The 143,717-nt window shown below is 37.8% G+C and overlaps 6 protein-coding genes across 8 annotated transcripts; 3 read left to right on the top strand and 3 right to left on the bottom strand.

The window, feature by feature from the left end:
- Nucleotides 1-4,953: 4,953 nt before the first annotated feature.
- Nucleotides 4,954-19,938, bottom strand: THG (tRNA-histidine guanylyltransferase). Of its 3 annotated transcripts, none has more exons than XM_083113540.1 (3): nt 19,835-19,938; nt 6,553-7,213; nt 4,954-5,241 (listed from the first exon to the last, which is right to left on the bottom strand). In XM_083113540.1, exons 2-3 carry the CDS (start codon nt 7,156-7,158, stop codon nt 5,008-5,010), a joined length of 840 nt encoding a protein of 279 aa, XP_082969666.1. In that variant the 5' UTR covers nt 7,159-7,213; nt 19,835-19,938; the 3' UTR covers nt 4,954-5,007. The 3 variants fall into 3 exon arrangements, with proteins under 3 accessions (XP_082969666.1, XP_082969664.1, XP_082969665.1); XM_083113538.1 differs by having other exon boundaries at nt 19,802-19,929; XM_083113539.1 differs by having other exon boundaries at nt 19,840-19,922.
- A 96-nt stretch (nt 19,939-20,034) lies between these two features.
- On the top strand, nt 20,035-31,479 carry mRpL15 (mitochondrial ribosomal protein L15). Its single transcript, XM_083112925.1, has 5 exons — nt 20,035-20,224; nt 24,124-24,281; nt 27,078-27,243; nt 28,767-28,926; nt 30,967-31,479. Exons 1-5 carry the CDS (start codon nt 20,117-20,119, stop codon nt 31,266-31,268), a joined length of 894 nt encoding a protein of 297 aa, XP_082969051.1. The 5' UTR covers nt 20,035-20,116; the 3' UTR covers nt 31,269-31,479.
- Nucleotides 31,480-46,112: 14,633 nt separating this feature from the next.
- Dlic (dynein light intermediate chain) lies at nt 46,113-75,014 on the bottom strand. The gene is made up of 10 exons (XM_083113374.1): nt 74,878-75,014; nt 73,196-73,269; nt 71,251-71,367; nt 67,818-68,048; nt 65,533-65,702; nt 63,300-63,529; nt 59,854-59,965; nt 54,759-54,959; nt 53,364-53,478; nt 46,113-46,545 (listed from the first exon to the last, which is right to left on the bottom strand). The coding sequence occupies exons 1-10, from the start codon at nt 74,958-74,960 to the stop codon at nt 46,448-46,450; spliced, it is 1,431 nt and encodes a 476-aa protein (XP_082969500.1). The 5' UTR covers nt 74,961-75,014; the 3' UTR covers nt 46,113-46,447.
- Nucleotides 75,015-75,459: 445 nt separating this feature from the next.
- Nucleotides 75,460-115,485, top strand: Nfs1 (Nfs1 cysteine desulfurase). The gene is made up of 11 exons (XM_083113430.1): nt 75,460-75,701; nt 80,108-80,178; nt 84,170-84,286; nt 92,927-93,064; nt 93,633-93,825; nt 95,886-96,020; nt 101,905-102,062; nt 106,833-106,971; nt 108,544-108,676; nt 114,105-114,194; nt 115,199-115,485. Exons 1-11 carry the CDS (start codon nt 75,536-75,538, stop codon nt 115,260-115,262), a joined length of 1,404 nt encoding a protein of 467 aa, XP_082969556.1. The 5' UTR covers nt 75,460-75,535; the 3' UTR covers nt 115,263-115,485.
- A 4,457-nt stretch (nt 115,486-119,942) lies between these two features.
- Nucleotides 119,943-134,197, bottom strand: RabX6 (RAS oncogene family member RabX6). Its single transcript, XM_083112902.1, has 4 exons — nt 133,931-134,197; nt 128,313-128,497; nt 126,926-127,167; nt 119,943-124,569 (listed from the first exon to the last, which is right to left on the bottom strand). The coding sequence occupies exons 2-4, from the start codon at nt 128,490-128,492 to the stop codon at nt 124,371-124,373; spliced, it is 621 nt and encodes a 206-aa protein (XP_082969028.1). The 5' UTR covers nt 128,493-128,497; nt 133,931-134,197; the 3' UTR covers nt 119,943-124,370.
- A 631-nt stretch (nt 134,198-134,828) lies between these two features.
- Nucleotides 134,829-142,218, top strand: LOC145980435 (death-associated protein 1). The gene is made up of 3 exons (XM_083113528.1): nt 134,829-135,088; nt 137,869-137,989; nt 141,408-142,218. Exons 1-3 carry the CDS (start codon nt 135,040-135,042, stop codon nt 141,565-141,567), a joined length of 330 nt encoding a protein of 109 aa, XP_082969654.1. The 5' UTR covers nt 134,829-135,039; the 3' UTR covers nt 141,568-142,218.
- Nucleotides 142,219-143,717: the final 1,499 nt, after the last annotated feature.

Raw genomic sequence — 143,717 nt, 5'->3', positions numbered from 1 at the left:
CTATAATATTTACTAGGGCTGAGCCAATACGGATGGTATCAAAGTACGTATCTGCCAAAATGATATGCCACACTTTTGCAGTGTCTAATTTTTCTGGAAGTTATTCAAAATTCGAAGTTTACATTGACTTTGTACCAACATTATGTGAAAAAACTATATTTTGTGATTACATAACAGGTATTTTCACATTATGGTGTAATTTTTAAATACAGTAAAACTTCTCAATAACGGACAGGCCTGGGGAGAAAAATGTCTGTTATTAAGAAGTGTCCGCTATTCAGAAAAAAGTGTAGGATGTTACACAATAGGATAAGTATATCATAGTGCGTACTTTACGAACATTATGTGTTTTTTTCCCTACATACATCACAAATTTCAAAAAAGAAAATACAGTACACGTAGTGTAATCCTTTGTTAAATTACTACATTCAAAATGCTCTTTCATTTTAAATAGGCTCCAACTATTTCTGGCCAAACCCAGATTGTCCAAAATAATCTCTATTTTTCTGAATCTTAATGTTGTTTACAATTGTCTTTTCAATATGTGTTTCCAACAGCAAACCGCACGGCCATGTCTCGAACACTTAAGTTTTTCTTTCTTGTAGACGTTGATGACTTCAACTGTTTGCTTTAAAGTCGGTCGTTTGTGTTTCTGCGACATTGTAGCAGAAGTGGCACACATTTCTCAAGATAACCACAAAGAATACTGTCTGCACTTTTAAAAAGAAATACGTTTGGTGCAACATGAAACAATGCACCTAGTTCAAAATACTGGCCATTGTTGTGTCGAATTCCAGGAATTGCAACACTTTTCTTTCAGGCTGTTATTGAGAAGTTTTATTTGCTTACAATTGGAATGGAATACTAATCCATATTTTCAACAGCTTTTAATTGATAGTCCCATACTGTGGCCATGCAGTATAGGGTGCAAGCTTTTGGATTTGGCTACGGGATGCGTGAAGTATCAACTCTCCTGGGGGAATTGTAACCACTTTTCTCCTGAGATTTTGGCCTGTGTATGAGACCGGTGGGTGACCACATTCATGAGGAAATTGGGGAGCTACAAATGAGTGGTGTAACCCGGTCACAGAAACCTATGACGACTGGAGAATTGTCGTGCTGACCACACATCACCCTGTAATTGGTTGGATGATCTACCCTGCCCATAGGTAGATAGGCCCTGGCCCTTACGGTTTGTTGTGCCACTGGTTATTTAATTGTTACAAATTTCAAGCGTAGGTATTGTTATCAGTGGAAATCTGTTCAAAGTGGGAAAAACACACCAGACACTGGAAAAATAAATATTCTTGGGCTCAGGCTGCATCCTCAGTCTTAGAGAAAAGAAGGAAACTGAAGTGTGAGTTCCACCTGCAAAGCTACAAGGTCCAGATCAGAGATATAGATTCTGCAGGTTTGTCGAAAACTGAGTGGTGGTTGGGGGGGACAATGGGAACATAAGGAATGATTGGGGATGAAGTCGAGATGGGGTTGGTTGGGAATGTTGCGGGGTGACCTTGTGGAAGCTAGGGAGCTATGGCTGATATGTAGGACCTCTCCCATCTTCTATGTACTGTGTTGATGGATTGGAGTAAGGAGTGGATAATCACTACCTTGAAGCAGTCATTGAAAGGGCCCTTTGGCCCTTCTCATCCTCCTTCCTTTTATCCACTGATATAAATTTGGGACAAAGGGAGGAGAGGTTCCCATGGTAAGTGAAATTTTGATTATTTTGCTTTTCTTTTTGACACTTTTGGCTACTCATGAAGAAGAGGATGAGTGATATGATGAAATTGAAGAAGAGACACTCAAAGAATGCCCATGTCGGGGATCGAACCCCAGTATAGCATGCTGTGCTAACCACTTGCCATGGACGTTGGCACAGAATTTTGAGATCTTGTCTCCCAACAAGTCAAAATCTATTCTCATGCTTGTTTCTTCCAACTATAACATTTACTGAATGTTTAATTTTCAACATAATTAGAATTTTTTGAACTTTGAACTCCTGTTGAGGTTAAATGCTCCAAAGGTTATTTGTAAGTATAACATTTTTTAATTCACCAGAAAAAAAAAACAGAATATACTTTGAAGGTTTTTTAATCCATGATGGCTAGGGGCATGCATATTTCGTTTTTGACGAAAAAACGAAATTTGAAAAAACACATTGTAGTGTTAATTTTTCATGGTTTTGAAAGGTGTGAGGTGCATTTTGTGACCATATTTTGTCACGAAATAATGCGAAATGAACTGCAAAAAGCGAAATTAACTCTTAAACACGAAATTCAGGGTTTATTCACCGACGCGACACCTTCCGAGGTCTGAATTATCCTGAGAGTTATGCAATTCCCGGAAAATTGATTAATTCTGCTGTTAATATCGGAGAAGCAAAAATGGACTCTTTTACACAGAAATAAACTTAATACTCTGATAACTACATAAATGTGCTATTAGAAGTGAAATGTTAATTCTGTGGAATAAGTGTAGTTTTTAAATCAAATTTAGGATTATTTTCACAATTTTAAAACCAATATGTCTTTTTATATACCACTTTTCATCCATTTTTTCACCGCTATAACACCGATATTTTATTTTATTTACCGCTTTTGAACCCGAAATTGACCCAGTTTTTGTACCGAAATTTTGCCTTTTTATTTACCAAAAATATGTGCCTCTAATGATGGCATTAACAACAATCAATAAAAGCTTCCGGTCTTCCACCTTGATCATCAAGGCAAGGCATTTGTTGAGAACTATGAGGAAATAACTGTACGCATCATTTCTTATCAATTCAAAGATTAATTACAAGGTAAGTAACAACAGATTGATAAGATAAATAAGTTGAATATATGGTGCACTTTGTTAGTTCAATAGTCTCCTGCTCTTAGTCATAAGGGAGATATCACATTGGAGCAGCAAGCAATGTGACAGGCCACTTGAAAATGATCCTAAGAAACCAATGCAACCTTTCACACTGGAGTGGCACAACAGACTGCACTTTTTCTTTACCATGCAACATGTTACCTTTTAGTAAGACTTGAAGCTTTCGTGGCGATCAATGATGAAAAGATTCTCTCGGGCTACTGACCAGGTATCCAGACATGCCAGGGAATCAGGACACATCAGGGAAGATAGCCATCTTATAAGCTGAATTCTCAAGAAACATGTAAAAACCATTCACAAACCACCTCCGAAGATCAGAAGCCTACTAGGCAACCCCAAGGACGAGTTCGGACTCAAAATACCGGGAGTCTACTGTATTATCTGTAAATGTGGGAAAGCATACATTGGGCAAATGGGTAGAACAATAGAACCGCTGTAAAGAACACCAAAGCTACATCAAGTATTTCCATCCTGAAAAGTCGGGACTAGCAGAACATTCAATCAACGAGGAACAGACCAGATTTCAGCAACACAGAAATCATAGCCAAAACTTCAAACTACTGGGACCACATCATGAAGGAAGCAATAGCCATTCATGAAGAAAAAGATAATCTTAATTGCGACACGGGGCTCGAACTGGACCCAGCGTGGTTAGCAATAGTTAACCAGAAGCGTGCATACAGCAGACATGCCACCCGATTGGTCCACCATCTTCATTGGGATCCCTCCCTCCATGAATGTATATACACCAGGTTGACGCTCAGAACTGCACTTCTACCCTGAAGATGAGAGTAACGTTAGCTCTCCAAAAGCTTAGAATCTTTTTCACAACTCACCTGGTCGATAGCCCGAGAGAATGTTTTCATCATGTTACCTTATATTTCCCCTTCTGCAGATTGGAGGTGTACTTGCAGTTTATGGTGAAGCATTGCTCACTGCCTGTCGTGTCAATGTGAAAAACTTCCTTAACACACATAAATGAAGTAACTGTTGATTAGTATAGAAATGAGAAATACACTATGTGATCAAAGTCTCCAGACACCACTTTGCAATAGTGAACTGAAGCCTCACAGTCCAGTATAAATCAGGCAGGGTGTTCCATACATCCTCGATCTCTACCATTTTGAAGGTGATCAGTACCAGGTCTGCTGCCCAGTTTGACTTGAGACTGGGTGAACCAGAGAAGGGTGCAAAAATTACAACCTTAGATCACCCACCCTGAGTCTCCAGCATGGCAATCAGACACCTGACAGTCTACACCATTGTGGCTCCTGAGTGAAGAGGTGATCAGCAGAATTTGGCAACCTTCAACATAGACTGTTCATTGGTTGCTGCATGAACAAAGTCTATCACGTACATATCAACCCTTCTGCCGTTGTCAAAACTAATTGTTTGTAATGTGACTGGGAAATGGAAACATGAAGGAGCAACAACAAAATTGTGTACTTCCTATGGTAGATAAAATTGTTCATCCATTATCAACACCAATGACAACACTGGCATATAAAACAGGGACAGTCTGTGATTGGTTTGTGGACAATAGGGTTCCTGAAATGGACTGGACTTCCAAGAGTCTAGATCTGAAGTCTATATAACACCTATGTGATAAATTAGAATGTCTTCACTCTAGACCCAAACGTCCCATATCAGTACTTACTATGGGTACAGCTCTTCAGAAAGAATGGCCACTATTCTTCCAGAAACATTCTGATGACTGCTGGCCAGTTTCTCCGAGAGTGTACAGGCTGTGATCAAGGCAGAGGGTGGATCCAGCCCGTTATTGTCCAGTGCTAGAGTGTGTCACAAAGTGTGACTACAGTTTTTGGTATGCATCTGTTTGCTTTTGATCAGATAATGCATAGGTTACCGCAAACAAATAATGCACAACAGTCAGCCTCCATGGCAGAGTGGTTAGCACATCACATTACAATGCCAGGGGTCTAGTACTCAAATCCCGGTCTGGGCATGGGTTTTCTTCATGAGTGTCCCTTCAAATTTCATAGTATCATCACCTATTCTCATCTCTGAGATTAGCCAATAGGGAAGTAAAATAAACCAAATCAATTATAATGTTTAAGAATTTTAATTGTCATTATAAAGAGTATATGAAAACTTACATGGTCTTTCTAGCTAGAAACTAAGCAATTCTGCATGTTCTTTCCAAAAACTGTTCCCTATGATATCACAGTGCAGTGGAATGATCTCATGTTTCTTCCTGTTTTCTCCTTCGATAAGAGATTTCTTTCTAATGATGGTGGTGCCTTTCTTGTAGATCTCAGGCTCATTGTTGTAATTAATTCCAAACTGAGAGAAAAGGATTTCATTCTTATCCGATGCTAGAGTCTGTCTCAACCTTTCTTCAGCCTGAAATAATAATAATAATAAAGCTACAATGCCAAAGATTTACATCAACAGAGTGCAACATAAATTGTTTCTTGATATCTGCCTTAGTGTAAGTAAAGTGCACCACACTCCGACTGCCTTTACTTCTCTGGACACCAAATGATTACAGGCTATGCATGACTCACAGTGGATTTATTAGGGGTCAATATCGGAAAAATTCATATCCAAGATCATTCTGGGTCTCCTGTGTGGTAATCTGATGTCAAAGTAAATGACCATCGCAGCTTGCTCTTCACACAAGTAGTGAGTGATCGGGGCAAATTGATGGGCAGACATACTTATTGGGAGATACCTGAATCCATACATTATGTATTTGTCAGGATTGACATTATGGCCTGCAGTTCAAATGCAAATTTGGTGTTACTGCCTCTGTTCACCTGGGGCTGTCCCAGTTTTGACACTCCAAGTGCCATATCCTGCCGAAACAGCTAGGATGCCTGAAGTTCTGGTTTTCTTCCAAGCATTTTTTTTATAATTTACTGTATTGTAAGTGCATATGATAGTGCATGAAATCATTCACTGTTTGTTAATGGTGTTGGACAGTCAAAAACTCTAGTGCATGATGGTTCTGTTATTTGAGACCAAAACCTTAAATAAATCTCAGCACCTAATGACTATTGTAAACTCTCTCTTTTCTTAAAATACGAGTAATTGAAATGCAATAATTTATCACTCTCCATGTTGAGAAATTCCTTCAATTTTTGGAATTACGTGGGAAGTGGTATGGTCTTGGGGTTCTGGTGGGGTTATAAAGTACATTATAGAACATAATATACCATTTTTAGAGTGCATATTTTGGCCTTTTTGGTGCACATAAATCTGCTCTATAGTTAAATTTAACAAGGAATGTGCATGTAAACTTATAATAATGTAATAATAATAGCCTTGTCTAGTTCGTGGCACTTTTTGACACTAGATGTAGTGCAGGTGTCAGGCTGGTGCAAGGAAATTATGTCCAACAAAGTAGACGGATAGCAATGTTCAAATTCAGAAGATTCAACAAATGCCTGTCTGCTGCTTAAACATTCTTTCGATTAATTAGCATGCACCACGTGACCATACACCACACATTACACCAATCCAGCATGTAGTGGAAACAGTGCAGACACCAAATCAATGAATTCATGTTGCACCGTATAATGAACTAGATGTGCAATATAAACAACTCTTGAGTCCACACACTTTATTTATTATTTCACATTTGCCCAAGCTACATCAAACTAGAGTGGAATGTACGAATGAAAATAATTTACAAAAGTAATATTTACTAACCTCAGTATTTGTCATTCCTCCTTTTATCCGAAGGCACCAAAATGTTGTATTGTAGAGATTGTTCACATGACAATCTGCTTGCCTCCAGCTTAGATAATCCCTCAAATTTTCATTTGTTGGATAAAGAACAACACGAGCATCAAACGCTGGTGGATACTGCAACACTGTGTCTATAAAATAATCCTTCCAGAAGTACACAAAGGAAGAACTGAATAAGCTGCAGACATTTGTCATGAGCTTTGCAGCACGCCTTTTGTATAGTTTGGTGTCCTTCTTGAAAACAAAACTATATTCATCACTCTGTCCGTATGCAATGATTATATCGGAACATTCTTCCAACACACAAGTTGCTGCACGGTTCATAAGAGAAAGAGAACGCAGATCATTGGGTTTCTCAAAACCATGGGTTTCGGAGAATCTGTGGAATCCTTTGCCATCAATGCGAACAACAATCCAAGTATTTAGCAGGCACCTGTCGTCAGTTTCAAAGTTTCTCACATATTCAAATTTACTCTTTGCCATTTGCCTTGGTGATGTTGTGAAGAGTCGTACATTTAACCGTGGAAGCAAATACTGAATCAAATATCCAGAAGTTCTAAATTTCATAACATTAAGCCAGGAAAAATATCTTCCTCAGATTGACTTGAAGCTACAAAGTAATCTGAAAAAGAAAACAAGTTAATGGCAATTCATGGAAATTTATTGTAACATATTTATACAGGATGCTGCTGAAATAACTCCCAGATTTACTACCACTGGTGCTAAGGTGCTAGTGGTGTGGAGAGGGCAAGGTTTGTGTAAGGAAGTACCAGGCATGGATCGACAGGGAGGGCAACAACTGCCATGCTTTTGGATATATTATTATGCCTAATATTTTTGAAGACTCAAATGTTGTCTGATCAAGTTTAACAGGCTCGAGAATATTTTTTAAAGTTTATTTAAAGTTCATTTTATGCTCATGATAGGTTAATCGGAACTGGACCTACAGTTTAAATTTGGTTCCAAACCACTGTGCAATATGCCCCAAAAGGGAAACCCGTGACTCCTTGAGAGAACAGGTTTTTGTATCCTTTATTTATTCACTTTATTCTTCATATTTGGTCATTCAGTTTGCAGTGGCAATTATAATAACAATACACAATAACAACCTTCTATTACAGCCATGGAACCCTATTTTTCACAACAATAATCTCTATAACATGGAAATTGGCTTGGTTCCTGTTTACAGTATAGTATGATGTATTGTTGATATAAAATAGTGAAACTGTAGGTCAGAATTGATTATCTCTGAGATAATGTACCTGACTGAAATTTGCCCCTCCCAACTAAAACCTGTGGATCCTCCTCTGGGAAGTACCATTTGCCTTACTTCACCAACATACCATTCAACAATGAACATTGCGTGTGCATTGTTGAGATGTGTATTTGGTGCGTTGTAGATTTTGGTGTAATAGGTCCATTCTTTTTTAAGCAGGACAGAGAAACTGTTACACTGTTGTTGCATGCAGATGTTACACAACATCTCAGAACCTAAACTGAATGAACAAAGAAATCTATCTCATATAGTTCCAACAGGCCATCACTCATACTGTGTTAGGATCATTGGGCATTGCATGAGAAATGTTTCCAAGGCATCTACTCTTACTATGAAGTGACAACTAATGGCCAGCACCTTCACCTGATTTCACTGCTTGCAATTTCTTATTGAGGAGGTGGTTTATCCACACACCCCAACACCCTCTCAAATTTTTTTCACAAAGGCTCAATTTATGGTTACTTTGGCTATAAATGTATACTTAACCCCCACACCCCGATGGGAAATTATGGATAAACCCCTGCTCTGAAGTTCCCTGAAGTACCATGTCGAGAACAACAGATGAACCAAAATCTGCCATCCATACAAAATTGCAACATACGAGTTATACATGTAGAAAACTTCAGATATTATATCAAATCAAAATTAAAAAAAAATAACAACCAAATGCTTTATATATATTTTTACATTTTTCTGGCTCAACAGAGATGACATGATTCCAGAGAAAAAGTCCTTGTTTGTTCGTTTCTCCATTATTTGTCCTATCTTGATAATGTTAAGTTGACAATGGAAATATATAATAATAAAAAAAAAGGTAAAGTGTTCCCCTGTGCATAGCACCACGCCATGAAGGCGTATAGGGGGTGTGGGGGTAACGCGTCGTGACTGGGGGTGATGTGATCAGCATCACGCCCCTGACCGCCTTTACCCCCCCAGGGTTTCCCCCAGGTACCCATGTTATTCGATGCTGGGTGGGCGCCGGGGCCGCTTCCACCATTATAAAAGTTCCCGGATTTGAACCCAGGACCTTTAGCATGGTAGTCAGACGCGTTACACCCTTCACTAATCCCAGATTCAAGCCCAGTATTCCCTTTTTCACCCTGTGCACACTAATCCCTACAAGGAAGTCTGACACCCAGGACATGATGCTGATCATATCACCTCCAAAATGTTCAAGATCAATAGAATCTATGGGGGCATACCCCCACATCCTACCCTATATATGCCTCATGGCATGGTTCAAAGTTCACGGGAAAATTTACCATTTACTTACCTTAAGTTTACTAAAATAATAACACAAGTGGAACGAACCTTCCGGAAGACAACAAAGACTTGAGAAGCCATAATGTTCTTATAATAGTTTCAATAGGTGGCACAAAGAGAAACCCCCCAAAAAGGCAGCATTTTCCTAATAGCTGGTAATTTGAAATGCCTCTCAGTCATAGAGGCAGCAAATTTGCTCTACCAACTAACATGTGACAGAGCTATATTCATGCACGTAGCTAGGTGGGGCCAGATCCATGGGATAAAGCCCCCTACTGGAAATATCTAATTTAAATAGTGTACTGGCAATTAATTCTACTTCCTTAGCAGGATTAAAAATCTGTATAATAAGATGTAATATACGTATTATAAATTCATTTACAGGGCTTCTACTTAAACTTTTTTGCCTTTTAATGGTGTGAGCCCCTCCCGAAATGAAATTCTGGCTACGGGCTTTGCTATATTATGCATGAATTTCAGTTTTTAGTTACTATGTAAATCAATTCCAAAGGTTACAATATCAGGTGTACAGTCACTGACACTTCTGTGTTGTAATTAATGATTCTATTGAAATTTGATGGGATCATAACCACCCAGAGGTGTGCCTGACTGCCAAACCATGCAGTTCATCTAGCACACATCTGAAGAAAAGTCACGTACATGCAGTAGTTTATTCATTCCATGTCCAATCATACAGACATTTAACAGACCATCTCAGTTTCTTTCAAAGATATTGGGTGTAAGAGATACAACAGTACCAAGTTTGGTAAATCATAGCTGATGAAAAATTCTAATTATGCTACGATTAGAAATAATTTTATTTGGAGCATAGACAATATGGAGCGAAACTACACATAAAATAATACCCTTTAATTTAGAAAGTAGACACTTGGGCAAATGCTTCATTATATGTTTGAGTGTAGTATTTAATTATGATCAGCTTGTAAAATACGAAATAAAATATTAATCAAGCTAATAGTATTATTTACACATTTGCTGCTAGTTCAAAATGCAGTGGTGAGTGTACGCACATCCTTTGAGTCCGGTGATCACTATCTTCAGAAGCATTCAAATATATAATTTATTGCTGTGTATTGAATTGTAAAATCTTACCCAAATGTATAGTATAGCAGATGGTAACAGTTTAATACATCGGAGACACATTTCTTCAATTTAACACAAGAAACTACTTACGGAAATGAGTTTCTCCACTGTTTACAACGTTCGTCGAGGTATTTTCTTTCATCGTGGAATATATTTGACCGGGAAATCATGTATTTTTCAAGAGAAATATCTCACCTACGCAAAATTGCCATTGCTTTCATTTACTTGACCTACGACAACCGGATGCTCCATACGTTTGATGACGTAAGCCCCTGTCAGTGTTTCAATCCCCCCTTTTTTTTTTACTATGTTGCCTAACGTAACCAAACCTAACCTAACCTTATCGGAAATGGTACGTGGGGCTAAATAAAAACAATTGTGAACCACTGATGCTAGCCCCACGAACCACTGACGTGTGGTTAGGTTAGGCAAACACAGTTAAAATTTCATGTCGTGGTAGTATCAGGATCTAGAAATTGCAAAATAATTGCGAACCACTGACGCTAGCCGCACAAATCATTGATGTGTGGTTAGGTTAGGCAAACATAGTTAAAATTTGGTGTCATCGTATTATCAGGAATATATATATTTGCTTGTGAAAAAAAAAAAAAAAAAAAAAAAAAGCGAAAATCGATGGCTTCCATTCCAGGGGCAGCGCCAGAAATTTTCGACCGGGTGGGCAGAAGCTGTATATTCATAAATTAGGGTGGGCATATAAGATCTTATATGAGTTTTACATGCACTTATGTCCCCCCTCCAACATATACAGGGTGTCCTAAAACAACTTCAACAACGGTTGGATGCTGGTAGATATAAAAAACCAAGGAACTTTTTCTCATAAACATAACCTCGAAAATGCTTAGTTTCTGATCTATGAGCGATGAAAATCTACCCAACTCACCAAACGATCGCTCTGACGAAACTTCCAGGGACACGTAGCTAGGACTTGAATTGAAAACAACAACTTGGGAGTCCTATCTGGCATAATACAAAATAATAATTAAACTTGTGATGTTGTAAGTATCGGTGTGCACAGACTAATTTATTTTGGGGTGCCTTAAGGGAAGTTTCAGTTACCTATCTGGACAAGGCGAGCCTAATTGTCGTAACTTCATGTTCCTTTTCACAGAAACTATTAGGTATATGAACATGAAATTTTAACATTATAGAATGAGCAGTTGTTATCACTTTAACATAGGTTTTACTATCACTGTGTCTAGATTTTAAAGTAATGAAAGTAAACAATTGAAAATGATAAATACAAGGCTACATTTCTACAGGTACTATCAGCTGAATCACTCTCATGAAATACATCTGTAGGTTCAGTTCTACCATGTTTTATAATGCATATTACTTCATATTGCTGTACCTGGTCACTCGATAGTTAATGCCATGTGTTATACAATATGTAACATTGTTATTTGTACACACGGATTTTCAAAGAAAATGCTTTAATATCTGAAAGGAAATAAACTCTTTTGAAATTGTTTCTTTACAATTCAATAACTAATATCATTAGGAACATAAAATCTTACCCAAATTCTGTATCACCAATGATAATAATAAAATAAATGAAACTGAAAGAGAAACATGCCATTTTTTGTACAACTTTTCTATTCATACACTTAATAATATAAAAGAAAAAAAGTATATTCAGAGCAAATTGACTGACAGTTTTAATACTTTGATGCGTATCGTTTGGCTTTAATTACTGCTTGACACCTATTCTTCATAGAATTAACCAGTTTGCGACATGTTTCAGACCTTATTTTATTCCACTCGGCTTGCACAACAGTTTTCAACTCTTGTTTGGACTTGACGCCTGCTTTATGGACTCGCCTCTTCAAAATTGCTCATAAATGCTCAATGGGATTTAAGTCTGGACTTTGAGCTGGTGTTTGTAGTAGTTTGGGCACATTCCATATTAGACAATTCATGTTAACTCGCGCCAGTGGCCGCGGTGGCTCAGTCGGTAACGCGTCTGACTACCATGCTAAAGGTCCCGGGTTCGATCCCCGGCCGGTTCAAATCCGGGAACTTTTCTAACGGTGGAAGCGGCCCCGGCGCACACCCAGCGTCGAATAACATGGGTACTTGGGGGAAACCCTGGGGGGTAAAGGCGGTCAGGGGCGTGATGCTGATCACATCACCCCCACTCACGACCGGATCAAGAAAGTGTGGGGCGTTACCCCCACATCCCCTATACGCCTTCATGGCGTGGTGCTATGCACAGGGGAACACTTTACCTTTTACCTTTTATGTTAACTCGCGCCTTATGCTTACTGGCATTGTCTTGTTGGAATCTGTAGATAGGAGGCATGTCCATTTTTTGGGCACTCTGCTTTACATTGTTTTTCAATATGTTCAAATAGACATATGCATCCATGATACCATCAATAAACTGGATGGTACCAACACCTTTGGTGGACATTCAGCCCCAAATCATTAATGACCCACCACCGTGTTTAACTGTTGGAACTCTGTTAATGTGATCATTGTCTTTATTTGATTTTCTCCAGACCCTATTTATCCAATCTGACGCATATATATTAATCTTGGACTCGTCTGACCACATGACACTATCCCAAAATTCGTGTCCTTGCGGATGTGCTCTTTCGTGAATGAAAGTCTATTCCTTATTTACATACGTCCTCTTTCCATTATATCCATGTTTCCACAATGCATGTCGGACAATTTGATCGGACATCATCTTGCAAGCAACATTTTCTACTAACGGTTGTAACTGAGGAACACTTTTCGGGGGTTTTCTCGCACTCTTTTTAAAATAAAGCATTCATCACGTTTATTAAACCGTCTCTATTTTGGTTTTCTCGGCACATTCTGTGTTGAACCTTCCTCTCTAAATTTGTTTACTATGTATTGAACTGTGGAGTGTGATTTATTGACTGTTTGTCCAATTTTTCTTAACGAATAACCTCTAAAGGCCGAATTTATAACAACATCCTTCAGATCGGAACTAAGTTCCTTCACCAGCATTCCGCTTAACGGGGAGCGTGCCTGCATGTTCAAACTTGTTACAAAGTTGCAAACTGCACGAAATCGCCCGAATAGCGGTGGCGCTGTATGCGTGGAAGATTGAAACGCTTGCCTGTACGAATAACAATGTTGCATGAAACAGCGTGTTTTTCTCTTTTCACACAAATTATATGCTCTGTTTATACACTTTGAACATACATTTTTATTGACATTTGTTGGTGAAACCTTCATTAACATTAATTTTCAGGTACCTATGAAAATGATTATATTTACTAGTAGATATGACATTTTTTCCTTGGAAATTCTATGTGTACGAATAACAATGTTACATACTGTATATCATTTTAAACCGTAGAATTCAGATGCAAGCAAAAATTTGAAAATTGATATGTTTGTCATTGAAAGAGAAGGTAAAGAGAGCATTCATGAAAGTCTATGAACATGAAAGTCTTTTTATAACACCATTAAGCCTTGTTTCCATGATATGAAAAACTAAATATGATGACCAAGGCAGTAATTTATTTTATTAAAAACATAAACTAAACGTAACATTTCAACCTTCTAGCAAGGTCTTCTTCAGACTTTTAAAAAGAGAATGGGATAGTGAAAGGGTAGTGAAGGCGCTGGAAACCATTTGGAACAATGGTTACAGTATAATGGGAGATAAAATAATGTTAATGAGTCATGAATGAATGGGAAAAGAAAGTGATAGAAAAAGGAGGTGACAAAATAATTCTGTTTTGCAGATATGTGGACGATTGTTTTGGCATATGGAAGGGAATGAAGAGGCAGCTCGACATTTTTGCCAAAGAAATACAAGATGAAGAAAGAGGGATATTATTGGAACTTGAAATAGAAGAAGAAGACAAGTTAAGCTACCTAGATATATTGATGAAAAGGAAGAGAGGACAAGAAATTGAAACCGCTTGGCATCAGAAGAAGTGTGCAGCAGGGGTATTCTGCCACAAAAGAAGTGATGTAAGTGAGGTGACAAAAATAAATTTTATAAAGAATATGGAGGACAGAATAAAGAAAATATGCACGAAAGAATGTGAGAAAGAAGGCAAAATAAATAGCCTATGGAAACAGCTGGAAAAGAATGGCTATGAGAAGCAGGATAGACTGGACATAAACAGAAGAAGGAAGAAAAGTGGCAGGGGAGAATTGGAAGAGAAAGAAAAAGAGAGGTGGTTTGGAATAAGGAGTATGGGGAAGACCACAGAAAAGATATGCAAAGTGCTTAGGAAAGCGGGCATTAAAACTTACAGGAAGGGAGGGAGAAGCATCTTAGGAATAGAGAAGAATGCAAACAAGAAAAAGGAAAACAGAGAAGAGGAGGGGTTATCTACGAAGTGAAATGTAAAGAATGTTGGAGTGTGTACATAGGAGAAATGAAAAAGAGGCTGAAAGACAGGTTGAAACAACATAGGGATGATGTACGCCTTGAGAGAGAAATGCGATATTTAAACACGCGAGAGAAACAGGACATGACATTGAGTGGGATGAGGCTAAGCAGATAGGAAGGGAGAAGAGAATGCTAGTGAGAAAATGGAAGGAGGCCAAGGAAATAGAGAAGAAAGGTGAAGAAGACACAATGAACTGGAATGGGGGACTGAAGTTATACAAAGAATGGAAGAAGGTGTTAGAAAGAGTGGAAAGGACAAGAGAGAAAGAGGAGAGGAGAAGGAAGAAAAATTAAAGAAAAAGAGCGTGAGATAAAAAAGTCCAACCATATTCTATATGGAAGTAAATATGTTTAGCCTTTTAGGTGAAAGTACAGTTGACAAGGGAAAGCCACCTGCTAGAAAGTTCCAGTACAACTTTCTAATAGTCTGGAGGGAGTAATGTTTGTGTATATCTAATGCCCGGTTTTTGTTTCTTGTTACATTTGTACTTGATACAGAGTCTAAAGAAGGTTGAAACGTTACGTTTAGTTTATGTTTTTAATAAAATAAATTACTGCCTTGGTCAGCATATTTAGTTTTTCATGAAAGGTAAAAAAAAGGTAAATTGCTCCCCTGTGGTTAGCACCACGCCACGAAGGCGAATAGCAGGCCGGTCGTGAGTGGGGGTGATGTGATCAGCATCATGCCCCTGACCACCTTTACCCCCCAGGGTTTCCCCAGGTACCCATGTTATTCGACGCTGGGTGGGCACCGGGGCCGCTTCCATCATGAGAAAAGTTCCTGAAAGTCTTATTGGAAATGTTGGAAGGCTGCTTTAACAGTCAGTCCTAGGGGAAATAATAAGTACGGGCCGATATGTGAAGGGGCTCTGCGATTTATAAAGGTAAAAATAATTTCTTTACTATGTGATTACTGATTACTATAGTAAAGGAATATATATTGTAGAGAGGGAGGAAGAGAGCGTGTCATCTCAAATGAAACGAAATTCCTTATTTTTTACCACGGATATTATTTTCATTATTTTAATGGTAGTTCAACATATTTTTTTTATTTTTTGAGAAGACATTTGGGGTAGCCACATACCTTTGGCACCCCCGTGTGCACACCTATGGCTGTAAGAAGTATTTACAGCATTTACAAACTGGCCAAGACAAAGAGTTTCTAACAAATGCGGACTGAAATTCAAGACTCTTGATTCTAAAATGTCCCCATCGTATTTCATGTTTTGCAGTACCAATAATCGTGAATCGTCAGATTCACGTACGACATGTTGATGAAATCGACGAACTGAGAAATGCAAGCTTAGTGTGCTCGCCACCTTGTTTCACACGCAGACTGTTATTTATTTATTTCTAAATGGCTAATCGGGTCCCTCACATAATACGGGGGTAAACCCCTTACTGAAAAGAATGAATAGTAAAAGCTCTTGCAATAAAATGAAAAACATAGTTTAAACATTAATTAATTCACACATTAAAATTAATAGGCTACATAATAACTAAAATCAATCCGACCGTCACTACATTACGTGTGCATTCCGAGCGCCCAATACAGCTCAGCGTTTGACATAAGTATGGATAATGTCTTATTAGCAAAATTTAAAAAAAAGCAAGAACCCGGTTATAAATCAAATTCTTAGTTCATTCTGCATAATATTTACTAGGCTAAAGAAGGCCATTTTGGCAAAATATCATCGAAAAGTAATAAAAAAATAAATAACATTGTATGTATTATATTTCTATATTTTTGCCACATTTCAAGTATCTACACTGGTCAAAACAATTAGGGAAGCAAGCAAGAAATCCCAAAACCAAAGTTGGAAAGTCAAAAGTAGCAATGTATGTTGATGAAGTGAGTGTGTCCTCAACCAGTACAATTCATCTGTGATGAATCATCAGCATGAAGAGTTCTCTAGTGACACCATAAGCCACGTGGCAGAATTTGTGATATGAGGAGCAATCACGAGGTCACTTGGGAACACCGGTTGTGTGGTGCTGGCAGACCGTAAGTGCAGGTGGGATTCAGTTGAGTAGTGTTGAATAGGAACGATGGCAGAACAACACGATTTAGGGGAATCTAGCACATGGAGAGCCATTGGGAGGATGGAATCAGGGCAAACACAACGTGAGGTGGCTGCAGCCCTTGGTGTGTCACGCAGTGTCATTTCCAGGTTGTGGACATGATTTCAACAGACAGGTACAGTATGAAGGAGGCCTGGGCAAGGTCGCCCACGGTCAACAACAGTTAGGGAAGACCGGTACTTAGCATTGTCGGCTCGCAGGAATAGGCAGCAAACTGCAACTGACTTGCAACGCGGCCTTGTTTTGGCAACAGGACGAAGAGTCTCGGGCCAAACTGTACGAAATCGCCTGCAGGAAAGGGGTCTTTATGCAAGAAGACCAATGGTGTGTGTCCCTCTGAATGCCCAACACCGTAGGGCCCGCAGACAGTGGGCTGTGGAACATCGTGAGTGGGGACATGGAGAGTGGAGTTCAGTTCTCTTCTCGGATGAGTCGCGTTTCAGTCTCCAGTCCGATAATCGACGCATTCTCATCTGGATGGAACGTGGGACTTGCAATTATCCCGCACATGTGCGCGAAGTGTCTCAGTATGGTGGCGGTGGCTTAATGGTATGGGCAGGGATCAGTGTTGTTCGACGTACCCCCCTGCAAATTATCCGGAACGGTACTTTGACATCCTTACGGTACCGGGATGAGATCCTCAGGCCTCATGTTGTCCCAATGGCTGCAGATATCGGTGATCGTTTCATTTTTGTGGACGATAATGCCCAACCTCACCGAGCACGTCTGGTTGACGCCATGCTACGGGATGAGGGTATCGAACGAATGGTATGGCCAGCATCCTCCCCCGACTTGAATCCCATTGAACATGTGTGGGACACACTCGGAAGACGCATTGCTGCTCGGGCAGCGCCGCCTACAACTCTGCAACAGTTGGAAATGGCCCTTCTGGAGGAATGGGTGAATATCCCGCAGGCTGTCGTTGATAAAATTATTGGTTCCATGCAAAACAGATGTGCAGCTGTCATAGCAGTTCATGGCGACCACACGCCTTATTAGAGGTATGGATCTGTTGCGTATCTGTCCATTTCTGTTGTCTTATCACTGTGCTGTTCTCCTGATTTTGTGCAGTACCTTGCAGAAATCACCCCTAGAACTCTGTTGTGCTAATGACTCAATAGACATGTATTGTACTGGTTGAGGACACACTCACCTAATCAAAATACATTGCTACTTTTGACTTAGCAACTTTGGTTTTGGGATTTCTTGCTTGCTCCCCTAATTTTTTTGACCAATATAGCACATTTTCAAAGCAATTTGATGCATCGTCCCTGTGAAGCCAGGAGCTGCAGCCCTCAGGCTCATAATCCTGTTCTAATCTTGATCATATTCTGTACAATTTTGCGCCTCTCATGAAGCCTCCTAAGCCTACTGGCTGCTTAAGCATACAAGTGGGCATTAGTTTCTGTTTCTAAAGCTTTGGAAATTCCTTTCGCTTTCCAATGATAAAGTTAAGGAAATTGAAAGAAAACGCTTAAATTAATTCCATTCAACTTATTATTTACTCTGACTTTCGTAAACCTATTCACTCAATCAGTGTTTCGGGAAAGGACAACAAAGGGTAACACTTTATTATACCTGAGACAGATTTCTTCAAATTTACAGGAGAAAGTACTTACGCAAATCATTTTCTGTAGTGTTGTTGATGTTCGGGAATGTAATTTTGATTCATTTTAATGCGAATGCATGTAGTTTTGTACGAAAATCTATTTCCGATGCGCTATTGCTGCTGCCGCCATTTGCTTCCTGCATGAGAGCACAATACGCTCTCGTATTGTCCGTATATGCTAAATTGAACGAAAGGAGTGCTAATGGAACTAAACCTAACAGGCCTAACCTAACCTAGTAGGCATACCTCGTCCCCGTGATGGTTTGTGGGGCTATCGTCAATTTTTGGGCTAACGTCAATGGTTTTTCTGGCTCAAGGAACGATCAACGGTAAGCTATCACCATGTTGTGTGTGGAAATAAACAAGAACAGTAAGTACTCGTAAATGTAAGAAATATACATTACTTTCCTAAAAAATTCAATTATTTCACCTAAATAACTGTTCCGGAATGCAGAATAGTACGTTAGCAATGTAAAAAAGTGCGAAAGAAATGATTCCCAGGTGTCTCAGGTATAGTAAAGTAGTACCCAACAAAGCTTTTTATTGAATGATAATATGTGAACTTGTCTGCAATATAGATAATATTCACAAGTAGCCTAAAATATACATGGAGTGAACACCATAATAAACTTATTTATTTATTGAACCATTCACATTTTCCCAAGTATACATATGTATTGAATTTGATTGGGTGGGCAATTGCCCAACCGTGCCCACCCCTCTCGCCGTCCCTGTTCCATTCTGAAAACTAACGCATTATTTTCGCTTATTTTGCAATTTCTAGACGTTTCCGACAACTTTTAACTTCAGATACGGGTAAATGATTACTATCCTTCGGACACCTATAACTTCTGAGTTTCGTCAATTTTTGACATTTGTACTTACCTGCTTCGTGGATCATTTTTTAACGTGTATTCACGTTTTTTTGATCAATTTTTTTTTTTTAAAAAAGTGTTTTTGTAACTGAAGAACGTACGTTTCCGCAAATGGTTTGTGGGGCTATGCGAGAATGGTGTGTGGGGTTACGCATATTTTTTTCGATTAGGAGGCCTCAATTAGTTTGATTGGTAACGGTGGCTAATTTGCGAAGATGGGGATGAGTGATGAAATGATGAAATTGATGAATGGACATTCACAAACAACCAAGCCCGACCGGGATTCGAACCCGGGACCAAGGCCTCAATTAGTAAGTGTGCCAAATATGAAGAAAGGGTTCCAGTCATCTTCAGTCGTTCCCACGAACCATGCGAAACACAAAATATCCGATTTTAATGTGTCTCCGATCTATGAAACTGGTACCTAGCAGATAGCTGATTTGCGTTCTTTCTGTTTTCGCCCTTTCCATACAACAAAACACATGTGTCATACGTTTAAATTAAGTACAAGGCACAACATAGGCAAAGCATGTAATGTGAAAACTAAAAAAAAAAAAATGTAAAGTTAAATATAAATAATTATTTCATATGCTACTTACATATCACAATTATACTTTTATAATTAAATTTGCATTACTATTCTCTGTTCTTCGTCAACGAATTATCGACTTTTTTGGCGACTTCGTGAACAAACACGCAGAATACAATCATAGCGTAAGAATGTTGTATAAACAAGATGGAACGATCCGTTCTAGTGGTTCTTGATGAACCGGGCGAATCAAGTGGAATCGAATGAATCGTTCAAAATAATCGAAGATGAAGTGAACTGTAGTCACTTGAATTGAATCTGTGCACTGCTAAACAACATTCAATCGTAGATCCTGCATTAAAGTTTATAAATTCCTTAATGAAATATGTCAGCAGTCGGTAAAAATGTTGTAGATAATGCATTAACACTTTTGAGAGGTCTTCCGCGCGTGTGTCTGGCAAATATACGTGACAACCCGGGTTCAAGAATTAGGGTAAGTTAGCTTATTGAAAGATAATGTGTGTTGCATTATTATGGTAACAGTATGGTATAGTGAAAACACATTTCACTCGTTTATTTCCTAATTATTTACATTTGTACTTACCTGTTATGCGCAGTGGAACATTTTTGAACGTGGGATTTCGCTTTTTTCACTGAAAAAAGCGTAATTTTTCACATTACAATTATTTATTGTTCGTTGCTAATTCGCTTTCGTTACACACAATATGGCGGGCAAAGCTTGACTCACGTTGTCTATCGTCAGCTGATATGCAGTGTTTCCAAACTTATTAACCGAAAAATGCCGCACTAACTATTCACAGAAGGTTTTTAAGCGAAAATTGATCCACAAACCATTCACGGTAGGTTAGGTTAGGCAAACAGAAAATTAAATTGAAAAAAAAAAAATCACGGTAACGATTGTATAAGTCTGAGATGGATTTCTTCAAATTTACAGGAGAAAAGACTAGAAAGTACTTACGGAATTGCGTTCTTGAGGACTTTCTGAAGCCGGGGAAATTGTTTTTTCGAATCGTGCAACTTATTTGGCCTGTAAGTAAGGTACAATCAGCATGTAGATAAGGACGTAAAGTAGAGTCTAGCCTCAATTTTCGCTTAAAAACCTTTTGTGAATAGTTTGTGCTGCACTGCATACTGCATATCAGCTGACGATAGACAACGTGAGTCAAGATTTGCCTGCCAAATTAGCAACGACCAATGAATGATTATAATGTTAAAAATAATGCTTTTTTCATGGAAAAAAGTTATCCCCAGCTTGAAAAATGTTCCGGTATGCATATGAGGTAAGTATAAATGATTTTGGTAACACTTTACTATACCTGAGACAGATTTCTTCAAATTTACAGGAGAAAGTACTTACGCAAATCATTTTCTGTAGTGTTGTTGATGTTCGGGAATGTAATTTTGATTCATTTTAATGCGAATGCATGTGGTTTTGTACGAAAATCTATTTCCGACGTGCTATTGCTGCTGCCGCCATTTGCTTCCTGCATGAGAGCACAATACGCTCTCGTATTGTCCGTATATGCTAAATTGAACAAAAGGAGTGATAATGGAACCAAACCTAACAGGCCTAACCTAACCTAGTAGGCATACCTCGTCCCCGTGATGGTTTGTGGGGCTATCGTCAATTTTTGGGCTAACGTCAATGGTTTTTCTGGCTCAAGGAACGATCAACGGTAAGCTATCGCCATGTTGTGTGTGGAAATAAACAAGAACAGTAAGTACTCGTAAATGTAAGAAATATACATTACTTTCCTAACAAATTAAATTATTTCACCTAAATAAGTGTTCCGGAATGCAGAATAGTACGTTAGCAATGTAAAAAAGTGCGAAAGAAATGATTCCCAGGTGTCTCAGGTATAGTAAAGTAGTACCATACCATGATTTTTATTTGAAAATAAACTAGTATAATGTGTCTCCGACTTATACAACTGGTACCAAAATCACAATGCAACCTTCAAGCGTCATCATGTAAAACTACCGAGTGGTTGCTACAGTAACAGGGGGTTACATAATCAAAAGCACGGAACATTTGATTCACGTAGTCGACAGTAATGGTGGCAAGAGCTATCGTGCATCGGAGATACATTTCTGTCGAAAAATATATGATTTACCGGCCAAATAAATTGAATGAAGGGCGAAAACACTTCCACGACCTTCCAAAAGTACAGAAAGTCAGTTCCGAAAGTAGTTTCTCCTGTAAATTTGAAGGAATGTGTTTTCACTATACCATACTGTTGCCTTTTTATGCTGCCTCAAACCAAACCGATAAGTAGGCCTATATCATATTCTAAGAGCATTTCTGAATAAATAATGAACGCTTGATTTTTAAGTCAAGCCAAAACTACAGATAAATTTAGTTTTTAATATTGTACAAGGCACATTTTGACACGATTCAAACCACCAATGAACATGAGAATTTTTATTAGTAATATTATGTTTTTATAAGAATTAGCACTTGTGAATAAAAATGTGGATTGTAATACACTAACCCATTTACGAAATGCCTCAATTCAGTTTGTAATATCTTCAGATTTCTTGTTCTGCAGGGCACAGGCGACAGTGTACTCCCTCGAGGAAAGAAAACTTTAATTTTTTAAATCTGTATTTTATGTTTTATGTAACATAAAAATTTGTTTCAAAATAAGCGAACCTCAATTTACTCAGTATTTAATCCTAAATTATAGCTTGTGTAAGTGAAAGATGTGACCTGGAATTTTTCAGCTTTTTAAGCTAATTTTATCTCCTTCAATAATGCATGTGACCAGTTAGCTGCAGGCTTTGGCTTTGGAACTGAGTATTTAGAGTAGAAACTGAGTATAAAAAATAAAACTGGCAGAATTTTGCAAACAGGTTATATCAGTGGCATATTCTCCCATGCTGCGTGTGGTTACTGGCGGTATACCAACTTTTGTCATATCTATAGAAATTGCTAGAGAATTTGAAGTTGTCAGATGTCTGTTTTTGTTTTACTTCCATGCCTGCATTCATGTTTTATTTCTATTATATCTAATTAATATATAATAAATATATACAATAAATAACAATTGTTTCGGTAAATCCAAGTAAAAAAATCAGAATATGCCACTGTGTTATATAAAGTACTTCGGAGTGATAAAATTGTGGTAACAGTTTCATACATTGGAGACACATTTCTTCAATTTTACACAAGAAACTAACTACTTACGGAAATGAGTATCTCCAAGGTTTACAACGTTCGTCAAGGTATTTCCTTTCATCGTGGAATATATTTGGCCAGGAAATCATGTATTTTTCAAGGGAAATATCTTACCGAAGCACAATTGCCATTGCTTTCATTTGCTTGCCCTACAACATCCGGATGCTGCATACGTTTGATGACGTAAGCCCCTGTCAGTGTTTCAAACCCGCTTTTTTTTTTTAACCTAACCTTATCGGAAATGGTTCGTTGAGCTATCCGTGAATGGTTCATGGGGCTATCCGTCAGCTACCCGTGCATAATGTATAAGAAATTTCGCCTACTCACTAATTGTGAACTCCTAATCACGAATCGGCATGTAATAATTGGCGGTCAAATATGAAAATCGAGAAAAATTCTAAATAAACTATGTTTTCTTAACGTAACGTAACCCTACCATAAGAACAATAGCTCCACGGAAGAAGCCATTTTCCCAACATGAAGAAATCAACAGGCAAGACAAGGTATAGTTCTCTTGGCTAAAATATTGATTTTTCTTTGTATTTATGCTAATGGAACCTAACCTCATAGGCATTCCTCGTCTGACGTCAGCAAGATCGTTGTGCGTAAAGGAAGACCATTAACGAATTGCGAAAGAAAGATGGTTCCGAATTGCTGTGTATGGACAATCACCGTGGTAAATCTCAAGGTTATTTTACAAGTTCTACACATAAATGTACAATTTTAACAAGTGACTGCCAGATATGAACTACAGATACGTCATCAGGACACCGAAATTAGTAAGTAGGCGAAATTTTATAGAAATTGGAGAGTGGTCCGGTATTGTAAACTCATGCTGAAGGTTGAAACACTGCGTACCCACAACGTGAGTCAAGATGTGCCTGCCATATTGTGTGTTCCGGAAGCGAAAAAAGGAATAAAAAAAGCACTCAGAATGTGAAAAATTGTGTTTGTTCTCGTGTAAAAAGCATAATGGCACCTTGAACTATGTTCGGCAATACACAATTGGTAAGTACGAACCATGCGAAACACAAAATATGCGATTTTAATCTGTCTCCGATCCATGAAACTGGTACCAAAATTATTAATTAGTTTACCAATATGGCTTTGTTGGCCATTACTAATAGAGTACTAATTAATCTTGCACATCCCTAAAATGTAAATATATATTAATGCTAGAAGTGTTATTTCAGAACCATCGAGGAAGAGGTCAGCATGGAGGAGACAAACACGGATGTGGAAATAAAGGATCTTATCAGCGTCAGAACTTCATGCGCCTTGGCTACGAGACTGGCAACAACCCTTTCTATCTGCGCTTTCCTTATGAATTCTCCTACAACAAAGGACATCAGTAAGTAATAAATAATAAATAACACCTGGATTTTTATGTAGGGAAAACATGCAAAATATGTAAAAAATTGCTGAAATATGTGAAAAATATGTAAGTAGCCTATATTAAAATATTTAATATGAGTATTCTTTTTGATTTCTGTGCTGTTTTTAGGTTCTCAATATTATTATATTTTAAAAATATATCTTGTAATAATGAAATTGTAATATGCTAAATTACATTGGAAAATTCTTAATCTGATAATGTGAATGATGGCAGTTTAGTAATGTGTGGTAAGATATTTTTCACTGTGAGAGATACATTCAAATTTCTATAATGTAGAAGAATATTCTAATTGAATGAACAAAATTGTTTGTCAGACAAAAAATAAAATTTACATTTAATGGAACAATACAGGGTTATTCAAAATGATGGATACACTTTCATTCATGTATATTTCCTTGAATATACATTACATATTAAGAATATACATACAAGAGAGAGAGGAAAGTCTAAAGTTTACAATCTTACAATAGAGGTTATAGATGTTCAATATGGCCGCCGCCTGCTGGTCGGCAAATATCTAAGCGGTAGCCGAACTCATCCTACACACGAAGAAGGATCTCTTGAGTAACTCAGTTCACTGCAGCTGTGATACTGTTCTGCAGGTTGCCCAGAGTTTGTGGTAGAGGTGGTACGTACACGGCTTGTTTGACATATACCCACAGGAAAAAGTCACATGGTGTGAGATCAGGAGATCTCGGTAGCCACGACAGAAGAGCCAGGTCTTCATTTCCCATGCTATCAATCCATCGGCGAGGAAGGACTTCATTGAGAAACGGCGTCTCAAAACTCGCCATAGAGTTGCTTGAGGTATTCCAAGTTCTCTGCTAGTTGACGTTCTAGGACTTTGCACAAAACTGCCTTCGTCTAACATCCTCCTCTGACACACGTGATCGGCCCGTGCTTTTTCCTTTGCAGAGACATCCAGTTTGCTGAAATTGGTTAAACCAACCGTATATGCTCCTCCTAATTGGTGGTTCTATGCCGAATCGAAGACGGAATGCTCGCTGCACTGCTGTTGCCGATTCAGTTTTGCCAAACTCAAGAATGCAGAAAACCTTGTGCTGCACGGTGGCCATCTTACTCGGAACTGAACTGAAGGGTCCCTGGTGGCACCAGCATGCGTACTCAAGTGTTTGGTTACGCAACTGCGCTCTAGCGGAATTATTCGAAACTTTAGACCTTCCCCTTTCTCTTGTATGTATATTATTCATATTCCATGTATATTCAGGGAAATTTACATGAATGAAAGTGTATCCATCATTTTGAATAACCCTGTACATTATTTCTTAAAGAAATAAAAAGTGCTTCTGTTCCAGTAAATACCATGTTGATGTGATGCACAGTGAACCACTAAATGCATTTTGAGAATTTTTTCTTCATTTTTGGTTTTTTGCTTTTTTGAGAAATCGAAGCATGAATGTTTGTCCCACAATTATAGCACCTTATTCAACGAAAAAAGCTGAAAGATTGTCCAAATACTGCATTTTATGCAAATATATGTAATGTAAATGGGAAATATGTAATAAACTTCAAAATATGTAAAAATATGTACCATTAAATTCACATATATGGTTCATAACATTGTAATTTGCAGACATTTGTAATTTTTGCTTGGCTACATACAAAGAAAACATACGTAACTACATAAAATTCCAATTCATTTTTCAGGTTACGTGCAACTTACCCATTTGATGTACTATAAATAAAATAAAATATAACTTATTTTTACTTACGTTCAGTGTGTATGTGTTGAGTAATTGACAATGTTTCAGGGACCACTGTCCCCTTCTTCAGGTCGGTTTATCGGCTTCACAGTTGCCCACGAAGCTTTGTCAATAACAATGGCAAGGATTAGGTTTACATGGATAGGATAAAATATTGGGATTCCATTGCAACTGACCTATACGTTTTTTAGAAAACACTTTGTAAAATTTCCTCCTATTAAAAGCTATTAAAACCCCTCTGTTACACTTATTAAAAAAGAATCCCTCCAGCCTTTTGCCGATCATATTGTTAACAGCCAATGTCTTCCTTGCGAATGCATGAGGTCGTGAGCAAGTTAGATCTTCCCCCCCCCTCTTTTTCTCCTCTGCATTACGTCATTCAAAAGTGAAATCGCATACGACTCGAGCTTTTATTTTATATATCCCTTTCTTCCCTTCTTCATTTTCTTCCTTTTTCCCTCCTTCTTATAATTCGTGAAGTATTTCTCCAAGCTCCTGGGTGCTTTCATCCCACATTTAATGCCAAATTCATTCAAAGTTCTTTCTATCTTCTCAGACACTCCCCTAAAGTAGGGAATAGCCACATACTTATATTTCATTATCCCTTCATTTTTGTTACTAACTGGGGGGGGGGGCAAAGACAGCATATTTCCCTTTGTATATAAGATTTAGCATAGTGTGGCAGAAAAAGTGGTGAAAGTGGGGTGGGGCCACTGCCCAGGCGGGGATTCGAACCTGGGGCCCTGGTCATCATAGCATGCTGTTATAACCAATCCACAGTGGAGGTCAGCGTTAAAATGAAATAAATACTAAGCAAGGTTAATGTGAGAAACATTTACGAGCCTGTTATTGAAGTATCATGCTCGTGGGATCCTGCTCTCTATCTACAGGCTGGGATTCAAGGGGTTAATAGCCCTTTATGGCCTTTTATTTTCATGCTGTGCTGTGTTTGTGTCTTGTTTTTAATACAGGTACGACCATATTTGCTTTTTGTAAACATTATCATATATTATTATTTTGTTTTCAGCCTTAGGCGCGAATATCCTCCAGTTTCCTTATTGATGCTTCAAAAGATGATTGACACCAATAGAATCGATATTTCCAAGCCCATTGATTTAACTGCCATCTGCAACACATGCTTATATAACTTTGACCCAATTATGAAACAATTTGGAATTCAACTAACAGATGAGGTATGTTGTGTATCTTTGTAATTATAGTTTGAATTACTGTGTATTTATTTATGACACAAAGAGCAAACAAAGTCTTGGTTTTTAGTTATTTCTGTTTGATGCTGCTTTTCTACATTTCTAGGATAATTGCAATGATGAGAATTAATGATGAAGAGATAAATAAATGAAGGAACAAGCACAAATGAAGTGTGCCTAGGCTCATGACTTTGGGGAGTTTGGCCTTATCTTTGCAGAATTTATTTATTTTTGATGACTGCATATTATTTAAACTGTCTTATAATGCTACGCTGTGGAAAAATAGAATGAAATGCTCTTACAATCCATTAATAGGCTGTAGAAAATGTAAAGGAAATATACTTTAATACTTTGTAATTTTATAAACATAAGTTATTACAGTTGAACCTAGATTATGCATTTTTCATGGAACTGTGGCTAAAGAACTTGTAGTTAAGAACATGAGAACATTTCTTAACATTTTCCTTGATTGCGACTGGAAAGGCAAAGTATATAAACTGGAAAAATGTAGAATTGGGTTCCAATGTATATATTTTCATGACATATTTTTCTCTATGGTTAACCATTATGTGATATTAACTCTGATAAACTTACTATTCATTTTTCCACGTAAGTTTTTTTCAGTGATCGATTTCGCCACTCGTCTGGTGGCTTCGTCAGGCATGAACTGTCTTGCTGCGGCTGGAGTGGTTCCTTCTTCTTCCGCTTGCACTTGTGATGGCGCTAGTTGACACAGCCCTTTCACTTTTTGTCGTTCTTGTGCGGGTGTAGAGCTTCCTTCTGTTGCCGCACCTTGGGGTTTTGGCGCTGCACAAGGTGGTTCCAGATCTTGTCTGCTTTTGCGAAGCGGTGTTTGTTCCCGTGTGCAGGTGGGCTTTTTTGCGAACGTTTGGTGTCTGTGCTTGGTTTCTTGTCGCAAGGGAGGAGCAGGTTGGGTGGGTGCTTGTTTCCCCGAGCCCCAGCAACAGAAGGAAGCTCTACACCCAAACGAGAACGACAAAAAGTGAAAGGGCTGCATCAACTAGCACCACCACAAGTGCAAGCGGAAGAAGAAGGAACCACACCAGTCGTAGCAAGACAGTTCACGCCTGATGAAGCCACCAGACGAGTGGCGAAATCGATCGCTGAAAAAAACTTACGCGGAAAAATGAATAGTAAGTTTATCAGCGTTAATTACCTATCTCCGTGTAACTGCCAAACGGATATCTTTAGGTACATTATGTGAGAGTCGATTTGCAATTTATTTTATGTTAGAATGCTTTCATATTTCACATTGTCAACAGATTGTTGTAGATTCTGGAAAGCTGCATCCTAAATTACAATATTACTTTGATAGATATATCCATATTTGTGGTAAAATAAAATTCTAACACCAGTAAATGATTAATAACAGTGATGTATTAGTAAGGAAACTCACTGATTTCAACATTACCTTGCCATTTATAAAATGATAAATCCACTTTGAAAGAATATTGACCATTGTGTCCACCAATAATTGTTTTTAACAGGGTGCTGATGTATTTAGTGCTAAAGTGAGCATTGAGGTGCAGTGGACAACAGAACCCGTAATAGCAGCCATAGAGCGAAATGGAGGTGTTATAACCACAGCATACTTTGATGTGCGAAGTCTCCTTGCTCTCAAGAATGCAGAAAAATTCTTCCGAAAGGGTAGGTTGAAATTTTATTTGTTTGTTTTGGAAGGTCTAGACTGCAAATGAAATGCTAGTAATAGAATGTATGCAGAAATACAGGAAAGGAGTATTGTTGCATAAAAGTTGTATTTTTGAACCCATTGTCTATTGGTAAAGTGAATTAAATTCATTACAGCAGGTATGGTTTCTTTGTGTACCATTCATTTTGAAGTATCCTGCATATTATATCCTATTGTATTAAATAAAATGTGTCTGTGGAGTCATGATTTAATTTTATTAGCCAGCCTCCGTGGCAGAGTGGTTAGCACATCATGCTACGGTGCCAGGGGTCCCAGGTACAAATCCTGGCCTGGATGTGTGTGTGTGTGTGTTCATTCATCAATTTCATCATTCATCCCCATTCATCACAAGAAGCGAAGTAATATAAAGCAAATCAATCAATCAAATCATGATTTCATTATTTTAAATATACACATTAAACATCTGAAATATACAGTAAATAAGAGAGAAACTCATCACGTTTGCTTTGACACGTTTATGATTTTTTCCTTTGTTTACTGTTTAGCTTTCGGTAAAAGCAATGAATTCCACAGGCTGACATATCGGTCACATATAATTATATGAAAATTTGATTTTCCTGTAACCTTTTGAATATCCCTCATTTCAAAATTTGTTCAGAATAATATTTCAATTAGTGAACTTTCTGTATTAGGGCTAATTTTGAGGGATCCTCCTGGCTCCTGTATATTTTATTCACACAAATTGATGTGCCAAACCTAAGGCTTTGTTTTGAGCATCCAAGGCTCAAATGGCCACACTGAAATAATTTTTACACTGATGAGCAATAAATACTGGTCTGAAAAATCAAAGCAACTTAAACTAATTAAGTCAAAAGTTGTGAAGAGTTTTTGAAATTTACATGACCTAAAATAATACTTCGTTCTGCAGAATTAGTGGACAAATACATGTAGGTTAGGACTCGGAAATATGCAAATTTGTAATTTTTTCCTGTATATTATACAAAATGTAAATTAATTATATTGTTTAATCCTTTCGAGGCGGATGACGAAATAGTCGTCATCCATGAAAATTCTCCAAGGACAGGGCTCATTTTAAGCAAAATGTTTTTTTTAAAAAAGTTGTAATAAATGCCAATGAGGGCTCATTTTATTCAGAATTTGCAAGGCTTTCGTTCAGTAAGGTAAACATGTCAATGTGTACCCATTTTTGGAAGCAGCAGACAGAGGAATTTGATTTTTTTTCTTCTTCCAAAGTTTGGCTAGCTCCCATCCGGTAGCACTCATCGATCTGGGCAAACCACCACTTGTCGTTGATTGTCCCAAGTTATGTAATAGCAAATGTGATAGTACAAATAGTAAATTTTATGAAAAAAAGAAATAACTCAAAATCAAGCCCATCCGCTAGTGCCCATCGATCTCGGCAAACTGCCACTAGTCGCTGATTGCCTCAAGTTATATAAAGGCGAATACGTAGTATCAAAATGATAATACAAATAGTAAATTTAATAAAAAAAAGAAAAAAACTCAAAATCAAGGAGAATTTTCATCACAACTGGCCTCAGAGACGTCATCAGAAATGCGCCCATCGATCAGGGCAAACTGTCACTGGTCACTGATTGCCCCAAGCTATATAAAGGTGAATACGACAGCACAACTATTAGCCTGGCAACGCAAGAATGATGTCAGTCTACTCGGCGATGATGGCAGATGTGAGGTGAAAGCTTGGAGATTAAACCCAAAAAGATTCAGTGTGTGTTTTTTAAATTCGGTTTCCTGTTTATTAAACTTTTATTATCAAAATATTTGACGAAATATTCGTCATCCGTCCTTGAGTTACTTCTGACATCTATAGGCCCCGCCCCGAAAGGGCTAATATTATCCATTCCATCAACATTTGCTTCGAGTGGTGCTAAAATTGCATAAAATTTGTCAACTAAATCTTCCTTCAATTCAATGACGAAAGTTGGAAATCTCCCTTAAATCCGTGGCTGAAAGTTGGTCACCCTATACTTACCTGATGTTGACTTTCGTTTCAGGAGAGCCTATACCAAGACGGATGCTACCTCCTAATGATTTGGTAGAATACTACACTGATCCGAAAAACCGTGGCTACCTGGCTGACCCTGAAAAGATTTCATGGGAGAGGTTTGTGTTGTCCCAGAAATACGGCTATGAACTTCCTGTATTGGAAAATGACCCCGACTATGAAATGTTATTGGAGCGGAAAGATCCTCGCCAGATTTTCTACGGTCTTGAACCTGGTTGGGTGGTTAATCTTAGGGACAAAGTAATATTGAAACCAAAAGACCCTGAGCTACAAGAGCATTATAGATCTTAAAAGTAATGTACAGAGGATGTAACAGTTTAATGTAATAGTTATCTGAAAGTAGGAAGTGTACCTTACATTAAGGTACATAGGACTGAAGAAAGAGCCTGGTGAGAAATGCTTCAGGAATTCTTAAAATGTATGTAGTGGTGTATTTGAAACTTGGAGAAAGCATGTACTCGGATCACAAATGTCTGAAGAATTATACTGTAGTCTGTTTCTAGACTTTTTTTTTAACTGTACCTTGGAACTGCACAAGGTGCTGAGCATTGCTTTTATAAAAAAGATATGATTTGTCTTTCTGCTGTTTTATGTATTCAACATCTGTGATTAATCTACGTCAAACCAATTGAAGCACTCACACAATCAAACCATTTTCAATGGGTTGGTGGGTTCAAGAGTGAAGTCAGCCTCCATGGCAGAGTGGTTAGCACATCGTGCTACGATGCCAGGGGTCAGAATCCTGGCCTGGGCATGGATGTTTGTGAGTGTCCATTCATCACTCATCCCCATCTTCACAAATTAGCCAAAATTGGCACAAAAAGTTAAGTAAATTAAAGCCAATCAATCAATCGAGAGTGAAGGTGCTACAATCATGGCAAATGTAATATTTGGCAATTTACATCTTATTTTACTTCTTGTTCATTTCTAAAATAATTGCTGCTAATGTTGAGCAGACTTTGCTTTTCTTTCAATTCTCAAACCTTGTATTGCATAAAACAAAGTGAACATAGTGATGGACAATTTGCTTACTCTCGCCTCAGTAGTGCCACAATTCACTTCTTTATGAAGCACTTTTGCCCAATGGCAGTCAAATTTCACCTTGGACAAAAATTGTGTATAAAGAAGTGCAAATAACCAAATTTTAACAACAGTATCAATGAATGAGTGTCGAGGACAATTTACTGTTTCTTGGTAGGCGAAGCTTAACATTAAAGAGGCCATAGTGCAGGGGGTAAGTGCTTCCCCTAACCTGTTTAACAACCATGCCATAAAACACTTGATCCCACAACATTATCACACTTGTTTAAAGACAAGAATATTTAGTTTTTGATGGAATCAAAATGCAATATTTACCACTGTAATGTGTATTTTAGGCAATTTGAAATGGGAAGTGCATTCTTCTACCACATTATATCACAAAAATAATGCTAAATGTGTACAAAATGATTGTACTTGCCGACACTTTATATCTGACAAAATGTGGGATGAAACAATAGGTGGTGGCAAATATGTGTGTGTGTGTAGTCGAGATGTTATTGAAACATCAAATTATTACTGTATTTTACACACTTGAATATGACTACCACAAATGTGTGTATCTAGGCATGGCCATTTACAGAGCAATATTATATTCATGGTGTGCCATTTGTTTTCTTTCCATAGAACCAGGATTTTCTGAAAATTTGTAATCCAGACGGCAGAATTGCTACTTGTAGGAAATGGAAGCATACAAGACAAACATGTTTATGATGATAAGCATAAGGATGTTGAAGCAACCCTTTCTGGAGTTTGCATGTGTCTGGAGGCCCATTGTCACCTTTCTTTGAATGGACCAGTTCTGGTACACTTCAAACCAACCTTGTTTCTGAATCATAAAACATTTTCAGCATTTTCTTTGCGCACTGACATATGGTGTACTTTTTCCAATAAACACCTGTTTGGTCCTTGGGTGCAAGAAATTCTTCATTTGTTTGAAAGCAGTACTTTAAGGGATTATCAACAATTTTCAGCCACTAACTTGGTTCTCTGGAAAAAATACAAGTAGTGCCCATTTATTCTTTTTTGTACACTCCTGTTCACGTAAAGTGCTTAACTTTATGATTGGACAGTTGAAGTATGTGATACTTCATCTGAACAGGAGTGTACATCATTGCACACTTGAAATAGTGTGCTTAAAAACTTCCTGCCCAGAGATAGGGTGACCAGATATCCTCTTTTATCCAGTCGTGTCCTTTTTTTGGAAAGCGACCATAGCAAATGTGCTTCTGCTCATAATTTAAGGCATATCACTTGAGGCATGTTAGGTATTCAACCACTGCTCATCTAACATCTGGAAGATGAACATGACCACTTTACTGGCTGGGTTATTAGTATATTATTCTAACTCATTGCTTCGCCCTCTGGGACTGCTGGAGTGCATGTTCCTTTTCGATTCATTGATTTGGTACATTTTACTTGGCTTTTCTCCCACTTGTGGCTAATCATGAGGATGAGCAATATAATTTTGATGAAGGGATACTCTCAAAGAACACCCATGCCCAGATTGGGATTCGAACCTGGGATCCCTGTCATTGTGTGATAACTACTCCACAATGGGTCGGCCAGTTCCAGTTTGAGCCATACATACGTGATATAGAAACACATAGTTAGAATTTTGATTATTAAGTAATATTTACTTTTATGAAGACATGAAGCGAAAGTGTAAATTCAACAATGATCTCAAGAAAATATTCAGCTTTTAAAGAAATGAATATGAGAAAAAGTGTAAGGTGGCAGTCACTTTCCCCTGCTGTTGAAAGAGTGCTACAAATGTTCATGGCATTAAAATCATATTTGTTGTCCCAATCTAAACCTAAAATTTTAATTCAGTTTTTTTGGAAATAAGTTAAAATGAAGCTTACTTGTTACATTTCCATTCACTAATATTCAAGAATTGGAATAGGAGAAAAATTCTGTGCTTCAAATTATAGATATTCTTCATTCAGGGTGGCTACAGACAAGCAGAAATGAAATTCCCTGACTTTTCCAAGTTTTCCAGGACAAATTGCATCTTTTCCCTGACAATTTTGAACTAAATCCACGTATTTGTACATGGAAAATAAACTCTTACATCTTTCAGGTATGGACTGTATTAAGTATCTATATTAGCTTACAAGAAATTGACTTTGTTTCTCTATGATTTATATTCGTTCTGAAAAATAGAATTTGAAAAAATATTACAATTCACAAGCTAGGGAGGGACTTTACAGGGCTTTTCTCATTTGCAGACCGGCTTAAATAAAATATTTGATTATTTTTAAAGTTATGACTAAATGAGGTTAGAGTAAATTAGTTGTTTTTAATGAAGACATCTTGTAATTTCTCATTCTTCTAAGCTTTTCTAGTTATTAAATGTTGATATTTCGCCTTCGGCTTGCAAGAACCATGACTGCAAACTTATTTTCGAAGTATTAACACTTGTATCCTACGTCTCTTTTCTATATAAAGCAATCAAACAAGTTAATCCATGCACACATGATCGAGATATTGGTATGGTGAATTCGCGGCTTGTTTGATGTGAACATGGCAACATACAACACATGGCATCTAAAATCCTAAAATATCTTAAACTTGCTTCTCGGGACTAAACATTCTGAAAGTGAAGCAATGGAATTGTACAAAACAAAGTGTTATATTATCTTACATTATGAATGAGACTTCTGTTTCAGTACAAACATTCACAGTATATCCAAGTACCATGAAACTGACAACACGCTGTTATCTATATTGCCAGCAAGAAGTGTGTGTGTGTGTGTGTGTACATACAACTTGTATATACATAATACAGCGTGTCCACAATGAGACTCCAACATTTTGAAAGTCTATAACTTTTTCATTTTAAATTGTACAGCTGTGATTCCGGAAGCAGCAGAAGCAGAAACTCAAAAAGTTTATGTGGTAACTTTTTAGTGCGCGTAATAGCCGTAGTGGCGCTGCAGCAATCAATTGCTTGAAAATTGAGATTCCAAACGAGCGTGCACAGGTTGTGTGGTGTGCAGAAACTAAATCACTTATTCAAGTGCAACAAAACTTTCGTCGTGTGTACAATAAGGATCCTCCGACATTCACGACTATAAAGAAGTGGTGTGATCAGTTTTTGGCGACCGGCAATGTTTTGAAAGGACACTGTGGTGGTAAACCCAGAATCCAGGAACTGGTTGTAGAAAATGTGCGGAGGTCATTCGTAAGGAGTCCAGACATCAGTAAGACAAGCAGCGAGAGAACTTGGTATGAAACGGTCGACAGTTCACACAGTTCTTCACTGCTTGTCTTACTGACATCTGTGGACTCCTTCCGAATGAACCTGTGCAAGCTCGTTTAGAATCTCCATTTTCAAACAATCGATTGCTGCAGCGCCACTACGGCTATTGCGTGCACTAAAACGTTACCACATAAACTTTTTGAGTTTCTGCTTCTGCTGTTTCCGGAATTACAGCTGTACAATTTAAAATGAAAAAGTTATAGACTTTCAAAATGTTGGCTCATTGGGGACACGCTGTATTAAAAACTGAACGCAAGCAATTTATATTAGGGGTATCTACTGCACTGCACAGGCATCTGATTTTGCTAATCAGACTGGATAGGATAGGAACATGCTGTTAATAACAGCATCTGTAAGTTTATACATGAGGCACATCCAGAAAGCAAATTCCAATATCATTGGAAACCTGCACTAGTGGTTGGAGCATGACGCGCACTTGCAGATAGGAAGAGGTGGTATGTGTGTGTAATGTGGTGCAGTTGCATTGTTGTGAAGGGAGTCGATTTAAGAACAGTGTTTTACCAGGGCAAGGCTAATTTCTACCTGTGTTCACAGCACAGAACAGTTATTTTGGCCAAATCCTGTTACCCTAGTGGCCGCTGCAGGGGGAGGGATTCTAAGGTTGCCGATCATTGCTCAATGAGGGGGCGCAGTAGGCCTGATTGGCTCTTTGACTGCAAGTTTCTTCATAGGTAGAAGTGACAACAACAGGTGACTGCCATAAAGACGGGTCCAGTGCCAGGAGCTAGCTTGGTTCATTCCCTTTATTTTACTTCGCTTTCTGTGCAACTTTTGGCTAATTTGCAAGGATAGGGTTGAGTGATGACATGATGAAATCGATGAATGGACACTCGCAAACATCCATGCCCAGACCAGGATTCGAACCCAGGACCCCTGGGGTTGTAGGGGGCCAACAGGAGTTAGCTTGGCTATTTGGCTTAATTTTATGAGAAAGATGGCAGTTCTCATATACCGACTGCATGCTGTAATCAGATTTTTGCACGCTCGGAAGTGGATGCTGGTAGAGATCCACCAGAACTTGTGAGGTGTAAGGACTGGATGCCATAAGTATGGTCAGAGGATGGTGCAGATAATTCATGGAAGGCAGATCCATCATGTACGACCCCACACACCTGGGCTCTTTTGCATCTCTTCAAGTGGGAGCCCCGATCTCACGCTTAAGGCTCGGCTGGACCTTTGGCACACAAATGGGTGAATTTTTTCAAATTTTCCTCCATTCAAAAAACTACTTGGATATTTCAAAATACGAAACATTACATCAGCTTAGAATTCCTTCTAGAGCATTGATGTAAAATTTCGTGTAGTTTTCTTTCACTGTTGTCTAGATACAGTCAACTCTCGATTCTACGACCCCGGGTATAACGACCCCCTCGAAGTAACGACCCTTTTCCCGGGAACCGTGAAAAATTTAGAAAAAATTTTAAAAAATTGGAAAAAAAGTTGAAAAATTGAAGGAAATCGGCCGAAAAATGCGTTGTTTTTTTTCCCACTCATTCCCTTCACGAGCGCTCTACCGCTCACAATTGGGTCTCAACTAAAAATAGACACCACCACACCATGCTTGAGTGATATCCAATAGCACTTGACCTCTCCCCCCCCTCCCTCAAGCGCACGAATGTTACCCCGCACCCAAGGGCCGCTACCCAACGCGCCAGGCTTGTTTTGCCACGCTTTCTCTTGGATAGGCGAGAAGAGAAGATCGAATGTGCTTGGATGTTATTTTAAATCGACCTTGACTTGTTTCCTTGTCCTGAGAGCTGCTGAAAACTCGCAGGTGAGGAGGAGGGGGGGGGGGGCAGCCCGATATGACTGCTGGACTTGCAGTCTTTTCCAATGTGTATGGAGGGTCAAGCTCTTTCATCGATAAATACAACACCTTGGTCCTTGAGAGATAAGATCGCAGGAATGTTCCAGAATACATATGCGCGGTGCCTGGAAGTCTGGCCCATCTGTCCAGCTCTGACCTAGATTTCCCGTGAGTGAGCAACTCTCTGCCTTGTAGCCGACAACTTCCAGTAACCGCTTTCATTCAAAACGTGTTCTTTGTTCCCTACAACACTTCATAAAAACGCGAAACTGTTAGAGATAATCAAAGCCACATAGGCGAAGTAAAGATCATCAACCCGCTTAATGCGTTGTCATCCAGGTTTGCACAAAAGTTTACTTCGATCTTACGTGCATCATAACTCCCGTTTCCCACTTCATACGTTTTCCTAATTGTGTCGTAATATCTGCCAAAAAAGTGTTCCGTTGGCTGACTGACTTCTCCCTTTTTTCCTGTCAGCAAAGGGGGAAGGGGCGATTTTCTTGCTCGTGTGCGCACACGGGCTGATTACAGGCGAGGGTGGAAGTGGACCCACCCCTCTTCCTTTGACGTCTAAAATGGGGCAACCAGTTCTGGATATATTCTTGAAAACGAACAAAAACGGAATAAAAAAATTAACCCTCCCCCTTTTCCCAGCTCATTCTTCGCCACTGGTGTGCACGGCAATGTTGATAATTGCAGATTTCAGTTGTTTTTTTATTTATTTATTATTATTATTTTTTAATGCTGTTGTCTGCATAGGAAATATTGCCCGTATTATTGTCTATTGCATGGTAAAATGTAAAGCAAGGGTCATTTCTTTCTTCTTTACACTGCTGTTAAAAGTTCAGTTGCGTTATCTTTAAAATGCTAGGACTTTTCTCTTCCGCCACCTGTTGCTCGAACTTCCAGCCCGTCTCCTTGTTTTTACGATGCAGCTGGCGCCAGTGTTTTGTCTAGCGTCTGCAAAGCCCTTGCTTGCCGATAACAGCAATGACTCATCCAGCGCGAAGGAAAAAGTTATTGTTTTGAATCTCGCAAAGCTGTTTTCGTTTGACGATAACGAAATTCGATCTCCAGAAAGGAAAACAAGAGTTAAAATAACTTCATGTTCTGCGTCTTCTGATAAGCAAAACTGTAAATTTAATTCGCATCCGCTTTTCTTCAGAACCATTCATGTGAAGAAAAAAAAAGTGCTCAATGTAGGAATGGTCGCTGAGATCGATTAAAAAGACATTATTCAAGGGGAAAACTTTTGGAGGACTGGGTGTTTGACATCGAGAATACTCCTAAATCCAACATTAAATCATCGATTAACGTGAGAGTAAATAACGATCTACCATTTTGATATGTAAAAGTGCGCAGTTTCATAAAGCTTGTTTTCAGTTCATTTTATGCTGATGGGCTAATCGGGACTAAATATACAGTTTAAAGTGAAATTCAATTCCAAACCTAAATGACTTTCGACTGGGAGGCTGTTTAATGACGTGTCCTAGAATACGCATTGGGTGAAGACAGATCGCAAGTTGAGCGTTTCCTTTTTCACACTGGATTACAATGCAAGTCAAGGAAGGAGTTTGGACTGCTCCCTTGAATGGGGAAGTGGGGAGGGTGAATGAAGTTGGTTGAAGCAAAGAAAACGTGTTTTTTTTTTGCGATGTATTTTACATAGCCGAACCAGAACAAAAATTACAGGCCCGCCTTTTTTTTTTTTTTGTCTGGTGCCTAGAAAGGTTGTGTTGTTTCTCCCAAGAGATCTAATCTTACCAGTTAATCTTGTAACAGACAATGCTCCAGTAGACCCGTATAATCCAACATTCATTCTGCCCGATTGTCTCCCGACTTTTGCTAGCGCCAGTGTAACTGGTGTGAACATTCTTCGAGTTTCTCTAGCAATAAGCGAGAGATTGTTTTCCTTTCCATAGGTCTCGGTGCAAACTGGTTTCTCGTAAACTTTAATTGTAAGAATTTCCTGGAAAAGCAACGACTGTGCACAATTGAAATAAAGTAACATTATTTTTTGTGAAAACGTTTTCATGTTCTATTTTCCTTCTCACAACACGCGTCCTGTGCATAACAGGTTGTATAACTACCAGGATAAATGGTGTTACCATCTCCTATGCATCTTTGTGTCCGTTTGAGCGTTTAAGCAGAAAATTGGGGCAAATTCCAATAACGACCCCTTCGAAATAACGACCCTTTTCCCGGGAACTGTGAAAGGTCGTTGAATCGAGAGTTGACTGTATTATCAATTGTTTTGTGATTACGTAAGTCTGTTAAACTACTGATAATATCTAGACAACAATGAAATAAAACTACATGAAAATTCACGTCAATGCTCTAGAAGGAATTCTAAGCTGATGTAATGTTTCATATTTTGAAATATCCAAGAAGTTTTTCGAATGGAGAGGAAAATTTGAAAAAAATTGCCCATTTGCATGCCAAAGGTCCAGCCGAGCCTTAATCTCTCCCTTCAGCTGAAGCAGTTTCTGGCAGGACAAAAGTTTTGACAGTAACACTGCTGTACAGATGGTTCCGCTTTTTGGAGGCAGAGACATGACATGGACATACATCATGTAGTGTCACAGTACAACAAATACCTGAAGAACGGTGATGAATATGTCGAAAAGTAAGTTATGGGTAACTGTAATACAATAAAATGTCATTTATTAACAAAGTTTGTGTTTTAATTTATGACTAATTGGAATGCAATTTCTAGACCATCCTTGTATAAAGCTTTAGCCTGTTTAATAACAGTAGACGAAAAGTGAAAATTCAGTAGAGCTGGCAGAGGAACATTGATTACTGACGAAAGTGATATTTTTTAGGATTGAGAGCCTAAAAGTTTGTCCAACGAAATGTCATAATACATCAGACAAAAAAATCTGATGCACAAGTGTGCCATGCATGCATTTTGGCAAAATTCGACATTAGTCTCCAAGCTTTCCTGGTGACGAATGATGAAAAGATTCTCTCAGGCTATGACCAGGTGAGTTGTGGAAAAGATTCCCAAGCTTTCAAGAGCAAATGTCACTTTCATCTTCAGGAACTTCTCCACAACTCACCTTGTTGATAGCCCGAGAGAATCTTTTCATTAGTCAGATTTATCAAACAAAATTTACATGCATCAATGGAGCTTAAATATTTGGCAGATCAAATGTCGTTCCAGGACAAAAAAAATCAGGTTGGATAAGAGACCTCATTCGATTCAATGTTCCTTCAGAATATCCACACAAGGCTGTAGTATGGTGCTGGACATCTTTCGGACGATGCCAGAATGGGTGCACCCTTGTGTTTGACAGGTCCAACCCCTTATAGCTCCCAAAGACGAGACAGACAATATGTCAATACATTTTACATGCGACATTAGAGGTTCATCAAATGTGTCTGCCTCAGTGGAAATTTCTCCTCCTCATCTTTCATCACTTGTTACTCGCACTGTGATTGTATCCAATGCATAATAGTCCTAAAAGTTTACACCAAAGGCTGGCAAGATGATTTCCCATTTAAGTGGTGCTTATTAAAACTTCTTCAAAATCAAATGCCTGGCAGGTTCATTGCATCACATAGCATCTACAGTTCAACAAAGAAACATTTGTTAGTAAAGACAAAATTCCCCGACTTTTCCAGGTCTGTCGCCACCCTGTAGTTATGATTGTCATGGGTTAAAAAAATATATAAGGAAATTGCTTTCGTTGCTTAAAGGTTAACAGGAAATTATTGAAAATGATCGTCTGAGAAGTATCTATGAGCAAAGTATTAATAAGAGATTTTTACATTGATTAAAATTATGAGTATTGGCAAATGTGTAGATATTTTTTTATGACTCCTTTTTCGTTATGCTCTATCCTTCTTTTTGAATGTGTGTGTCTGGTCAACCTACCCAGAGGGGGCATACAGCATTAAAAAGTTCTGTCCAATAAAGGCTGCAAATACAAGAATAATTCAAATGTGGGAGGAAGAAATAAAATTCATTTTACTATTGCAAATCTTGTTATTTTGTACATTAGCTACCAAAGGTGACTTGACAATAAGACGTTATTAAAGTACAAATCCAATTCCAAACAAACTCCATGTTTACAAATTCATTTCCATGATGCAAATCAATATTTACATACATAGTTTACCTTTGACCTTCATTTTTCATAATATTGATAAATAAAAGCTATATCGGAGCAAGAAAAAAATCTTGTCAACAGCTTAATTTTCATGTAGCCATACACAAATATATATATACAATTCCTTTGCGCAAAACAAAGGAATGCAAAATTCAACTGGCTTCTACTGTCGCCTTCCACAGCACACTTCAGAGAATATCACCAGATAGCTTATTTTCGGTTATCCACAAGCTAGACCTTATCACAACATGCACTTTATAAAGTCCTTCCTTTTTATGTTTGCAAATGTTACCTTCAAATGAATCAAATATGATGTATATTACCATACCTTTTCAACCTACACTAGTTTTATGCTTTTCATAGCAGAAGTTAGGTGTCAAATTACACTAACACCACTGGATTTTTTACAATATAGTGTGTTTTAGAATCTGTTAAAAGTTGTTATATTGAAGCCGTAACTATTCAAATACCCTAATGTTCAAAAATATATATCAAGACTTGTAATTGTCAGTGGATTTTCGATTTAGAGAGATTTCATCTAGACTAGTGTTTAGGTTTTAGGCTGACCTGGAATAAAGATTGTATTTGGAATTTATGTGATCTGTAACTTGTCCCCATGGAAGGCTAGGTTTTCTTATATATGCCATTCCATTGCAGATTGAAAATATCAGATCTGAGAGATCTTTCAGACCAAAGCAACATGCGACGTTGAATTTCACCCCGTAGTGACAAGTTACAGAAGCCCATTCAGTCGAAAGCAAAACATTCACCGTTCATCCATGAACAACAGACTGAAGCGACGCAATGCATGGTATTGAAATAACAGCCCTGTCCGAACAAGTGATACTTGCAGTCAGTTGCAGTAAGCGGGCAAGGACAGTTTACTTTCTCTTGGTAGAAAAGACTTAGCATTAATGCTCGTTTGCATCAACGTTGTACTAACTCGCGAGTAAAGAGATCCGTGGGTCAGTGTAATCCTAGAGTAACAATCATCTTCTGTTGCACCAACGTCTAAGGTGCGATGAACGTAGCAAGTCACAAAACTCTGGATTAACCCTAGGAGGGTAGATAGCCTCAAAGCAAGTGCCTAAATGTCATGCAAATGGAAGTGCGTGATTGGCTACTCCTTTCGAGAAGCCAGGGTTCTATACGTGATGTCGTAGGAAACAAGAAAAGGATGTAAGTAACGGTACTTGGACATTGGTATCCTAAACAGTGACAAACAATGGGCATGAACATTTCAAGCATGGAATAAAGATGGGGAAAAACATATTTACGTGAATTAAATGTTGATATATTAGTGCAGCTTGCAATCATAGTAAGTAGTGTTACAGTTATATTTGTAGAAGAATTTTATATATATGCATCTATCTCAACGTAGCATTCACAATCGTTTTGTTTAATAGCTAATGTGTACATTGCCACGGGTGTCTGCGTATGCTTGAGTAATTTTGCAAACTATGTACTGCAGAATATGTACAGTAAACATCTCCCAAAATATATACATAGTAACATACTATATATTTCTTGCTTTTGAGAACATTTATTTAGTTTTGGAATTCTGAAGTGATGCATTGCTGGTTGCAGATGGCAGCCACTACTACACTGCACGTTGGTTAACTCCGCTTTTACTTGCCAATCTCGAAGGGTAAAGTTGATCCTCTTTTTACTCCCAGATTACCCGGCGTTTCTGTTGGTTTACCCTTACTCGCAAGTAAATAGACGTTGGTGCAAATGGGCATAAGAGGCCATATTGCAGCCCCCTCTTTCAATCACCACAACTGCTTGTAGTGTCACTTAAATGTGAAAGCTCTGTTTGATCTGAAATCCTTCAAACTGATTTTAGCATTGGTGAATCTACAGTGATGTAACCTGTGAGATCAAAAGTAGCGTTATAATCCAGTCGTAACATGCAATACTAAGGATCCAGGTTCAATCTGTAATTGACGCAAAAGATTTTTCGTAACTTACAAATATGTTTCTCTGATCCAACGGCTCTTCAACTAAAGTTTTGCAGAAATAGTTGTGCATATGAACCTAAAATCAGTGTAGTATTACAAAGCTAATAAACTAAATAACATACAATATATATTGTATTTGATGTACAAATTAAAAATCATAAATTAGTATTGAAATTTTAGGTGCAATATCTTAATTCTAGCCACTTTAGTTTCATGTGTTCATGTATCAACAAAAAGTAAGGCAACAGTAAGTAGTGGAAGCAACAAAGGCATTTATAATATAAGATACTGAAGCATCGACAACAATTCAAAAGTGCATTTGCATACAAAGACTGAGTTCAATGTGAACTGAAATTAAAGCGTTCCTTTTTTTTCCAGAAAAAAAAGTGGGAATAAAGTATAATTGCTAAGAATATATTTATACATTTGTTAACTCGAAACATAAAAAGCCAAGTGATTTAACAAATTGCAGTTCAAAACAGCTTGTGCCATTTTTTTAAAAATTAACCCTAGTAACAGCCTGTCTGCGATATTCTTATTTCAGTTTTATTGTGGCATTTGCCATTTGAATTTTGGTAAAATAGCTACTATTTACACAACGTTAGTTAATGATAAATTTTTTCAGAAATTTTCACTTTCAGTTCACTTGTAAGATGACTGTAAGATGCTTCAATACATCATGATTAAGTGCTGTAAACATTATGAAAGTTTAAAAAACTTGTACAGCAAAAATCCAGTTGCTCTTCCCATCTCTTACCCAATGAAGATCTAGTGAAATGTGGCTTAATACAAAAATAAAATTACACTTTTGTATCTTTTAATTAATTGTTAGGTTATTTCAAATTTTGTGATTTTTTTTTTCAGTTTTATATTACTGAATTAAGGGGATGAATATTTATGATGTGACAAGTAGATTAAAAACAAATCCATACTTTACATCAAAAGTTAATGAAATTTACAACACAAGTGTAATAAAGAGCTTAATCTGTTTACATTCTCTGTCAACCCATCAACAATACTTACAGTAAGCATTTGAACTTAATATGAGATTTAACTGTACAGTTAACAATTCTTAAATTTTGAGTATTTACTAATATACTGGATACAGGCTGTAAATATATACTTTTTTTGTACACTAACTACTTCTTTTAAAAAGTATTCCCTGTCTTATCCTTGATAGTATTTACACACAGGTCTTTCAGCTGAAATAGAGCATATCTTTCGTTTCTAGATATCATGAATTGAGTGAAACCTCCTTTTTTTCAGACTGTATACCAAACCAGTACTTTTTTTGAGTTGAGAATACAAACTGATAATTGCGTTTCTGTTAATCGATATTATAAATATGCACAAACAGACGATCATTTACAAATATACGACAGTATTTTTTAGTAGCTTTTATGATGATACATAATTTTGGCTCATGTTGCCCTAGAAAACCAAGTTTGGAGTACCTGAATCTCTTTCTTAGGAATGTTTACATCCTAGCATAGTAGAAATTTCACTTAGCCCTTTGAAATTATTGATTTCATAATTTACATACATTTGGAGACATTATTAATGGCGATCAGACTGAAAAATGATAATGTTTGAGCTAAACTAAGCAATAAAAAATGAAGGCTAATTCTTATTGAAAAAATCATGATTTACAAAAACTAAAATGAATTTTATATAATTATATGCACTACTGGGTTGAATTCTGTAGAGAGCCAGTTTCCAATTGTTATCCATTAAGAATAGCTGTAAATAATATGCAGATGACGTATTGTGAAATATGACATAATTCTTAAATGTATTCTTTATTATACGTGAATAGCACTAATGATAGGATCAACATGAATTAGTCCCTGTTTTGTCAGTACTTTATGGAAGACAACCTGTTTCTTCAGGTTTAATCAACAGAAACTTCCACTCATTGTAGTACAGTATCATTGCTAATTCTTGGCTCATAGTGTAGAAATGCCACATTATTACACACAGTGTGGTTAGAAAATATTCTTGAAGCAGCAACAGTAATACACTTTGGTCACAAAAGCAATTCAATACTGAAGCAAACATGAAAATATAATTTGTGACCTTGATCACGGATAAATGACAACGGCAAGGCAACAGTCTAGATACGAGCCAAAACAGATACCAGCCATCTTATGTTCTGGAGATTATGTTGACCCCTTTTTAAAACTGCATCATTAGCAATTCAGTAGGAATTAACAAGGTCAGTGAATAAACTTGGATCACCCGCGATTCTTCTTAGCTATACAAATGCCCAACCTTTAAGCACTTAACCCTTCCGAAATGAAAACAGTTCTTACAAAATTGCTCTCTATGAAAAATCTCTCTACATGTAATCATATGCTGTGCCCAATGTTTTAATACAAAAGAACTGCATGTTAGGAAAGTGTACCATCCTTTGGTATATGCATGAATATTTTAACTGTACATGAAATGATGCACCTTTTCAATAATCTTGAATAGTTTTGTTGCTCCCAAAGGGCGTTAACTATAAACAGGGAATTGCATGCAGCAGCGATAATACATTATTCAACAGTAGTTAACGAAACAATATTTACAAAAGTGTTGCAAGTATTTTAACACCAGAAAATAAAGTGTCCTGTACAGCCTTGAATATTATTCTGTTTCATTTAAATTAAAAAAAAATCGATAAATTTAACCCTTTCACTGCATAAACTCAGTGAAATAAAACTATCAAATGAATATTAACAATCTTTACATGCAACACACACACTCCTCTTTACATCATCTACTCCTGCCTGGTGTAAAGATGGCCATGTTTTTCAGAAATAACATAGAGCAGAGAACAACAAAACACAACACATGGAGAGTACCTGTAAGGCTTTAGTTTCAGGATAAGAGCATGGCAATTGCACCAGCACTATATTATTTTCTCTTTCATCATTTTTTTCAAAATTAGAGTTTGTGTTTAGATAAATTAAGATTCCTTCAGTCGCACTCGCGCAACAGGCACTGCTAAATATACAAACTCATTCAACATCACGCTGCCAGAATTTCGGAATCTCTTTGGAAACTATTATATTTTTATAATGTACAAGTATGTCACCAAGTCAATGGTGAACGGAAAAAATAAATAAAAAATATTCACAGCAACAGTTGGTTCATGTTTTTTTTTTAAATTTTCCCACGAATCTCTCTGGTCCATTGCTGCAGTTTCCTATCACAGGGCTTAGCTGCTTTGTCCAGCCGCACATCTGCCTCTTGCTAGCAAGTCTTGCATTTCCTCCATCTCAACAATCACTCGAATTTTGCTCTGGGGTGGACTTCTTGCTTCGAGTTATCCGATCTAATTCTGCAGCGGCGTCAGACCTCATTGCAGCTTTATCGACTGTAAAGAAATAACTCTCGTAATGCATGCGCAGACTGATGCATGGTAAATCATGCCCTTTTTTTCTCATATAAATCAAATAAGGGCTTAGTGTTATGGTTATTACTACTAAGCACTGGAAGTTCTTCTCTCTTGCTAGAACTACAGTTAAGATTCATTGTAATTGAAATAAAGATGTAAAAGTACGAAGGCATCTAAGAAAAACCTTCTTGTTCGCTTATATAAATTTTGTCATACACAACATTAATAGAAATAAAATGTATATTTATTTCTGCTATTTAGCATCACATTTTTGCCACTTTTTGGCTAACTGCAATGATGAAAATGGGTGATTAGGTAAAATTGATGCAAGTACAACCACAAGGAAAACACTTGTCCAGACAGACACGAAACTGAACTTTGGTAGCAAGGTTGAAAGCAAATATCTTAATATGCTCAACCAATGAATCAGCTACCAATATAATGGAATCCATATTTATCTAAATTAATTTACAAACTTATTATGTTTGACAGACCCTCCCCCAACCCCTTTTTTTTTTTTAGATTTTTGTAACACACTGTCTTCATCAGGAACAAGAATATATTTCATACCAGCTCCCCAGAACTTTTCAAAAATATCACTATCAAGATATGTACTTACATGGCAGGTCAATTCACTCTAAAAAAATTATACTGCCTAGTCATGTAAGTTATATTTTAACAATTATTAGCTAGGCAAGTTTTTGCAAGTTAAATGCAGTACAGTGGTCTCATATTCGTGCAACGTGTTTTCTTGTAACATTAACTTCATTCCTTTTCATAAACCTGTAAAAACTTTCTGCCAGTCTCAATGTAAAATATTTTAAAACATTTATAATTCATAACCAAAATTTTTACAGAATTGGACCTTTGCCACACCAGCGCATAAAATATTAGGGATGGGACAGATTAATTGGTATTCCATCAGTATTGGCTGATATAGGCATTGTATTGGTAAAATTACCTATCTGTACTTTATCAGTATCAGCAAAATTTCATATCAGTCACCTTGTAATCAAGGGGTTCCGTCCCGGGTTCTATACCCAGTGGAGGCACATAGTGGTTTGGATCCCACTTTAAACTGTAGGTCCAGTCCCGATTAGCCTTACTGTCCATAAAGTGGACTTAAAACACCAAATCAATCAATCAATCAATCAATCAATCAAAATTTCATATCGGCCCATCTCTATAAATATATAAATCTTACAATAAGTGTCCTGCCTTCATCCTGCCATGAATACTTTTGCAGTAAGACCGAGCCTGATGCTTACTTGCTATTGTAGAATGATCATATTGAATTATTCAAAATTAATTACCAAATAATGCAACATTTTATAAATCACATATATCGCTTTATTTTTACATACTATGCAAGAACATTCATGTCAATTCTCCTTATAGTCGATATTTTCAACCAAGGTTACAAGACTGCAATAACAGATTTGATAAATTAGTTTAACCATGAATGTAAATACTGTACTTACTTGAGTACCCTGACTCCTTAAATAAGCTGTACAGTCAATGCAAGTTGTATACAGGGTGCAGCAACAAAGGCTGACAGTTTTTAATTAGAAATAAAAACAAAACTCTTTTATGTAACAGTCAATATAATATGTTCTATTACATCTCAAAGCATTTTAGGTAAGTAGCATGAATAGCAGTTTCTTGACAAGAACAGTTCATTTTTTGAATAACTTCTCAAAACTAGAATCCTGAACTAGTTTGATGTTCTCGGGAGTGCACACCTTATGATGTCCACCAGACGTTCTTTTCATTGCTGATGCAGTCTCCTTCAAGTTCCTTACCCATACTAAAATGGTATTGTGACTGGGAACATGTGGATTACGGTGAAAGTAAAGTGCCGACGGAAGGCATGCTGCGTTGCCACCATACATTTATTATGAAAAATGTCTCAACCACAAAAGCATGGAGTTGTGCCTACCACTGCTCCATGCTGATTGACATGCTTGAGATAACAGCTGAATGTCGTTACTTTGCACAATTTCCGTTCAGTGTTCGATTTAATTTGATTTGCTTTATTTTACTTCGCCTTTTGTGCCACTTTTGGCTAATTTGCGAAGATGGGATGAGTGATGTTATGATGAAATTGATGAATGGACACTCACAAACATCCATTCCCAGGTCAGGATTCGAACCCGGGACCCCTGGCGTCATATCGCGATGTGCTAACCACTCCACCACAGGGGCCGGCCAGTGTTGATTAAGAAAACGTTAGATTCAGAAGCCGCACCTCACAGGTCTACTATTAAAAAATGAACTGTCCTTGTCAAGAAACTGCTGTTCATGCTACTTACCTAAAATGCTTTGGGATGTGGTACAACATGTATTAAATTGACTTTGCTGCATGAAATAGTTTTGTTATTTGTAATTAAAAACCATCAGGTTCAGTATCCGTACACAGTACATAGACATGCTTCACAACCACCTGTTCATACAACACTTCCTATTTGCAATAACAGATAAGAATGCCCCTTCTGCAAGTTTAACTTGCACATCAGGAAGTTGATGCAAAGAAGTTGTCTTCTCACGTTATTTCTTTAAAAGAAAGATTCTTTACTCCCTTTACTTTTTACTTCAGCTTTACAAAATTCAGACAGGAAGGTAGAAGGCACAACAATAGACTAAAATTACACGGCGTAACTGTTAGCATATGTACATGTCGTACACATACTAGGGAATGATGAACATGCAATTAAGAATAATTTTAGAAGCAGCAAAAGAGATGTCTGGAAATTAGCAAAGAGAAAATAAATACAGCGCATGCTTACAGGACAAAAACCACGTGTTAGGTAATAGGCAAAACCTAATTATACAGGGTGTCCGACAAATTCAACACCATAGACGAAATCACAAAAGCTACCTCTCTTTTATTTAAGGTGAATCATGCTGATGCAGGACGAATATATTGAGCTCATTTTGCTGTGAACAAGAGGGTTGGTCACAGACAGCGGTGGCTGACATCATATGGGCAGAGCTGTGAGGGAGGCAAAGCTGGAGAAGTTCAAGGCAATAGAATTAGTAAACGGTTTGCCACAATCTGGACATTCATCTGCCCCCCCCCCCCCCAAAGAAAATATCGTGAACCGGTTGTGGGAAAGTTCCACACCACTCCAAAAAAAAGTCCCTATGTCGGACAAGTAAGGAATTAAACATACTAGGGATGGGACCGATTAATCGGTACTCTATCGGTATTGGCCGACATAGGCACATCAGTTTATGATTATTGGTAAAATTACAGATTATTTTACCCATCCGATATATCAATAAATATCTGATAAATTAGTGCAAAATTCTGCCATTTTGTTGTAATTTTTATTGATAATCTCCATGCTCTACTTTCTAAAAAATAAATGTCTAAATATGCAACTTCTTTTGCACTGCAGTCACCTTGAAACAATTTATTGAGGAGGTCAATGAACCTTTCAGGTTCTTCAAGGACCATTTCTAATTTTATATTGGATCGGTAGAATATTGGTTATCAGTATCAGTACATTTTATATAGGTACTTTATCGGTATCAGCCCAACCCTAAAAACATAGCAAAAAGCACCATCCATGATATCCTCTAAAGGGAGAATTTCCATCCATAAAAGCTCCCAAGTTTTGCACCATCTGTCTGAAGATTATCAGGACCGTAGGATGGAAATGTGCGTGTGGTTCCTTGATGAGATAGAGATGACAGGTACCTCACGAAAGTGCTATTCTCGGATGAGGCAAACTTGTATGTAAACTGAGAAGTGAACAAACAGAATGGAGCAATGGAGGTAAAGAGCAAGGAACACAGAGCATCATGGTATGGTGCAGTATCTGGAACGGTCACATCATTGGACCTTTCTTCCTTCATGGAAAGGTGAATGCAGAAATGTATCTCAAGATGTTGGGAGATCGGCTTATGCAGGAATTAGATCTGCTAGGTGAAAGACCAGAATGGTTCCTTCACGATGGTGCTCCACCACATTATGCCACACTTTGTGTGGGATTGGCTCAACGAAACCTTCCCCGATTGGTGGATAGGATGCATAGAGTGGTCTCCCAGGTTGCCTGACATAAATCCACTTGAATTTACTTTGTGAGGTTATCTCAAGCAACAGGTATACAAAGTGAACATTCGTGATCTGCAACATCTAGATCAAGGAATAGTGTCTTGAAATCATGACCAATATACTACAACACATTGGAAATAACATGAAGTTCCGCCTCCAAACATGTTTAGAACTCTGAGGCGGTCATATTGAACAAGTTCTATGATTTAGTCTATGATGCAGGACTTTTGTACACCCTGTAGATTCATTTGACAGTTTCTAAATTCAAATACATAGCAGTAACATTAACGAAATATAATAATATTGAATTAGAAATTAAAAGACTTAATTCAGGTAATGCATGTTACTTTTCTATTCATAATTTTTTATCTTCTTATCAAATAATATACAAGTAATAATATACAAAACAATAATAATAATAATAATAATAATCCTTAGCACGACAGCCCATGAAGGGCCTTGGCTTACCTACCGACTGCCGGTCTCCCTCCCACACTTTCCTTCGTCACCTCTAAGCGTGGAGATCTTCAACCAGTATTGGAATAGTCGGGGGGTCGGCCCGACGTATCCCCAGCCGTTATAGTAGGTCGTCTCGACCGGATTACGCTCACTCACTCGGAGCTCCCCAATTTCCTCACGATGGTGGGTTGCCACCGGCCCTACACGTAGGTCGAATAAATTCCGACCAGAGCCGGATTCGAACCTACATCGTCCCGCAGCGAACGATCTCAAGACGAGTGAACGCCTTAACCCGCTCGACTACGGAGGAGGACATACAAAACAATAATTATGCCTATATTCCGTATGGATGTGAAACATACTCCCTTACATTAAAAGAGGAATATAAATTGAGATTTTTGAACATAAAATTTTAAATATAATGGGACATAAAAGAGAAGAGCGGAGAAGGTTACACAAATACCAAACTGCATATCATCCTCTGATATTATTACAATAATTAAATCAAGAAGACTGGTGGGAAGGCCATGGGATAGGATACTTTATTTACATGGTTCTTTTTGTCTTTTTGGGAAACCCGATGGTAAAGAGGCCTGTGGGAAGGCCAAGACTAATATGAAATGACAAAATTACGATAGACCTCAAAGAAATTGATAAGGATGGTCACAAGTGGATTGTTCTTGCCCAAGTTAGAAACAGGAGGAAAACTTAGTTCCTGCGGTAATAAACCTTCAGGTTCACGATCCAGAGTGTGAATTATGGGAGCTGAGGCTAAGTCATTGCAACTATATTTTCTCTCAAAGTTAATGGTGGTACCACAATTTGATCGTATGTCCTGGATAATGTGGCACCTTTAGTATGTGAACACTAGATGGCAGTGTAATGAACGGTTATCATACAGATGGCAGTGGTAACTCAGTGTTCAGCCAACTGCCACCTCAGCGTAAACACCGTTTGTGTATGATAACAGCCGTACTTCAGAGGGGAAATGCCAGAGAATGCCACAGGGATCTGATGGAAACTGTGGGGAATAGTGTCCTACTGTAGTATGCACCTCTTTTGATCCTGTAAAGTGTGTATGCTTTCTGACTTGTAAACACATGTGGCATGATGGATGTTTTGCTCGCCTTCTCTATCCTACACCTGGTACACATGATCGACATTGTTCATACATTCCACAGTACCATAAACTGCCCCTTCCCTTTGTATTATTTTCCTGCTAGTTCCGCATTCTTTCAAAAAAAAAAAAAAAAAAATTTTACCATGTTACATGTTGGATTATCCATCCCAGACCAGCCTTAGACTCTTGAGTCCTAAGATCCTTTACCAGCACAAATGTCCTCCTTCAATTGACACAATTCTGCAGAAAATTCAAACTTTTTGCACAAATAACAATGCAGCTATACTTCTAGTTTCAAAAATTGTCCTTTGAAGTCCCGTAATTGCATCATGTCTTAAGAAGCATCTCAATCGCTTCTCCCTCCAGTCTTTAATATGGCTATCGTTCCAATAAACTTTCAAACTGCACCGTGAATTACAGATTTTCTACATTTCTTTAAAAGTACACACTTTGGAGGTTGAATGACTACAGAACTGACGTAAGTATCAATCTGCCTGCCTATCTCCTCAGCAGTTTGTGCCGATGTCTGTTATCAAGATCCTAATAATTTCACTTGAAAAACAGAGCGAGATCGACTTTCTTTCAATAGGTCTCATTACACAGTTTCTAAGGATTTAGAACTATTAGAATTCTATTGAAAACAGTAGAAGTGGGTGATGACGAAACAATAATTATTATTCAGCAAGACAACTTGTAATTAAACCAAAACACCTTTTATTATTTTAAGTTTGTTTTAAATGGACAGTAAGGCTAATTGGAACTGGACCTACAGTTTAAAGTGGGATCCGAACCACTTGTGCCTGAACTGGGTATTGGAGCTGGGACCCCTTAATTACAAGGTGATGACATTACCACTATGCCATCGGGGAGGCCCTTTCCCTTCATATGTGAATTATAATATAAATAAAACACCCTCCATTCCTTTCCCACGGAAACTTTAGAGTATAATGGGCTCATACTATACAGAATAAATAATATTTACATTTGGTTATGAGCTCTAAACTCATTCTTCAAACACATTTTAGAAAAGAAAATCATACAGGGTACTCAAGTAAATGCAATAAACATAGTAAAATATGTGGAAATGAAAACACACACATATAATGCATACATATCTCATTTATAATTTTTTTTTTTAACTATTATCATTATTATTACCTGTTGGTTTTACTGCTGGATTTGCAGCACCTGTTTTCTTGTGCAGCAGCGAGTTGAAGAAATTAGCCAGCACCCCTTCAGTATTTGCTCCTCCTGGCTGCTTTGTTGCATCAATCTGCAATGAAAATTCCATATTACACTAAAATTAAACACAAAACACTTCACTGATATAGTAGTTCTGCCTTCAATTAGAACATTACATTTTTTACACAACCAATTCCATAAAGAATAAATCATGTCATGTGCCAACATGATTTTTTTTTTTTTTTTACATTCTGCTTGTCTATGTTTCTGGCACATATATCTGTTTTTAACACAACATCCTGACTGTTTTAAATAGTATTACGTAAGAAAAACAGTTTGGCATTAAAGTAATAACATGCTAATACAGAGAAACTAGTACTCACTTTATCCGAGAAACTTTTTTCTTTGTTCTATTAATTTCGGAGGACACTGTCACCAAACATGCTAATTTTTGACATGTCCTCTTTCTTCATTTAGTGCACATTTTTCTTTCATCAGGAAAGTTAACTGGAGAGTTGGATTGGGGTTAGTTTGTGGGTCAGTTCTGAAGGGGGTTAAGAATATTTTAAAGCTAAACTCTGGTACACTTATGAGGCATAGTGGCAATGTAATACCCACAACTAACACTTGTAACTATTCTGAACAATTTTAAAATGCTGGAATCTTCAAGTATCCTTATAGGCAAGAAAATCAGTAAGTTATGAACAGATCTCAACATCAGAATTGAATAAAAGCTGTATCGTGTAAGTCCTAATTAGAATAGAAAAAGTCTAGATATTCATTATTTGTAGCTGCATTAAGGCTCGACTAGACCTTTAGCAGCAGTAAGGGTGATTTTTTTTCAAATTTTCATCTCCATTCGAAAAACCACTGTGATATTCCAAAATCTGAAAAACTACATCAGCTTAGAATTATTTCTAGAGCATGGACGTGAATTTTCGTGTAGTTTTCTTTCACTGTTGTCTAGATATTATCAATAGTTTCGTGATTACATAAGTCTATTAAACTATTGATAATAAACATTTTGAGGTTTTTAATTTGGTCTCCTGAAAAACATAAAATTGAAGTTCCAATGCATTAGCACCTCAAACAATGCCACATTAAATAAAATGATTGATTTGGTTTATTTTACTTAATTTTTCTCCCCCTGTTGGCTAACCGTGAAGATGAGGATAAGTAAGCATATGATGGAATTTATGAAGGGACACTCACACATAACACCCATACTAAGGCTGTGATTCGAACCCGGCACCTCTGTCATCGTAGCACACTGTGGTAATCACTCTGCCACAGAGGCCCACATTGAAAAAATAAGATACACCATTAATATATGTGGAAATGTAGGTTTTTCTATTGGAATGGTTACGTTACCTTCTTTGGTGATACAAGTTGGTTCTGTACCCTGGGTGACCCTTGGTTTTGCCTGTCTGCAGATTTCTGAACTCCAGGTGGAGTTCGAAGGGGAGATTCTTGCCGGGCAGTGGCCGTTGTGCCCTGTTGCAGAAGTTGCAGCTGCCTCCCGAGGAAAGTCTGCTCTTCTTCTGCTTGCGTCTCGGTTTCTCTGGTCACTGGCTGCAATAAAATTTAACATTACATTTAAGCTGTACATGCAGTGTGATGAAAATCAAATGGTCAGTGTGTAGTAATTACTAAGTTTTAAATACTATTTCACTGTACTCGGAGACCTTTCATATATATACAAGGGTCGTTCAAGGTTGGATTGACCAAGACTTAGTTCTATAGAGGAAATGGAAAGTTCGACATGCACCAAACTACATCAGTTTTTCAAAGTTATCCGTATGCATCCAGGCACGGTTAACACCATTGCAGAAGTCCACTGATTCCTTTCGCATCAAAAGACCTGGCATGTTGTCATACCTACTGCAGAACATCTTTCTTCAGTGCTTCATCTGTCTTTAATTTCTTCCTTCCCAGACGCAATTTAAGGGGCCCAAAATAATGACGGGGATTGGGGGCTGAGTCCAGACTGTATGGCCATGGTGTACAACCTTACAGTGTAGTTTAACCATAGTTGTTGCTGTCAAAGGGCAATTCATGGTGAAGAATGACATCCATGGTCTTTTCATGTGACCCTTTTCTCAAAAAAAATCACATGAATAACACTTTGCATGTCCAAGATGACAGGGTCTTTTCAACATACGGTTGAACTTTGCTTTTCTTGAGTGAGTTAACCCTCATGTTATTACTAGATGCTCCTCCATTTGGTCTCTGGGGTGAAATGGCACATCCATGTTTCGTCACATGTGATGCTTGACTGCAAAAATTACATCAACTTCAGCTCAAAACAGATACTGGAGATCTTCACACATAATCACGCCTGATCAAACACCAGATGTGAAGGAACCCATCTTGCAAAGACTTTGCAGGTAAATGCTCGTGAATATCATCTCCACATTGTCGACACTGATAGCCACCTAAGCCAAGCTTCAGGTCAACTTTGCAGCAGGTTTTCGCATATGTAGATCCAAACGAACGCGCAGAATATAGTTCCACTGAGACGGGTTCATTTCCGACACAACTGCATCCTTGCAAGAAAACCGGTATATAATTTGTAAAATACAGACAAAATAATACATCCGTTAGCAGATATGTACTTGATCGGTTGCAATCACTGTGCAGACGAACTAGGATCCGCAGATTCGCCAACTGGATTTTGTACTGGGCTGAAGAATCACTGAAGATCAAGAGCGAGTCGAGCAAGACTGAATACGTTGCAGAGCATGTGGAATCTGCGATACCAGTGTTGCACATCCCACTATTTTAACCCTATGTTTATTGTGATTGATTAATAATGATGCTATACAGCGGCGAGAATGGCTGAATCGAGGTCTCCTGTTAAGCGTGCAGTTTTACCCGAGTGTTATTTTGGGCTTCATGCGAAGGAAAAAGCTCCTCAAATCAAGCAAGTTGTTTTAAATGCATAATCCTCCTTACAACAACATGATCAAAGTAAAACAAGGCGTGAGGTGATTTGCCGTCAATGTGCGCACAAACTTTATCACGGGTGCTGAATGATTTGAGATTTATGATTCATCATCTCTGTATACAGGAAACCAGGCTCAGGAACCCAGTACATCCATGCAAAATCCAATCCCCCCCCCAAAAAAAACAACAACAACAACAAAACTTAAGTATGGATGAACTTCTACAGAAGAGCCTTCGCACACAGCTGCACAGAAGAAAACCTCCGTGATGAAATAGCATGCATCACTAAAATTGGACTAAGCAACGGTTACACCTAGAGCCAGCTAACTATCCATGTGATGTGCAAAAGCAGAAGCCCAGCTCAGACACCCATGAGACAGAGAGAACTCGAACCAAAATCCCAAACCCAAATGAATATCTTTTCCATACCACCCCACCACATCACGCAAATTATACAAGGTTCTCAAACCCTTCAACATCAGACTGGCACACAAATCGGAGGAGCCCTACCCAACCTTGCATCCCCTGGCATCGACAAGGTCACATGCCAATGCCAGCTACATCAGCAGAACCATGTGCACTGTTCAAGAATTACTGATGAACACATACATAAAAGATGCCAAAAAAGATACCATGATCAGGCATTTCACAGCACCTCCACACCACAAACCAATCCTCCTCCTACACATTCATACTATGACCAATCAAGGATTGGGCATACATCCACAAATACAAACTAAACACCACACTACTCCACTCAAGTACACGACTCATTGCTACCATGGCCATTTTGTTTATTATTGCAACAAGCAGAAATCAAAAGTAATGCCCAAAGACCATGAGAACCAGCTTAAAATCAAGTAAAAGCTGCAATTCTCAGCAAAATAAGTCATTAATACCATGCAAAAGACATTTTTCATGCATACTGTTTGACCAGCGATCCGAGAGCTCTCGAGTTTTCTGCGCATGACCGAAGTAGCCGAGTCTGGTCGTAAATTGGGGGAGTTTGCGGAGGTGCTTCTCTGAAACGCGAGCAGCGTGAGTGTCACGTGGGGAAAGAAAGCAATGTTGCCAACCGGAGAATATTGACGCAAGATATTGGAAGTGCTCTGGCCGTGGAGAGGCATCTTTGCAAATGCTGATTTGAACATAGCGCAAGTTCGGCATCTTTGACCCAACCTCAGAGGAAGCCGACCGGACCCGTATTGGGTTTCGGGCCACCACCATGGGGGTCTGGAAGGTGGGGGAAAGGGGGGGGGGCATGAAAAATGAAAGTCAACCAAAAATTATGTATTTCACACATATAATTTCATTTTAGCCACAATAATATGTGTTAATTATTGCATGATCACCATAAATTCAAATTTAAGCAATGTTTTTTTTATGGAACTGCACTATTTTTGGAGAAAATGTGCCTTGTTTGCCCCACTGGAAAAAAATACCTTGTATAAGTGAAACTGCAATTCTTTACCCTACTATCCTTCTATTTTAAATTGTAAGAAGGACAAACGACATGATTGTGATACAAAACAAGTCCTTGTCACAATCCTTTACTTCTGTGCATGTCCTTCAGTTTTGATACTTATGTTCTGTGGATAAGCATCCTCGCAGATTGGTAACACTGTTCAACGTGCAACCCCGAAGTGCGTTCTCCCGCCTGCCTACCTCTCACAAACTTCCCCTTTTTCTTGGCACTTTGCCAACTGGAGCTCATGGATCGCTGGTCAAACAGTAAGCACCATATACTCTAACTTATATATTAGACGAAATTTTTATTTGTTCACATGTTTTCAAGATAACATTTGTGCAGGTGCAAAATAACCCCCTTATCTTGAAAAGACCATTCCTCTAAGACAGCTAGCATAAATATGCCTAAAAAAATTCTAAAAACCAATGTTTTTTTGATAAATACATCAGGGGACTTAAAAAGTCACTGTTTAAGCCTGACACCAGGTGGCCAGACTTGTAACTACTGATCCAAGCTACATGTGACCTCAGCCAGCCAATGGGAGGCATCCCCAACTATGACGTCATGAGGAAAGTAGCAAGTTTCTTCATTATGGTGCGAGTTTGTCTCTCGCACTCTATTGTGTGTTACATTTCGATCAAGCAAGGTCTCGAGCAACAAGTATGCCGTTTTTGATATACGCAAGAGGGCACAATGGCCCCGAACTTCCTATTAACTGGCGTTATAGTGAAACAAGGTCCCTTGAGCACCTACTATAGGCCAACAGTGCAGAAAGCAGTAGGAAAATCTATCAATGCACAAAAATCTGGACTCGGGTATGCTAAAAAGTGCTTAATTGGGAAAATGCGTAGTTTACGAATCCCGATCACCTTGCATATAGCCATGGGGTTGTGTTAGCTGGACTGGTGGATACATGGTGAAGTCAATCCACATTTATCCAAGCCTGCAGGAGACATCCAACACCTACAACTCCCATAACAGTCAGGAGAGGTTGTAGGATGTCCAGAAACATGCGTTTGTGTGCTGCCAAAGTCCGTTTCCCCCCTAAACATGAGCCGTTGCCAAGCTTAGTGAGTGTTGTGGTGAAACAAAGGCCCCAGTTAAGGTAAATGGTTCCTTTCTGCATTCGTCGGCTGGTTTCCCGATTTTGTAAGTATGAAAGTGTCATTTTGTGTAAGTGTTGCAATTATAAAAAGTGAATACATGTTTGTTTGTGCATGCGACATTTCCATAATGTTTGTTAATGGCCAATAAATATGTCAGTGCAATGAAAAAGGTCTAGTTTTCATTTCTGGGTACAAAATCTGCTAAGCTCTCCTTGACTACCAGTTGTACGGACTGAAAGTTCTTTTGGATACCAGCAGGTCTTCTGTAGAATACTCGCTGCTAATCGGAGAACACCACACATCACATGGTAGACGTGTGGCTGCGTAAAGTAGCCTGGGAGTTTTTTTTGCATTTTTGGTAACTGAAGATAAGTAGGTAACTGAACCAAGCAAATCCAGTTCAAACGCAAGTGTATAACTCCTGAAACCCATCGCAATACTTAACCCAACCGACTCTATCATAGAAAACACCATCAAGGAAACCCATGCCATCATCCAACAAAAACTAGCACTGAACCTGGATAATGGACAGGCACACCCGACTTGGCACTCCCGTCCTTCAAAAAATCCCAGACCATGAAAGGAAAAAATGCAGTAGCCCTGCTCGACCCCCACCACCCACGCAAAGACCAGGAATAACACCACACAATGCAGCAGACAGTCCAGCCCCAAACCAGCATCCGGCAACAGAAAGCACAGCAGATGACACAAGCCAGGAAAGACACACCAGCGTTGCCAAATGGGAGAAAATGCAAATACCATCTCCGCTCCAGACGGCGTACCCTTAGTGAATGAAGGCAATGAGCCTTCGAAATTATTCTGAAATAACTTTTCAATTGTGCAATGCTGAAACTAGAAATTTCACGTAGGTAAAAATAATGTCCCTACTTTTTTAGCTTGCTAAACACTGAACAATAATAAAAGTATCAACCTGAATATTGCTTACCTTCCTCGTTACTGGTTTAACAATGACATCTGTATAATAATCATCGGGTTTCATACTCTGCATGTTCTCATACAAAATACTGATTTTCTTCATATTATCCCAACCAGATGGTCTGCAAGACAATCAATATCTCACATAATTACACAAGTTTAAAAAATACAAAACAAACATATAAATTCTATATATCACCAAGTCAGAGTAAATAGAATAAATAATATGTCTCCCTTATGTTACACTCAAACACTGTGTTTATGCTACATTTCTTGCATCATTATTTAAGCATATGCCCTTGAAATTCTTGTTTTAACATCTTAAGCTACTTACATAACATATTTTATGATACACAATGTTGTGTGCTGAATGAACATACAGAAGAACCTCGACATTATGTTTTTCAGGGAAACAAGGTGAAAAACCTTAAAATGCAGGAAATTTAAAAATGTAAAACCTTGGAATGTAAATTTAAGGTTCTACTCTACTCTGTATTTTTCAATAACTGAATTGTAATTCAAAAATTCTAAAATGTTATCCTATGTTTTATAAATTTGCTTGTATCTTTAACTTATTGCCTAGTTTCAATCTTTTCTTGCAGGTTTACATATTGAAGACAGAATATATTTATATTGATATTCCTTTCAAATGGTCATGGTTTGGCAGAAATCAATAATAGTATTGGAATTGGTATTAATATGGTTTGCACAATAATATTTTAACATAGGTACAAAAGTAAGAATAATCCTCACATAAAAAATGTACTAAATGGGAACAAAGTGAGTAATACACAGTGCATCTACAAAGTTTTAAGACTGGCAATAATGTAACAAGATAAATGCTACAATGTGACATTTGGTGCATGTATTTCGTATACCTGCCGCAAAATTAGTTTGGTATTGATGTTTGGGAAGCACGTGGAGAAAGAGGGTCTACATTACTGCGGGAGGGTGGGTTGCTGGCATGCAAGCCAATCAAAATCGTCCCAGTGATTCACTCAAGCCCTGGTTACCTAGCAACAGAAAACATTTATCTCGGTGTTGCTGCTAATTGGGCGATTCTTCCTGCGATCAGTTTTTATGTTGTTGGGAGGGGACGTGTTGTTTGTTGCGTTGCTGTGATATTTTAACTGGCCCGTTTGTTTAGTGTTTATTGAATTTATAGTATTCTTTGTGGTATATAGAGTGTAGTTTTAGTGTGTTATTTGTTTTTACATAATTTTCTGTGTTCTGCTTGAGTATGTCTTGTGCTTGTGTGAAGAATGTCAAGCACAGGAGGCAATACTTGAGGAATTCCTCTCAAAGGCCAAACGCGGGAAAATGTTTGTTCTGTGCACAAATTTTTGAGCAAGAGAGAAACAATGGGGGTCCAATCATTTCTGTAAATAAAGTTCTGGACAGGACTGCTGCTGCTGTCGGCGTGTCTAAGAACACTATTGTTACCATAGGGAAAGAAGAATATAATGTGGTAGAAATAAATCAATGCGAGGCTTCAAAACTGGAAACCCCAGGAAAGAAGAGGAATATCAGTAAACGCGTGACAAATTTAGATAGCAGCAAGATGCTATTTGTCGCCATATTTACTCTTATTATAAGAGGAAAGTTCATCCCACTGTAGGGGAAACTGCGCGTTTCGTTGAAAGATTCGGGACTTTTTCAAGGTGGGATATAAGGACAGTCATAAAATCTCTGGGATTCTCATAAAAAAAAATTAATGGACGCAAAATAAAGTAAAGTATGGAGGCAAATGGGGATGTGGAGGTAGGACTCCACACATTCTCGACCTCGACCATATTATGGAGGTGATGCGGTGATGTGGTTCACCAACCGCCTTTACCCCAGGTACTCATTTGGGCTGTCGACTCCGGATTGATTGATTGATTCATTTGTTGTTTTAAGTCCACTTTATGCACGGGAAGGCTAATCGGGACTGGACCTACAGTTTATAGTGGGATCCGAACCACTGTGCCATGTGCCTCCACCGGGTATCGAACCCCTTGATTACAAAGCGATGACGTTACCACTACGCCATCGGGGAGGCCTGCTAAGGATATTTGAAAGAGTTTCCCAAACCACGTCGGGTCTCCCGCGTAAAATCAGATGCCTCACCAACTGGACTTTGTGCAATTCAGTTGCGGTATAATTGAAAGATGGGCAGACTTTAACGGCGACTTCGGAAAGAAATGATTATTGAAAGTGTATATATTCAATATTTTCAGAATGGATTGAAAAGGTAACCTGTAAACAATGCTCGTTTCGTTAATTCGTTCATGTTGTAAGGGAGATGGAAATAAAGAGAGAAAACAATAACACATTCATCATTGTCATCATCATTGTTATTCCGTTTTCCTTGGAAAACAATAACACATTTCATCATTGTTGTTCCTTTTCATAACACGTTTTCCTCTACACAGCGTCAGACGGCTGCACTGCGTATCATACCATACCGCATGATATGGCAACACCGTGACGCGTGTTCCTTCAGCTCTCAATACCAAACTAATTTTGCGGCAGTTTAGTGTCGCATGTAGCGAGTGTGTAGTGAAATACATGTCTGATTCGTGCAATTTTGAGCGAGTTACAGCTTTTATACTAGTGCAGTGTTTTGTTCCCTCATCATGCATTTGAAAATAGAACAACGAGTGGCGATTAAGTTTTGTGTAGAACTCGGTAAAAACCCCTTCAGAAACCATTGTAATGTTGAAAACTGCTTACGGCAATGACACCTTTTGTCAATCCAATGTTTTCATTTGGCATTGTGATGGTCAGGAAGATATGGCGGATGATCCCAGTGAGGGTCAGTCGAACTGGCGGTAATGTCGAAAAAGTTCGACAAAAACTGAATGAAAACCGGGCACAGTCACTGATGATGATTGCTGCTCTTGATTATTGCAGCTGTCTGTAGATCCATTTTGGAGCGCTTGCTAGAGAGATTACGGCAAGTGGAACCAGAGCTGCTTGAATCTGGTGCTTGGTTCCCGCAAAACGGCAATTATTGTCCAACAGTTTTTGGCACGGAAACAAGTGATTGTGTTAAAACATCCGCTTTATTCGCCAGAATTGGCATTGGCTGATGCCTGTTTATTCCCAAACTCAAATCCCACCTGAGGGGTCAATGTTTTGACACCATTTTGGAAATTGAAGAAGCTGTGACGAGGTACCTAAACACAATCCCAAAAGAAGATATCCGCAGGGGCATCCAGCAATTGTACAGCCATGTCACTAAGTGCGTACACTTAGGACGGATGTGCATCGAAAACTAACCAAGCATTATGACCAGTCTCACATATTTACACTTTCTATTCAGACAGTCTTAAAACTTTGTACACTCACTGTGTATACTCGACTGCTAATATTTTGATACATGAAACATGACACAAATGATAAAAAATTCAAAATTTTTGGAATGTGACACACTTGGTGTATTTACCCAAAGCAAAGTGCACAAATACTTACATGAGAACAGCATCCTTCTCAACTACTAATGCTGGTGTTCGAAATGGAAAATCATATATGCGATGGACTAGATACTTGTAGAGCAAGTCACAATTTTTATCCTCTTTCACCGATGTGTAAAAAAGCGCTGCTCCATATTGCAAACAAAATCTCCGAACCCACTGCTGGATAAAGTCAAAGTGCTCATCCCTGTAGTCAAAATCCTTCTCCAGCGTTGACATATAATCCGTCTAGAACAGAAATATATATTTTTATGACCTGGTGACAGCATGCCTGCTAACGCATCATGTGCGTGCATATATACAGGGTGAGTCATAAGTCTCCATACAAATGGTGACTATTTTTTTTTTCTTTTCAGGCAAGTGAACCAATGCAAAAGAGATGTCACTAAAGAAGGAAGAACGGACCGACTCATTCTGTTGGCTGGGAGTGGTACCACCCGTCATGTAGCACGTACATTCAATGCAACCCACAGAACGCAGATAACCCATGACACTGTGGCCAAAATTATCAAGAAATTCAGAAGGACAGGTTCCGTCGCCGACGAAAGCAGGCCTGGAAGACCAAAGACAGCAACAGATGAAAGGAAGGTAACGCAGGTGCCACGGTGTCATGGGTTTTCTGCGTTCTGTGGGTTGCATTGAATGTACGTGCTACATCACGGGTGGTACCACTCCCAGCCAACAGAATGATGTCAATCCGTTCTTCCTTTGTTAGTGACATTTCTTTTGCATTGGTTCACCTGCCTGAAAAGGAAAAATAAACATTAGTTACCATTTTCACCATTTGTATGGAGACTTATGACTCACCCTGTATAAGAACTTCTCCAGCTTCCGAGAACAGGCTCTTTCTAATTCACATCAAATTTGAGCAGATGCTAACCAATGAAGAATGGATTGATTGCTTTGCTTTATTTTACTTTGCTTTTTGTGCCACTTTTGGCTAATTTGCGAAAATGGGGATGAGTGATATGATGAAATTGATGAATGGATGCTTACAAACATCCAGGCCGGGATTCAAACACAGAACCTCTGGCATCATAGCGCGATGTGCTAACCACTCTGCCACGGGGGCCAGTTTAACCAATGAAGAAGTAGGTGCTTCTTGTGCGAGGATGTTCTCAGATCTTTTATTTGTTCAAATTGAACTACATGCTCTAAAAAGTTGAGAAAAATTGGTAGCTGCTCAGTTTTGTTCACATAGTCCAAATACTGGTTATTATGCACATTAATTGTACAGCTGACAATTATGCTAACTATCCTAATGTGAGCAGTGGAAGTAGCTGGTTGTTAGACTGTCTAGTCGATATAACATGAGGTGAAATTTGCAAAATCAAAATACATCACCAGATTTGACTTAGTGTGCTTACTCCATGTAAATGCACGTGGTGCGTTTAGATTATATACATTTAAAAAAAAAAAAAAATTGCTGTTGAATGTGTGTGTGAAGATTATTCAATACTGAGTTCACTGAAAAATATTATTTTATCTTTACACTGTGATTTCTAATTAACTACACCTCAAGATTAATTGAATTACAGAAAGTGGAGGAACTTCTCCAATGCTAAACACAAACTGAATACAGGCTGAAGGCTCAAAATCTTTTACAATGCCAGCTTATCTCTAAATGAAAATGACCTCTTTGTGAAAACTTGGAACTATCAGACCAACTCAAACATAGAAATGATGACATTGAGAGTTTTATACTCACCTACTAGGGATGGGCCGATACCGATAAAGTACCGATATAAAATTTACCGATACCGATCTGATATAAAATTAGAAATGGTCCATGAAGAACCTGAAATGTTCATTGATCTCCTTAATACATATGCGTTTCGAGGTAACTGCAGTGCAAAAGATGATTATCCATAAAAATTACAACAAAATGGCAGAATTTTGCACTAAATTATAAGATATTTATCGATATATCAGATTGGTAAAATAATCAGTAATTTTACCGATAAAACGATATGCCTATATCGGCGGACACCGACAGAGTCCCGATTAATCGGTCCCCTCCCTAGAATCTACCTATTTATGGCCATACCAATTATCCTGTTGTGATGTGGTCTGTTCCATGCAACATAGTTCCTTCGCTCAGTTGCCACGAAAAATGTGTTTTATATCCTAAAAAAATCATAATCATGGCATATCCTTAGAAAGGTTGCACAATTGAAACACCTAAGAGACACCAAGATAAGCAAAACACACAGTAAATAAGTCATACTTACTTTTGTTACAACTACAACAACATCTAATCCTAGATTCCTTGTCAACACAGCCTCTCCAAGGGGCAAGGCATCACAACATTCCTCATCAAAATTTCGTGAAGTTCGTCTGAGAGGGGACCCTTGTTCTAATTCATCGCCAGGCTCCATGTAATCCTGCCACTTCCGAATATCTGAAAGAGAATATTTCTAATTATTAGCGTTACCATTCACGAAACCAAAGTATCAGTCCACAATACACAAAATCCTGAAAATTGGTTGCATTTGCAGTCAAATTGGTAGGAAGCAATAAGCACAGACTATCTATAGTGGAACTACACGCAAAGAAACCTGCGCAGACCCACGACTCCTGTGCATAGAACTCCCGCGAGGAGGGGAGAGTGAACCATGCTTCCTTATGGCCAGAGCTGAAAGGAAGAAGGAAAATTGCGTGGGGACTTCTTTCGTCCAAAGTTTTCTCCTTGTGCTCGCTGATTAACTTCTACACGATTAGACACTTCTATAGGTTTTTTCTACTCTTACGGCAACCGATCCTCATGCTGGCAAGGGATGTGGGGAGCAGGGAAGCGACCAATCCAGATCCAGCATGATAAGAAATGCAGCAGCCTGTAGAACCATGTCCACGTAGTACTTCCTCCCACCGCATCATAACTCTTGGTGCTACCGCTGTTGTCTTCGGTGCAATCCCAGCTCCCCACTTCCCTTGCCAGCATGAGGACCCGCCGATGTAAGACTAGAAAAGACCTATAGAAGTCAACACACTCTCATTTCTAAAACGAAAGGTACTTATCTGAAGGTAATATTCATTAGAAGATATTTCTATTTTTTGTGTTGTGAAAATATTCGAAAAACTTTCCATAAAATACAATGCTCCAACAAGTGAAGGCATATACAATTTAAAAATTGAATTATATTTATAATATTTTATTAACTAATCATGTAAATTTTGTTTATATGATTGCTTATTTATTACTGAGTGCCTCTGGCATGCAAAAAGATTTTAGTACAGTAAGTTAAAATGTTTTACCAATTTATTTAAACAGATGCAAATTGTGATTTTAAACATATTGGTATTCTTGGGGGAAAATATGGAAGTTCTTTCAACATTCATGTCTACATTAGCCAATGAGTATTGTGAGAACCATAGGCGTAACTAGCAATGTAATGTCAAGTTGCCATGATATTCACACATTATTTATGCCCTCCCCCCATCTGGATCTTTGGCAAATCAGGAAGTGAGGTAGGCTCATGACAGCCTGGTAGTTACACTTTTGGTTTCAACTCATGTTCTGGAACCAATGTGATACTGGTGTAACCAGTTAAAAGTTAGTAATCTGTGACAAAACAAAGTAAAACTAACACAGTACTTTTGATAATACCTCAGCTCTGCATCACAGTTATGTATATTCAATGTAAAGGGAACATTGTAATGTTTCAGAAACATTAGTGATATGTAGAATTCTGTATGGGTACATAATATTTACTCCAAAATTGAAGTATCACTAGCAACAACAAGTTGTGTAAATGTACAAGGTGTACACGATGAACCTATGGGATTTTGACGCAATGTTAAAAATAAAAAAATAAAAAGTTATGACAATCCAGTCTTTTGTATTTGGTGCCACATACACTCAAGGTTGTATTTTTTTAGTTCGTGTGCATCATACTTGGTAGCACTGTCGTCGCTTTTGTGAAAATAGCATCTTCTCAAGAGAAAGCACACGCTCGCTGAGGTATGGTTTACGGAGTTAAAATCAAGTGTTACAATGCAGCGTAGGTTTCGAAGTGTCTTTAACAAAACACCGCCAACGGACAAGAGCATCAGGGCATGGTACAGAAGTTTTCTGGAAACTGGGAGTGTGTTAAACATGCCAGGGTGGAAGAACGCCACGCATTTCCGACGAGACAGTTGGCTGCCACGTAGCCCAGATATCACTGCTCTGGACTTCTTCCTCTGGGGGTATGTTAAGGATGCAGTTTACTCAACGAAGGTGCCAAATGTGGATGCTTTGCGTGACCGAATTGAGGCTGCCATTGATACCATCCCTGATGAAGTGCTGCAGCACGAAGTGGAATACCGGCTCGACATTCTTCGTGTCACTAAAGGTGCTCACATAGAAGTGTGGTAATTTTTTGTAGAAACTTTTTGAGTTGCTCTTTGCAATAAAATTACCAAAAAATGTGCAGGTGTATCACTTCAAAATTCTTGGAGGTTCATCGTGTATACCCTGTACTTTCAAGTTAACAGATCAGAATGTTTCTCTTGCCAGAAAAATATATATACTTACATTTCTGTTTGTAGTTTTGAATAACATCTGCTGAGAGTTTTAACCTGTCGATATGATCCTGTAGTACGGAGGCCCAACTTTGAAGCTGATCGAGGATTCCCCATGGAGTTGTCATGGCTACTGTAAACATTACTAATGTGTGGGGGAAGGTTTCCTCAGACAATGCAAACCTTAGGAGATGGGAATGAGATGGATCACCATCCAACACCCAAACACTTAGCCGTGTGTGGTCTGGAAAAACAAGAGAGAATAATAAAGTATTAACAGAAAGGCTAATCAGGAATGCGCTTACAATTTCAAGTGACTTCTGGACCACTATCCACTGGACCTCCAAAACTGTGACTTTGCATACTGAATAACCATGTTCAATTTTGACTGCCACCGAGCTCGACTTGTTCTTACAGTTCACAGTTCCTATCGCCTCACTGGCCACTCGGATGGTAAATCTACAGTTGGGTCATAAAAAAAGAAATTTGTGTTTCTGGTTTTCACTATAAAAAGTAAGATTTTAATTTATATTTTTTCTCACAGAAATAGCTTCTAACAGCATGTACGAGCAAAACATTGTTCATCTTATGTACCTGGATGAAGGAACAATCAGTAAAAACACACAAAACAAACTTTTTCAAGTTTTATTTTTATGAGTGGTGTGTTTCCTTTTCTGTTTCTGCTCTCTGATAGATGAGACAAACATATTTTTTAATAAAAAACATTAATACATAGAAGTTTCAAGTTAAGACCATATTATCTATTGCAGTGTTTCTGCTGGGGTTGGCTCACAGACTGAAATGTTCCAACATTTTCACTGATATGGCACTTGCTTGTTAGTCTTCACATGGTTTTAAATATAACTGTTCCAAATATGTGCTCATTTACTACTTGTTTTTACAAAAATGTTTCTTAATTGGAAATGTGTATTTTTTAACTTAAGGCAAGCAACCTAACCTGACTTCAAACACAAAGGGCACCTTAAAAGGAAAAAGTTTCGGAACCCCTGATCTATTGTGTAAAGTTGGGTCATGGGAACTGTCACTGGTTACATTCTTTAAAGGACTAGGTGCTCCCACACAACCAAATAAGATAGTGCTCTCACCTTTGGTGTCAAGAGTCATGGGTTCAATCTTTGTGGAACCCCCAAAAAGTCAGTATTGACCCAGTATTATGTATTGTGAGGACAATTGGAGAGTAGATAGCAAGTTCCAATCTTCAAAGTCAAAGAACAGTGGAGAAGAGACTGCATGCTCTCACCACACGTCAGCCAATAAAAAAAAGACACTTGGAGGCTCTACTCCTTAGATGGGTGTTGCACCATAGAGTTTACTCTGATAAGCTTACTTTTCATTTTTCAGTGCAAATTTTCTTCACGATCGATTTTGCCATACGTCTGGTGGCTTTGTCAGGCGTGTACTGTTTTGCTGCAGGTAACGTGGTTCCTTCTTCTGGTTGTGCTCGTGGCAGCACTAGAGTGCGCGTCAAATCTCCAGCATATGGCCTTGAACGGCTGAACAGCACCAGCGAATCACAGACGTGCGGCGTTGCTTAGTTCCATGACAAGGCGTTTCGCTCAACCACGCTGTCTCTGTTCAGCGTGAGATTTCGACATGGTACCGCTGCAGTGCGCTGCTATTGCCATATGCAGATTTGATGCACACTCTAGTTCAAGCGGTGCTTTCACTTTCTGCAATTCTGGTGTGGGAGTAGAGTTTCTTTCTTTTCCCGCTGTACGTGGGAAGGCTGTAGGCATCAGTTCTCGTTGCCTGCTTTTGAGGAAAGGTGTTTGTTCACATGTGCAGGCAGGCTTTTTTGTGAATGCTTAATGCCCATGCTTGTCGTGAAGGGGAGAAGGTTGGGTGCGTATGCATATTCCTGATAGCAGTAAGCCAGGTTTTAGTGAGGGCCCCGGGGTTATTGTTGAGGTAGGTGGGAGTGGTCACTATTGCATAGGTTTCTCTTGAGAAGCTTTCCAAGGTGGATTTCGCTTGCATGACTATTTTGGCAGAGTCTGTGTTATGGTTTTCGTCTATAAGGTAGCAGGAAAGGCCTGTTCTTCTCCTTCCGAGTTGGTGGTCAATATCATGCTCCTTCAGACTATCATCAAGTCTGTGCTTTGTCATACCTACTTACTTGCTTCCACAAGTGTAGGTGATCATGTAGATGGCACTTCTTGCATTGAGGTTGGTGTAATATCATTTGAAATGGGTTAGGTGGAAGAATATGGAAGGAGTGGGTTGGTCTGGTATCTTGAAACTGTGCCTCGTTACAACTTCTTGAATTTTCTTGGTTAGGTCAGGATGTTGGGGAGGCAGATCAATTTTTCATATATATATATATATTTTCTTTCTGGGGGTGTGGCTGGTTCATTTTTCTTTTGGTAGTGTCTAGGAGGTGGAGGAGTTCCTGTCGGCTGTACCCATTGCTGATGCCAAGGGAGATGATATAATCGAATTCAGTCTACTGTATACGGTAACGGTTCTGAATGTTTAATATTTTTTTTCGCAGGAGAAAGACAAAGCATTGCAGAGTTGTAGAAATGATTGTTATAGTAAATTTGAACCTTGATGAAAGTAAGTACCACTGAAATTAAAATTTGAAGCTTTCTGGAAGTATTTAGCCAAGTTTTCAGTTTTGAAAAGTCCTATTTATCTGCGAAAAGATGATGTAAAAGGTACCTTACGCAAATATCCCCGCTTCACATCGACAAGATATTCCACAGACTACTGCCGACATGAGACTTGAAGGGATGTCATGGTTGAGACAAGCACCAACATGAGGAGATGTTGAAATTATGCTAAGAGCCCTAAACCTGGCCTGTCCAACCTATGAAACCTATTCACACCACACACATGTGACCTAGATGGCAGCAGCAGTTCATAACCAAGATGACAGTAAACGATTGGCTGGTTGCAAGAGAAGAATAATCTAGAGTACATGGAAGTGAAAAACTATCAAGCAAATATACAGTAAGTAATCAATAAAACACTGAAGTATGTCTTAAAAGACAAAAATAGAAATCGAATCATGAAAAAAATGTCTGTGTACCATGATGAAATAGAGATTAAACGATCGGAACTTTGACCGGTAGTACTTCACAAATCAAAACAAACTGAAATTCTTTAGACCTCATAGAATATGAAAACTTACAGAGAAAAACTATTTGTGAAACTAACTTCTCCTTTAATTTAATGCCTATAACCAGAGTATTAAATTACATTGGTGAACAAAAAACCTACAGTTCAAAGCAGGATCTGGAACCATTTGTAATGTTCCTCTACTGGGGATAAAACTTGAATACAGAGTGATGACATTATCATCAGGAAGAGCCTGAACTGATGTAAATTCATTACCGCTTCCCTTTTCAGAAAAAATAATAACAAGAGTACAGGGTCCAACCTAAGAAAGACTAGTTTTCTTTAAGACATAGAAAGATGCTTACCTTCTCTGTATTCATCCCTAACATCAATGTAGGCATATTCTAATCCTGACCCTTTCTTTGGGTCCTCAACCCCTTGGAGTTTGGCAATTAAAGTTGTCTTCCCTGATTCATTATCACCTGTGAACAAATCCAAACAAAATAGCATTTAAACCATTATAAATTGGCATGTAATAACAGGCTGAGTACACATTTACTTTCTCTGCAACATCACACAAGTGTTACATTTATAAATGTAAATAGAATATGTTGAAATATTACAGAAAAAAATAATAATCACTCTAATACACATATATATTTGTCCCATTCTTGTGAAAATATTTTTTTTCCCAGTTTGAATTTTTAATTGCGCTTTCTACACAGATAGGCTAATTGGGACTGACCCTACAGTTTAAAGTGGGATATGAACCACTGTGCATTGTGTGTCTACTGGGTAACTATTCTGAGACCTCGCCTTTTAAACAAAAAATTATTCCATTCTTCAAGTGTTCTTCTGTTATGTTAACCCTGAGTTCAGACTCTGTAGTTTTATAATGTTAATCAGACTGTGGGGTCAAATTTGACCCCTAATTGTTTTTAAGTTAACTTTTGTATAGTTTTTTTAGTAAATGACACCAATTGACAACTGTTGCATTACAGTATATTTTCACAACCTAAGGTACCTCCATTACATATTGAACCTTCTATTTACATAGTTATATAGGATATAACCAAAAAAAAAATACATAAAGGAAGACATATGAAAATGAAATCTTTAAGAAGATTGCTCAGAAATGTCAGTAAATGACACCAATTAATAACTGTTGCATTATATTATATTTTTCATGCATCACACTGAAACAGAAAAAATAGTCAAGCGCTATTAAACAACGCAATCTTACAAAAGATGCTTTCTTACATTAATCAGTAAAAAAACTTTCCTCACACAAATCACTGGGACACTGGGGTAAAATTCGACCCCACTAACAAAAACAACCAAGAATTCACACTGAACTGGCTGTTGTATATGTTGTTGAAACAATTTCGAAATGCTGCGGTTTTTTTTTTTTTTTTAAAAAAATGGGGTCAGAAATGACCCCACAGTCTGATTCCAGGGTTAATGTTTAAAGTATAACTCAGATGGTTCCTAAACATAACATCCAAACCTTTAATTCTTTGCAGTAAAAAAAATGAGGAATGAATTTTATCAAAACTGATTTAATCTATTGACCAATAATGCCATCTATTTACGGTATTAGTGGCTCCATCTTACTAGAATATTGATGTTCTGGCAGCATTGCCATGTTTGACAAAGCTTGTACTGATTGTCCAGGAAGCTGATTAGAGCTATGCACGACATTCTGCAACATCTTAAAATGACCTATTCCATGCTTTATATTGTACTGCTCCAACATCTACCACCACCATTATACATTTCTTGCATTGTTCCAGGTGACAGACAGCCCTCAAGAACTGCTTTCAAAGATCATATTTTCTTCTTTTCCCAAAATTATGTTTTACTACGTACAAGAGTACATTTGTATGTGGTAAATAGGCAGTCATTATGCTTAACATGCACATAATGGACCAGTATTAATTTTTCAGCACAGAAAAATGTTTGTTGCATCCCAATGACATAAATGTAAAATAAAATTTAAAATGTATATATTACAAAACGTATTTAACTCATCTCACAGTGGTAGTTCCAAATAACCATTACTATATATTCATTGCCTAACTTTTTACCTTGGCAATACTGTGGATTAAAAAAGGAAACTGCTTCAAACTTAGCTTTTATCTGTAAAATTTAAGAAAAGGATACCAATGCAGTGACATGATTTTTTTTATATTAAGAAAAATACGGTAAGCAAGACACATTATTTAAAGAAATATTCGACCTGTACTACTGTGCTGAAACATATCCAAATATTATAGCAAATTCTTATTGGTTTTTAGGCCAAACACTCACCTAATACAAGAATGGATTTACATGATGGTAGCTTGGTACTTCCTCTAGCTTGCACTTCACCTAGAATAGCTGCCCTATAAAATACAAGACAAAAGTATAAGCACAGTACAAAGTTTTGATAACACCTTACATAACTTTATTTTTCAAATTTACTTGAACAAGATTGAAAATAGTTATGGACATTTCTGTTCTTATTACAACCCAGAATCTTTGAAGAATTGTTTTGAGTCAACTTTGTACACAAGATAGGCCTTGAGTTCAAAGTGAGATCCAAACCACTATGAGCCTCCACTGGATATCAAACATGGGAATCCTTGATTAAAAGGTGGCGGCATTACCACTATGTCACCATGGAGCCCCTACAACAAACCAGAAGTGCCTAACTGTACATGGCAATTACTTGCTGCATAAAAGTATTTTTCCTCAAAACATAATTCCTACACACATTCTATCCTAAAGGTAAGTGAAACATAAATACACTGCCCTATTTTCAACCTGTGCAAGGGCAAATTTCAATCCATTCACTGCAAAAGAATTTCAACTAATGAAACTACGGTCATTCAATCTTATCAACACTGTGTACAATTATTAAAATGACTACATGAAAGAGAGGACTGGGATCCTCAGATATATCACAAAAATTTGCGAACCATTCTGATACAGATGATTACCTATAACTTTCACACACTCATTATTTCACATACATTACACGACATACCCGTTCTAAAGATCGGTAACACTTTACTATACCTGAGACAGATTCCTTCAAATTTACAGGAGAAAGTACTTACGGAATTCATTTTCTGGAGTGTTGTTGATGTTCCGGAATGTAGTTTTGGTCCATTTTAATGCGAATCCATGTGGTTTTATACAAAAATCTCTCTCCAACGTGCTATTTCTGCTCCCGCCATTTGCAAGGAGTGCTAATGGAACCTAACCTAACAGGCCTAACCTAACCTAGTAGGCATACCTCGTCCCCGTAAGTAAGTAAAAAAGTCAATTTAAAATTCCTAAAGTGTTTTTAATTTTTAAAAAAGTATTTCCGACGTGCTATTGCTGCTGCCGCAAGCTATCGCCATGTTGTGTGTGGAATAAACAAGAACAGTAAGTACTCGTAAATGTAAGAAATATACATTATTTTCGTTACAAATTCCATTATTTCACCTAAAAAAGTGTTCCGGAATGCAGAATAGTACGTTAGCAATGTAAAAAAGTGCGAAAGAAATCATTCCCAGGTGTCTCAGGTATAGTAAAGTAGTACCTAAAGATCTTGTAAACTAACTAATATCAATAAAAATAACAAGAAACTTAATAAAAAGCATATCCATCTATCTATTTGTTTCTGAATTACCACGTCCAAGTACTATCCTCACGCAACTGTTCAAAATTTCCATTGTACTTAATTCGCACTGTCACTACTGTATACAAATATCTTTATAAAACACACTAATGTTGTCCTCAATATGCTTCATTTATCTTCATGATAGACAATCACATTGTACCAATAAAATAGGATACCAGAAGTAACTTCATTCCATTACCTATATGTCAACTAGAACCCGTGTCGAAAAACTCCACGGTTACGAACTTTTTGCTTTTTAGTAATACCGTCCGTGTACGAATAAAGAATACTATTGTATTGCTAGAAGTAATATCCCATAACTACAATATAAAAATCTCACCATAAGTTTTCCTTGTTTTCCACATCATTCTTCTTTATTTCGTTACTGCCAGCTGGAGCTACCACTTCCATGATGGGCGCCATCTTCCAATACAGTTTCTTCTGGATCCCACAAGTACCAACGCCCGGATGACAGACAGAAGGCGAAATTTGCGTCGATTGTGAGTCATCGCTCCGGAGCACACTTCTTGGTTGTGAAAATACAAGTAACTTGAACAAATGTAGAAAGAACAAAGGATATTTCCTTGTTTATTTAAAAAAAAATAACAAGAAAAATCAGAAATTTGACGAGTTCGCTAGTCAAGCTCATTATGTTACCCAGTGCGTATATCGAACTCAAATTCGAAATATTTGGGTGACTTCACTGATTGATTCCAATTCCTGCTACAAACCATGAACAACAATTTTAACAGCAGTCCATACAGGATATTTTTCAACATGAACTGCTTTCTCATTAAGTTTTTTCAATGAGTGTGCCCCCGTTATCCCCCCTGCAACTTCAAAAACTCCCAGTTCCATATTCGAATCGATTCAAATGACGCGTTCATGTGAATGAATTATAATCGTTCGAAGAGCGATTCATTCTCTGGAACAAAACACTGACTTGTTTATGATAGAAAGAGTTTGTATTGCAGAATACTAACAAAACATAATTAAGCATGTTTAACATTGGAAGATATTTTGTAAGAGCAAGTGGAAAATGTGTCTGCTCTCAGAGATACACAATTGATTCGTTGTCATCTGTTACAAAAGCGATGATCAATCATATAAATCTAAGCAGAAGTTCGTACAGCACAGTTTCAAGTACTGTCAAAGGAAAACTAGGTGAAGTGTATTGTCATGCTACAGCAATTGCTGAAAAATTACGTTGGTCAGAGTCAATATTGTCGTGTACACTGTACAGGGAATTACTGATATGTCACCTTAACTTGCTTTAGGAATTGAAAGATCCTTGCACTTACACAAGAGATTTGATGATCGCCGATATCCACCCCTGTATTAATTCTGCCACTATTATTGTGAATTTAATTACTCTGTAGATGCTGTGATCTGTTGATCACTTACGTTTATATCCACATATAATGGTTTTTGTTTTGTTTTGTAATTTTGGAACGAGTTTACAATACCGGACCACTCTCCAATTTCTATGAAATTTCGCCTCCTCACTATTTGTGAACTCCTAATCACGAATCTGCATGTAATAATTGGCGGTCAAGCATGGAAAATGAAAAAACAACGAAATGAAGTATGTTTTCTTAATGTAACGTAACCCTACCATAAGAACAATAGGGAGCGAATTTACAATATAGAGAAAGTCTCCAATTTTGTTAATTTTCGGTATACTAACTAATTTTGTCCTCCTAATCACGAATCTGTTGAAAAAAACCGGCGGTCACGTCTGAAAATTTGAAAAAAAGCCGATTGAATTTTTTTTATATATAGGTGTATATGCGTAGTTTTACGAACAAAAATGTAATCTCCTGTCATTGTGTCCAACTACGCCGTTGTTTTACAAGAAAATTATTTATGATGTTCAATTCTAGTACGATCCCTATTTTTTTTCGATGAATTAGGGGTGAAATGAGTGCTAAGGAACCTAACCTAACAGGCCTAACCTAACCTCGTGTGAATGGTTCGTGGGGCTACCCGTGGATGGTTTTTGGGGCTAACGTCAATGGTTTGTGGGGCTAACGTCAATGGTTCGTGGGGCTACCCGTGGATGGTTTTTGGGGCTAACGTCAATGGTTTGTGGGGCTACCCGTGGATGGCTTGTGGCGCTAACGAACAATTTTTGTACAATTTCCAGACGTGACCGCCGGTTTTTTTCAACAGATTCGTGATTAGGAGGTCAAAATTAGTTCGTATACCGAAAATTAACGAAATTGGAGACTTTCTCTATATTGTAAATTCTAGCCAACAATAGCTCCACGGAAGACGCCATTTACCCAACATGAAGAAATCAACAGGCAAGACACGGTATAGTTCTGTTAGCTGAAACATTATTTTTTCTTTGTATTTATGCTAATGGAACCTAACCTAACAGGCCTAACCTAACCTCGTAAGCATTCCTCGTCTGTCAGCAAGATTGTTGTGCGTAAAGGGAGACCATTAAGGAATTGCGAGAGAAAGATGGTTCCGAATTGCTGTGTATGGACAATCACCGTGTAAATCGCAAGGTTATTTTACAAGTTCTACACGTAAACGTACAATTTTAACACCTGACCGCCAAATATGAACTACAGATACGTCATCAGGACACTGAAATTAGTATGTAGGCGAAATTTTATAGAAATTGGAGAGTGGTCCGGTATTGTAAACTCATGCCGTAATTTTACTCCAAGTACAGAAAGGCTAATTGAGACTAGATCTGTAGTTTAAAATTAAGCCCGAACCACCGCGGGCCTTCATGAACCTGAGACCCCTTGATTACAAGGCAATTATGTTACCACTATGCCACCTGGGATGTCTGTTCACACAATAATAATTCAGTTTTTGACATACTATATTCTGATGGTGTAGCAACTAATATAATTATTTCTTTTCATCATTCTCTTAAATGACTTGCAATTATAGCAATGTCTGAATTGGAAAATTCAAGTCATGTATTCTCTGCAAATACAGATCAGCAATGCTTGAACTTTATCTAGTATTTTCATTAGTTTTTGTGGCTCCATGGTCACATCACCTACCCTCGATTTCGATAACATTTCAAAATATTTTCGTCCAGAATGAAGTTTCTTGTAAGAAAGAGAGTTCCAAACAAACACGGAAGGTAATTTTAAGAGTTCTACGTGCTACAAAACTTACATTTTTATAACATTAAAATTCCTTACCTACGTAATGTCAATACGGTTTTTCAGGGCTTTCATCATGGATTCATGTCACAGGCACACGACCCGCTATTCGTTCAGTGCCTGGCCTTGGGATAAAGAGGCAATTACCTTCTGAAGTTTTTATTTTTCGGTACCTTCCTAATGTTTCAGTGCGGAAAATGTGTTGGGCAGGTGGCTCCGGGCAGTTTCTAACATGCCTTCCAAAGGGACTCTATAGAGAAAGAGCTGGGGCGAAGTGAAGACGTGGTAGCTGTAGGTTAATTACCCCAGGGCAGAACCTGGAATTGGCGGGAAATTTGGACATCAATTTTCATGTCATTTCTTGGGGTATAGCCCTGAAAAACCGACTTTTACATACATCCATCGGTACGGGCACTACGAAACTAACATGGCCGCAAGTAGAGTATGTGTGCTACAAAACTAACATGGTCGCAAGTAGACTTCCACCTCGCAAATTTCAAACGGCTCTACAGTCGTCAATACGTCTTTCCGCGCTCCAGAATTTTGTTTTTCACAATTTGCAACACATAATCTTCATAAAAACAAAAAAATCCTTGCGAAATCGAGGGTGTGTGATGTGACCACGGACTCGTTTTTTCTTGTTATTTTCGGTCACTTTTCTGCCACTTTCGGCTAATTGTGATGATGAGTATGAGTGATGATTAGATTGCATTGACGAAGACAAAGAATATCTGGCCTCCCCAATGGCATAGTGGTAATATTGTCACCTTGTAATCAAGAGGTCGTGGGTTTGGTACCTGGTGGAGGCACATTGCACAGCGGTTCGGATCCCACTTTAAACTGTAGGTGCAGTACCAATTACTCTATCTGTGAATAAAAGTGGACTTGTTACTAAACTTTAAAACAAGTGAGAAAAAATAACATTTATATCATAACTGGGACTCAATCCGTGACCGTTGGTGGTTAAGATAAAAAAGTTAACCAATTTACATGCTCAGCCACTGAAGCAATGAATGTTAACCCAGGACTTCCCTGATAGTATAGTTTAAATGATATTGCATTTTATTCAAGTAAGCCTGTGGTGTTACATTGGTAAGAATTTACAATATAGAGAATGTCTCCAATTTCGTTAATATTTGGTATAGTAACTAATGTTGGCATTCTAATCATGAATCTGTTGTTAAAATGCGGGGGTCACATGTGCAAATTGTACATTCATGGGTAGCCCACGAACCATGCACAGGTGCCCCACAAACAATTCACTGATAGCCCCACGAACCATTTCTGGTTAGGTTAGGTTAGGCAAGCTTAGTTAATTTTTTTTTTCATTAATCAAAGTGATACACATCTAAAAAAAAATCCGCTTATATCAGCTTTTTTCCAGATTTCCACACGTGACCCCCACATTTTAACAACAGATTCGTGATTAGAAGGCCAAATTTAGTTACTATACCAAATATTAATGAAATTGGAGACATTCTCTATATTGTAAATTCGCTCTGTTACATCTTACAATAATAGAGAAACTTTTGAAACAATTTCCATCATAATAAGCTTTGTTACCTTTTAGTTACTCAGTGTGAAATCCGGACCTTTTTGTTAACATCCTACCGTCCTTTCTTCAAATAAGAGATATTTAATTGCAACATGATTACTACTGAACTCCCCTGTTGTAACCTGTTTAATACCATCATATATCCTTCACTGTTGAATGTGATGCTGTTCCCATTAACTTTTGAATTCAAAACCATAAACATCAGATTATACTCCCCCTGGAAGAAACTTTCTAATGCCATAAAAACAATTTCATTTCAAGGGAGAGGTATGAAATTAAGTCAGCATTTTCCCTCGACTATTTGAGGTAACTGCTTCAAATTAGAATTAATTTAGTGATGTGCATCAACACTGACTTTTATAACAGACAAATATAACATTCCTGAATGTTCAGCCCCTGCTTGCAGTCAGGAAATAGTTGGAACAGGGCAATTTTTAACAGAAAATTAGTAATTTACAATGATTTCTGTAATCCCACTGTAACCAAGATTGTGAATGTGTAGCATCCTATGTCCACGCTTCCTAAGTGCCTCAATAACATGGTGCAAAGCACAGGGGAGAGCTATACTTTTTTGTTAACTAGAAATATATTTACCTTTTTTTTTCAAAGATTCTGTCATAATTAAGATTTTAAAAGAAAAACTCATAAAACTTGAAAAAATAACAGCAGTGTGTAGATATGTGTCTTGAAGCTTTCCTGGTGACAAATGACTATCTCAGGGTAGAACCTCTACCTTGAAGATAGAGTAACATTAGCTCTCAAAAGGTTGGAAAACTTTCCTGAACTGAAAGGTCGATAGCCTGAGAGAATCTGTTCGTGAATGGTGTGTAGAATAAACAGCATTAAGAAGCAAGAACTCAGTAATGAGTTTTCTATTGTAGGTGTGACAGTGGAGGTAGATGGCTCGGAGGGAAGGCCCTTGTACTTGGATGCCCAGGCAACCACACCTTTGGTAAGCATCATCATCATCATTGTTGTTTTTGTTGTTACAATAATTATTTCAGATAAAATCAAACAAGACAAGTACCTACACAAATATGTTTTTTTAGATAAGGTATTTGTTTGCACATTTGTTTTGTGATATTCATTGTTCGACAAGACAATCTATGTATGGCATTTCACTTTTGTGTGAAAAGTCTGAAGTACCATGGACTCAGGTCGTTATTAAAGCATATATATCACCAACTTTGCAATAAGTTACTAACCCTTAACACGTTGACTGCCATGAGACCCAAAAGTGGGTCTCAAGTATCGTCATTCATGAAGCCGTGATACCCACGATACCCACTTGTGTGTCTCACCTCAGCAATTGCTTCAGGCCGTGATACCCCTATATGGGTTTCACTTGTCATTTGCTAACATGATCAAAGATATTGTTTTGGCTTCAGAATGTTACAGTATACTCTTAGCCTGGCCCTAGATAACAACAGGCAATTACAACAATGGCGTACAAATGGCCGTAACATTGTAGTAATAAACCTAGTGCTCTGTGATTATTTATGATGACTTTATTTTGTTGATTTTCAACACAACAGGCCACACTAAAAATGCATCGTTGTTTGACATTTGGTGTATTTCAGGCAAGAATTAAACAAAGAAGGAGAACAATAAAGGAAGAAGAAGAAATTAAGACTATATTCAATGTGATTGAACGTGTAGATCGCATTTCGTGCAATATTTTATGTAAGAAGCACTTCTGTTGTTGTATGTTCTGTTGACGATGTATGACCAAGAAACAGAAAATATGCGTCCAACACTGGACGAGCTTGATAGTTCAAGTGATTAAAGTTTGTTATTTGAAGAATCAGTCATTTTCAAAAAAAAAGTGAGACACAGAAATGGGTCTCATGGCCCTCTGATCAAAATTCTCTTCTCCAGGACACGATACCCAAAACTGGGTCTCAAATTTAAATTGAATTTTCAACGGTTTTTTTGGATTGTTTTGAAATTTCTTGTGCTTCACAGATCTAATGACACCAACTTCATCCATTTTCACAAATTTCTTTTACTTGGCCCCACGATGCCATTCAGACAATCTGGCCTTGGCAGTCAACGTGTTAACTACTATGAACCATCTCTCAGACTGCACTAAATTTATCTTCTCCATACTTTCAGTTGAGGCACTGTCTACACAGTGTCAAGGTCTGGAGGCCTTGCCTTTGTTTTTTCAAATCTTGGTGAATTCTATTTTCGGTGAGCAATCTGTCTATTCACACACTCGCTCTTGCACACTCAGATAAATGTGTAATGCCATTTCTTCAAAACATGAAATGTTCCTGGCCCACACCCCCTTCCATTTACTTCCTTACTTCAGCATTTCTATCTTCAGGTTCTCTCTTGTCGAATGAAGTTCGCATTCACACAATTTCAAAGTGAACCATCTCCCGGTGCTGTTTTCAATGGGGAGTAGAGAAAGCAGAAGAATGGCTCTTAAGGCTTGGATCAGTGGACTTTCAGACTCACTTTACACAAAAAAAATTGTGAGCTACTACTTCCCTCTTCGTCATGTAGTGTTGCAATCCTTTTCCATTCCTTACTGTGTGACGGAGTCGAGAGTAACCCATACATCATTGCTAGGGACATGCATATTTCATTTTTGACAAAAAAACGAAATTTGAAAAAACACATTGTAGTGTTAATTTTTCATGTTTTTGAAAGGTGTGAGATGTATTTTGTGACCATGTTTTGTCACGAAATAATGCGAAATGAACTGCAAAAAGTGAAATTAACTCTTAAACACGAAATTCAGGGTTTATTCACCGACGCGACACCTTCTGAGGTCTGAATTATCCTGAGAATTATGCAATTCCCGGAAAATTAATTATTTCTGCTGTTAATATTGGAGAAGCAAAAATGGACTCCTTTACACAGAAATAATCTTAATACTCTGATAACTACATAAATGTGCTATTAGAAGTGAAATGTTAATTCTGTGGAAGAAGTGTAGTTTTTAAATCAAATTAGGATTATATTCACAATATTAAAACCAAAATGTCTTTTTATATACCACTTTTCATCCAATTTTTCACCGCTATAAGACCGATATTTTATTTTATTTACCGCTTTTGAACCCGAAATTGACTCCGTTTTTGTACCGAAATTTTGCTTTTTTTATTTACCAAAAATATGTGCCTCTAATCATTGCAAATTAAGATATTTTTTTTAGGAAAGGGAAATTTTGATGATATCTTTTCCATCTTACGTGTTCCAAGCATGGCAGTGTTATAGAAATACCCAAGCATTTGGTGCCTTGCCTTGAATGGATTAAATGATTAGGAAGGAGGGGAGGGGGAAACAGCTGATAGAAAGAATGTATTTGCCGATCAGTTTCGGGTGGTTATGTGAGGGAGGAAGAATGTTGTAAACCAAGAATGATGTTTTGAAGTCAGCAGTGGAAAGAGAGCAGAGAGAGAGATTGTTTTTTCAGTCTGGTTTTCGAGAGGAGTGGGATCATAACTTGCGAATAGCATATAGCTTTGATATATGCCCATTCGTGGCTTGTAGTGACAAGATACTTCATGAAAGTGATTGTACGTTTGAATGCCATTTGCGATGGCATATTGAAAAAAGTGAACTTCAGAATATTTCACAATTCTTGGTGTAGTTTGGAGAACACCTGTGTGATGAACTTCAGATTTAGCGTGGTGGCTAATTTCCATTAAGATGCCCTAGTAGGCAACATGTGGTGCTCCCTGGATGAGAGGAAGAGAATGTCCTATTTGAAAACCGATGCACTCATCTTTGTGTGCAGCATGGCATCATAATGGAAGTAAGGTCTCAATTTTCATTATTGGAGAATCCGTATTCAAAGATGCAAGGCCAGATGCAATGCGTGGAATACATTAATATAAAGGTGCTGGAAAAATATGTGGATCTAAGAGTTATTTTTAAAATGTCAGGGGTTTGAATGAAACCTATTCATAATGTCTAGGAATTTGTGTCATTTTAAACGCTGTGAATTGTATTTGGAAGTTCAACAGAAATTTTAAATAATCTTGTACTTTTTTTGACATAGAACAGTTAATCCAATTCATTATTCAGTGCATATGTCACTGATTTTAAGTAATTTTTGTAAAGGTGCTGGCAAGAACTAGTTGCATTTGATTAGGGTTTCGAGGATCCTCATGACAATGACTAAATTGAATAAGTACAGTGGAACCCTGGTTTTACATTTTCCTGCATTATACATTCAATCTTGATGGTCCCACATAACAAAATGGTATAAAAATTTCCCCGATTATACATTTTCCCACATTTTAAATTTTTTCAGCTTTGTCCCTTGACAAACGTAAAATCAAGGTTCCATTGTACATTGAAAATGAAAATTAACTGAAGTGTATGCTGAAATGTTCATGTGGCATATGATGGGACATATTTATATTGGAGAAAGATAATGTACATTATTAAAATTTGGTAATTACAGAAATTACTCGCGATATTATTATCCCTTTGAAACCATTTCAGTTTATCAGTATATAGCTTTGTGTGTGATTTTGTCAGGTGGTGAATTTTCTACAGGTCACGAAAGAGACCAAACAACACATATTCTCTCTTGATTGATTAAATAAATCACTGGGTATTTTGAATTTGTAATAAACCTTATTTTTATAAATTTTCATGAATTACATACAATTCTGCTATCATCTCATTATCATTGAAAGGTGCATCATAACTCGGATTGCCAATACAATTACCATAAACGGTAAGTGGTGGGATGACAACATTTCTTCTGGAGGCTGAAACGCATACCCATAGACCCAGACCACCATCTGCCACTGGAAGACAACTTTACTTTTAATTTATTTATTTAGAAGTAAATTTGTGGAAATGACACGGTGGGAATTATAGTTCTAATTCACACACATGTGTTTATATCAGCAAATGCAAATTTTTACTGTTTCCTCTGATCTCTCACTTAGTTTTGAATCTTGCTTTATTTTCAGGATCCTAGAGTTCTTGATGCAATGATGCCCTTCCTGACAAATTACTTTGGAAACCCTCATTCAAGAACACATGCCTATGGATGGGAAAGTGAGAAGGCTGTGGAGGATGCTCGTAAAGTAAGAAATTGACCTTATTGTTTTATTTCAAATATGTACAATGTTCGAGGTTTTCATAAGAATGATATGTATGTACAGGAGATGTCTAACAAGGGAGGTTATCTCCGATTTCCATGAAACTTGCAGGTGTATAGAGGGACCCAAAGGAAGAAGTATGTGTTTTTTTTTGTTTCAGCTAAAAACTGTTCTGGGGCAACCCCCTCCCCCTCCGATTTTCATGAAACTTGGCAGATGTATAGAGGGGCCAAAAGGAAGAAATACATGTTTTTTTATTTCAGCTAAAAAAAACTTTTTGGGGGCAAAAAATCCCTCAAATGTCAAAATGAGGACAAATTGAAGTGGGCATTTGACCCCCGTGTCCCCCTCCGATTTCCATGAAATTTGACAGGTGTATAGAGAGGCCCTATGCCATATTTACGTTGTTTCGGGGTCAGATCCCCACTTCAATTTCTCCTCCTCTTGACATTTGGGGGGGGGGGGTTGCCCCCTAAAACAGTTTTTTAGCTGAAACACAAAAACACGTACTTCTTCCTTTGGGCCCCTCTATACACCTGCCAAGTTTCATGGAAATCAGAGGGGGACACTTAGATAACCTCCCTTGTAAGTGTCATCAGAAATAAGGAATAAAATTTCTGGGATTATGAACATGAAAGCACCCAGAATTCTTTAATGTTCTTCTCATTACCTTGTCAAATGTTGTTACAAAGTCTGTCTATCACGCAAACACCACCTCAAACTTTCTATCAAATACATTATGATTTCATTATAACATAATAATAACCCACGGTACAACAGCCCTTGAGGGCCAGGGCCTACATACACTTGCCGAGGTGGGAGATCATTCAACCAGTTACGGGGTGAAGTATGGTCAGCATGATGAACCCTGAGTCGTAGGTTGCGCTACTGATTCATAGCTCCCCAATTTCCTCATGATGATGGTTTGCCACCGGTTTCATACTCAGGCCGAAATCTCAGGAGAAAAGTTGTTATGCTTCCCCCCAGGAGACTTGAACCTGCACGCATCTTGTAGCCAGACTCCAAAGCACGATGCCTTAGACTGCATGGTGACGGTGTGGGACTCATTACAATATATGTAGCTTTGAATAAACAAGTGTTGCTGCCTCTGAACCAAAGGTACACACGTAAAAGGTGAAACAATATTCAGTTTTATTTATTTAGCTTCTGCCAGATCAATTGGTGTTGACCTTCTTGCAGGAAACATTCTGAGTCATGTACAATATAACATTTTTTTATGCTTGAAATTTGGAAAGTGTATGCTGGTGATATTTGCATTATACAGGGTGTCGCAAACTGACGCAGTTGAAAGTACACAATAATAGAAGCAAAAAGTCTCAGTAAACATGGGTCTGCAAACGAGCCATTTTCGATATAATTGCGAATGTGTGTTTACAAGTTGCCACTGACTTCATTGTTTGTAAACGTCGTCCTAGTTGGTAAAATGCTAATAATACAGTAAGAAAAGTCATTGGAGATCTCATTGCTTTTATTGAACATTCTACTTACTTTAACAAGGAATTTTCCTCGTCGAGGTTCCTGGAGAGTGTTCTACTGCTTCCAACACCATATCCTCAACTTCAGGCATAATGCCTGCATGTCTACCTGCTCTCCTAACAGGTGTGAAGTTCCCATGTTCTCTGAGTTGCGGATGTACCCTTGTAAATGTGTGACATTCGGGGTGCCTTCGAGCAGAGTATTTTTCTTGGTACAAGGGTGCAGACTCCTGTGCATTGCCGTTAGCCAAACTACAGCACCTAGAATAACATAGTGTGGAAAACGGCATGGTTCTGCGCTCTGTGGCTGGTTCCACTCGAAAATGATCCGCTAGAGGCACTGGTGTTGACCCCGGTGCTTGGTGTTCGACTGCTTATAATGGAAGTAAATGGAGTTTTCGCTGCAACGTCTGATTCTTTTACATGAAGCATTTCTATGAATGTGATAATTGCTATGATATTTGGTACAGTGGTCACGAAGATATTAACGAACATTCTAGACAGTCGACCACGTCCAGTTATCGTCATACTTTCGTTAATAATACGGGAGAAAAAATACGCGTGGAATGCTCTTGGCAACTAAATTTTTGTGTATGAATTAGGTTCATTATTATCATCATCATCATTTCTTTTAAAGATATACACACTGAAGCATTTGTATTTTTTATATTTACTGTCTCTTTTCTTCCGCTTTAAATTAATCGCGGCGATGATGATAATGATGATTGCATGAAACAACAAGGGGAAACCCACAAAACTTTCTTAGTGCCATCGACATGAGTGTAAGGAAACTTTCAAACCAATGGGACAAGTGACACGGGATGTTCGCACTGTCACACTAGCGACACACACTTCCAGACTGTAAATTAGCATTCATTGCACATGAGGGTCCAAACAGCAAATGACACGTTCATATGGCGTATTCGCGTGCTACTTGTTACTTCGGTTGGAAAGCTCCTTAAAGGAAGGGTGCTGAGACCGAAGTGACGCGCTACAGGGGGAGTTCCCAACTAAGTGACAAGTGACATGGTGCCTTCAGTCTATTAGCAAGCGTTGCTTGTGAACAACAGATAGGCGACACGATAAACCGCACATTACAACAACAGATCTAGGCGACACGATAAGCCACACGTGTCGCTTCTGCGTCGCTCAAACTGACTGGGCCATTTCCTCAATAGCTTGCAACATGTTGCCGTGGTTTGTTGTTCGCGCATACGCGATGCAATGAGTGTCTTGCTTTAGTGAGATTGCGCACCAAAGCAACCAAGTGGCACGCGACACTTATCGCTTGAGGATTTCACCAACCGAACGCTGCCCTGTGCTTCCCGTCATGCCGCTACGATGTGAAATGTTGCTCTTGATTGGCTCCTTTCCAAGCAACATGTGTCGCTTCGGTATGAAAGTTGCCTTGGACCGAATGACCTGTGTCGCTTTGGTGTGAAATCCTCGTATCGTTTGTTGCATGTCGCTTTGGTGTAAAATCTCCTTGAGGAAACGGTGCAGTCAGAGCTTTTGTCCCTACGGTTCGAAAGGCTGCATTGATTACAGACTGCTCGCTTTCAAGCAACATTTGTGGTTTGTCGCCTCGGTATGAAATATCTCTCAGGATACTATTTATATTCTAATAACATAGAAAAATAAACTCTAATACACAGTCCAAGACCTGACGTCCGGAATCACATTGCGATGTTTCTTCTTGTGTTACGCATGCTATTTATTTATTAATTTTATTTTACTTTTCTTTCCAAATTAATGCCATTTCGTGACTGCAAATCACTCTACAAATATAATTGTTTCCATCAATTCACTTACCGCCTTTCTAGAGAAACAAATCTACACAATATATTCCAAAAACTAACTAAGCCGCATTACTTTCATAACAAAATTAGCACCTGGGTTGATCGCACTGTCATCTACTTGTCATCGTCTCGGGGAACCAGTTTCTTGGGTCGTTTTCCATTTTACGTTATTCAAGGCGCTGTAGCCAAACCATACATAAAATGCATATCCGCATATCTTCATTGCTGTAAGGTTCCATTTTCACTATGCAGTCCAGCACAACTGACGTGACTCCCACAGTACGATTAGACTGTGTACTGATTGTATCCATCCTGTTTGATTACAACACCATCTCTCGGAAATGTTCTGTTTTGTATACAAAGAGCAAACCTTGCAAGGAGCAAAGCACTCAGTGTTTACGAAATGCAATCAGTGATGGCTTCTAACCACACATTTGCACACATTATTAGCATTTTACCAACCAGGATGACGTTTATAAAAAAAAATGAAGTGAGTGGCGGTTTGTAACCACACATTCACAATTATCTCAAATGGCAGACCCATATTTACTGAGACTTTTTTGCTTCTATTATCATGTACTTTCAATTGTATCAGTTTGCGCTATTATGTGTCGCAACAAGAGTAGCCACCATGGAGAAATAGACATTTCTTCTCTGAAAGCAGTAAAAATATCAATATGATGAAATGTGCTGAAACATTGTTGGGCTGTTCCGTTACATGGTACTCGATTATCTCCTTTTTGTCAATTACTATAAACTTTCTCTTTTCAAAAGTCTATTAACATTTTTAATATACATTAAAACCTCGTTAATCTAGACCTCGATAAGCTGGACTTCGCTTAATCCGGACAGGCAAAAGGCAAAAATAAAGCAGAATGCAAGGTTTTAAATGTGGCTAGAAGTCAATAAGAGAACTTCCCAAAGAAAAGGCAGTCAACCACTGATGAAATTCTGTTTCCGCACACTTTGTACTGTACTGTATAGTGTATTTAGGCCTATGCCCTTTAAATACACCATAAAAAAAACGTGTTTTGTTGCTATAAACGGAGTTTTAATACACTTTCTACTGTTCTTTTAGGTTATTTCAGTTAATCCGGACTTTCGTTAAACTGGTCAACTTATCCCACCAGTATTGTGAGAGAAAATGGATTTTCTGCTCAAATGAGAGCTAGATTAATACGTATTCTCAAAAATATTTAAAAATACAAAACTTCTTGAACTTCTGTTTAGGTGAGTATCTATTTTTTTCCAAACGGCATTTCGGGAAACTACTGTTCCCTTCCTCAGGTTCTTTTTTTAGGCTATCTGAAATACTCCATAGCCACGTCAAATCTCTTCAAAAGCCAGGAAAAAGGATGTGGTATGACTTTGGTGAAGGAAGAATTTGGAAAATTTGCTAAAACTATTAAAACTCCCATCCCCCATGACTGTTCCAAACCACAAGAATAAAAAACTTTCTCAGCCTAAAAGAACCATTTCAAATTAAAAAGATAGAAATGCACTAGTGCATTCAGCGAGGAGTCATCCTGAAGTCAATACGGGGAAGTGAAATGGCGTGCACCTTTTTATCTTTTTAATTTGAAATGGTTCTTTTAGACTGAGAAAGTTTTTTATTGTTGTGGTTTGAAACAGTCATGGGGGATGGGAGTTTTAATAGTTTTAGCAAATTTTCCAAATTCGTCCTTCACCAAAGTTATACAGAGGTTGTTCAGCGTATATTTGACCAAACGCGATTCCTCCCCCCTGCACTCAGAATGAACTCACCCAACCTCGGTCAGGCATGTTTGTCAGTTTAGTGTGTGAGCTGTAAAAGAGTGGTTGTGTTTTCTCACTGGGCCAAAAATCCCGCCCAAACTGAGCCGCTTTTTGGGAGGAGTGCGTTGTATAACTTTCCAAGTGTTTGCATTTTCTCGCTTGGCCGAAAATGCTGCCAAAACAGTTGCTTTTGGGAAGGTTATGTTGTAGCCTTTTATGACGCAAAGTTCAGTGTGTCAATGATCAGGAAGTAGTGTAAGAGCAAGAATTGTGACGTTAGTTTGACTTTATTCAAGAATGTGATCGGCAAGTATAAGGATTGCATGGCCCCAGCGTTCGGTTCTCCAACAAAGGGGACGAGAACACGTCCGTGCACACAAGCCACCACCAGTTTGCAGGTGCAAGGTGCAGTTAACAGTTTCCAAAGACAAATTTAGATGATTTTCCATCTGTCTTTGGGTCGGTGGATTCTCTTGCATGCCCATTCTGCGAAGTTTCGCCTGCATACTGGTGGTGGCTTGTGTGCACGGCCGTGTTCTCGTCCCCTTTGTTGGAGAACCGAACGCTGGGGCCATGCAATCCTTATACTTGCCGATCACATTCTTGAATAAAGTCAAACTAACATCACAATTCTTGCTCTTACACTACTTCCTGATCATTGACACACTGAACTTTGCGTCATAAAAGGCTACAACATAACCTTCCCAAAAGCAACTGTTTTGGCAGCATTTTCGGCCAAGCGAGAAAATGCAAACACTTGGAAAGTTATACAACGCACTCCTCCCAAAAAGCGGCTCAGTTTGGGCGGGATTTTTGGCCTAGTGAGAAAACACAACCAATCTTTTACAGCTCACACACTACACTGACAAACATGCCTGACGAAGGTTGGGTGAGTTCATTCTGAGTGCAGGGGTGAGGAATCGCGTTTGGTCAAATATACGCTGAACAACCTCTGTACTGTATCCTTTTTCCTGGCTTTTGAAGAGATTTGACGTGGCTATGGAGTATTTCACATAGCCTAAAAGAAGAACCTGAGGAAGGGAACAGTAGTTTTCCGAAACATCGTTCAGAAAGTAGATACTCACCTAAACGTACAGGGGTTGGAAAAAAGTATGGAAACACCTGCAAAGAAAAGCCGGAATGCTGTAGCTAATAAGGTGCACGACCGCCTTTATCTTCCAAAGCGGCCTGCAGTCTCTGAGGAATGGACAAATATAAGTCCTGGATGGTGGATAATGGGATCTTGCACCATTCTTCTGCAAAACATGGTCACAATACTCCTCAGTGTCCGTCTGTCTCTGTCACTCAGTGTACATTTTCGTCCACGCAGGTGTTTATCTGATGATGTCTTTCCGGACGCACTATTATGTCATCATGATCTTGGATAGAGTCCCTCTCGATACGTCAAATAACATGGCAACTTTGGCAACAGAGGCACCTGCAAGGTGGGCACGAACAATTTGCTCTCTTTGAAACACTGTCAGCTCGGACATGATTCAATATCAACTGTACTGCACGCCATCTACAGCGCAAATGTCGACTCCTTCCAGTCCGGCAGGGTCCTATCTCACGGCGCAAAACAAAAGAATGTTGCATCGCATCCAATTTCCAGTGGAAAAATTGCGTCGATATCACCCGTTCCGATATTGTGGTGTTTCCATATTTTTGTCCATCCCCTGTAAGTACAAGAAGTTTTGTATTTTTAAATATTTTTGTGAATGCGTATTAATCTGAAAAAGTGAGTAATTCGCACAGCCATAAGTTATGAAATGACAGCTAATTCAATATTCTGATATAATTCTTTGAATATTTTAAAAGTAGAATGGTGGTATAATTGTGGTATAATTGCAATGGATTGCTTATATCTGTTTTGTACAAATTGTAATTGTTAGTGTATTCAAGCATCAGTAAGAATCTTTAACCCTTTTGGTCCCCTTGTGTACAATTGTACACATTAACTTTTCTGCAGTGTAAAATTATGTTTACAGGGTATATGCTCCATCCTATACCGTTGTCTACTTAGGTAGACATTATTCTTTTCAAATAAATGCTACCCAATGCCATCTGTTAGAAACTGAGAGTATTACAGCCTGCCAGAGCAGTGTAGACACACACCTGTCAACAAGTGCAGCTTACTGCATCTTATATTTATAGATTTTAATTTGAAATCACTACATGTACTGGTTCCTTTCCATGCTATGTGCAAAATGAATGTCTGAGGATATTGTTAGAATAACTGTACGTTTCTGTAACTGATAGTAGAGACAGAATTTATTGTTGAATTATGGTGTCTACAATTGTACACATTTGTACTCAGAGCTGGTGAATGCAGCATACTTAGTTAGCACTGTACTGCATTGCAGGTCTCATGTATAAGTACTTGACCCAAGTAGCTTGTTTTGTTCATTATGAGCAATTTTGTTGTTTGTAATCACTTTTTTGGTTATATTCTTGTAAATGTGTAACATTGTTGTTACAGTTCAATGAGAATTGCAGTAAGAAAAATATGTGCAGTTTATGAAAAAATATATGAAATTATGAGAAACATTGTAATTATTAGTTGAAAATGTTCATCATAATTACTGTAATTTATTTTTTTTACGCTGTATTGCAATTGTAGATTTCAATAGGTAATTAAAGAAATAATAATGTAGCTTATACTGATTACAATTGAGAAAATGATAGTGTAACATAGTATGTAATTATTATATTTTAGAATTTAGTGTGAAATTTAGAGCCCAGAGAGCTCATAGGTGAAAATATAATTTGATATTACATAAATTAAAACAGAATTGACAAATTATGGTATTTTTTTTAAAAAAAAAACACTATACATTACATGTATTACATTATAAAAACAACAATTTTATGAAAAATTCAAGTACAGTATTACCTTGTCCCTCAGGTCATTTTGTGTAAATCAAGGGATCTCGGGTTCGATTCCTGGTGGAGGCACATAGTGGTTCAGATCCTACTTTAAACTGTAGGCCCAGTCCTGATTAGCCTTACTGTGCATAAAGTGAACTTAAAACACCAAATCAATCCAATCCAATCATTTTGTGCACAATTGTACATATCATCCCATTGCCATGGTAACAATGAAAATATTCAAGTAACATGGTATTTCATATTCATATGTTGCATCATATGACCATCAGTGTGTGGAGTGGAGCTCCTATTAGCCTCTATGGTGTGTTGCAATGTGGAAAGACAAGGGGAGTTGTAAAATGAAGGGTGGGGGGAGAAGGAAGGCTTTCTGAAGTAAATATGAATTTTGTTCATCTATGTGAACACAATTTTATATGATGTAAGGTTTGTAAGAAAAAAATAACACTTATATATATGGTGTTCCTTTATAAATATGCTGCAGAGCCCAAGTAAATTACTACTTTGGTAATACCCAGTAAATGTTGTTATTTATTTTTTGGTAAAAATGTTTGGAAACTAAATTTTAAATCACTATTTTATTGATACCAATTAAACTGTTGTATTAGTCCATCCCTAGTAATAATCATTAATAAAAAAATTACTGAAAAAATCAGTGTGTATGTTTATCAGTGTGTTTTTCATTTCAGCAAGTTGCAAGCCTAATAGGAAGTGATCCAAAGGAAATCATTTTCACTTCTGGTGCCACAGAATGCAACAACATTGCCATCAAGGGAGTGGCCCGTTTTTACGGTAGCAAAAAGAGGCATGTTATCACAACACGGACAGTAAGTAAAATATTAATTGATTGATTTGGTATATTTTACTGCACTTTTCTGCTACTTTTGGTTAATTGCGAAGATGAAGATGATATGAAATTGATGAAGGAACTCCCATGCCCAGACTGGGATTTGAACCTGAGAGCTTTGGCATTGTAGCACTCTGTGCTAACCACTCCACCACGGTGCAGGGGCCCCCTGATGCTGTCACCTTGTAATCAAGGGATCCTGGGTTTTATATCCAGTGGATGCTCATAATGGTTCAGATCCCACTTTAAACTATAGGTCCACTTCCGATTAACCTTTCTGTGTATAAACTGGACTCAAAACAAACCCTTGGTCTTTGAATCAAATTGTTAAAGTGGAAGTAGGTAGAAATATGTCCATCATTCATTAAATTAATGGCAATTTTTAAATCCTTTACTGTTGAAAATTCACTTTTAATAAATTAGGACAGCTAAATAAAATAGTAATAGACATTGCAAAATTATTGTCATTGGTGCCTGTACTGGGGAAAAGGGGACATTGTGCAGCATTAGTGTAACCACCAATAATTCATTCGATGTTCGTCTTCCAGGAACACAAGTGTGTGTTGGATTCCTGCCGTGCTCTGGAGGCCGAAGGATTTTCCATCACCTACCTCCCTGTTGGACCCACAGGCATTGTGAACATCGCAGACGTAGACGAGGCAATGCGACCAGACACAGTCCTCGTTTCTATCATGATGGTGAACAATGAAATTGGTGTGAAGCAACCTGTCAAAGAAATAGGTATGCTTTGTGGAAAGGAAACTTTGTATTCAGACATTTGCTTTATAAGATAATAGCTAGGGACACACATTTATGGTAAATAAAAACTGAGGAGAGCGGTAAATAAAACAATAGATCAGCGGTATATACCAGCGGTGGAAAAAAAAATGGCACACACTTTTTCATCATGAGAGGAAACAACATACAAAAAGGTAAAAAAGGTAAAGTGCTCCCCTGTGCATAGCACCACGCCAATGAAGGCGTATAAGGGGTGTGGGGGTAACGCCCCACACTTTCATGATCCGGTCGTGAGTGGAGGTGATGTGACCAGAATCACGCCCCTGACTGCCTTTACCCCCCAGGGTTTCCCCCAGGTACCCATGTTATTCGACGCTGGGTGAGCGCCGGGGCTTCTTCCAACGTTAGAATATTTCACGGATTTGAACCGGCCGGGGATCGAACCCGGGACCTTTAGCATGGTAGTCAGACGCGTTACCGACTGAGCCACCGCGGCCACAACATACAAAAGAGCTATAAATTGATAAACTATTTCTTCATTTTTATATACTGTACACATACACAAGTACTTAGCTGTCCAACCAAAAAGAAAACATCAACACAAAATCACTTCATTTCTAAAATGCATATTCGGGGGAAGAAAGGAATGCAGCTTCGAAGTTTTCGAACTGAGATTATGTGCATGGGATATCCCAATTTGCAGCGTCTTCCTGATGTGATCGAAGATAAAACGTTCTTCAGCTGCCAGTGGTAGGAAACTTTAGGCAAACGTTTCGTTACAAATCGACAGTTTGCGCGCACAACCTCGATTGCCTGGTTTTGCGTGTTTTCTACTTAATTTGATGATATTTTACGGTTATTTCGCGAAAAAGCGTTCATTTCGTGGAAAAGCACACATTTCGCATTACTTCGCGAATAAAACTCGTGCATGTTTCATCATTGGGGGTGTAGTTACGTGCAGAATGTTCAAAATTCCATCTTTTTTTCACATTTCGCGCATCGCGAAAATTCAATGTCCCTAATAATAGCATATGAATTATATCTTTTTTTTTAAAATAAAAATAACAAATAAGTAAATGTCCAAATATGCCACTTCTTTTGCACTACATTACAGGAAATTGATCAATATATTGGATCAGTAATTTTTTTGGTAATTTCACCAAAAAACCCATACACCAAGATGCTTATATCATGGAACAAAACTTTTGCAAGAATGAAAAATGTTATGAACTGTATACTAATAATACTGAGAAAATAAAAGACTTAGTGTTGAAAAAAATAACGCAATCCGAGTGAGATGTGCAATGTGTTGTGCCACTTTGGTGTACAAAAGGTTGCGTTCATTTCCAAGTGGCACATGTTGCTTGTTACTTTGGTCTGAAAACTCGATGATCAAAACCATTGCAGTCACGTACTGCAAATTATAAAAGGTAAAGTGCTCCCCTGTGCTATGCACCATGCCATGAAGGCGTATAGGGGGTGTGAGGTTAGGGCCCCACATTTTCTTGATCATGGCCGAAGATGGGGGTGATGTGATCAAGAAATTATACCAAAAGATTTTAAAAAATCATTCAGATTGTTCATTTAATATTGCAATTGTATGATGAATTGGTAGAATATTGGGTATTGATATACATATTGATGTTAAATTTTATATTAGCACTTTAACAGTATGTTTCACATTGGCCCATCCTTAATCTGTAGTGATATCAAATGTTGGAGTAGCATGTGTGAAAAGTGTAAGGAATGTTGGCAGTTTTTTAGACATATTTCTTTTAATAATTCGCAGATTGTTCAAATGAAATTAATGTAAGTGTTAAATGTCTTATTATTTTTAATTGTTCATATTGCCACAATGTTCATGTCATGAATTTTAATTTATATATTAAAACATTCTTCCTTCTGTGGATTAATTTTTTTTTCTGTGTTCTGGACATTTTGATGCTGTAAACGTTAATATTCTTAAAGATATATATTAACATCTAAATTAGAAACAGAATTTCCCTGTCATTCTTACCTTTCCTTCCCTCTTTAACTACTTTTCTAATTGAATTTATTTTCAGGTGCCTTGTGCCGATCAAAGAAGATATTTTTCCACACAGATGCTGCACAGGCTGTGGGAAAGATACCTGTTGATGTTCAGGATATGAACATAGATCTTATGTCGATCAGTGGACACAAAATTTATGGTCCTAAAGGTAAAGAAAGAATTCTGTTTCTGTATCCATTGAGCAGTTTTTTTTATGAAGGCTATACAATGTTATAGTACAGGGTGTTTCAAAATTATTTGCACGATAAAAACACATTCCATGAGCAATACAACACAATCACCAATCAAATATGCCATGAAATACATTTGAACACATCCTTAAGTTGTTTTTTTTTTTAATGGTCCTAGTAGTTGTAAATTCTGCTTGTAAATTCTGCCACCAGGTGTCAGGCTGACCAGTTGTAAATTGGCTGCCGTAACTGGCAAAATATTCTTGAACATGCTGACTACATGGCTTTTGCCACAGCAGACACATAACAGTGCAGACTTTATCTATCGGCTTGATGGAGTCCAATGCCATTTCCACCCTAATGTAAGGGAGTTCCTTAACGAGATATTGTCACATACATCACATCGATGGATTGGATGTGCAGCTAACAATTACCATATTGATGTATGCAGGGTAACGAAGGATGCTCACATTGAGCATTTGTGAGTTAACTTCGCGATAACGATTGGCACTTAAACTTCGACAGTTACATTACATACGTGTGAAATTGCATCTTATTTTGACTATTTATGAATAAAATATAACAAGCTGAAATTGTTCAAATCATTTTGAAACACTGTGTATATGTTACAGTACTGTGCAAATTAATGCGGACAAAGAGAAAAAAAATATATATTTTTTCCATTTTTACTCTTTCTTGGAGATGTACATAACGTACACTTACACTAATATGAAATATGTCCTCCTTTTACTGCTATTAGCTGCTTGATGCGGTTTGGCATTGATTGAACCAAATTTGAACACAACTTTGATATCACTGTCATGAAACCACACATGAATCATATTGGTAATGACCTTTTGCTTCGTTGAACAGTCCATTTTTGCAACACGTTTCTTCACAATACCCCATAAGTTTTCTATGGGGTTCATATCCGGTGAATTCCCTGGCCAATCTAGAATCGTTAAATTGTTGTCAGAAGCAAATTTACGTACAGACTTTGATGTGTGACAAGGAGCAAGGTCATGCTGAAAAATTTCTTGTCCGTCGTTAGTGGGATTTTGAATGAGTGGGACAATTCTGCACCTCAATATGTCAATGTATTTTGCGGAATTCATCATTCCATCCACTGGTACGAGCCCTCCAGGTCCACTGCAAGTAAAGAATCCCCAAAACATTTGCTTGGGTGGGTGTTTGACTGTCTGAATGCAATGTTCAGGTCGTAAAGGTTCACCTGGACTTCGTCGCACAACAGATGCTTTGTAGCCATGCACTTCAAAGTGAGACTCATCTGAGAATATTACCTTCCTCCAATCAGCGACTGTCCATTTCTGGTATTTCTTAGCCCATTTTAGGCGTTTCGTCTTCATTTTAGCTGTCAACAATTGCTTTTTAACCGGTTTCCTGGATTTTCTTCCAACCTCAAGTAAGCGACGTCGAACAGTTGATGCATCAATACTGATCCCAGCAGAAAGCAAATCACGTTGCAGGTCCACACTTGTTTTGTATGGGTGAATTTTACTGTTTCTTAGCAGTAACGTGTCTCTTCTAGGTGTTGTTTTGCATTTTCTACCACACTTTCCTTTTCGCTTTGGAGAAAAACTACCAGTTGCCCTGTAGTTTCTGATAATTTTTGACACCGCTGATTTCCCAACACCAGCCTCTTCACCGATTTGCCGCACAGTCATGGATGTGTTCTCACTCAATGTAATAATTCTAGAACGTTTTCTGGGTGTTATATCCATAATGAAAACTCGTAGGAACACGGAGCCCAACAAAAGCGTGTTTACTGCAGCCAAGCTCTCACAGAAGTCTGTTGGTTAATAATATTGGCATTGCACAACGACAACAATGAAACACCAACAACAATGCATCAAACCTTGCAATTGTTGTAAACATTCTCAAGTACGCATCAAAAAGTTAGCTGATACTACTAGTATAAATCTGTTACGTATTTATTCGATTATCTCACATAAAGAGTGTAAAAACTAAAAAAAAATGTATATTTTTCTCTTTGTCCGCATTAATTTGCACAGTACTGTAGGTATAGCTCTCTATTCTAAGTTGTTTATTTAGTATTGTTTGTTTCTTAACACTTCTGTGTTTAACTAGTAATAATATCTGTTCAAATGTATCTTATACATTCATGTTGATTACAATATTAATGTTGTATTTGAAAACATTTTTCTGCACCTCCAATAATTCTAATCTGTTTTTCATATTTCCTACCGTTTTTTACCTCTAGGTTAATTTCAAAGATGAGGATGAATGATGAACTGATGAAATAGACAGTTAGAATTCGATTGTAGGACCCAACACTTCAATACAATGTAATGTTAACCATTCTGATATAGAGGTTGACACTCCCAAAATCATTTCAAACTTAAATTTGTTAGGTTACAACTAGGGCTGAGCCAATACCGATGCCGATGTTTCGGTATCGGAAAGTAGCTATCAGTTGGAATTCATCTACCGATACAAGCTGATACTTTTCCAGCATTGGTCTTTCACAGGGTCCGCAAAAATGCCGCGTGATATTTTCACGGAGTCTAATTATCCTGGAAGCTATGCAAAATTTGAACTTTATTGTTGTTTGACACCAATTTTGCATGGAAATCTGTAATGTTTGATTATATATATTTGGTCTAGGAATTAATTCGTGCGCCTGGACAAGAGATGGCGTAACGAGCGTATCGTCCCACAGTTCCGTGTATCCACACGTGCGTTGAAAACTCCTGTCAGCGCGCATCGTTCGTAGTATAGGGAGTTGATTGACGCGTCAACAACAGCATTTTGTAGTCAACTGAACATGGCGCAGTTCGTGCCAGATAAAGTGTTTTTGCAGGGTGTTCTGCTTCATTACTTTAACATGCAGAAAAGTGCTACCGAAAGTCATCGTATTTTGGTGGAAGTGTATGGTGACCATGCGCTTGCTGAGCAAACGTGTCAAAAGTGGTTTGCACGGTTTAGAAGTGGTGGTTTCGTTGTGGAAAACCAAGAGCAACCTGGACAGCCAAAAAAATTTGAAGACGAAGAATTGAGAGCATTGCTCGATCAGGATTTGTGTCAAACGCAGGAAGAACTTGCAGAAGCATTAGGCATTGATCAAACAACAGTTTCCAAATGCCTCAAAGCCATGGGAATCATTCAAAAGATGTCACATTGGGTTTCACATGAATTGAAAGACAGAGACGTTGAAAGATGAAAAACCATTTGCGAATTGCTGCTTCAAAGACAGAAAACAAAGGGGTTTTTGCATCGCATTGTTACTGGCGATGAGAAGTGGATCCATTACGAGAACCCAAAACGAAAAAAGGCCTGGGTGAAGCCAGGTGAACCAGGTCCATCACAACCGAAACAAGATATTCACTGTGCAAAGGTTATGCTGTGCATATGGTGGGATATGAAAGGTGTGGTGTACTATGAGCTGCTGCAACCGGGTGAAACTATTAATGGAGAACGTTATCGACGACAATTAATGCGTTTGAAGCAAGCTCTGGCCAAGAAACGACCAGAATGGGAGAACAGACATGATAAACTTATTTTTCAACATGATAATGCTCGCCCACATGTCGCAAAACCTATTTAGAAAATGTCGGATGGGAAGTTTTACCCCACCCGCCGTATTCAGCAGACGTTGCTCCTTCGGACTACTACTTGTTCGATTGCATGAATAACGATTTGATTGGACAGCGGTTCACTTCTTCAGAAGATATTGAAAAATGGTTCTCTGACTGGATTGCTTCAAAGGATGAGGACTTCTTTCGCCACAGAATCCATAACTTGCCTGACAGATGGGCGAAAGTGGTGGCTCGCGATGGACAATATTTTTCTTAAGGTATTTATGTATTTTGTGTTTGAACTACAGCTTCAATGTGTGCGTAACAACCGCACGAATTAATTCCTAGACCAAATATATCTTCAATTTTAATATTCTGATGTAATTCTGGAATATTCTAAAGCAAATATCTTGGTAAGTTGATGCGTGTAATTTGAGAGCAATATTTACACACCAATATTGATCAATATTTTGAACAAACTTTAATTATTGCAATTTTCAAGTATCAGTATCTGTATCGGTTGGAATTGGTAAGAGTATCGGTTCAAAGTGGTATTGGCTCATCCCTAGTTACAACCTAATAGTTCTGTGTAGTTAACTTTTAAAAACCTACGTAGGTTACAATAACAAATTTTTACATAGAATTTAAGTTGTTGTTTTAAGTCCACTTTATGCAAAGATAGGCTAATCGAGACTGGACGTACGGTTTACAGTGGGATCAAAACCACTATGTGCCTCCAACAGGTATCGAACCTGGGGCCCCTTGATTACAAGGTTACCTCTACACGATCAGATAGGCCCTAAATGTGTATTCCTAACTCAAGGTAAGTTCACTCACCTCTGGTGAAAGAGGTTGAGGATTTATTCCTAGTAAAGACCCAGATGCCCAACGTTGTAAAAGATTTACAGGGATAATTGGAAACTTTTTTGGAGTCCAATGTAGAAAGCAAGGATGGGTTTACTAAAGTTCAAATCACAAACCCTGAGACCTTCTGTAAACAAAACCACCTGCATGCAGAAAGCATTGCAAACTCATAGAAGTAAAATAATCCACACGAAAGTCCAGCGTTGTTACAGGATTCGTTGCGTAAGGTAAAACAATGGCCAATATGTAGTATGGGATACGCTGCCTCAAATGACGTCGCGCCCGACCCTGTGGCCGAGTGGTTAGCACATCGCGCTGCGACGCCAAGGGTCCCGGGTTCGAATCCCGGTCGGGCTTGGTTGTTTGTGAATGTCCATTCATCAATTTCATCATTTCATCACTCATCCCCATCTTCGCAAATTAGCCAAGAGGCACAAAACGCGAAGTAAAATAAACTAAATCAATCAATCAATCAATCAATCAAATGACGTCGCACTTTAAACCCAATGCTCTTTCTTTTTTTACTTATTGCTTCACCTTTATGGTTAACTCTTTGCACCAGTAATCATTTCCCATAAATGTGGCTTCTTTCTTGCATGTGAATTGAATATATTTTACTTGCATTTTTTTAGACAAAATGATATAACATAGTAATGTTTATTTCTAAGGATGATATAGATAGAAGTGTATTTGTAATTTGTTTGTAGATTTTATGTAAATTGTATCTTATGTAAATAAAATATATAATGGGCATAAACAGCCATATGCATTGCTGTAAGTCCAATAAATATATTCATGATGATGATCAAGACAAGACAAATAAAGTTGGTAAATTTATTGCAGTTGGAAACTTTGACAAGCATCGTAATAACGATTTTTGTTCCGCCAAATATAGTGCACTTCGTAAAATAACTTGGTGACATGGCAAGGCAAGATAAGTGTGAACATTTTGTAGTAATATGCATTGTAACTTTCAATGACCTTTGAGATTTGTGTACATAATGATATTTTATAACATTGGTTATTTTCTAAAAATAATCATGTGAGCAGCATGGAAGTAGTGCAACTTAGTAATATTGCCTGACTTATCCTTAGAAAAATAACATGCCGAGTTGTATGCGTGCGGGAAGTTCTCCATGTTCTCCGAGCTTGTTTTCAAAACACCAGCAAGGACAGCCTTTGAGCGGGTTCTCACGTTCAGAGGCTCTTATATAAAATGAATAGGTGCGGGGAACTATGAGTGTAACAGCAGATGATTGCGGTCATGAATCAGCTGACGCAGAGTGATACATCGAATCGGTGAGACCGTTTGTTTACAGAAGGTCTCAGGGTTGGTGATTTACACTTTAGTTATAATATTCTATTGCTTTCCTATTTTCCAACATTTAAAACCCTATTTTTTTTTCTCTGTAGTTAATTTTTGACATTGCCTGTGTTGCAGGTGTTGGTGCCCTGTATGTTCGCCGGCGCCCCCGTGTTCGGGTAGAACCTTTGCAGAGTGGTGGTGGCCAGGAGAGAGGAATGCGCAGTGGTACAGTGCCTACACCTCTTGCTGTGGGGCTTGGAGCTGCATGTGAAATCTGTCAAAGAGAAATGGAGGTCAGTTCACATAATTAGTATCGACACCACAGATGTTTTTGAAAATAGTATTTAATTAAAATTACGTATGCATAGGATCTCCGATTTTATTTTAAAGTAAAAAATAATTGCATATGTTTCAGGTTTAGAAACTTCTTGCATAAATGTCTGATGCATGTTTCTACGTTCCATGACTAGTTTTCTTTTACATACCTTAAGGTGAAGTTTCAGAGTGATTTTGCTATATGTAAATAAATTTTATACAAAAACATTATCAATATTAATAATGTAGCAATCCTTAAAACCAGTAGTGTACTGATCTGGGATAAAATGACAAACATTTTATGAATCATTAAAGAAATTGTGAAAATTATAGTTCAACCAAGGATCATCCTGTTTTGTGGCATTACATAACAATGTTCTACCAAAAAAGTGAAATACGATTCCAGGTTGAATCAATTTATAACAGACCTTTCAACAAGTCATTATATATCTTTAGTGTACTACAAGTTATTTTCATTTTCAATAGCTGTTACCACTAACCATTAAGTTTAGATATATTCACCTTTTAAATAAAAGATTGTGAGGGTTTTTTACCATAATTAAAAGAAAGAATAAAGATTGTGAGTAGTTTTCACCATAAAGAGGAAAAAGAATATTAAAAAATATTGTGCACCGATTTTGTTTTCAAAGTTTTTTCCATGATGCAACACCCCTTGATGGCCAAAGCCTGCAACATTGCCTTCGGTTGGGTGATATATGGTCAGTGTAAAGAGACTCATAACCTCTGTTATCCTGTTTTCTTCTCAGAAAATTACTTTATATGCTGGTGTGCAGGGCCGCCGTTAGGGAATGCGAGGCCCTGTGCGAACTATATCCACGAGGCCTTCGTGGTATGTAATGTTAAAATATCGATAACATCCATTTCTCGTAAAATTCTTCTCTAGCACCAACCTGGTTATTAGAATTGTGTAATTATTACCTATTGTAAAGCACGAGCGCGCATTCACAGTTTAGTACTAATAAAATTTAAAATTTGGCAACTAGCTTTTCTTAAGGACTCCTGATTGAGACCTTGTTTTAGCGATACAAGCCTTAGAAAAAAAATGGTATCCTGTGTGTTCGCAGCCATGTATTGTAAATTTACCCTTGTTGTTGATATTTTTTTTCTGCCAGAAAACACACTAAATAAGGAAAGGGGATCATGACAGAAAGAGCTGGCCCCAAAGGGTGGCAACTCGGGTGCTCACCTGAGGCCCCGCGCTCCAGAGAACACCAAGCTAGATAAAAATAATAGTTTGTGTGAATTCTTTTTACGAGTTTATAGGATGTTGGTGCTTCGAATTAAGTAACTAATCTGATATAGCCTGCATTCGTATCTTATTTTGACATACTTAAACATATCTAAAATTACTGAAATCATAAACAAAGTAGCTACTACATAAATATGGTGTTCCAAATATTTGTATCAAATATACTTAACATATATTGTTTGTTTACTTATAGAATTAAATATGATATGAAAATATTATTTTCTGGAAACAATGCAAATTCACTACAGTGTCAAAATTCAATGAATAGTAAAGAAAACAATTATGTTAAAGTAACAATATGATATTGATATTGAACATTCCTATTTTTGCATTTAAATATGTACTAGGGGTACATGAGATTGATTGAGTGATTGATTTGTTTTAAGTTCACTTTATGCCCAGATAGGCTAATTGGGACTGGACCTACAGTTTAAAGTGGGATCTGAACCATTGTGCCATTTGCCTCCACCTGGTATCAAACCTGGGACCCCTTGATTACAACGACGTACATCAGAATGAAAACGAAATGAGAATGTATGATTTTGTAGGACACCTGTACTTCAGACTAAGGAACAAAAAAAAAAAAAAGTTTTACTTCTCGCAAATATTTAATGGCAAATATTTGAATTTGACTTTCTGATATTTCATGGTTTTGTAGTCGATATCTTAAATGCCTTCAATCACCGCAGTCTTCATTTGCCAGCATGCCCCCACTCCAAACAGCTTGTAACAAAAACAGAAAATCTTATCTTTCCTCTTCGAGTACCAACCACCTTCTGTCGACCGTGTCCCCATTTTGCATAACACACTTATAATGCCCAAGTGAAAAGTATCGATTGTCACCAATAATTGGGTAATCATGATTTATGATGCGAATAGGGCCCTTTTGAATGATCAAATTCAGAACGGTTTCAAACTGACATCCACTCACCTGGATCTAAAAACAGAGGCGATCTGTCAACTGGCTCAGAAGATGAACATGAAACATACTCCTCCTCGCAATTAGTTCCTACATTTGGCACCTGATTCACAGACGAGCTACATTTAAGGTCACCGCCGCCGCTAGTGTACGTACGACTTGGATTATATGGGGATAACACTCCGTAACATCACCATCAACACTAACACTAAAACACTTAACATCAAGTGTATCTACATTATTTCCATTTATCGTGGTGAAATTTGAAATGGAAACTGTATTTTCAGACAGCAAGATTTTCTCGAAGGCACCCTTCTGACTTTTTAAAAACACTTCCTTTTTTCCCTTTTTTTTAGCCTTTTAGAATCCAGATTGAAATTTACGAAATTTGTCCCATTCCATAGATATTCCTATAATCACGATTCTACACAACCGCATGCATTACTGTGTCAAACAAGAATGACTTGAAATTTGTTGACACTTCGGCGTGGTTGTAATATCTGGCAAGGGTTTGAGCGGCAATAAAAATAAAGTACTCATATCTCCAGATCTTTACTTCTATTTCATCTGCTGGGGCAATATGCCGACCAAAGGTCCTTTGACCTGCACACCGCTTGCCTTGAAAGGCCTGTTTCTGAAGCCCCTTTTTGGAAATGGATGAAGTTGTAAAGTTTGACATCAGAGGACGGAAGCCACGGAAGAAAACACAGTACACCCCTGATTAAAAAGTGAAATAACCTTGTGTAATTTTTGTTGTATTCGTGTGTTCCTTATGATTGATTTTTGTAGGATTCTCATTTCATATCTAAGTTTGAGACATGAATACTGTCGTCCAGTACATTAAAATGCAATATTAAAAAACTGATATTGTTTTCCATGTTGCATTTCGACAAGGAGTTTCGAAAAATTATTGAGAATTCTAAATTTGCCGTTCTTTTTTTTACAAGCGCTATTTACAATCTGAAGTGCTTGGAATATCACCAAATAAGGGACAAAAGACTGATGCCAATCCTGCGTTGCGAATTGCTTGCGTAAAAAATCGGGAAATTATTATACATGCAGAAAAGCTAAAATGAAAACACAATGAAAATGAATTCTTGTAAACTGAGGTTTGCTTAAATACTGCAGTCACAATTCAGTGCATAAAAGTGACCGACAAATTATTGATTGTACCAGCAATGGGACTGCTCTCAAACTATATTTGTGCCTACTTTTCTTATTTTACATCACTTTTCTGCCTCTTTAGTTAAATCGTAACGATGAGCATGAATGACGCTTATGTAAAGTTGAAGAAGGGACACTCACAAAGGAACATCCAAGCCTACTTCAGGATTCGAGCGAGTGCATTTTTTGAGAAATAGATATTTGAATAGTAGGAATTAAAAAAATGGGATGATATGAGTCAAGCAAAAGTACTGAACTAATCTTTAATCTCGAAATTTTTCACAGTAATGCTGCTACAAACAACTACGTGGCGCAAGAGCCATCTTAGTGGCACAGCCTGCCAATCAGCTTTTCTTTGGGTGACCCGTGGTGAGCATATCAAATCCCATTGCCGCTATGTTTTGGTTTCGAGACTGGAGCCCGCTACTGCTTCTTTGCAAGTAGCTCCTTAATTATTCTCATGATGCTGGGTTAACACCGAAATTTTGAGAGTTCATACTGGGAATCGAACCCAGGACCACTTGCACCAAAATCTAGAGCACTAACCAGTATACTTCGCGGGAGCCCTCTTCACAGTAATAGGTGTGCTTAAATTTATTTCTTTAATATAAAATAACATTTTCCTAATTTCATATAATCACCATTCATCATCGTCGTCACAAGTCAGAAAACAGAGAAATGCATTTTTTATCCTTTGGGTGCCTATTTGCCTATTTGATTCAGAGGATTTTGTTGGCTACAAATCCGCACCCCTACTCATTATTCTTGAAAACAAGACCGTTACGTGCTTTGCACTAATGGAGTATTTATTCGACACTCTGTAGACGGTTTCATTTTGCCTCTGCGGTTGTAAACACGAGAGGTTGTAGTAAGGAGCCCAGCGGACCTTCAAGGCTTTGATGCCAACTCTTGTTTTAGTCTTTTCGCGGAGCCTCTGTTTCCAGACAAATAACCATTTTATGATGCCTGTCCTCGGTCGAACATTAGGCAGGAAATCAGGGAAAGTTGGAGTCACAAATGGGTCGTTGATCCTTGTCGGCAAATTTTGACTGCACGCTTCACAAGAGGGGACATAGTTGTCCGTTACCAGAAATACATCTTTGTTATGATGCAATTTTTCTATTCATAACAATTATGTTTTTCTTCTTTCTATTCGAGTGCAATCTCGTTTGCATAAAATATGAGAAAATAACTGATTTTTAAGCGCAAGGCCCTGTGCTGTGGCACGCATCGCACACCCATAATGGCTGCCTTGCTGGTGTGTTATTATCAATCAATCCAATTGCTTTTATCCTTAAAAGAAAGTAAATGCCACTAGTAATTAGAAGCTCACTGTTAATTATTTTATTTAAGAAATAAATAAATTGATTATGTTAATATATTATATCTTTACAGTATGATCACCAGTGGGTAGACAAGTTGTCCAAACAGTTGATGAATAGAATATATAGTGAACTCCCAGATGTAATAAGGAATGGTGATCCTACGGACACATATCCAGGATGTGTGAACCTGTCTTTTGCCTATGTTGAAGGTTAGTTGTACTTGTAGCCTCATCATCCATCATTTTTTTTTTCAGCCCCTGGTTGGGTCAGTATAGAAGTCAAACCTGCTGTTCTGCCACTACTCCTCCGTTTCCATTGTTTTCCAATCTGCCTTTTTTCCACTCCTTGTGCAGTGTATGCTTTCCCTATCTGTCCCCATCTTGTGCGTGTGATCTGTTCTGTCTTGCAGCTTCCCTGCTTCCACTTTCTGTTGAATCCCTCAACCCTACTATGCTCCTTAAATATTTCATCTCCACTGTCTGCATCTTATTTCTGTCTCTCTTTTTCATTGTCAAAGCTCTCTGCTTCATACTTGATGATAAGCAAATAGTATATGTTATACATGGTGACTCAAAAGTCACTTTTGAATAATAATTGGAATTACAAGAAACAGGGTTAAGATGAAAAATATATTTATTGTAAAGTATGTTGCAAAAAATTAGTGCTCCGTGTGGTGGCCATTAGTGTCTACAGAGTACAAAGCCAAACATTCAATTTCTGTGTGGCTCATTCTCATTCAAGAAAATTTGTTGGGTTCTCATCTGCCCAAATATCACAATTATGTTAATTAACCTTTTCACGTGTCAAAGGTTGCTTCATCACTGAACAGAATTTTGTTGATTAAATTGTCACATCTTCCACGTTCATCTGTCTGAATTGACAATGACTTCTGGGACATCCTGTGTATTACCTTCTTGCATTTAGATAAATGATGGTTAGATGAAATTAATGAGATGAAGTAGTAAGAGAAAGTGGAAATAAGTGAATAATATCAAAAAAGCCATTTCAGAAAAAAAATATGGGAGTTAGGAACTAAATACACATTTATATGCAGTATAAAAATGGGTTGTAAAGCTTTAAATAATATTAAACAAATTTAAAATATTGAAGCCTACATTTTCAATGCAAATGAATATAAAAGTAAAAATCTGCACCCTACATACAATTAATAATTAATAAAATACATTTTGAAGAATTGTAAATTTTGTTATGATATTTCAAAAGTTGTATAAATGTACCAGGAAACATGTTTATTGAAATATTGTCTATTAATGAGTGCAACATTTACATGCAATATGACAAGTTCAAACTGCACAGCTTCTAATTGACACAATACCCACAAGAAACTGCTTTTATTATGTAACTAAAAATTACAATAATATTTTCAGTGCTTCTATCAAAAGAACACATCATCTAGTCACGTCACCATATGTGAACTTTATGTAAACAAAAGACTGTGATTGATGCGTTCTCTTGGAATGACCCAATAGTAATGATGTCATAAAGTTAGTTTGGTTCAGAGTAATATTATAGTATAGTATTTGCTGTGGAGAAAGTAAATTACTTAGCTGGCAAAGGTTGTAGCAATTAGTCTTTCAATCACATTCCCAACATCAGTCGCAAAAAAAGTCTAATCGTGCAAATCAGTAGAATAAAAGGACTCCAGTAGTAAGAAGTTTCAAGTTACATAGTGCTTGCTTGTAGCACTCAAATGAAGAATGGTTACTGTGATATAATAATGGATTATGCCATTATAGGGGAAAATCTTGTTAATTTTCTAGGCGAATCTCTTCTAATGGCACTAAAGGACATAGCTTTGTCCAGTGGGAGCGCATGCACTTCAGCATCTCTGGAACCATCATACGTGTTGAGGGCAATTGGTGCCGATGAAGACTTGGCACATTCCTCCATAAGGTAAAAAAACAAAAAAACACTCTTTCCATCTAGATTTCTAGCGATAATTGAAGTGCGTATTGTCATATCTGAAATAGAAGCAAATTACCTTCAGCTTTAAAACACCCAGAGTAATCCCTGCTAGGAATATGTCTTTCAATTCAAATTTTAACAGAGTTATTTCTAGCACACACCAAAATACAAAGTAGAAAGATAAGCTAATCAAGCTAGCAGGCTCATATCCCACATATGAAGGTTATAATAAATCCTTCTCATTCTAATGCTCACAAACCCTAAAAAATAATATTCCTTCAGCTTTAAAACACCCAGAGGAAGGCATTTCAGTAGTTATGTGGGAGTGGTCCAATTTAAACATATCATTGGCAAAGTTCACAATTCTGCCTTTCTGTTATGAGTCATGTCCAGAAAGTAGTGCATGTTGAATACTACCTTTTTACTCTGAAAGCATACCTAAAAAGCTATATTTCTACGTAGGTACCATGGCATTGAGGCACTTAACATACTAGAATATAAGTTTTTGAAAACCTACACCATACACTTCTTTCACCAGTCCATTAAGAAATGCAGTTATCATTTCCTGGAGCTCTTTGTTGTCATCAAAGTGCTTTCTTCCCTGGCACTCATCTTTCAGCAGCTAAGATGACAGGTAACAATGTCATATGTTATGGATCATGCTGCATGTGGGGAATGCGCATGGTGACATCAGTGGTAACATGCCAATTGTGCTGAATGACTTCATCCACCTTGCACAGCAATTCATATGTAACAACAGGTGGCTGGGCCAGGACGTTCATCGTCATGGATGTTGGCTCGTCGCCCCCCCCCCTCCCCCTTTTCAAACTTCCTACATCGTCATCTGACTGTTAAGGACTGACAACAGAAGTGCTTATGATGAAATTATACAAAAACTTGTTTCCCAGTAAAGCCATAATTCATGAACCCTTTCTAAATACTCAGATTATTTTTCTTATACAAGCTCTTGCAATCATCTTGTTTAGGGTGACCAGACGTCCTCTTTTATCCGGACATGTCCTCCTTTTTATGTGTTTGTCCGGCGTCTGGGCGGATTTTTTAGAAATCGGCAAATGTCCTCCTTTTTTAGAAAGAGTTTAACATCGACCATAGGACATGTGCTGCATCAAGAATGCTGCCACACATAATGACCATCATTTAAGGCATGTCACTTGGGGCACGTTAAGTATTCGAGCAATGCTCACCTAGCATCTAGGAGTTGAACATGATCACTTTCCCGACTGATTCATAGTAGGGGTGTGCGGGATCCAGAAAAGCTGGTACTGGGATCAGTAAAAAAATATTTCCCGTCCCGATCCTGACTTCGCGGAATGATTTCCACACTTGTCAGGATCCCGAGCAGTCCGGAAGTTCCAAATGATCATTTTTAAAAGTGGTTAATTCTTGATGTATTCTGCATTGTAAGTGTCTTGAAACATCTCGGAAATTGTTAGCTTTTATTTCAGGGGAAGAAAAAAACTTAAGGGAAAATGAGGTGTAAAATTCGTGATTTCCACAGCGTCGGGATTTTTTTAAAAAATTTCCAGTCCCGAAAATTTCCAGGCTTGGTGGGGAATTTGCTATTTTTCCCCATTTCGAACATCGGAGTTAGACAATTTTCCTGTCCCAACCAAAAAAAGTTCTGTACCGCACACACCTAGTCATTATAGTATGTATTATTCTAACTCGTTGCTTAGCAATCTGGGACTTCTCAAACACATGTAATATGAGCACTTCCTTTTTGATTGTTGCCTTCCTGAAGGTGCAGTGTGTCGCCTTGGAATGAAGGGGTCTCGGGTTCGATACCCGGTGGAGTCGCATAGTGGTTCGGATCCAACTTTAAACTGTAGGTCCAGTCCCGATTAGCCTTAATGTGCAAAAAGTGGAATAAAACACCAAGCCAACCAACCAACCTTTTCGATTGATTGATATGGTTTATTTTAGCTTTTCTGCCGCTCTTGACAAATCGCGAAGATGAGGATGAGGGACACTCACAAAGAACACCCATGCACAGGCTGGGATTCGAACCCGGGACCTAGGCGTTGTGTTGCGGTGTGCTAACCACTCCGCCACAGAGGTCTGCCATTTCTTTTTAGAGTCGTACATATGCGATACAGAAACCCGTAGTGAGAATTTAGATTATTAAGTCATATTTACTTTTATGAAATTACGAAGCGAAAGTGTATATTCAACAATGATCTTGCAAGAAAATATCCAGCTTTTAAAGGATGAAAGAAACGAATATGAGGTAAAGTGTAAGGTGGCTGTCACCTTTCCCTGCTGTTGAAAGAGTGCTAGAAATGTTCCTGGCATTAAATTCATATTTCTTGACCCAATCTAAGCTACCTTAAATTTAAATTCTGTTTTTAGAAATAAATTGAAGCGAAGCTTTCTTATAACGTTTGCATTCACTTATGGGGATATTGCATTCTAATATCCAAGAATTGGAAAAAAAAAGAGTAAAATTCTGTGCTTGAAACTATATATATTTTTAGTTGTTAAACAATAGATTAGGAGATTGCTTTCGTTGCTTAAAAGTAGGAGGAAATTATTGAAAAATATCATCAGAATTATCTGTGAGTAAAGTGTTGGTAGTTAAATTATGAGTAATGACCAAATGGGTTGCCATTTTTTGGTGTCCTCTTTTTTATGACCTTGTCCTCCTTTTTCACCATGTTCTGTCCTCTTTTTTGAATGTATGTGTCTGGTTACCCTAATCTTGATACATACATTAAATGAGTAGGTCGGGAGTAAAACTTGATGAGCTGCTAAAGTATGGAACAGAGGAAAATGGAGGTGAAAGTTCATCCATTACATTGTGGCTTATTGGTTACCCAGATGTTCTTGTATGTTTCTGGCTATATCAGTGGCTACTGAAGGACTATCATACAGCAACTGCATCCAATGTTGACTCACTTTTGAATGCAGTGTTGGTTATCAAGTTGTACTCCTGAGCTGCTCAATTAATGAGGTTTCTTCATGGAATATTTGCCATTTAATATTCCATCAGTATACTAACAGTTACTTATATTGGTAAATTATCTATTGGTTATTGATTAAAATTTCATTTTGATTGCTTCTTTGGTATAACTTATGTACCCTGGCCTTGTATATTAATTTCTAAATACACAGTTTCTCTTTCTAAGGCAAATGCTATTGTAGTCACCTTTTTACAAACATTAAGTATGAAAACAAATAAACCATTCAGGTTGTGTATGCAAAATTTGCCTTTTAATAATGGATCTGTAAATTTTATGTCATTACTTGGTTGCTATTTTTTTAAATTTCATATTGTTCCACGCCACTCGCGGGAAGACAGTACATGCCTGATGAACCTACCAGGCACGTGGCAAATTCGATCGCGAAACAAAACTGCACGGAAAAATGGAACATGAACTTATTAGAGTGAATTTCCTAGAATATTTTAGAGCATATTTTTTTGCAGATTTACACCATAAAATTGAAGTTTATTTACATTCTAAAAATAACTTTAAATTTACTAGAATTATGCAAGTATTATTACTGATAGGAATCAATATTGATTTGAATTGCTGTTGCCCCAGCTCTTGCTTTGCTATGTATTGATGCATTAGGTGCAAAAATGTCATCTAAAATATTGTGATTCACTGCTATAAACAGTAGTATGCAATGCAATTTATAAGAAACTGTCCTGCATTACATATATGAGCAGGGAACGGATTTATATGTAGCAAAAATGTGCTAAATCTATAAATACATATTTAGTTATTTTCACCAAAATATGGAGTTAAATATGGACTTAAAATTGTAAAAATTTACCTTTTTAATAATATAAGACATTACACGAGCTACATAAAATACAATATGCTTACATTGACATTAATTGTAAAACAACACAAAATGTGTTTTTATTTTCTGTTTCCAAAACAATGAATAACAAAATTTTGTTGTTAAGTGTTGGAACATGAATTTCCTTCTGTTGTCTCTTAAGATGAATTTATATTTGATTGCGTTCGATATTGCAAGAAGTAATGGGAGTGTATTTCAAATTTGTCAGATATTCCCAAGAAATTCATCCAACTCTTTTGGTCACACAAGAGCCACGGTAGCTCAGTCGTTAGGGCATCTGACTACCATGCAAGAAACCCGGTTTTGATCCCCAGCAGGGAAAATGGACTTTTTCCACCTGTTCAAGCAGCTCCAGCGCCCACCCAGCATTGTATAAAGTGGGTACCTGGAGGAAACTCTGGGGGGTAAAGTTGGCCAGCGGCATGGTGCTGATCACATCATCCCCAGCTTCAGCCGAGATCAAGAAAGTGTGAGGCCCTAACTCCACACCCCCTATACACCTTCATGGCGTGCAGATCACAGAGGAGCACTTTACTTACTTAATTTTGATCACAAAGGGACATGTAGTAATTGCACAAATATGAAGTATATGTTGAGAAATGTTCTGAAATATGGAAATAATATGTAAAAATAACTAAAATATGTAAAATATGAGCCAAAACCTAATACAGGGTGGCGCGGAGCCGACTGACACATTTGAAAGTTAAATATATTACGCATGCGCGATAGTTTGAAGTGGATTGCGTAGGAAATGAGAAGAGGATAGGATGCCATTTCATATGAAGACAGCAACAGTCATAAAGGACCGTTGGAGCGTTGAACATCGCGTTTTCTGTGTTCGTAGTTATTACGAAACGAAGTCAGTGGTTAAAATGCTGCGATTGTTCAGAAAACAATTCATTGTTAGCCGACATGGTAACGTACAGTCTCGGAATATCATATTGGCTTTGGTGAAGAAATCTGAAGAAACTGGCAGTGTATTGGATGTGAAACATGGAGCTCCAACAACAGTGCGTACGCCCGAGAACTTGCAGAGAGTGAACGTAGTCCACAATGGTCGGCACGCCAGCAGTCTCTGGGGATTCTTGAAAGACCGTGTGTTCAAAAGGCATACTACGACTCTTCAACAACTGAAAGAAGCCATCGTTGAGGAAGTAACGGCTATTGATGAGGAACTACGAAGATAACTTCCAGAGACGTCTGCAACAATGTATTCATGCCAAAGGAGGCCACCTGTCTGATGTAATTTTCAAAAAATGAACTTGTAAGTTGTTAGTAATAAAATTGCATACTTCAATGTACTATTACATACGGTTTTCCTTATTTTCCTTCCTTCCTTTCATCATCAATGAGCATATCAAATGTGTCAGTCGGCTCCGCGCCACCCTGTATATGTACAAATATGGAAAATAAAAACTGAATTTTTCGAGTGTACATGCCATGATGCGCAAAGATAATACAAAATATAACTGACTTCAGCTTCATACATAAATCCGTTCTCTACATATGAGTAATTCTGATTGCACTTTCTTAATACCTGTTAATTTTATATTCATAAATGTCCAGTTTCATTTGTTTGTTTGTGAAGGTTTGGAATTGGCAGATTCACCACAGAAGAAGAGGTGGAGTACACAGCCCGTAGGTGCATAGGTCATGTGAAGAGGCTTAGGGAAATGAGGTAGGTGACACTGAAATACAGGGCCCATGTACAAGGGGGATTCAAAAAATATTTATATTTGTAGGTCTACAAATTTTTATTGTTATATACCGAAAGCTGAAATGAAAAATTTGTGCAGGACCAAAAACTGAAATGAAACAATTATGGAAGTCTTACATAAAATTTTCATTTCAGCTCATAGTCTTAGAATTACAGTACGAGGAGAAAACTGTCTACTTGCTGTTATCTTTTGCAAAGTTCATATACCTGAAAATCCTGGATAAGTCGCAGAAATTGATTGTGACTAAATCTCGGGGAATTTCATAAAAATATTGAAAAAAACTGGAAATACTGGCTATGTTTTTTATGGTGAATATGAATTTTTCACATACTTGTAAACTATAATTTGATACAACAGATGGCAAGTAAAAGGAAAAAAAGAACTATAAAATATGGGGTTTCTTGTAACTAGATCCTTTGCTTTCATATTTCCACTGAAAAATATACTGTCGAGTTGGGGAACTTAGCTTTTGTGCTATTTTCACTGGGTCTCATAATTTGTGTGTAAAAATCATACTCTCTCATGTCAGATATTTCTTTTTGCACTAGTTGTTATGTTAGGTAGTTAGGTTATTATTATTATTACTTAATTTTTTTGTTTTAAAAAGCAGGTGAAAGAGCTAGCCTCACCACCTGGTTGACAGTGTCGCATTTCCCCCGTCTCCAAAAAAGTCATACAAATGCCTGGAAAAGTCAGTTGCTTTGATAGGATAGAAGGGAACCTTGTAATTACATTCTTGCTATTCATGTTGGATTAACCAGCGACACACAAGTGTCTAGAATGGGCATCCTACATAATGTATTTTACTTGTAGCAATATTTAATAGCAAATATGATTGTTATTTTTATCTTTTCTCAAAAAGAAGGGAAAAATGTAAATTTTTAGTCCATTTAACACCAGATAAAATAACAACACTAACAGATTAGATAAGTGCTCTTCTGACTAATAAGGTTTCTCTTTTCAGTCCATTGTGGGAAATGGCTCAGGAAGGAATTGATATCAAGGCCATTAAATGGACACAACACTGAATTGAAGAAATCAATTTCAGATTTAATCCATTGTACAGCAGGCTGTAGCAGCAGTATCAAGACAGGTTCTGTGATATTTACATGTTGCAATGTATATTCATTTTGTGGTGATAAATTATTTTCTGTACAAGTAATGTGTTTATCACATTCTTTAAAAATACAGTATTGTGTGTAATTAAGGTTTATGAATAAAAGAGGAGTAAACATCTTTCTACTTGTGACATTTTTAAGGGTATGATGATCTGAGAGACTTCAGGAACTATGTCATTTTGATTTATAATGTGGAAAGCAGCAGAGGATTATTAATTAATTTGAATACAATAATAATTATTAATTAATTTAAATACAATAAAAATGGTGCACCAATAATGGATCTATGTGTGCTACTTATGTGCAAATATGTCATCATTAATTAACACACATTTTATTTTGTTTAGCACATATTCCACACAGATATGAATATGTCGTCCAAGCATGAACATCATGGGATCAAGAATGTTTAATGGCATAGTTGTTCTTTGAGCCCACTTCTCTCAATGTATATGTAAAATGCCTGACACACTGCACCCACCGTGTGTAGAATGACACATTCAGGGAAGTAAAATGCTTCTAAAGGATGGTCACATAGCACTGAAGTTATGTTAAACCTGATGTTAAACCCACCAATGGATGAAAAAAAAGAACTCTTATATGCCAAAACATGGTGTGGTATTTATGGTACATACAGAAGGTTGTTTCACGTTGATGGTAACGATTTCGATCACCAGGGAGCAGCACATAGGCACAGCACAGAACAGCGAGAGCCAGTAGGACGAAAGTACTGTGTGTTGACTTTCCAAGACGATGGTTGGTGTGTGAGTGAGTGTTTATATGGCACCAAAAATTCCAGTCTTTTGGGAGGGGTACATCTGTGCCCTTTCCGACGTTGGTTATAGTTATAGCCAGATAATTAAACAGTGCCACATGAAAGCATTCCATGTGTCAAAGAAGGGCATCAATGCAGTGTTGAAGTGCCATAAAGCTTGCACCGTACCTGTTGCTGGAACCAGTCAAAGTGGGCCTCGGACATATCGGAAGCCCAAGCGTTCCTCCGATGTTGTGCGGAAAGTGAGATCCTTGGTGCGATGTGAAAACCCTGCAACGCAAAGAGTGATTGCACAGGCAGTGCAATGTTGCCCTGCAACTGTGAATCACATCATAGCCCAAGATTTACAACTTGTGCGGAAGCACAAGGCTCAAGTTTATAAGTTGCGTGCCTCACATATCCAGTAGAGGAAGACCAACAGTCGGAAGCTCTACGAACGCCATCTGTCAGGGGACCGCTGGAAGTATGTGGTGTCCCTGGATGAAGCATGGGTGTATCTGTCGGGATGTGTTAAAAAAAAAGGGCCATCTACTATCGTCCACGTGATGCAAGAGGTCGATTTGAGTGGGTACGTGAATGTGCTGAAAGTTTTCCACGCGGGTTCATGGTTGTTGGTGGTTACTGCCATAACGGCAAACTTCCACTGCGCAGAGTGGAAAAAAAGCTAAAATAAATGCAGCCTATTACCAGACGAATATTTTGGAGCCACTTTACAGACATAATATTCCTTCTCTCTATGGCAGCGACACATCTCGTGTTGTCATCCACCAGGAAAAGGCTTCCAGTCATATGGCAAAGTCCACGCAGGCATACATGGATCGGATGACATGTGAAACGGGCATTCATGCAATCCCCTTTACAGACATCCCTGTGAAATCCCCTGATGCCTCTTCCATGGATTTTTGTGGGTTTCCGTTGCTGAAACGAGCCTTGGGAAGCAGACGGGCCCGCACAATTGAGGGTCTTTGGAAAGCTTGTCAGGAGGAATATGATCGTTTGGACCAATGTGTTCTTCAACGCAGTCTCCTCCAATGGAAACTCCGCTGCAGGGACATTGCTGCAAGACAGGGGTATCACGTGGAGCACCACCGCTCGTGACGTCACGGTTTTTCTTAAGGTGAGGTGGGTTCTAACTTTGTTACCATGGACGTGAAAAGACCTTCTGTACTTGGGGATATAAATTTGTCCCTTTGTTCACAGTAAAACAAAAATAACAACTTAAAAATTTATGAAGATGTTCCTGATGTTTTTTTCTACAAATACAGTAACTCCAAATGTTTTTTTTTTACATTCTTAATACCCTGCAAGATCCACCATTACTAGGGGTACAGACATCAAAGCTGTATTAAATCTTAGATCATGTATTTAACAGCAGCACAATGCAATGGTACAATTCTTTGGTACAATTAATACTTTATAAAACCCTACAGAAAAAAAAATCAATAATAATAATAGTGGGAAATATGCAGGATCCATATGGCTACTGGTACAGGAACTGTGCAGTTAAGCACATGAATAGTGTATCATGTCACCGTGCTGCAGGTCAAATATCAGACATTCTGGATGTTTCTTTTATTATACTTTAAACCACACATGCCTTATTTCCAGATAGTTGTCACATCTGGATTTCCAAAGTGATGCACAAAAGAGCACATGACAGTTTTCCTACTGATGCAGACACTCTGTCAGTTTAACAATTGGAATATTATAAGCACCACTTCTTCGCTGAAATAGCAACGTGCAAAGAAGGTATTCACAGCCACATGCACCTCCAACAACGTGTACCTGAGGAGTGTGATTTCTTCAGGAAACTATGAGGGGCAGTCAAATGAAAACCGAACACCCGCTACAAAGTGACAATGGAGTTTGTTTTATTCAAAAGTAATTGCCACAAGTGTTAAGACATTTATCCCACTGGGAGATGAGATGATCAATTCCAGTCTTGTAGAAATAGGTAGGTTGCTGACGGATCCACAACCTCACCCACTGTTGCACTTCCTCGTCCGAATGAAACCGACGTCCACGAATGTCTTTCTTCAGGTCACCAAAAATGTAGAAGTCACAAGGGGAAAGATTGAGGCTGTACGGAGGATGTTCAAGCGTTTCCCAGCCAAATGTCTGAAGCTTATCCCTCACCAGATTGGCAGTATGGGGACGGGCGTTATCATGATTCCATCCGACAGCACTCCAGGGCATTTTGACTTTATGGCGCATCGCAGTTTCTGCAATGTGTCTGCATAGCGTTGCGCATTGATTGTGGCTCCACGCTCTAGGAAGTCGACAAGCAGAGGGCCCTTGCAGTCGAAGAAGCTCATCGTGACCTTACCGGAACTCGTATGGACAGCCTTGGATTTCTTTGGCGGGGGAGAATCGATGTGTTTCCATTGTTGGCTTTGCCATTTGCTCTCGGGCTCAAAATGGTGGCACCACGTTTCGTTCCCTGTGACGATACGTGACAGAAACGCATACTCTTCCTCGTGGTACCGCTGCAAATGATTCAGATATGCAGTCATTCTGTGAATCTTTTCTCTCTCCGTCAGTTGATGCGGAACCCACTGCATGCAAATTTTTCGGAACTACAGGTGATCTTTGATAATGGCATGCACAGAGCCATGACTAATGCCAACCTGAACATGAATTTCTTTCTCTGTGATTCGTCAGTCTTCCTGGATCAGACCATTGATCCTCGCAATCACATCAGGCGTAATTGCTTGATGGGTCTGTCCCGGGCACGGATCATATTGCAGTGATGTGCATCCTTCGCGGAATCTCTTCTGCCACTCATGCACACTTATCAGGGACATGCAGTATTCGCCATACACTGCAGACATGAATTTCGCGTGTTCCAGCACCCTCAGCCACCAAGAAACGAACCACACCTCTCAGCTCTTCTTTGCTTGCCTCAATTTCCAATGCTGGACGAACACACTTTTCACTACGTTCACCTCCTGAGCAATGACGAAGCAACTGTGTGGACCTGTGCGTTTTAACTATGCATTTCTCCTACCCTACAGATGGCAGTATCGATACGTAACAACAGTGTTGCCAACTTTTGCGAGGAATGTGTTTTATGGTGGGTGTTCGGTTTTCATATGACTGCCCCTCATATTTATTTATTTATTTATTTGAAAAGTCCTGAATACAGAAAAATCCATTTTACATCAGGATATCAACCGCAAAAAAAATAAACAAAATAATAAGATGGACACATACACACACATATACATATATAACAAGAATAATAACAACTAGGGCAAAAATAATATTATTTACTCTTCAGCTGCTTTATGCACGCCGCTCTGTAAGTCTGCTTTGATAAATGGAAACCCGGAGCGTCATTTAATGAGTTGTAAATGGTTTGTAACCTGTAGAGAAGTGATCTTTGTTCTAAAGATAGCCTTGAAGATTTAATGTAAAAGAAGTTGTTGCATTTACTGTTGGGACGTGGGATTCTGATATTAAGAAGTGGCAAGAGTTCGCTGGTGAAAAGTTGTCCATTAATGATTCTGAAGAGTAGTGTTAAATCTGAGAGTTGACGGCGAAGAGAAAGGTCATGAATTTGTAGAGTGGATAGAATTTCATATTTCTACAAAATAAACTTCTTCCTTCATGGATAATCTGATCTGTATGAATCTGTAGCATGTTCGCTGACAGGATGGTATACATCGCATATTATTTGTTCTACTTGCATTACACATCAATGAGAAATTCTTGACCAGTATGTGTGTTGTTACCTGTAGTAATCAACAAGCAGATAAAAACTGGTTTCACTGGTGCAAAATGAGGAAAATAAGTCAAAATCTTCTGCTGCTGTACTAAAAATTTATTAATCTTTTTTTGTAAGCTCTGTTAAAATGTTCTTTTTTTTATCTTTGTCACAGAAATTACACAAATGTTCATTTAAAAACAATCTTTGTTATGTACGTAGAGGAAAAACAACAAACCCAGTACATTTTACTGGTACTCAATGTTTAAAATCACAACTGTAACAACAACAATAATGATAAAACACACACAATTCCATGGCTTAGTAGATTTCTTCCTGAAAAATATCTTCTTTAGAGAAAATCATGTTAAAAAGAAATCTTTATTTCATGCACATTATATATTAACACATAAAAATAAAATAGAAAAAAAATGGCTGGTAATACATTTAGAATACCATTTCCTGGCATGTACTTATATGTAGTGGATTGTCATTCTAGCAACATATTGTAAAATTATATCATAAGACTTCTACTATAATGAAGCAAAGATGCACTAACATACTGGAAAATGGTTGTCAAACTACTAATTATCAATACATATACAGTATATCATTTTTAATAGTCCATTTTCATAATGCAGTAAAACATTGTAAAAATGTAATAAATCTGAAATTATGCCTTCACAGCACATTTTACAGCCTAGGATTGCAATTCATGCAGTCTGAAGTGCTTATACTGTATTTGCTTGAATATTCCTTTATTTTCTCTGTGAAAATGCAGTAAGAAGAAAGAGCACAGCTTACAATCATAGATAAGCAAATTAGATAATAATTTGATTTTTTGTCGTTATACAAGAAGCTACACTTAAGCGCTATACATGCATAAGATTGTGAAAGGAATGTGACGAACAGTATGGCTACTCTTCTGTGAACACCCTCCAGGTTGATATCAAACTGATTGATGCTAATTTCATTACCACACATTGACCTCTTTTACATCATATGAATTCTCTACGGATTTACATATATGCACAGGTAAGAGGGGCATAAAACTCTATGCATCTTTTTTACAGAATGTTTTTTCTGTCTCAAAATATTTTATATACGTGTTGTACATATACCACATACTATGTGCCAATAATTAAATACGGAGCAGAGACTTGGACAATGATAGAGAGAGACAAAAGAAAGATGCAGGCAGTGGAGATGAAATTTTTAAGGGGTATATTGGGGAAGGGATAGAATAAGGAATGAGGAGACAGTGGGTGTGCTGAAGCTTCAGGACAGGATAGATCAGGCACAGATGAGATAGTTCGGATAGGATGGATGGAGAAAGACTACCAGTAAGAGCTTACAATGCACAAGGATTGGGAATAAGGCCAAGGGGGAGACCAAGATGTTGGTGGAAAGAGCGGATAGTGGAGAGTGTTAGGACAAGATTGTAACACCGTGGAAAGAGAGGAGTGGTGGAAGACCAGGAAAAAGTGGAGAGGCTTGACTTCTATGCCGACCCAGCCAGAGGCAGGAAATGGCAAAGGATGATGATGATTTTACATGGAGCAGCCATTCATTGGCTTACGAAAGTAACATATGAATGTTGCCATATTCAATTCATTTACCTCAATACATTTTGTTTCCTGGGGAGAAATTTCTTCTTTGTAGGTATGAAGTTATGGTCACTTTTGGGTAGGGATGAGACCGATTAATCGGTACTCTATCAGTATCGGCCGATATAGGCATATCGGTGTATCGGTTTATCGGTAAAATTACCGATCCGATATATCGATAAATATCAGATAGTTTAGTACAAAATTCTGCCATTTTTGTTGTAATTTTTATGGATAATCTCCATGCCCTACTTTTTTAAAAAGTTAATGTCTAAATATGCAATTTCTCTTGCACTGCAGTCACTTTGAAACACACATTTTTTTAAGGAGGCCAATGAACCTTTCAGGTTCTTCCAGGACCATTTCTAATTTTATATCGGATCGGTAGAATATCGGTTATCGGTATCGGTAAATTTTATATCGGTACATTATCGGTATCGGTCAAAATTTCATATCGTCCCATCCCTACTTTTGGGGTTTTAATAATCTCATTGAATTTCATTGGTATTGTTGCATCCCAGAAGTGTCTATGACTGTGCAATGAAAATCAGTCTCCTATGAAATAGTATACCTGTGTGAAAATCCTTATGTAACTAGGTTTCGATTTCCTTTTTTTGCTTGATACATGTTTGTGTTTATATGTATGTATATGAACATTTTAATTACCAGAAAACCCAAATTCAACAGCTAAAACTCATGCTACTTACTTTACAGAATAAAATTTCTGCTTCCTGCAATTTAAAACCAATTCATACACATTCTACAAAGTTCAAATGTTAATTGACACTCATTTTGAAATACTTCCTTTGTCCTCCTACACACCTTGTGAAAATTGACAGTATATGAAAATCCGGACAAAAACTGCCTCAAATTTGAGAATTTTATGGCCCCTCATTGTACACTGTGCAAGTGATTCAAAATTTCTTGCGCTCTTCCAATAATGGCACCATAATAACTTTATTCAGCTTGCACCTTTTCTGTCACTTTGGTTAACTGTGACAATGAGGATGAACGATGATTAGATGGCACTGATTAAGGGACACTTACAGAGAAAACCTTTGGGAAAGAGGGACCTCCCCAATGCTGTCATCTTGTGATCAGTGTCCTTCTTCTATCCCCAGTGGAGGCACGGTGGTTTGGATCAAAGTTAAAACTGTGGGTTCAGTCCCAATTAGTCTACCAGTGCATAAATCGGACATAATAAAACAAACTTTGACTTTGGGCCAAGATCATGCAACACGCAGCCACCAAATCCTTGTGCTGCATGGTGGGACTTTGAGGAAGCAGTACACGATAGCAACTAAAGTGTTGATCGAGACTAGTGCAAAAGATGATCGCAAACATATTGCTCATCTATCCTCCGATAAGCTAATGGCTGGTAATCTTGCTCTAGATGCAAGCAAGTCTGGTTCAACCAGACATAAAACAAGTAATGGGACTCAATACGCTGACCACGTTTCTTCCTCCAAACATCCACTCAACAAGCTGAAGACCTCAAAATGCAACTTTGGAATTAATTATACAGCCTACAGCATTGCCATGTTCACTCACTGTTTTCTACAATGCGAGGATCATGAATTGAAAATAAAACACCAAGAAGCCGAGGCTAACTTTGTTAACAGGGTTTGTCTATTTGGTTAGTGTTACCTGCTGATTGTGCATTTACATAAAAATAGATCGGGATACCTAAATTTTACATTTTCCCACCACACAGATGCACCTGAATTGATGATAAAACTGAAATTTCCTGCACTATTTTGAGGACGAGTTATTCAAGAAAATACAGTAATAACAATACTGACAGTACACTACAACCTCTCCTGTTCAAATGTCTTTTTATACTATGATATATAGGCAAATGCCTGAAAGACTATACAGGTAATACATCGTACAGAGAACATCTGCTCATGAAAATATATTTACATGGTAAAAAGTAACTAAAATTCTAATTTCTTATCCAAGCCGAAATAAGTTGTCATGTAAATATATTGTTCCTATTAGAACTGAGCCGAAACCCATACCAATGTCAATACTTGTACCAATTCCCACCGATACTGGTGCTTCAAAATTGTAATAATCAAAACTTGTTCACAATACTGTTTATAAGTATAGTTCATAATATTTAGTTTAGTAATATTAGTTTATAAGTATTCTCCTTCCAATTATTATTATATCATCGCCTTGTAATCAAGGGGTCCCGGGTTCGATTCCCGGTGGAGGCACATGGTGGTTCGGATTAGCCTTACTGTGCATAAAGTGGACTTAAAACATCAACTCAATCAAATCAATCCTCCCAATTATATGCATCAATTACCATCAGTTTTGCTTTCAAAAATTCAAGAATTACATCAGAATATAAAAAATACATCTTATGTAACCACAAAATCCAGTTTTTCACCCAAAATTGCTACAAAATAAAAATAAACTTCGAATTGTGCATAATTTCCAGGATGATTAGGCAGACACCGTGAAAGACCAAAATACAGGAAAAAGTATCGGCCGGTATCAGTAAATATAAAAAATACAACCGATACTTTCTGGTACCGATACCACTGTCATCGGCAAATATCGATACATTGGCATCAGTATCGGCTCAGCCGTAGTTCGTATGCATATAAAAACGTATACATGTTTTTGATATCTGCTTTCAACTCCAGTTGATCGACACTACATAATAATGATTTTAAATGTTTGGTGCTCAACCTTATGTGGAGAAGCTACTGTAGTGTTCCACTCTGTGCGACAAGCCTTGCATTGTCTAATGGCAAGTTCTCTACCTTCTACAAGTGGATTTTGTTGTAAATCACAGTGTTCTTTCTGTCGACTGCTCGTTCAACATTCACAACACACACAACGTGCACACTTCATCTAGGTAACTTAAAAACTGCATTAGTCTTGTTATCAAACAAAAACAACCGTCAGTGAGGCAATCAACACAAACATGAAGGCTCCGTAACTTCTTCTACGGGAGTGATTTTGAAAGAACTTTCCTCCATGTTTTGAAGTTCAAGCTTAGAGCGATTTGATTCTACCAAGTGGTGAGCAATGTCTGCAAACATTTCTTCCACTCCTTCACCAGTTTTGCAAGATGTCTTATATGTAGCACTTATTAAGTTGTGGCACTGTTCACTGAAATGATAAATATAGTTTTATTAAAGCATGCCTTACACCTTGTGTCAACATTAACAACAAATAAAAAAAGTGATTATTATTGTTTCTGGCATGTGTTTTTTAACGCAATGTTTCCCTTTTGTACACTCCTGTTCAGATAAAGGGCACATTCTTCAACTGTTCAACCTTATAGTGTGCCACTTTATGTGAACAGAAGTGTACAAATTAAAGCATAAAATGCAGGCTTGACAAGGGCTCAAACCTTGCTCTACCAACTGAGGTATTGAACCATCACTGGTTTTACCTGATTTTTTGCTTCCGTTATTATACGAGGGTAGTTTGGAAAGTAAGGTAAACAAAGCAGAGATGGCAGCACCATAATTGAAATCGATGCATGGTCGCTAAGTTTGATCCTTCAAACGAGCCCTTGCAGAGTTTCAGCCCAGTGCATCGTTCATTGTTATCAGAAAATCGTGCTCTGAGCCATCTTTGAGGTTAGGGAACAAATGGAAGTCAGAGGGAGCTAGATCGGACTAATAGGGTGTATGAACCAACAATTCGAACTTACGTTCATGGATTTTAGCCATAGAAACCATTGACGTGTGAACAGGTGCATTGTCCTGGTGGTTTTATTCATCATTTTTGAAAATGCTTGCACATTGACCTATTTCGCGTTATCAAACCATAACCTCACAACGCACTGGGCTGAAACTCTGCAAGGGGTCGTTTGAAGGATTGAACTTATCGACTTTGTTGCCATCTCTGCTTTGTTTATCTTACTTTTCAAACTACCCTCGTACCTGTGTGGATTTGTCTTATCAGTGATACCACAACGGGATCTGTTTGAGTTTTTTTTTAAGCCCACAGAAAGGCTAAACGGGATTGGACCTTTAGCTTAAAATGGGCCCAGGATTACAAGGTGACGAGGTTACCATTATGCCATCAGGGAGGTGATGACATTGAAGATGCCTCATCGGTGTTTCAAAGGCAACAGATCACAATACAGTCTCACTAACAAAGACATCCACACAGATAAAACAATGGAAGCATAAAATCAGGTGAAACCACCAGAGCTGGCTCAGTTGGTATCGCAATAGTATGGTATCAGATTCAAGTTTTGGTAAAGCTGCTAGTGTCGTAGAGGCTTGAGCATTTTACTTTATGCTCAGAAAATCACTATTCTACTTCACAGCAAATTATGAAATAAGAGTTATGTAAATAGTTCAAAATCACAACACCGTTCTCTGGTGAATATACTTGCTATTTGTACTAAATGAATGCATTAGTTTATGTTCGATTTGAAGTGATTCGAACTACCCACAAACATTCTTGTTCTCTTCTTCAATTGTTTTTTAAACAACTGGTTGCTAGGCAACAAAACAGTATCTATAACATTTCTTTTACCCAAGAAGTGATTATACATTTTACAATTTGAAAACAGTCACAAAGCCATGATTTCTCATCTAATTTCTATGAAGTATGACCTCACTATGGAGTTCCCTATTTCACAAAAGGGGGAAGCCACAACCTTTGAAATTTAATCCTAGAGAAGAGGTCAAGAATCTTTGTAGAAAGGAGGAAGACTTTGAATTATCTGATGATATTTTGGACCCATAATTAAAATTTGACAACTTCATTTAAAAAAAAAAAAAAATTACTTGTTTCACAGTTGAATTGTTACGTTCAAACAATGTAATATTATTCACAACATTGTATAACTGCTTCTTAATGCTTTTGTTAAATTCTTTTCATTGTTATAACTGTATTATTCAAATTAGAAATAAATCTTTGAGGAAGGAAGAGTGTGTTCTCCCGAAATGCAACAGCAAAAAATGTTTTTATGTGCTTACAACTGCAAACTGCAAGGAAGAAAAAATAATATGAAGGTATAATTAATATAAACTTGTTTCGTAAAATGAATGAAGGGTCATGTTAATAGAATTAATAGGTGCTCATGTTCCAACATTAACAGAGTAGGTGCTGAGGAAGTGAGCATTTGCTCCATTCTTGTATGAATGAAGTTGTCTCCTGCATAGTTTCAAACCTAGCAACTTCGCATAGATATAAAACCTGGAAACATACATGTGTGTGTGTGTATAGATAGATGTTAGTGTCATTTTACCACTCACGGTGGAAGTAGGTGCTCGGTTTTATTGATACAACGTAATGTCTAAGAATGCGGTTTCATTTTCTAAACCTATTGCCACTTGGTTTAGGAGCTGAATAAATCACTCAGGTTCCCCACAGAACCTTCAGTATAAAATTGGTTGCTAGTATCTGCAAAAATTTCACATTCATGCATACACACATTATAATTAACAAACTTTTAATTATACAATATTTATAAACTGGAGAGGAATAGTGTTTGGCTCACCAGAAATTCTCCATATCACTGTCTGTCACTTGACTTTGTCCGACGAGATCAGCCTTGTTTCCACACAGGAATATCTTGGCATTCTCTGCATACGTGACGATGTCCAGCAAGTGCTGGGACATAATATGGAAGGAGGCTGGATTATCTAATGCAAACACCAACACGGCTGCTTCTGCAAACTTGTAATAGCTCGAGGTAATTGAAGCCACACGCTCCATTCCTCCTGTGTCCCACAATTGCAGCTGAAACATGAAAAATAGCAATAAAACAAAACTGTCAGCTCTTTTCTAAATGATCACATAATTAATTTTCTGAGGTTAAGAGAATTTCAAGGACAAAAAAGTGCCAAAATTAAAGACTACACAGCTCCGACAAAAAAATTATATTTCGTATGCAGGGCATTGTTGCCACTAATTTCGGTGCAAGTGAGCAAATGTGGCGACAGGCCATGCTGCAAGTAGTCATTTGGGAGTGCAAGCACAGATGTCTCCACCACTAGAACATTCACATCTATAGCAATGTGGCAACAAAGGACTCAAGATTCCCCACATGAAGGTAACGGCAACCCTTGGTACTGTCTCCAAGGCTTCCATCAGTAAATGAAAACCCTCACATGATGCTAGGGTAAGTTAACTAGCAGAAGAAAATCTATGGTTTGGTGCCAACTATGTCAGGTTAAACCTTCTAGCCTTTACGATAAAATTGCTGGCTTCTCTCTTCTTTATGGTTTTAGAAGCAATTTCACAACAATATGCATAATGTCAACAACAATAATTAACCATCTAGGAACTGACGCATTCACGCTAAAATGTTTTTTTCCCTTTTCATGATGGAAATGAGAAGTTTGTGAAATGCTGCCTGTTATAAAATAAGCAATGTGGTGTTTATAAATATAAGTGTAGCTATAATAAGTTTTTAATTGATTGATTGCTATGGAGTTTTTAAGTTCACTTTATGAACAACAGTAAGGATAATCGGGACTGGACCTACAGTTTAAAGTGAGATCCGAACCACTATGTGCCTCCACCGGGTATCGAACCTGGAACCCCTAGATTACAAGGCGATAACAACAACCACTTCACCATCGAGAAGGCCTTTTTTATTTTATTTTTTATAATAATATTTTCTCAACTGTAATATAGTTAATCTTCAATTTACAAATAAATGTACTGGGCTCATTGTTACGAACTGTGAATCTGAGTAAAATGAACTTTTATGTCCTTGTAAATAAAAAAAAACTGTGCCAGATAGCGAAATTCTGATTGATTAAGTACTTCAACTTTCCAAACAAGTGCTTCAGAAATACTTATTTTCACATAAGAAAAAAAAACTTTGTATAACAGTGTTATTTAACAGTATGCACTCTGAGATCAACTGAGGAACTTACCCTTATTACCTTACCACTAACATTGTATGTTTTATCATAATGGTCCAATCCCAGCGTAGATTGGCGGTCGGTTGCTGTCACAAAGGAATTGGTTGCATAGCGACGGAACAGGGAGCTCTTTCCCACTCCATACTCTCCACATAGGATTACTTTCTGTTCAGGAACCTTCACAGAAGCCATGGTGCCTGAAATAAGACATATCTTGTTCTAATATTTTGGCAAACAACGATATATAATTCTTTCACTTCAAGAACACCATGTAATGTCATAACTAAAGAAAGACTGCAATTAAAATTCCATGTGCACAATACATTTTGTCTGGTACTTATTTTTAAATTTGCTCATTTAATCAAAATTTAGCACTCATGAACTTTTTTTCAGGATTGCCTTTGTAGTTCCTAAAGTTCCCTTCTGATCGATTTTTAACATGTTCATTTCTCAATCTTGACTAAGGATGTAAATAAAACAGTGCACACTAAAATGCATTTAAACTATCCGAGTGCAATTTGAGCACACAGTTATCAACTGTTATGGCATATCAAGACAAACTTCAGCCAAGGCTGCACCATACAGACTTAACAGTAAAAGAAAGCATACATTGTTTCAATTTCTACACAGTATTTAATTAACATTCTACACATTTGAATGTACTTAAATAAGATCAAGTGTGTTCTTTAAAATTAAAACCTGTGAAATTGGATTGTTTAGTCCAATGTCCTGATTGCGAAAATATTGAGATGGTACGTCAGAGGTGAGGATGGCCCTTAAACAATAACGTCACAAAAGCCCCAACCTCAACTCTACATATTCCCTACCTACAACAACTTCCGACTTCTGTTTACAGATTGGCTCTAACGTGTCTCACCCGTAGCGCTAAAAACGCTGGTTGGAGTTAGCACTGGGGAATTGACTGACCTCAAGAGAAACGTGTTTGCCTTCGACCCTGATCAATTTAATCCAAATACTCATGCAGAGGTATACTTCAAGATATCTCCTGTTATTTATTTGCAATACTGCAACATACCTCTCACAACACACTAACACATAAAAGTATCCCTTAATGCCCAGACTGCTCTTAGAACATTATGTTAGATTTTCCCCAGTTGAATGTACTTTAATAAAACGATGTGATCATGTTCATCATACAGAAGATAAACCAGTGCTACTTTTAAATGCAGACATAATTAAAGTAGGCAAGAGACACTTCACTTTCTTAGCTTCCCTATCTATCAGGTAAGTTTGTACCCCTACATCAATTACACCACTTCACGACCAGTACATCCAAAGTTTTCCCTCCTGTAAGGAAAACACAATCATAATTCACATAGGCATGCAATGAACACTGAATAATTCTTGAGCTGATGCTCAGGATGAAATAGAACTCAGGGATAGCTGAACTTCTTTATTATAAGGTAAATATACACAGTTGCCACTTGTCAGCAACGATGAACTTATGGTTCTTATCAACGTTAAAATAATCTAGTTTATCCCAGTACGAACAGAACAGCTGTTTCGTATTACGAGCGAGGATTTCTCACCACTATTTGCATTCTCAAGTGAATTTGGCCACACCGCCTTTAATGCTCTTAATGTTACTACTAAACTGATGGCGATAGTACACTTCGCCTGATCTGCAAGATCAAAAACAGTTGCCTACCTATTTGCAACTTGTACTGATGATTAACTCGTATAGTCTATGATAACATACACATGCTCTTATTTGAACATGTGACCTTGACACCAATTTGTATTTAAAAAATATACTATTCCGATGTCTGAACCTGAGAGATAATGTACCTTTGATCACATATATACAAAGTTCTACCTCTTTTCAAAAGTTTGAACGAGTTTTTTATTCAAAAAATTAGAATAAACCAACTTTCAGAATAATGGCATCGTTCGCCGTTGTCCTCGGACCATGAGGTTTGAAAAGTAACAACCGCGATTATTTTTCAACACACAGTTCACACGCAAGCATGCTTATATTATCAACTTTGAATTAGGTAGATCTACCATTAGAATGTCGCGACATGAGCTCATGCAACACTTTCAAATTCACAACAGCTTACTTCCTCGGCAAGGGCAGGAGACATGGAGCAGAAGCTTGGCCTACCTCCTTTTCTCGATCAGCTGATGTTTCACGGCTTGCATTTATGGCAAGTCGAACTCAGAGTGTCCAAATTAGTAGACAACATCATCACAACCATGTGCACAACGTGTGACGGTAACGGTTCTGATCGTTTTATGATTTCTCCTAGCACAAAGACTAATTATCGTAGAATCTTGGAAATCATTGTCACACAAAATTTGAACCTTCCTTAAAGTAATGAGCACTGTTTGGACTAAAAAAAAAAGTTATTTATGTTGAAAAAACAACTTTACAATTACCTTACGCACTTCTCATGGACAAGATATTCTCCATCGACAAGCGACAGTAAATATCGTAGAAGCATGAGAATGAATGTGGAAGTAAATCGGAACATTAGTAGAATGCATTTAGGGACTTTATTTTCATGCTAAGGGAACCAAACCTAACCTGCCTAACCTAACCACGAAAGCATATATTGAACAAAATCTTAAGTAATCGCTAAAACTCCGCAGTGTATATTAATAGATGTAAATCGAAATCAAACCATGTAAAAATTGCATTCGCAGTTACCACATTCGGTAAAATCACCCTCCGACCAAACTATCCCTGTTCATAAGAAGACAGGAAACTTTTTGGAACGTAAACTTTAGAAAACGGATAATACGATAGCCTCAGGCCATAACAAGTGACAAAGAAGCTTAAAAGATAATACAACTAATTTATTAAGACAGATTATCCTTAATTGGAGGATCTACATTTTAATTATGAAAAATGATCATTGCCATCTAGCGGTCTAATCTGGTAATACTTGTAAGCAGATATGATTGGTACTAGTTTACTATCCTTCGGACACATTTATTTATTTTTACAGAAGAAACTACTTACTGTAATAAGTTCCTCTAGCATTGGCGAACATCAGGAAGGTGTTTTAGTGTGATGTGGGAATGTTTCATAGCTGAAATTCATGTTGTTCGTTGAAAATTAATTCTCCGACAGAGAATAGCTAGCCCCACGAATAATTGGTGCGTGGATAGGTTAGTTCTGTTAGGTTAGGAAACATAGTTAAAATTTGGTGTCGTGTTAGTATCAGGATCTAGAAATTGGAAATAATTGCGAACCATTGGTGCTAGCCCCACGAACCATTGGCGCGTGGTTAGGTTAGTTCTGTTAGGTTAGGAAACAGTTCAAATTTCATCAAAACAACGTTGATACACCTTCAGGAATGTTCCGCGAAGCAGATACGTAAGTACGAACGTCAAAAATTGACGAAACGAAAAAATTAGAGGTGTCCGAAGGATAGTAAATTTTTACCGAAATGATTATCTTCAGCATTGGCACGCCACCCATTGTGAATTCTCTGCACCACAAGTTCGTGAGACTTTGGACGTGAATAATTAATTAGATCTCCAACACCCGCATACAAAACGATACGAAAATATGCCATGTGACAATGCTTGTCATAATATTGTAATGCAAAATTAACAAGATGGTGAAAAAATTGGTCAAAATCACACATTTGATTGATTTCAAATGGAATGACCTGGTGTTTTACAAAATGATCATTGTTGAAGTAGAAAAAACATCTCCATGTGATGTGTACATACAAGAGAAAAAAACAACTTAACATAAATATCACAATAATAATAATACTTGTTAGTTTGCTGAAATTTAAAATAATTTTTTACATTAACCCTTAAGTATTATAGACGTTGATAATCACACAACTACTATGGTGGGGTCTGTCAAACTGCTGTTTTGACATTGAACTGTGAACTTGCTGGTTTACTATTTTCAATTTTTGAGGAGTTTCACATGACTTGACATGATTATAGAAGACTATTCTAAAGCAATTGTCAATTATTATTGTTTAATAAAGGTAGCGTAAATTAGGCAAAGAGGAAGAAAAAGTTGCAACACTGGATTCTTTGTTTGTTTTTAAATCCCCAATTTTTAAAATGTCTAAATTTTTATGTTGTCAGAACAGCAGGAGTTCAAAGTAATATATAATATTTTGTTGAAATTGAAAATGAGTAATGAGCTGAGTAATGAGCCATTGGAAGGAAAATTTAACAAAAAACAAACGAACTACTATGGTATGTCTGTCAGACCACTAGCTGAAAATAAAATTCAGTAATACTTGAACAAATGCAGGTAACACTTCCATCTAGTGAAAACGGATTTCTTCAATTTTACAGAAGAAACTACTAAAGGACATCAGTTTGTGTAGCATTATTGAAGTTCGTCAATGTATTTTCTTTCATCGCGTAATATTTTTTAGCACTATTTCATGTTTTTTTTTCTTGAAAAATGAATTTTTAACTATGTTTGCCTAACCTAACGGAACCTAACCTTACCGTGAATGGTTTTTGGGGCTATCCGTGAATGGTTTGTGGGGCTATCCCTGAATGGTTTTTGGGGCTTTGCGTGAATGGTTTCTGGGGCTATCCACTAATATTTTCTTGAGAAAAGCATAATTCCCCCCTAAAGAATGTTCCGCAATGCAGAATACATAAGTAGGAATCTTAAAAAGGACGAAATAAATGCGTTATAGGTGTTTTCACGAGATCGATGTGGTAATCAAAGGCAATACCTTGCAATCTTGACAGTGTGTAGTCAGCACCCCAACTGAAAGATACAGAGAAGGGTTCACTTGTAGCTGGAGGAATGTGAGAAATAAAGTACAAGAAAAATTCAGAGCATGGAAAGTTACTCTCATGCTGCAAGGTATTTTTTGATTTGATTGGTTTGTTGTATTTTATTTTTGGCCAATTGTCAAGATGGGATGAAAAGTGTTAAGATGAATTTGAAAGAACAATCAGAAACAAATTTGGGCAGGCACAAGATTAAGTCCCACATAGGATTTAAACTGACTGAATCCACATGCCAGAGCATAGTCTACAAAGTACTATGTGGGCAAGATGTTGATTTGGGTGTTTACAGGATACTCACCACTTACACCCCCAATGTATCGTTTATGTAGTATATGTTTCAGCTCAAAATGTGGAAACAATATTCTTCCAAATATTAACCACACAATTTGCAGTATAAATGTAAAAATTATACAAGATGACTGCAAAGTATCCACCCATAACCCATGGGGTTAAATGCAAGTTCAGAAATAAATCAGCTTAGAATGTGGAAAGCCTTCAGGGGGTGTGCTTCATATGCATAACTTAGCGGGGACAAGAGGGGTACCCACACAAATTTTAAGGGACAAAAGGGGCACCCCACACAAATTTTCAGGCTTATTAAAATTTACATGTTTAAGAAGAATTTTTAAACCTTCTGGAACCTGAAATTCATGTTCGCTCCCCTGCCGAATAGGGCACCAGGTTACGTTGCTGAATGTAGGTGCATAGTATCCACTTTGCTCGTTTATTTATGTAAATTTTAAGACGAAAAATATCAATACATTTCTATTTAAAAAAATATGTACACATATTTAGAATAAAAGCACAGTATCAGCCAATATATTCTTCCATGTCTTTTCACATGAACTATAGCAAGAACTACACAACAACTTTCTTACCACTTTCATTCAACCCACCACCATACTTCTCAATGGAAAAGACCAACAAACGGGTGATAGTGTGATAAAATGCTTTTTGTCCCTACATTCGTTGTTTGCTTTTAATACCACATATGGGATCCAAACGAAGTCATTTTCGATTCAAGCATGCCGGAACGACACATAAGTTTTCAAAAACAGATATCTCAGCTCCTTCGTGTGTCTCCCTAAGCAGCAAAAAGCTAAGAAGTAGCTCCGATATGTTTACTGTGTTCACGTTTGGGCATTGTTTGTGTTTTCCGTTTCCATTACCAAACATGCATATGCATAATTTTTGTCAGCTATGCATGTGTTATTTAATAATGAATTTATAGAGTTAGTACATATATTATCTGGATTTTATGTCAATGAAACAATGTCAATACATTCTTATGTAAAAGAACATTTGGGTAAGTGTTTGATATAAATATGGCGATTGCTTTGCGTCTTATGATTTGATATTATTACGATCAAAGTACGTGGCACAGATGGCTTCCATGAACTTTCTGGCAACATTATTTACAAAAAAATCGCACACAGTTTGGCAACAAAAACAAGATAAGGCTTGAAACTGATTTTAAAGTCATAAGTTCATTTATCGTCTGCTACGGAACAGAAACAGAAACAAAACAGAACTTATTTGGGACGGTGTTCGTAAATGTACACTGTATCAGGGTTCAACAAGTCTATCACTGAATAGCTGGACAATTACTTGCTAAAGGATACTGGTTCTAATTTACATATATAACAAGCAATATTTATATTCCCATATGAAATAAATACTGTAATTTTTTTACATGAAAATGAAAAAACATTTGCGTTTTACTTATATCATTCCGTTAATGGAAAATTTGTTCAATTCCCAAACACGTAGTTGCGCAGGAAGTTATTTTGCTGTTCGCCACGCTATCGCAATGCAGTACATCTACGGTAATAGGTGAACATATAATATTTGTCTTGACGCGCACAAAGACTTTCGATTTTTTAACTTCCTGTTACACATTTAACCTTGGTGACTAGGTACATGATAACTTAATATATTTTGTGCGAAGAAAGCAGTCGGAAGCAAAGCGATTCAGTTAGTTTTGACAATGTCGTCGACGGAAGAAAGTGAACTGAAAGGTGGCCATCCTCCAGCAGGTAATGCTTTGTTGTTCTATGCTCCAAAGTAAACATACATATAATCCAAGGTTCATTTTCGTGTCGGGGTCTATGGACTTATTATTTTTCACCGAGGAAAATATAAATTGACATTGTTTGACGTTAGTGAGTGTTGTAATTATTTCTCCTGTATTCTAGATTGGTCAAAAGTGGCAGACAAGCGAAATAGAAGTTATCAATCCACCATGTGGATAGATTCTATGTATGGATTTAAGTAAATTTACATTATGAGAGAGTACTTCTAGCTCACAATATTTATTAAGAGTTGGAAAGTTACATTTTACCAAATTTATTGGTATATTCAATATCCAACCAGAGTTAAAATTCAGTGAGTGATTAGACGTTCTATTTTTTAAGTGTGGTATGGTACTAGTTTCATAGATCGCAGACACATTAAAATCGGATATTTTGTGTTCCGCATGGTTCGTACTTACCAATTGTGCATTGCAGAACATAGTTCAAGATCCCATTATGCTTTTTACACGAAAACAAACACTTTTTTTTTTTACTAAAATAACGCATTTTTCTAAGTGCTACCGAACGCAAATAACGGTGCGATATCGCTTACTTTGCGAATTATATAGCTTCTTTTGTTTTCGAATATCAGTGTTTCCAACCCTCTTCAATGAAAAATACCTACTATCGTGTTAGTCACGTGTGCAAATTGTACATTATGCAGGGGTAGCTAACGGATAGCCCCACGAGCCATTCCGATAAGGTTAGGTTAGGCAAGCATAGTTAAAAAAAAAGGGGTTGGAAACACTGACATGATTTCCCTGTCAAATAGATACCACGATGAAAGAAAATACCTCAACTAATGTTGGAAACCTTAGAGAAACTCCATTGCGTAAGTAGTTTCTTCTGTAAAAATGAAGAAATGTGTCTCCGATGTATGATACTGTTACCGTGAGGTTTTATTGTACCTTATTTGTTTACAGTGTAACTAGCGCTAGCGTAAATTTTACGTACATGAAGGAATCTATTTTCAAAACAACCTCTACATCATGAAAACAAAATGACGATTAAAATGTATAAACATGGTTTTATTAAACGTAGAATATTTTAAGGGAATGTCTTGATTGACAAGCCCGTACCTACATTAAGAATGAAGGAGTAAAATTCAAACAATAGTAATATTCATAATGCTGTAAATAAGGAACGAATGTAATTTTAAAGTCTTACAAGAAAATAGTGCATTCTTCTAAACTTTTGTTTTCAAAATCTAACGGAACGACTTAAGATGACCGGACTCCTCTCCGATTTTCTTCACATTTGGTATACGCACTAATTGAGGTGTTCGGAATGGAAACTGTCGATTTTCGCGAAATTTTTTGTTTCACAACGAAATATATATATTCCTGATACTACCACAACACCAAATTGCTTGCAGCTGATGGTCCGTGGAGGAAGATTTGAAAATAACTGTTTCCGAATATACTTTTCATACATCTTGCTCTCTATTTTATCACATGCGTCGGCAGTGTTTTTCTTTCTTTTATGCACAGAAAGAAATCGGGACTGGACCTATAGTTTAAGGTGGGATCCCAACCACTATGTGTCTCCAACGGGTATCAAACCTGGGACCCCTTGATTACAAGGCAACGACATTACCACTGTGCCATCGGGGAGGCCTCTCACATTTTTGGGTGCACTGTCTCATTTGAAACGGAACAGTGTTCATTATACCGGCATACACCAAAGCAAATCCCCCCCGTCGTCGCATTTTAATGAAGGGATTAGGGTTCCATACCCGGTGGAGGCACATAGTGGTTCGTATCTCACATAAAACCTTAGGTCCAGCCCCAATTAACATATCTGTGCAGAAAAGTGAATTTAAAATTACTAGAGGTGTGAAATAGATGAAGTTCTGTTGCATTTGTGTGAACAATGATTACAGAAAGAAAGAGACAGACATTGGAAATATTCAATCAAAAATGCTCTCACTTTGTGTTCCATCAGTTAACGTTATTGGCTTGCAAGCAACAAGTCACGGATTAAATTTACTTAAGTATCTTAGTCTGTAACGCATCTGACTACCATGCTAAAGGTCCCGGGTTCGATCCCCGGTCGGTTCAAATCCGGGAACTTTTCTAACGTTGGAAGTGGCCCCGGCGCCCACCCAGCGTCGAATGACATGGGTACCTGGGGGAAACCCTGGGGGGTAAAGGCAGTCAGGGGCATGATGCTGATCACATCACCCCCACTCACGACCGGATCAAGAAAGTGTGGGGCGTTACCCCCACACCCCCCTATAGGCCTTCATGGCTTGGTGCTATGCACAGGGGAGCACTTTACCTTTTTTTTTAAGTATCTCATAAATCTGTTTCCTATTTATGCATTTGCGTCAAACTTTACTATCTGGAAAAGAACTGCTAGACTTTTTATAATAGTTAGTCTTCCTTTGGGAAGATCAAGTGAACCGGGGGTCTTCCCGCTAGATCCGCCAATGCATACCATATGCATTGCTTGCCGACTCGCTTGCATCACTTGGTGAAGCTAGTCACGCTGTATAAAGACACATTTAGGCCTGATTTATGGAATTTAATACAATTTTAAATAAGAAGGTTTGTATTATTATGTTGCATTTGTTTGATCTTTTATTAAGTTTGAAACAATTTTCATTCAGAATCATGCCCATAGAAAAATATATTTTACATAATATTGTGATACAGAAAGAAATTTTATAGAGCTCTTCACATGTGTCAGTTTTACAATTTGCATATGATGTGATAAAATAAGATATAACTTTTCTCCCACAGTCAAAGCAGGTGGAAAGAGAATAACTCAACATAAAACTGGGAAAGAAGAAAAGGAAGTGAAACCCAGCAAGGAATCCAAGGATGCAGAGCCTATATATACACCTCTCAAGGTATCCGTAAGGTATGTATGACTTGTCATGGAAAACAGGACCTTTGTTGCTAATACAGTGCATTTGAAAAGTAACTATACACCTGTCATGCGCTAGTACAACAATACATAACATCGACTTACCTTACATTAGGTGTTGGAAATGGTTTCCATGAACATCTGGACATATCTGCATGCGTTTGTTTCTTCTTGTTCTCAAAGACTCTCACAAGTTGTTCATGTGGAATGTTCTTGGTGAAATCAGGAATAGCAGTTTGAAGTTCGTGGAGGCTGTGTGGGTTTCCTCGATAAACATTACTTTTTGCATAACCCCAGAAGTAAAAATCCTGTGGGCTTAAGTCCGGAGAACAAGGTGGTCACAAGCCCTTCGAAATGATTCGATCTCTGAAAACCTCTTGCAGTAACTTCATGGACTGCTTGGCTGTATGTGCGGTTGAATCCAAGAATTATTAATTTTGTCCACTGTTAGCTCTCCACCTTAAATTTAATATTTGAAATATACATATGTGCCGTTTTTTTTAATTGCTTTAGAATTTTTGGATACATAGGAATAACACAAACCATTTATATTGTTAATATATTTGTATGTGTATGTGTGTGGGTGGTGAGAAGCTGCAATACATAAGGTTGAAAAAGATAAAACATCTTCTGGTGACCTTCAATTTTTGGAAAGTTTACCTGGATTATACTTTAATTTTATCATGGTCCTAGAGTGGCCACCCTGATATAGCACCGCACCATGAAGGCACATTCAGGGGATATGGGAGTAGGGCACGACATATTCTTGATCTCTGCCATTTTGGAGATGATGTGATCACAACCAAACTCCGGCTGCCTTTACCCCCCAGAACCCATTGATTTGAGGCTGGGTGAGTCCCACATATGCTTTATGCAGGGACAAAACCGGAAAAATTCCCACCTTAGATCACCCACCCCAAGATACGAACCTGGGTCTTCTGCATGGCAGTCAACCAGCCTGTCTTTTTTTTTCTTTACGTAATAAAAGTAATACCGCTAAGGAGTAGTATCCCCCTTTTCTCTCTATTTTCTCAATTTTCTCTGTATTATCATTGGGACAAACATCCACGTCTGAACCAGGATTCGAACCCGGGACCCCTGGCATTGCAGCGTGCTGTGCTAACCCCTCTGCCACGGAGGTTGACTAAACCACCACAGCTATCAAGCATTATTATAGTATTGCAATGCGCAGCACACATCTATTAACTGTTACGCCATCCAGCAAGATTAGCATCAAACTGTTGGTCAAATTTTTGAGAACATAGTATTTTAGATAATTTAATAATTTGCCCCGCACTGTGGCTGTGCAGTCACGCTTTGGGCTCCGGCTATAGGATGCCTACAGGTTTGAGTCTCCTTGGGGAAACGTAACGGCTTTTCTCCTGAGATTTTGGCCTGTGTAAATACTCACCATCATCATTAAATTGGGTAGCTAAGAATGAATAGCGTAACCCGGTTATGAAAACCTACAACGACGACTGGTGGTTCGTCGTGCTGACCACACATCACCCCATAATTGGTTGTATGGTCTCCCACCTCAGAGTAGGATCAGGTGGAATTGCGGCCGGCAGTCGGTAGGTAGGCCTGGGCCCTCAATGCTCTGCGGCACGGGTTATATGCTTTTAGTTTAATCATTTCAAGGTGTGAGACCTTGATTGTCAATTCTTAACTATGTTAACAGAAATTATTAAATAGTTTTTGATTCAGTGAACTAAAACAATACAAATTGAATGTTCCAATATATTACTATCAGGAAAAATGTATTTCATTTTTAAAATATATATATTTATAAACATAAAATGAAAAAAAACAACAATAAAACCCAGTTTTGCCCAGGTTTAATCGGGTTTTATCTAAAAAAAACACCCAGGTTAGGTTTTTTCGAAAAAAACCTGGGCAAAATGCCAACCCTGGTCCAAGCACCATATAACAGTAATGACTGAGCATGTCATTTCTCTGGAACTACAGATTTTGAGTTATGTCTTTATTGTTCGTTTATATGCATATGGTGAGACATACATAACCCAATTTTAATGCAATGAGTATTGGAAGCTTGTCAACATAATTTTAAAATGTGACCTTTTTAATTGCACAGAAATGTTTTTGAAAATTCATAGAATGTGAACTATTCATTGTAGAGAGTTAATTCCTTTTTGTCCCACATTTATCTGAAGTGAATAAATTCCATAATGTAGCACTACTATATACCTACAATTTAAGAGATCAGTGGGAGAAAGTCATGAGCCATATGTAGACGGTTGATAGCTGATTGAATGTTTAGCATTCATCTGTACATCAGCATCTTAATTTGTGGGTGCGGGTTTCAGATCAATATACACTGTAAAATGTTAATCGTATATAAAACTCAAATGTCCATGCCTCCCCTAATAGCTTTGAGAAAACCAACGAATGTGGCTTGTGATTACAGTAAAACCTTGTTAATCTGGACTAATTGGGGGGGGGGGGGGGTAGGTTGACCGGTTTAATAAAAGTCCGGATTAACTGAAATAACCTAAAAGAACAGTAGAAATTGCATTAAAACTCCGTTTATAGCAACAAAACACGAAACAGAATTTCATCAGTGGTTGACTGCCTTTCCTTTGGGAAGTTGATGAGCATTGCACTGGCACTCTGCATCGTACACATCTGGGCTATCCAGTTGATCGAGGAATTATTGTTTGTGCCTGCTAAGTCTTCCAGCTATTTTGAAGTTGGGTTGGTGTGCTATGGTGATATTGAATGGTCAGAGGGCTTTGGCGAGGCAGTTGGAGGTGGAGGGATGGTAGGGGAAGGCAAGCACTTAGCCAACTAAAACTCCCAACCCACCAATGACTTAGCAAAACACATCAAATTGAACAACCATCAAATCAGAAAGTTTCCATCATGCAAGTAGCACACTCTCTTATTGACACAAAAAACAAGGGAATACACACCATTATGCATTTTTCCTCGTGTGTCGCATTGAACAACTAACGCCGAGGGGTAACAGATGACACAGCAGTGCCACCAGCGTAACAGTTCAGACCATAAGCCTGTCAGCAGATGAACAAGTTCCGATGGGGATGGTGCCAGTGGTCACGGAAATGAATCGAGTAAAATAAACAGGTACTTAGTATGGTTTGTGAGTATATGGATGTCTAAATGTCCCATAACATGAACACGTTCAATTTTATATTGGATCGGTAGAATGTGATGCATTGGAAACATACTGCTCTGGACTAGCGATGGGTATTTGAAACCTTGATCCAGTATGTGCATTTTGGATCTTAATCTAACATTGAAATCTTGGTCTTTACCTGTCAATCCCTACTATATATTTGTAGCATGTTAGTTGGTCTTCTAAATGGCACAGATAATGTGAAAATATCTTGCATGCAATTGAAATATATTTGTGTATACTATTTCTTTTCAGTCCTCCAAAACAGATGACTATATCAGGAGCACCAGTTCGTGGTAATGCAGATTTCCCAGTTGAGGCTATCCAGGCATTCCATGACAAGCCACTTCCAACTCATGACGCCAGACCAGCACACATTAACAGGCCTAACGTTATCCAGCAACCCAGGAAGTAAATGAAAACATAATGACTGTTCAGTTTGTCAATTGACTTTGCTTCTTATCTTGTAATATGAGACTGATTCTTTGACCATGTTAAAATAGTAGTGATTTTTCTGTTTTATTTTTAAGATATATCTTTTTTTATGGATTAATCTGTTCAAATGGGTTTTCAGAGGGACCAAGTTAAGTAATTTTCTGGTGAATTGTTTTTTTTTTCTATATTAGGAGGATTCTCTTTGGGTTTTTATGTATACGTAAGTTTGTTTTGTTGTTTAATCTTTTGATTATTGTAATAGATTTGGAAGAAATCTTGATTTATTTGTTGATTACAGTTGTCCCTTACTGCTTTAAATGAATACCAGTAGCATTTCATGTGGTTGGTATTTGTGTGGAAATATTATTGATTTATTTCTTTTGATGGTGCTGGGATAAATACTTTAACAGATGGTTTATGTGATTCTCAGTGAAAATGTATAATACAAAAATATATACATACATTTATATGTATATAAATATTTGATGCCAATGATATGATATAATATGATACATTGGCAAATTATTGATATTTTCATAATGTAGATATGCTAGAATTTCAAAGTTATGTATTATTAATTTCTATATCAATGTAATCTGATATAAAAAAAGAGTAAATTTATGATCCATTAGTTGACGTCTTTATTCAAATCCCTACACACTAGTTAGAATTTGTTTAGTTGGGGATACGCAGATGAAGTAACCATATTTTGGGAAATGAGAGAGGGGGTACTAAATAAATAAATACAGAGAAATTAGTACTCACTTTTCTGTGATGTTGTGTTTTGTTGTTCTATTAATCTTGGTGGCTGCTGGTGTTTTGCTCACTTCTGTTGTGAGCCCTTTCTCTTTGATTTTAGTGAGATACAAAAATAAAATAAATGCTTGACATCATGCACTTCCCTCACGAATTAAGCATTGACATGGACACACGACAACAGTGCACTTACCGGCAATCAATGAACTAAAAACAACAGAAGCGTGCCAAGCAACAGTGCAGCTAGTATGGTGGCCAGAAATTAATAGAACAAAAAGCACAGCTTTGTAGAACTGTAATAATAATAAAAAAAACAATGGTTGAAACATATTCAGTACATCACCTGTGGAGCTCTTGAAATGTCACCTATAATGACCTAAACTTGAGGCTGGCTCCAGACTTCTGTTCTAAGATAGATCTCATCTTCTCCTGTCAGCTGTTCTTTACTTTTGGCATTTACTGAAATGGATACCCTTAACCTTTATTGCACGGAGCCCTGCATGAGGGTAAAGCTTCTGTAGTCTCAAAGAAGTAAAGTGCACCCCTATGCATAGCACCACGCCATGAAGGCGTATAGGGGTTGTGGGGGTAATGCCCCACACTTTCTTGATCCGGTCGTGAGTGGGGTGATGTGATCAGCATCACGCCCCTGACTGCCTTTGCCCCCCAGGTACCCATGTTATTCGACGCTGGGTGGGCGCCGGGGCCGCTTCCATCGTTAGAAAAGTTCCCGGATTTGAACCGGCCGGGGATTGAACCTGGGACCTTTAGCATGGTAGTCACATGCGTTCCTGACTGAGCCACCGTGGCCATTCTTCTGTAGTCTCAAGTGCTCACTTTTCAAACTTGCTGCGAAGAAAAAAATATATAATACATTGTGCCTCCCAATAATTAGTGTTAAAGGAAGAAGAAAATTGAAAGTTTACCAAAAAAAATGGCCCCTACAATAGACCAAATTGAATTAAAATATGCAGTATGTAGCAGTGGTACATTTCTACAACCATGCAATTCACAACTTCCATGTAAAAGTTAAGCATGACCAATTTTGCGGCCTTTCTGGCAGGTTTCTCAAGCATGTACTTGTTGGTTGCAGGTATTGTAGTTCTGTGGCACTAGTTGATGTGAGCATGTCTATTAGTTGCTTTGGTGCAGGTACAGTTGTCTCCTTTTACTACAGACTTCAGCTTTGGTGCTGTGCTGATGTGTTTCCAATTTTTTACTCTGCTACAATCCAGTTGGTTGAAAGTTCAGATTTCCCCATGAGTGGTTTGGCTTAAAACTGGAGGAGGGGGTTCGTCTCTATTTCTTTAAGTATCAACTTGTCATAGAAAGCATTCAGAAAAACTCTGTAAGCTAAAACAAGGCTTATTGAAG

Source organism: Lepisma saccharinum, chromosome 27 (genome assembly GCF_977018435.1).
Source record: "Lepisma saccharinum chromosome 27, izLepSacc3.1, whole genome shotgun sequence".
In the NCBI taxonomy this organism is placed as follows: Eukaryota; Metazoa; Arthropoda; class Insecta; order Zygentoma; family Lepismatidae; genus Lepisma; species Lepisma saccharinum.
Note: the sequence above shows the minus strand (reverse complement) of the source record. Positions and strands in the feature narration are given on the sequence as shown.

Coding starts and splice junctions, on each gene's coding strand:
- Dlic (XM_083113374.1), bottom strand. CDS start 74,960: ATGGCGCCCATCATGGAAGTGGTAGCTCCAGCTGGCAGTAACGAAATA. Junction 65,703..67,817: donor TCAAAACTACAAACAGAAAT/GTAAGTATATAT, acceptor ATTCTCTTTCAG/ATATTCGGAAGTGGCAGGAT. Junction 46,546..53,363: donor TCCAGCAGTAAAACCAACAG/GTAATAATAATG, acceptor ATTTCTTTACAG/TCGATAAAGCTGCAATGAGG.
- RabX6 (XM_083112902.1), bottom strand. CDS start 128,492: ATGGCTTCTGTGAAGGTTCCTGAACAGAAAGTAATCCTATGTGGAGAG. Junction 127,168..128,312: donor TTAGTGGTAAGGTAATAAGG/GTAAGTTCCTCA, acceptor TTCATGTTTCAG/CTGCAATTGTGGGACACAGG. Junction 124,570..126,925: donor AGTGATATGGAGAATTTCTG/GTGAGCCAAACA, acceptor TTATCATTTCAG/TGAACAGTGCCACAACTTAA.
- LOC145980435 (XM_083113528.1), top strand. CDS start 135,040: ATGTCGTCGACGGAAGAAAGTGAACTGAAAGGTGGCCATCCTCCAGCA. Junction 135,089..137,868: donor AGGTGGCCATCCTCCAGCAG/GTAATGCTTTGT, acceptor TTTCTCCCACAG/TCAAAGCAGGTGGAAAGAGA. Junction 137,990..141,407: donor CCTCTCAAGGTATCCGTAAG/GTATGTATGACT, acceptor ATTTCTTTTCAG/TCCTCCAAAACAGATGACTA.
- Nfs1 (XM_083113430.1), top strand. CDS start 75,536: ATGTTTAACATTGGAAGATATTTTGTAAGAGCAAGTGGAAAATGTGTC. Junction 80,179..84,169: donor CCCAGGCAACCACACCTTTG/GTAAGCATCATC, acceptor CTTTATTTTCAG/GATCCTAGAGTTCTTGATGC. Junction 114,195..115,198: donor AAGAGGCTTAGGGAAATGAG/GTAGGTGACACT, acceptor TTCTCTTTTCAG/TCCATTGTGGGAAATGGCTC.
- mRpL15 (XM_083112925.1), top strand. CDS start 20,117: ATGTCAGCAGTCGGTAAAAATGTTGTAGATAATGCATTAACACTTTTG. Junction 27,244..28,766: donor GAATTCAACTAACAGATGAG/GTATGTTGTGTA, acceptor TGTTTTTAACAG/GGTGCTGATGTATTTAGTGC. Junction 28,927..30,966: donor AGAAAAATTCTTCCGAAAGG/GTAGGTTGAAAT, acceptor CTTTCGTTTCAG/GAGAGCCTATACCAAGACGG.
- THG (XM_083113540.1), bottom strand. CDS start 7,158: ATGAAATTTAGAACTTCTGGATATTTGATTCAGTATTTGCTTCCACGG. Junction 5,242..6,552: donor GAGGAATGACAAATACTGAG/GTTAGTAAATAT, acceptor TTATTATTTCAG/GCTGAAGAAAGGTTGAGACA.